The sequence below is a fragment of the Populus alba genome, chromosome 1, assembly GCF_005239225.2.
Source record: "Populus alba chromosome 1, ASM523922v2, whole genome shotgun sequence".
NCBI lineage: Eukaryota > Viridiplantae > Streptophyta > Magnoliopsida > Malpighiales > Salicaceae > Populus > Populus alba.
The window spans coordinates 2647992-2767419 of record NC_133284.1 but is presented as its reverse complement, the minus strand read 5'-3'; the positions used below and the strand labels follow the sequence as shown (position 1 = coordinate 2767419).

Sequence of the window (119428 nt, the reverse complement as noted above, 5' to 3'; positions counted from 1 at the left end):
GAAGAAATGAAAAAAATATAAGAATTATATTTATATAAAAAAAAAAAATTTGAAGTAGAAATTACTAAATTTTATATAGTAATTTTTTAAAATAATAATATAAAAGCATACGATGTTGCTTTCATCATTTCTCATATGTCAATATTGTCAGTAAAATTAGCAAAGTTTTGACAGTTAAATTGGTATTTTGGCTTGAGGGATCTTCACTTATGGCATTTCATTAATTGAATATTGTTGTTCTTCCTGTAATAAATTGTGAAGAAATAAAAGATTTATAAGAATTTACATGATCTATACATAGCTAAACTCTTGTACAAGTGGGGCGTGGACCCAGTGCGAGTGGACTTTATAGAAAATAGCAGAAAGTAGCATTTAGAGGTATGCACGTAGGCTCAGTTTCTTTGGGCCCATGTGTGCCAAGACTCGTCTTCGACTCCGCCGACACACGGCAGGGCAAGGATAGAGAGAACACGGTGATAAACCAGGGCGGGCCATGAAAGCAATTTCATGTCTTAATTTAAAATATTTTTTATTTAAAAATATATTAAATTATTTTTATTATTTTTTTAAAAAATTATTTTTGATATAAAAAATTAAAAAATATATTTTTTTTTAATTTTAAGCAAAAATAATATTAAAATTTGAGGAAATATAGCTTGCACTGCATTATCAAACACACTATAATAAGCAAATTGCTATTTATAAAGATTGAAGGAGATATCAACCTAAGAGGTAACTTAACTAATTAGATTTTGGATTTGTTTTCTAATAGTTACGAGTTTGAGTTCTTTCATAAATACTAGAGACTTATATAGTCGTTAATTTCAGGGCTCGTAAGTTAATTGAGGTGCATGCAAGCTAACCCGAATATTCATGTTATTAAAAAAAATTCGCAAGAATATCTCATCAATGATGATTGGATGTGTTATATCCTGTAGTTGTTAAACCCTGGATTTATCTGAATTTTGCATTTAAAATTTAATTCAAGATAGAATTTTTAGTTTAATTATATTAGATATTATCAGTGAAACTCAATTGAGTTAGTCAGGTATTTTAATAACCTGATTAATATTAAGCAATTTAATTGGTTAAATTTTAAATTTTTTTTTTAATAAATATGAGTTTGAGTTTTTTTAGAGCCACTAAAAATTTATATAATCACCAAGCTTCATGGCTTATAAAACTAGCCAATATATTCATAACCTGATTTGAAAATTTATATTAATAATAATAAAAAATGTGCAAGGATGTAACATGAGCGACAGCAATGGAACTGTTATTACTGTAAGTAAATTAAATGATTTATCTATATTTTTTGTAAAAATTGACCTGAGTTTAATGAACCTTGATGGTTTTAAAAAAATTTTCCATATTTTTTTCTAGAAACATGAATTTGACTTGGTTTCAATTTTAGATTTAAAAAACTAAAAAAATTATTCCCAGCAAAACTATGCCAAATTAATTGCTCGTCAAAAATAACTCCAGACTTGTTAATTCAAATTAGATTTTTTGGTTTTAATATAAAATCAAACGAATTAAAGTCGAATCAATCTATTTCTTTTATTTTTATTTAGTTGAGTTTGATTTTTTTTTTTTAAATCAGTCTAGTTGAATTTTGTGATCCAAATTGAACTATACTGCTTCTATTGAAATAACTCACTCGATTGTAAATGGTTTTTAAGATTTGTGTTAATTAATTATAATTAAGGAAGGTTAAGTTTCCATGCTTAAAATCTAACATAAGCTTTAAAACCAACCAACAAAAATATATCAAAATTCAAAAAAGAGAAAATCCTTCCTCGAAAATCTAAATTAAATAAATGATGTTCAAATTAATTAATAGTTCGTATTTTTTTAGGGTAGATCATATTTAAAAAAAAAATGCATGAAAAACACTGTGACAATAACTCATTATTAAAATATTAAAACAAAGAAACAACTGAGCAATAAATAAATCAAGAACAAAAAAGAAAGAAAATGTAAGTCAAGATGATAACTTTCCTTCCTTACATAAACCCTTCCGTTTCCACTCCAACATTGACTCTTGCTCACTCTTTCCCTCGCTTCCATAACCGCCATCACCGCCACAAGATGTCTTCTATGGAATCCCTAATTCTCCAACTCCATGAAATATCCGCCGTCAAATTCGGCACCTTCAAGCTGAAGTCCGGTATAACCTCCCCAATCTACATCGATCTCCGCCTCATAATCTCCTACCCCTCCGTCCTCCGCCACATTTCCCAAACCCTAATCACCTCCATCCCGACCACCACCACTTTCGATCTCATATGCGGCGTTCCCTACACAGCTCTTCCAATCGCCACCACCGTATCAATCTCCAACGACATCCCCATGGTAATGCGCAGGAAAGAAGTGAAAGATTACGGTACTTCGAAGGCTATTGAGGGAACTTACCAAAAGGACCAGGCTTGTTTGATAATTGAGGATTTAGTTACTAGTGGGACTTCTGTTCTAGAAACGGCAGCGCCTTTGAGGGCGGCGGGGTTGAAGGTGACGGACGCGGTGGTTTTGATTGATAGGGAACAAGGAGGGAGGGAGAATTTGGAGGAGAATGGGATTAAGTTACATGCCATTATTAAGTTGAGTGAGATGGTTAGGGTTTTGAGGGATAAGGGGAAGTTGGAAGAGGAAACGGAGAAGGGAGTTTTGAGGTTTTTGGAGGAGAATAGAAGGGTTGGTGTTGTTAAGGCGGTGGAGAAGAGTGTTAGGGTCAAGAGTTTAGGGTTTGAGGAGAGAGCGAAGTTAGCAAAGAATGAAATGGGGAAGAGGTTGTTTGAGGTTATGGTTAAAAAGGAGAGTAATTTATGTGTTGCTGCTGATGTTGGTACTGCTAAGGAATTGCTGGAGCTTGCTGAGAAAGTAAATGTTTTGATACTGGGGTGGGTCGGGGATGATTGGAGTGTGATGTTTGTTTGTTTGTTTTTTGATTGGCTGACTTTGATATTCTTTTCGCTGTAGGTTGGACAGGAGATATGTTTGTTGAAAACCCATGTTGATATTTTGCCTGATTTCACTCCTGATTTTGGAGCAAAACTTCGTGCGGTATGCCTCTAAATTTAGTGGTATTTTTCAAGTTGGCTGTAGGTCAGACATTCCTAACTGTTCTTGTGGAGTTTGGTTTGGTTGGTAATTAGGTAGAAGTGCTGATCATTTGACTTTATATCTCCCTGAGATCCCCTAGCAGCTGAATAGCATTGTCCTTGTTTTTTCTCTCTTCCTTTTTTGTTTTATATAGCTCACTGTGCTTTTGCATGCTGTAGATTGCAGATAAGTACAATTTCTTAATTTTTGAAGATCGTAAGTTTGCAGACATTGGTAACACAGTGACTATGCAGTATGAAGGGTGAGAATCAGCGTCCCTGTGGCTTTTCTGTTCTGGTTTCCTTTCTGTTAGTACCCTGGCAGAAGTCTGAGGTTTGTGGCCTTGTTTTTCACAGGGGCATCTTCCGTATACTGGATTGGGCTGATATAGTTAATTGTCACATTATTTCTGGTCCTGGAATTGTGGATGGATTGAAATTGAAGGTATGCCTCATAGGTAGCACAGCTTTTATCTGGAATCATATTAATGGATTATGCCTGACCGTTATCTAAGATAACTTCTGAATACCCTTGAATTCTATTTAGGGTTTGCCTCGTGGGAAGGGCCTCTTGCTGCTTGCTGAAATGAGCTCAGCTGGTAACTTTGCTAAGGGAGATTACACAGCTGCGGCTGTAAAAATTGCTGAAGAACGTTCTGATTTTGTGATGGGCTTCATCTCAGTAAATCCAGCTTCTTGGCCAGGTGCACCAGTAAATCCAGCATTTATTCAAGCAACCCCTGGAGTTCAAATGGTCACTGGTGGTGATGCCCTTGGCCAGCAGTATAATACCCCATATTCTGTATGTTCATTTCACTTTATATTGATTGTTTTTTTCTTTTATAAGTTGCAGCATTGATTCATATTCATTGTCTTATCTTTTCACTGGTATGCATCAGTGATCAATCTGCTCACTTCATTGCAATTTGCTTTGAATGATATTTCAAGGGGAATTGCTACAGTTCTAACCACTGTGGGATAAATGATGTTTCAGGTCATCTATGATAGGGGTAGTGATATCATAATCGTGGGACGTGGGATTATAAAGGCAGCAAATCCTGCAGAGGCAGCTCGTGAATACCGCCTTCAAGGATGGGATGCATACTTGGCTAAATGCACATGAGATTGCATTTAGGTCAATTTCCTTGGTTTTTAATGCTTTTGTGCGGCTTTTGCTCGTGAACAGATCAGCCAGGTTTTGATTCAATTTTTCCTATACTTCTTTTGTATGTCATATGAAACCAGATGAGAAGGTTTTCAGCCCCTTCTGGGCGTGGCATGCATGGGCAACGTTGTTGAAGACGAAATTGCTGTCTTGTCAATCATTTTAATGTCCTCCAATACAAGTAAAAAAATGTTTTCCAGTCGTCCTAATTGAGCACTTGCAAGTTTGATAGTTGTTATACTACAATAAAACGTGGAAAGACCAATAGAAAGAAGACCTCAAGAGGCTTGGTTGTATTTCGATCTATAAACAACTAGGTCCACCAGTTCGACCTCCGTTGACTGAGCCTGGTCGAACTGGTGGAACAAGCTTGGCTGTCTTGTCTCCTCCTTGGTTTCATAACCACGCCCTAATCAAATTTCCCCACGCCAAACATATCTCCACGGGTGCTAAAGAGCAATGCGGCAAATCTACATAGATATTGTAATTGCAGGGACTAGAGTAAGGTCTCTCACTCATGTATTTGATGGATGGACAAGCAAAGAGAGTTTTCCTCCTATAATTCAAAAAATAAATGACTAGAGGTCATGGGACAGCTACAAGAAGAAACTGAAACTAATCACTAGGTGTGAAGATAAACTATAATAGGAAGAAGTTGTGATAATTTAATCATCCTGTCACTGTTCTTTCCAAATCCGACCAGTCACCCGAAGCTTCAATTCCTTCCGATCTCCACCAGAAAATAAAAGGGCCATGTTGCGCTGGATAACAAGACCATCAAAACTGTCCCGAACCTTCCGGTGGCTATCCCTAATGCTCCTAGGCACCCCTTGCCATGTCATCTTCCTACCACTTCCACATACTTGAAGACTGTAACCATGGTTCTTTGCCTCATTGTCATCGCCCATAAACCTCAGGAATGCTATGTAGACTGGGGACGTCCCGAGGTGGAATGCTTCAAAATGCAGACAAAAATACTGACCAAAGCAGCTAAAAACCTGAAAATCGGGGTGAAAAATTTAGCGAGCAAATCATTTAAATGTCCACAACACAGGTTTCTGCAAAGGAATCAAACAACAAAAGTTCGATCCAGTAATAAATTAGAGTGTCACGTCAGATTTTAACGGGAGTAAGACACATACAATGATGATGAATCCCTTTTAACTTCTACAAAAGGGCATTTCCGTTCACAAGGATCATTAATTGAAAGATGTCTAGTTTTCCACAAATATGGCGTTTAAAGGGAACTATGCAGATGACTGTATCTACACGCATTCAACATAAAAACAAGAAAACCCTTCTTTGCTTACGATTAGAGGGAAGCCAAAAACCAGAATAGATACAGATAAAGAGAAACAATACCGTCAGCATCCATGTTGCGTTCTCAACTTCATGTGGATTTGATTTGACATATCTGTGGTTGAAAGTACTGCCATTATGCATGTCAACTTTGTGATCATCTTTCAAATGTGCCACCAGATAAGGAATATCACCAATAGCCGTGCATTCTGATCCAGAATATGGGCAGCTATACGGTCTAAAAACACATTGGGATTCATGTTTTGACTTGCTGTGATAAGGGTATATTCCTATGCACCCAAAACTCTGATAAATACATGGAAGTTCAAGAGATGCAGCAACTTTCTCTAGCGCAAGACATCTAATGTTGCCAAGTTCATGCCTGCAAATGGGGCATCGGTCATGAACTCTGGGCTTGCAACTGGAACATAATGTGTGACCATTTGAACACTGCAACAAAAGAGAACACCAATGAAATGACCAACTTATAAATTGAAATTCTTAACAGGGTAAGGATATCAAAAAGTAGAAGCCTTGTAAAATTCCATCAGAATCGAATTTTCATTAGGTTAATCAAGAACAGATAAAAATGGCATAAAACAAACCTGATGAATTGGAGGATACATGGCATTTAAGCACACGGGACACTCCAATAATTTGTGAACACTGCTAGACACAGTCACATTAGGTTTTAAAGCTGTCTTAGCAGGACTGTTTACACATTCAACGATATCTGTCATGTCTTTATTTTGAGGAGGATCAATAACCTCAGCCTTATTTCGGATTGTCATTAAAAAACTGATTGTTAGATGAGATGCCACAATAGCGTGGTCAACCTATGAGAAAACAAACAAGTCAGTTTCCAAATCCAAAAAAGCGACCTACCATTATACCCATGCAAAATGGCATGTATGAAAAGAAAGGACACAAGTTTGACATCTATGTCATCAATAAATCAACCAAGTCGAAGTGTCAAATTCCACAAGGAGAGCTTTCTTTGAAAAAGATAAGAGGAAAAAAAAAGTCTTCCCCTAACTCCCAAACAACACACAAGGATGGGAAAAAATGAGGAACCTGATTACATCAGTATGTCAAATACATCAAATCGATGCAAAGGGGATAAAATATATTATACATATGGATGTAACTACAGTTTAGCTTATCATATACCTATCGGAAAAGATAGTCAATCAGGGAAGTCTTACATTAACAAAAACTCTCATTTCACAAAATTATTAATCATTTCACAGACATCTACTTGCAGAATCAGCAAATGACAATTTACTCGAATTCTTCACATTAATGTCAAACAACAATAGCATAGGTGCCTCTGAATCAGTCCCACATTTTTTTTCTGCGAACTTAAAAGCATTTTCATTTTTCCCATGCAGCAATCCAATTTAGCTCACAGCTTAAATAGTGGATAACTCCTAAAAAAGGAACATTATGAAATTTATATTTCAATAAATCACACTTTGAAATATGGATAATATACAGAGGTAAATTGTATTTCATAATGAATCAACTAAGCAGCGGCTTGTAGACCCTAAAAGGAAGGATTGTTATTTGTAATTGTCCTAACTAAGAAGTCCAATTATTCGTCAACTTTCTAAGACAAAAAAATGGGAAAAAAAGCAAAGCAGTTAAGAAAACTGTAAGGAAGACAAAATACCCAGCATCAGGAGAACCAACAAGTTTATAAAGATACAGACAGTTTAGTAGACTGGTTAGCAATCTCAAATGGTATAATGATCACAATCATTTATTTTTGGCAAGTCTATGTTGAATATAAATATAAATCAAGCATGTATTCAAAGATATTCCAACAACATAACAGCAAGAGTGTTCATATTTAAGTAAATCAAGGTCACTGGGAACATGATCATTGACACATGTTGTTGGGAATAGAAAAATGACAACTAGCTTCTAACAGAAACTAGCATGCACTTCCACACACAAGAAACCCTTGGAGTCTTACCACCAAAACGTTTTTTTCTCCTTGGTCTCTTTCCCTTATTTCTTCAAGGTATTGACAATTTACGACTCCTCAACCTATCAAAAACATTCAATAAAAGTTGACATATAACTTCCTGGTCTGACTAAAATTCACATATAGCATGCGACAATAAAATTGCCCAGTTAACATGGGAAAAACGAGCGATTCATGACAGGAGTTGAGCAAGACAAATTATAAGAAAATTAGCCAGTTGATCCACTCAAAGTAACCTAAGAGACCCTGTATAAAGTGCATAAAAATGGAAATGTATCTCCTGAGTACGAGGTTCGTAACCTAACCAATCATCATATGATTCATCTGCTAAAGAAACACCCCTATAAACCATAAAGAGCAAAGAATTGAAGATGCCAATTACTCTCACCTTCCTGAATTAAGGAATTTATTCGCCACAACCCAACTAGTCATCATATGATTTTGTGTATAGCACAAAATCATGCATTTAATAAAAAAAAAAAAAACCACACCAGGTATGCAGTTGCAAATGACAACCATTAGCACAGTGTGAAACGATAATTTGCTAATCACACTCCCAATATCACACAAAGGACAAAAAATCACCACAACAAAACCATATCGAGCAAAGATTTGTCAAGTAAAGAAACCAGGACTGTAAAAGCGAGTTGAAAAGAAAATTCACTGTGTAAAAACTATACTTGACACAAAAGATCAAGAAAACACGTCTCCCCAAGACTACTATAACAGTACGTGGATCAAATAAAACAAAAGAATCATCAAATGCCAAAAAAAAGGGAGAAATTTTTTTAATATGCAAATCCAAAGCAAAAAATAGATATAGAATATTCAAAAAGGGCATTGACATAAAAAAAGAAGCAAACTTTATACTCTAAACATCTCAAAAACCAAATCAATCAGCAAAAAATAGAAACCCCAGATAGGAAATCGAATAAAAAGCTCGAAAACTAGATTAACTGACAAAAAAAGATCATACCTTGCCAAAGTTTGATTGCAATCAAAACCTTTTAAGAGAGAGACAGAGTTAAGGTGGAGAAGACTCTCTAAGGCAATAAATGAACGAAATGCGCGTAAATATACAGAGATAGAAATGAAGAGAGAATTTTCAAACTAAAGCCGTTGGGAGAGAGAAAGAGGGAGATGTTGCTTTTCAAAGTGCTTTTCACTTTGTAGAGACTAGAGATGAATATAGATGGACAGGCGGGAAAGGAGAGAGAAATTTCTCGAGAAAATACAAAAAGAAAAAAGGTTAGGGTGTGTTCAATTACAGAGTAACACTCCATTTCTAATTAGAGAAAGGAAAAGAAGTTTTACATTTTTCCATCGTAATGGAAAACGCGCTTCTCTATTTTTCAGATTAATATTTTTTTCGGACAACAATGCCCTTATTCTTTTTAACTAATGACATATGTATTCTCTATATAACCACTTTTCCTTTCTTTACTCTTTATCCTTTCTTCTGTGCAGCTGTTCTTGTGAGAGGAAGAGTGACTTGAGCCTTTATATTTTGGCATACCATGGACAAAATCCATGTCTGGAATGCTGAAGCTGCCCAATTCATTTCTTGAAATGGGTCTTCACCAATTTTTCTAATGATGGTCTAAATTTGTTTCTTTGTTCTTGGATAATCCTTTCTTCCCCTACAAAATCAGTTTGCTCGATTAAAATATGGTTGAAATTTGATGTGGGTTTTTTGTAATTTAATGGTACAGCTGAATAGGCCCTTAGAAATTGATTGATTTATCTAATGAAATGGGAAGGTGAGAAAGATTATTGAAATCTTTACCTGCTAGGTTAATAGAAAGCATGGTATTAAGTTGGTTCCTGGGAGAAATCTTGACCTTGTAGGTTAAGTGATTGTTAAGTCTTTGTATTTGGTTGACAATGAGGTATCCTTTCCTTTCACAATGCATGCCTGTACTAGAGATTTTGAAAGATTTCTAATGATAAACTTGATGAAATATACTAAAGATATGGTCTCGTGTAATTATTTTTTTTGGCATTTCTGCAACTGCTTTCTAAAAGATTGTGATTTTATTGCTTGCACATCTCATGGCCTTGTTGAGATTAGTGCCTAATAATAAATAAATAAATGTTTTATGTGCATTCTATAAGTTTTGGTGTTGCATTCTCTGCAAGTCAGCTGCTTGTTTTAATTAGTTTTCTGCTACCAACTACTTTTATACCATTGATCTCATACATGTATTTGTACCATGTTTGTTTGGGAGGAAACAAGATGGATGAGTAGGGAGGGAGGGAAACGATTAGAAGGATGAATTGCCCATTCAGTCAGGTTGAAAGGATATACACCTAAGAAATGGGAGAAGTTCTATGCTCTCCACCTATGTTCATATTTTTCCAATCCTTCTAAACTGATTTATACCTGGTATATAGAGTACTTTATAAATTGATTAACTTGGATAAATATATAGTAAATAGATGGATAGATATGTGGTGTAATTGCAACTGAAGGTGGTATTTTGATGTCTTCAAATGTCTCTCTCCTGCCTCTTCACCTAACCTTGAAAATGCACACAAACTTTTTGTCATTGTTCTTCAGTCAAAGCCAGCATGCTTTTAAGGAGTTTTGGTGGGTTTATTCTAATTTCAAGAATGAGACTGCCTCTAATCACAAACTGTCAATCCGCCCTTTCATTTTAGGATGTCCAAATATGTTTTCCCATTTAACTCATTGAAGATATAAAATTTGAGATTTGCGATTTTCCCTTCTGTTGTGTTGCAGGTCCATGTCGAGTTGAGGGAATCTATGGCAATTGATCTTGATGACAAGCAGAGATGCTGGTGTTTGATAAGTAGTAGCATGAGTTAGCAGTGTTAGTTAAAGCTGTTTTGTTGAAAAATTAGGTTTAGATTTTGGCTAAACTCTTCGTGTAATTGCAATTGAATTCTTTTATGTACTTTAAATTATCCTTTTATATATATTTGAAAAGGATGTTTAAAAAATGTATAATATTTTTTTAATATTTATGAGACTTGAGAATTTTTTTTCAAATATATCAAAACTATTTTTATAAAATATTATTTATAAAAATATATATATATATATATATATATATATATATTAAAGTTTTGATATATTGATATTGAAAAAAAAATATTATTTTAATATATTTTAATTAAAAATATTTTAAAAAATTATTCTACATTGTATTATCAAATACAAAATAAATATTTATTGTTTCTTTTTTATTTTTTTTTATAGTTGTGACTCTTGACAAATTAAATTACTTAATTTAGTTTATAAAAAAGAAGAGCGTATATTAATATAGAGTTTACAATATGAATTAAATTGCTTTGATTATTGAATCATTAAATAATTTATGTTCAATTATCCAATAATTTGAAGTGTATCGATACAATTGGCTATATTAAAAGTTTGCGATTCAGTGATTATGTTTTAATGTTTAATATGATACAAGTGTTTGATAAAAAAACATTTCTTGTTTTCAACTTTTCTAAATAATAATCACTTAAAAAGCTTTACTTTTAAAACATGGAATTACTTATTTTTCTTAGAAATAGAATTTGCTATCATTTATTTTTGGTGGGCAGAGATCAAGTCAATATTCTTTAAGCAATAATTATTTGACAAACTATATATTTAATTTTTTTTTTTATTAGCTCGGATGTTTTGATTGAATGATAAAAAAAAAATATTGTGTTTTTAATTGTCTTGTTAAAAGGAAGCTCTACTGTTAAGCCTGTACTAATCTAGCTCTGTGTGGATCTATCTAATATGTGACCCAAGCTAGATTTTTTAAAAGAATTAAAAAGAGTTCATCTAGCATGTTTTGGTTAAAATATTAAGTTAACCTGTAATTTTATTGATGTAAATCTTGATAAAATTCATATCAAAGACAAGTGGAGATATTATGTAAAATGAGGAATTATAAAGTTGAGTTGAAAATTCACAGCGTGGAAGAAATTTGTGATGTTGTCGTGAAATTAATAATAAGTTTATAAATAAAATAAAAAAAGGTTAGAGAAACGTATTTATAATGAGAAAAGGGCTCAAATTTTAGTGAGATAACTGATATAAATTATGTATGTACAGAAAAAAATTAAATTTTGACATAAAACATTGTATGGAACCAGTTTTATAATATCAATCTGATTGTTAGACCCGACTAAAACTTTATATAAATCTCATGAAATATATTTTTTAAAGCAAATACAGTTTGGAAAGGTCTTGCATATTATTTACAATTAAATTAAAACAGGGTCCGAACTATGAAGCTTTGAATAAAAAAATCATCAATGTTGGTAAAGGAAACATTATATGAATGTAAAGTAAATATGTACACACATGAATCACAGGAATTTGGATTGTTGTGATGTGTTTGAATATATGAAATTGTGTAGAATTAATAAATGTAGTTGAGATAAAAATTGATTTGAAGTGAAATGATAATTTTTGTATTTGAGTCTGATGATTTGGGAATTTAATCAAAAATACATTACAAGGGAGATATGAGGAAATCATCATAATAAGGCAGTGATTAAATGGGAAGTGTGGTTTGTGGATTAAATTAAAGATTTACGTGACTTACACTTGGGCATAAAGAGAATCATTATGGATAATGACACGACACAATTTTATTGGACTAGGAAAGCATATTGGAGTAGGATTCCAACTAGGAGTAGTTGGGGCATCGTGAGTAGCGGGTTGTCATCTCACTTGAATATTTATAAATTTTAATTTATTTTTGTGTTAATTATAGTTAATTTATGATGATGTATAATAATTATTGGGATTATAAGGTGAAATAGAAATGAGATTATATTATATTATGATTTTAAATGGATTTATTGGTTGATTTATTAGCTACCAATAGAGGTTAGCTGGGTTATTAATATTCATGTGAATTATCAGATTTATTAAATATTATGATGAGTTAGTTAGATTATTGATTATCACATGAATTACTATATTTATAGTTAGCTGGATAGATTATTGAATTTACTTGGTTCTTAATAGAGTAGAGGTGATTATTTTCGATTTCAGTTTGGTTTTTATTAAAAAAAATAACTCAACCAAATATTTTTTTAAAAAATACAAAATTGATTCAAACCTACCGATTTTGGTTTTGATTTGGTTTAGGACAAAAACGATTCAAACCGTTTTTACTTGTTTTTTTTGGATTTGCTTGTTTTTTTTCCAGTTTTTTTTTTTTGTTTGGGTTCGATTCAGTTCAGTTTTTTGGTTTCAAGCTTATAAAACCGGAACTGAACTGGTCGGTTTTTTAAAAATTTTAATCGTTTTTTTTTCATGATTTGGTTTTTTCAGTTTTCTCAGTTTAATTCGATTTTTTAATTTTTTTACTCACTCCTACCCATATAAAAGATAACCAAATTATGTTACAGCTAAAGTAGTTGATGTAATTTAAAGGAAAAAGATTGTTAGCTTAAATTATTAGAGGAAGGGTATAATATAAGTGGATGTCTGGACTGTATGATGATAAGTTAATTTTTATATTAAAGGACATATAATCTGATCATATGTTTGAATATTTGATTTATTGATTGAGAATTTTATATAAAATATGGTGTATTAACAAGTACATCAAAATCTGTCGTGGAGCATTAGGTTTTAGTTTGTTATATGTATAGATAATTGATGGTATTTTGTAAATATAACTTATTTTAAGACTTTTGGGATTTTATGTAATTATCATGTGTTTAATATTATGTGATTATTTTACTTATAAATTATAGTTGCAAACTTAGATAACTACGTAGATTATGTTGGGATAGAATATTTATAAAAATATACTTATGTCATGTATGTAATTTTGATATGAGTTTTTGGTTTTTTTAAAAAAAATGATTATTATGCTTTTGTAAATCTTATGTTAATATCTATTTAATATTGATAATTATTATTAATGTTACGTGGAATCCAATATTGAGATGTGATATGATCCCTAATAGTTTGGACAAGATGATTCGATGATCAGAGTTGAAAATAAAAAAATTAATTAATAATATAAGATTTGTTAATAACTGAAATCTTTAAAATAAAAAGAGATCATTATTGAAATTTTAGTTTATTGAACTGAAACCGATTCAAACTGAATGATTTCAGTTAAAAAAAATAGTTTAAATCAGTTTGACTTGGTTTTTCTGGTTTAGCCCGGTTCTTTTTCATTTTGGCTCGGTTTTTCTGTTTTTTTGTTTGGCTCGATTTTTCCGGTTTGATTTGGTTTTGGCTCAGTTTTTTTCCGGTTTAGCTTAGTTTTTTCAGTTTGAGTTCAGTTTTGTTTGGTTTTTTCAATTTCAGGTTTATAAAACTAAAACCGAACCGATTGATTTTTTCAAAATTTCTAATAAGTTTTTTTTCGCGATTTGGTTTTTTTTCTAGTTTATTCAGTTTAATTGATTTTTCAGTTTTTTTACTTCCCGCTACTTATGTAATGGGTTTAATAACACTAAGAAATGATGGATTCTTATTTTATATTATTCTAGCATCCTTTAGTTACATCAAACACACCACCTATTTATGATAAAAATAAATAAGAACAAATATACGCTATTTCTGCCAAGGAAAAACATTCATCTTTTATATTTTTTCCATTAAGAAAAGGATGTATTTTCCTTTTCAAAAAACTTATTCTCTTAAAAATCTGTGAAGAATAGGTGAAAATTCGATTTCGAATTTCTCAATACTCGAGGGACTTAATTGAGATAAAAGTTCTCTAAAGGGTGGATTGAGACTACCCTTTTAGTTAAAAGGGAATTATATAAGCTTTGCCTAGAAAGTTCCCTTCCAGTAACCCGTATTGCAATCCAGAATACCCAAACATACACGGCAGTAAAAAACAATTTCATCCTTTCTTCATGGTTTAATGTCAGTTTTGTCCCTGAACTATTAAGGTTGTGATATACCGAGGCTGTCCTTTCAATCTGATTAATTTTTTTTTTGAATTATAATATTTTGAATAAATATCATCCATTTATTTTGACAATTAATGTAATCTAAAACCCATTTTTTTTTAATCTTTGATATTTCGAGTTAAATCTTTTCATAGATGCTTTGAAAAATTTACTTTGTATTTTTTTAATTTTCCAAACAGTAAAAATTTTAAAAAATATAAATAAAATAAAATAATCTTAAATTTTTATATCTAAAAGAAACCATTCGAATTTAAATTGGTCAAAGTTTCTATTAAGCTAGACTAAAACCCCGTTTATTTTATGAAAAATTATTTTTAAATATTTCAAGTGTTTGTTTACCATTAAAAAGATCGGTCAATAAAAAATATTTTTAAGTCAAAGAAAAATTTGGCTTGGTTTATCAAAAAAATATTTTTCTTTTATTTTGAACGGAAAATATTTTTAAAAAATAATGTAAAAATTTAGAAATATCATATTATTTGTTGATTATATTAAATTTGATAATCGAATTTTTGATTGTTATATATTTTATTTTGATTTTTTTCAATTTTATCTCTTAAAATTTGATTTAATTTAATTTTATATCAGCTTTCATCCTCATTTTTTTTATTTATTTATTTTAATTAAAATTATTTATCTATCATATTTGATCATCATTTTTTTTATTGCTATTTATTTTACTTGAAATAATTTATGAATTTTAATTATTTTTTAATTTCATCATTTTTAAAATTTTTTTATCTATTAGATTTGGTTTTTATTATTTTAAGTGTTATTTATTTTATTTGAGATAATTTTTATGAATTTTTTTTTTCAATTTCATTCTTATTCAACCTTTTAATTTGTAAAATTTGTTTTTTTTATTTTTTTAACAAACTTTTAAAAAAATAAAATATTAATAAGTTATTTTTTTATGATATAGAAAAATATTAAAAAATATTTTTCAATCTTATTTTTCATAATATTGTAGATTCAAAAAAAAAAAAAATTTTTTTAAGAATATACTTTATAAAAAAATTAATTTTCAAAAAAAACAAAATACCTTTCAACAAATAAACGGGGTTTAAAAAAGCGCAAAAAAAGAAAAAATAGCTTCAGTGAGAAGCTCTAAAACTCTCTCTTCCGTTCGCACAAGCAAAAACCTCTCCTCTCTCTCTCTCTCTCTCTCTCTCTCTCTCTCGCTTGCGTTCATATGCTTCTTCGATCTCCGCTTTAGGTATCTCTACAGTCTCTCTCTCCCTCTCTCCCCGATTTATCTTTATTTTTATTCTTTTTATAATTTTCTCTTCAAATTCATTTCATTTCATTTCATTTCAGGTGAAATTTGTTGAATTTTTAATTTCTTGCAGTTTGTCCTTTTCCTTTTCATTTAATTTTCTATTTTACTCTGTTTGGTTGCTGAGAAAACTGTAGAAATGCGAAGAAATACTAGCTTCGGAAAACTATAGCGTTTTTGTAATGTTACTGTAGGAAGGAAATGATATTGATAATTGGAATATGTTTTTGTAGGTGCAGTTCAAGGGAAAATCATGCCGGACGTGCAAGCTCTTGTTAATGATTTTCTTATCAAGCTTAAGAAACGGTGATTATTTTCATTAATGTTTCACTAATTGCGTGTGTTAAGTGATTTTTTCTTAACAAGGTTATTTTGTTTTTTGTTGTTTATTTGGCAGTAAGATTGAGGGCTCGCGGGCCACGGCAAGGCACACAGCAGAACTGTTAAGATCAGTTATTTCACAGCAGCGAGTTCCCTACACGAATCAGGCTGGGGCTTTAATTGATGCTGTGAGGGCTGTTGGTGAGAAGCTGATTGCTGCTAATCCTGTTGGTGAGTATTTTATTTGATAAAATGAATGCTAGTCTAGAGTGTTGTTTTAGTGTAATGAGTCATGGGCTGGTTTCATATAGTCTTGTATTTTGTTGTTTTTGGTAATGTTTCTGTTGTTGTATACATTTGTTTGCAGAGCTCGCTGTGGGTAATATTGTGAGGCGTGTTTTGCACATTATTAGGGAGGAGGATCTTTCTTTGACAACAGCTGCAATTGCGGGGTTGAACTTATCAGCGGCAAGTGATGGGGATGACGACGATGACGGTGAGCGAGATGAGCATACAGTTCTATCAGCTGCTGTTGTTGCTGCTGCTGCGAGAAGCACTTTGCGTCCTCCTTCCTTGCAAACCCTGCTGGAGGACATGCCTGAGTCAGCAGCTATTCCCCATACTTCTTCGTCAGGAGGTGATTCTGAAGGAAAAAGCAAATGTGAGTTATTTAAATGGATGATCATTCTAAGTGTTTTTTTTTTTATGATTGCACACAGTATGCCAGTCGATCATTTTGCACATTAAATAGGTTCATTTGGTTGAACAAGTATTTATCTGAAACTCCGATGATTGTGGTGGTCTAGCATATGGTGTGTGTGTGTGTGTGTGTGTGATGGAGCATTTTGATATGTAAGGGCTTTTTCTGTAACAGCTGCTGATAAAAGTTCAAGAACTCGAAAGTTGAAGCATGATGTCATTGAAGCAGTTAACGAGCTTATTCAAGATATTACCACTTGTCATGAACAGATTGCTGAACAAGCCATAGAACATATTCATCAAAAGTAATTTTTCTCAATCAAGCTTTGACCATTAAGTTCATTTTTTCCCTATGAGCTCCTTTTCTTTGTTTTGGTTTGTGTTGCTGGCACTAAAGTTCCATTTGACATACAAGAATTGATATGATGGTCTCTGGTTCATTTTTATTTTTGTCCCTATTATGTTTTTTACTTTAATTTTGCCATGCATACAGTTTTTCATTCACAAGTATCCATGGACATGCTTGTAGTCTGTAATCGGTCCTCAGATTTCATAAGTAGTGTATTTAGTTTGATTCTGAATAGAGCTTTATGTTTTCTCATAGCAGTTAGCAGTATGAGAGTAATTTTACTCAAATTAGTAGTGTTTGAGTTGGGGCGAATTGAGTGAAAAAATTAGAGGCAATTGAGTCTATGCCATGGGTTATCATGGGATACTGGGATGTTTTCATTCATCAATCATCTCTATGCTGTGGGTTATTATGGTTCATGGGGTAGCAATTTTTAAATGGGGTGTCATGGTATCACTTTTAATATCCTGTGAGCTCCTTTTTTGTGCCTTCAATGTTAAAGTTTGATCTTTGAACTGACTGTTGGAATTCCAAATGAGGATGTGATATTATCTTTCAATTTTGTTGTCTTTCCAATTTTTCCTTTTTTGTGCCTTCAATGTTAAAGTTTGATCTTTGAACTGGCTGTTGGAATTTCAAATGAGGATGTGATATTATCTTTCAATTTTGTTATCTTTCCAATTTTTCAGTGCTAAATTTCTCTTGCAAAGAGAATATGTCCCTGGTTTAAGTAAAGTTTCAGATCAGTTATCTCAATTGCATGGCTTTTAGCCTTGTGGATGCTCTATCAGTAGCCAACAATTTCACCCTCCTAGTGTATATTCTTACATAAGTTCTCCTGTTCACATGTACAAGGTCATGCCCTCTTTCATTGAGTAATTTGAAAACACTCCTAGTGTAAACTTTCAGTTTCCATGACATAGATTTTTAATTGCTAGATATATTAATTCATTGCTTTTGACACTTTCTTTTATTGACTCGATTGTTAAACACATCTTTTCAGTGAGGTAATATTAACATTAGGTGGTTCAAAGACAGTGTTGGAATTTCTTTATGCTGCAAAGGAAAAGAAAAGATCATTCCGGGTTTTTGTCGCTGAGGGGGCTCCAAGGTGAGTACAAGTCGCATGGTGTTAGTTACAGGGCTGGATAACTATTTTAAGTCTTCTCTTTGTTAAAATACAAGTTTTTTCATTGTCAATTGGTACTTAACTAGGTATCAAGGGCATCTCCTTGCAAAAGAATTGGTTGCAAGAGGTTTACAGACTACTGTGATTACTGACTCTGCAGTTTTTGCCATAATTTCTCGAGTGAACATGGTAAGAGGGAGTCTAGGTTTTTTTCTTTCCTTCTCTATTTTTTAGTATTGGTATGCGGCCTATTTTAACCGCCATAAATTTGTTATGTAAAGGTCATAGTTGGAGCTCATGCTGTAATGGCCAATGGTGGTGTGATAGCACCTGTCGGGCTCAATATGGTTGCACTTGCAGCTCAAAAGCATGCTGTACCTTTTGTTGTGCTTGCGGGCAGTCACAAGGTAATTTAGCAAAATAATAGCCGTACTTGCCCCTAGAGTTTTGGTAGCAAGCAAACAAACTGCCATATTTGAATTGTTTGCTCTATTTTTGCTATGAATGGTATGCTGCTGTTATGCTGCTCAACTTGTGACAGGAAAAAAAGACAACTAAATGGTAATAAATGGAATGTCTATTCTGTGACCCAGAAGATGTTTGGCATCCCTTCTCAGCTCTTTATTCTGTTAGTGTCGGTCTTTGTTCAGTGGTCCAGAAGATGTTTGTCATTTCCTTATCAGCTTCTTTATTCTGTTAGTGTCAGTCTTTATTTGCTGGGCCATGGTGGCAGCTCATGCTGCTGACTTAGCAAAACCCTAATAGGCTATAAATTGATTGAGTTATAAGCATAAAAATTGCAAGTCATAACAAAGAACTCCTGCGTTTGGTGTTCCTAAACGCTTAACATTTTGTCTTTCGTAGCTTCTTGTGTTCTTCTGAACACAAATCATTGTTTATCAAATTGATTTCTTGATTTTTTTTCCCCTAATGTTTAGTTTCTAGAAATCTAGTACTCATGACATGGATAAAAATTCCCAGAGAGGTCAAAAGTTGTTTATGAATCCAAAGATGAAGCCAAAGGGAGAAAAACAAATATGAGATTTCTTTGTTGAATTGTAACTGGATGGTGAAAACAGTAGGTAAAATGACTTGGACAGTGTTAATGACATCTGTGGTGACAATTATGACTTTGACATTTAAAAATTATTCTAATTCTTTGTTTGGCCCTACTTACACTTGGTTGTTTTTCCTGCATGGCAGTTGTGTCCCCTTTACCCTCACAATCCTGAGGTCTTACATAATGAATTGAGATCTCCATCTGAGCTGCTGGATTTTGGAGAATTTTCAGATTGCTTGGATTTTGGGAGTGGCACTGGCTCTCCTCGTCTTCATGTTGTCAATCCAGCATTCGATTATGTGCCACCGAAGCTTGTTAGTCTGTTTATCACTGACACGTAAGTCCTAGTACTTTTGAGGACATCATCTATTTTGGATAAGTACATATTGAACAGCATTTATTTTATTTTAATCCTATTGATTTATTGACAACCACTAATGCAAAGTGACGAATTATTGATAAGGATAATTCTTATCCACTAAATATTGTTTGGCCTCTTGTGCCAAATCAGATGGGGTTGACATAATTCTGCCACGTTCCAACTTCCAATTTTTAAGTAAATCAATTTTATTTATATTTTCTTCTCATGCAATTCTAACAGTTTCGAAATTCGAATTACTTTACAGTGGAGGGCACAATCCATCATACATGTATCGACTCATTGCAGATTATTACTCTGCTGATGATTTGGTGGTGCGACGAACGATTGCTTTGGGAAATTGAGCTCAGATTGCTTTTGTTTACTATATTCTCAGTAAGTTTCCTCTTTTAATAGAGTTTGCCAAGGGTGTGCAGATTTTCACCATCATGGAAGTCTGCTACGTGAAGCACGAATCATGCTATCTTTCTGTTGATCTTTTGCCAAAAAAAAAAAAGGGAATGGAGTTTGTATAGCTGCTAGAATGCTAGCATTTCTGTCATCCCAATTCCCTCCCAGTTCTTTCTCGTCATTTCATGCATGCTTGGTCTTCAAGAGCTTCACTTACTGTTTCTCCTTGCCGAAATTCTTTTCATTCCCCTCATCAACTGTGGCCAATCTCAATTCAGATTGCTCTTCCTTAATCGATGCCAAGTCATAGTAAGACTATGCATTGAAAAAGGATAAATGTATGTTGTACGCACATAGTTTTTCGTGACCACAGAAAAACACTATTAGAAATTTCTTTCTCTTTCTTTTTTGTAGCAATTATGGTAAATCATGATGGCCTTATAATGCTTATGAGAAGTGGTTGAAAATATCAATGTTTTCAACTCTCTCGTACTGCCTTGGGACATAACACAGCCATTGCTCATTTGTCGGCATGTTGCTTATATTTCCCGGTTTAACCTTTCAGGTAGTTTTAGGAGTTGCCATGGAAGAAGTGGTGGATGCGCAGATGGAAATTTTAGCTCAGTATATGGAAGCATGTCAAGCATTGTTTATGCTGGAAGAGAAGCAGAATTATTGAATGGGACAAATGAGAAAGAGAGAGAAAGGCCAAGAATAGCCATTTTTGTGATTGTGATGAAGCAGTAGTCTAAGAGCTCCACTCGGTGAAAGAAGGAATGATGAGATGCTTGTGTGCAAGTTAGAAACCTTGTCTGCAGTGACAAAACTGTGAAAAGGATGGGGAAAAAGAAAAGAAATGAAGAAGAAGACAGCAACCTGTGTTGTACTGAGCTTGATAGAAAACTTGATGATAGTTTGGGCATGGAGACTGCGTATAGTCAGTGGGCTGTGTGGTGTTAGCACTTTTGAAAGTAACAGGATTTGGTTTTGTTGTGTTAGAACTTTTGCAAATAATCGTTTCCAACGAGAGTCCTTGGATTTAAGTTTTGTCATACTAAAAAAAGCAGATTTCAAAAATGGAAATGGAAATAATTCTCTAATATTTTTTTAAAAAATCACAGTTAAAAAATGTCACGAACGATTAAAATTTTTTTTTTTTTAATATCTAGTAGGTATTAAATTTTTTATATATATAGTTAATGTTATAGATTAAATTTTTGTTATAAATTTAATATTATTTTTTTAATTAACTATTTTTCAATTATATTATCACAAATATAAAATATATTGTAATTTTAATCAAAATGTATTTCTGATTTTATTTAGTAAAACTCAATCTTGATTTTGAATATGTATTTTATTAAAAAGAAAAACTGGAATGTTTTCTACAGTTTTTATTTCAGACTAGTTCATTAAAAAAATATACATTGATAGCGCAAATATATTTTTGCCGTATTATTATTAAACCTGTTGAAAAAAGATGAATTTTTAAATCTTTTAACTTAAATTTTTCCCCGGCACAAGTTTTTAATTAAATTGTATAAAAATTAACTCAGTTGATTTATTTAATAAATTCAAAGGAAATTTCTAGAAAATAATTTTTTATTTTAAAAAATCAATGTTAAATAATAAAATTGATAAACAAACAATAAAATAAGAAATAAAAAAGAATGTCGAGCCAAATACAAGTTTTAAATCTATAATTTGGGCTATTAGATTGGAAATACTATATATAAAAAAAATAATGAAACTCAATTCCTAGCAAATCTAATATCGAATAATGAATTATTATTATCATAACTATTACTACTATTACTACTATCATCATCATCATCATCAATACTTCTACTATCACCATCATTATATATATCACTATTATTATTGTTATTATATATATCACTATTATTATTGTTATTATTAAGTAATATTGCCATGATTATTATTATTATTATTATTATTGTAATTACAACTACTATTATTATAACATACTATTATTAATACTATTATTACCGTTATTTTTATTGTTAATAGTATTATTATTATCATTATCATTATTAGCCCTATTAAAATTATCACTATTTATTATCATCACTATTATTATTAATACTATAATTATTACTATTATTATAATTATTATCATTGTTACTATTATGACTATTATTATAATATTATTATTAATAACATTATTATTGTTGTTGTTACCTTTACAACTAATATCATTATTATTGTTAATATTACTATCACAATTATTATCATTATTACCATAATTATTGATATTATAATCATTACAACTAGCATAATAAATTATTTCTATTAGTGCTACTGCTACTAATACTATTGTTATTATTATCATTGTCACTATTACTATCTTGATAAATTATTATTATCACAATTATCATCATCACCATCATCATTATCATTTGTTACCATTATTAGCACTAACATTGTTATTACCATTACCATCACTATTAATTGTATTATTACTATAACTTCAACCATCATTATAACTTTTGTTACTTTTGTTTTTATTGTTATTGTTGTTGTTTTTGTTTTTTGTTATAACAATTATTATTATCATTGCAACTATTATTGTCATAAAAAAACTACTACCTTCACTACAATTATTATCACTATTATTAACATTATTATTATTACTATTATTATTGTTATCACTACCACTACCACTACCACCATCACTATTATTATTATTATCACCACCACCACCATTACTGTCATAATAAACTATTATTATCACCATTATTATCAATATTATTATCACTATTAATAGTATAATTATCATTATTACTGTTACTATTATTACAACAACTACAATTATTATTATTATTATTATTATTATGAAAAAAAATCATAAACTTGATTTGAAGGATCAAAACCATAAAAACTTTGATAAAATGGAAAAGAAAACAAATACAAAATTAAAAGAAGAAAGACCAAACTGAAATAAATATTATTATTATTGAAAAAAATCATAAATTTGTTTTGAAGGATAAAATTAAAAACTATAAAAATTTTTGACAAAAGAGTTAAGAAAAAAAAAAAAAAAGAATATGGATGAGATTGCACGAAACAAATAAAATCTACAAGCCATTTAAATATTTTTGTAAAAGAGTAGGGATCAAATTCCAGAGATGAACTTATGAAGGATAAAATTAAAAAAACTTTTCAATTTGAAGTGATTTTTACAAATAAAACATGGGTTGAATCTGAAAAGAAAAGAAGTTCAAAGTTTGTTGCCTTTGTTTTTATGGGCAATGCAAAAACTGAGGCATATGAAAGAAATGAAGGGGAGAAAATTGAGCTAACACCAAACCGGATATCATCATTATACACATGCTATTCGGGAAGAAAGAGAATGACGAGAAGCATCCAGTTGCATGAAAAAACATCTTTTTCCACCACTACAGTCATCCACATGTGCCGTTCAAAGACAACAAAATGGCTAACATCTGCATCATTAACTTTTTATTTTTTTTACATGTTAAAAGACAACATCACCCTGAAAACCAAAAAGCTATTGCTAACCATAATGAAATGAAGAATTGGCCCATAATACTTTGAGAATTGTCCTTTTAATGGTGATAAAGTTATTGCACTATTCTAAAAAAAGGTATAAACAAACAATACCTCTGGTCATAGTTAAGTTAAAAATTGCTTTTAAGGGTACTAAAGTAAATCCATTGTATATAGATGCCCCTCAACATTGAAGAGTGACAAAAAGAACCCTATAAAAATACTAATCTACCCCTATAGGCTAGTTATAAATGTTTTTTTTCTTAGGGGCAAAAACATAATTTCACTATCGTAATCCTTAATAAATCACACCTAGGCTCCGTTTGTTTGCAGGAAATTGGAAAGTGAATTCCTGGAAAGTGAATTCCGGATGAACTGGAAAACACTTTCCAGTGTTTGGTTGTATATGAACTGGAAATGAATTAATCATACAATAAAAAATGAATCTAAAATGTATAATGAGGAAAAACCAAACTATAAAATTATACTAATCTACCCCTATAGGCTTGAACAGTAAATGTTTTTTTTCTTATTGGAACAGTGCAATTAACAAACAGTTGCTTTTCATCTCTGCCATCGGAAATAACGAAAGGAAACATTCTCAATGTTATTAATTTTAAGTTGACCGGACCACTATAGGAAAGCAGGAAAGTGAATTCCGGGAATTCACTTTCCTGCAATCAAACAGAGCCCTAATGTACAATATTTTTCCAATGCGAATTAGCTTCTCTTTTAATCCTCGAAGTATGAAGTGAAGAGGAGACAAGTTATTTTAGGCGATCGTTCTAGGATGATTGAGTGTATTTGGTATTGTGATAGCATTTGTAGCTGTGGTTTGAAAAAAGTTGTTTTATAAAAAGTATTTTAGTTGAGATTGGTTTGATATTTATATATGTTTGGTTAAAACTGTGGTTGAAATTGATGTTGAATAAAAAGTAGTTTAATGTGTTTGGTTAAATATATTTTTTAAATTGAGGTTATAAACTAACTAATATATATATATATATATATTAATATTAATATTAATGGTTTTTAATTTAAATATTATAGATTTAACTACAACTATTACATCATTAAATAAATAATATTTTATATCCAATATTTTTAATTGTTCCATTAACTTATGTATAATTTCATCGCGTATGAAATTCATCCGATAAGGACTATAGTTTTCATGGTTTTTTGAGCGTGCAACAAAATTAGGTAAAATATCATCAGAAACAAAATTGGAATTGCGATCAAATTCTATGAATGCTACGTCATCATGCAATCTCCTTTCAATTTATGTGGTGTTATTAAATAATATTAAATATTAGTTTTTGAATAAAACACAATTAAAAAAATTGATTTTTTTTGTTGGACGCGGTTCAATGAACACTGTTCATATAAATAGTGGGGTCACTATTCACATGAACAATAACCCATGAATTAATTCACTTAAATAGTGTCAGGTGAATTCGCTTGGCAGTGTGCAGATGATGATGACACCGTTTGGCATTGCGTTCCAAACGATGTTTTGTCAAAATTTAATTTTTTTTTTCTAAAATTGAGTTCGGTTTGTGCTTTCTGGATCGTTTTGATGTGTTGATGTTAAAAATGATTTTTAAAAAATAAAAAAACATCAATAACATGTATTTCGGCACGAAAAGTTATTTGAAAAACAACCGCTACCATACTGACAAACACACTCGATGATTGCCAAAGAAATACTCCCACTTGAGTTGAGAAGGAAGGAAGCAAATAACAAATTGGGTGGGCCCTTAAGGTTTTCTTTCCCTTTGTGGCAGGCGGGCAAAAGTGAAAAATTAAAAAGCTGTAATTTTTTGCTTCACAAAACCAGCAGAACAAACTTAATTTTCAATGGACCCATCTCCAAAATATATTATTAAATGATTATAAATTATAGTTAAAACAAAATACAATTCCAATCTTCGAGTCTATCATGTGACATGTCAATTGGCTAAGGTTAATTTTAGAAACCCCATCCACTTAAAAAAATCTATATATATATATATATATATATATATATATATATTTTGTCAAACCAAAGTTGACATGTAAGGTAAAAACAATCCCTTAAATATTACAATTTGGTAGAAAAATACTTTGACTTTGTTCCACTATCAATTTGAATCCCTTGCTTTCAATGATTAAGTCCCTAACTATTCATCTACACCAAATTGAGTTACAGAAAAACTCGTAAACAAATTGACAAAAAGAAGTAAAGGATCTGAGTTGAACAGATGTAAACGTTTTAGGGACCATAAATGATTTTATCCCTTTTGACAAAGCATAGGAGTTGCATACACACGTGCTTTCACCTAGCAAGCCGGCAACACAATCCCCAGTCGCACTTCCATCCTTGCCGGTGACGGAATTTATTTCCTCCCCAATCACACTCCTCCACCTCAACCTTTCTCTTCCATCCTTCTCCCACCACGTGTCACTTCTTCACCGTCACCGTTTACTTTCCCGTCATCCATCAAAAACCCAACACCTAAAAAACCATCTCCTCCTCCTCTCTCTCACTCACTCTCTTCCTCTCACCAGAATCTAGAAAACAGATCTGACCGTTGATCTACCGACTCTCCGTCATGGATGATGATGATGATATACAGTCGCACTCAAACACCACCGAGTCTTCCTCACCGTCACCGTCACCACCACCACCGAACGGAAGAATCACCGTGACTGTTCCCGCTACCGCCACCGTGCCTCCACCCCCGCCGCCACAACAGACTGACAACAGCTTAGCACTTGTTTTGCCGACGAAGTCGAAAGCGAACGGAAGCGGAGGAGGAGGAAGAGAGGATTGCTGGAGCGAAGGAGCCACGGCCGTGTTGATTGATGCTTGGGGAGAAAGGTATTTAGAGTTGAGCAGAGGGAACTTGAAGCAGAAGCACTGGAAAGATGTGGCTGAAATTGTAAGTAGTAGAGAAGATTATTCAAAATCTGCGAAAACTGATATCCAATGTAAGAATAGAATTGATACTGTGAAGAAGAAGTATAAATTGGAGAAAGCGAAAATGGCTTCTGGAGGTGGGGTAAGTTCTTGGCCTTTTTTTGATCCTTTGGATAGACTAATTGGGTCTACTGCGAGGGTTCCTGCTGTTGGTAGTGGCAGTAAATTTCCAGTTGCGATTCCTGTTAGGGTTCGGAGTAGTAGTAGGAGGGGCGGGAGTAACCAGTATCATTTCAGGAGGAATCAGAATATGAAGGCTCGGATCCGGAAATGGGGTAAGGACGACGACGACGACGACGACGACGATGATGAAGAGGAGGAGGCGGAGGAGGAAGAGGAGGAGGAGGAGGAGGAGGAAGAGGATGGTAGTTTTCCGCCGCAGAAGAAGAGGAGAGTGGTGGTGGAGAGGGAAGTGGGTGGGAAAGGAGGAGGAGGAGGGAAGGAAAAGAAAGGAGGGTGGGGGAATTCGATTAGGATGTTGACACAAGCAATGTTGAAGTTTGGGGAAGCTTATGAGCAAGCTGAGACTGCCAAGTTGCAGCAAGTGGTGGAGATGGAGAAGACGAGGATGAAGTTCGCGAAAGAGTTGGAGTTGCAAAGGATGCAGTTTTTTATGCAGACACAGATGGAGATTTCTCAGTTGAAGAATGGGAGAAAGGGAGGGAATGCTAGCGGCAATCACCACCACCACCACCACCACCACCATACCGGTAACAATATTACTGCTAGCAATAATGTTAACAATAGTGATAGTGATAATTAAGTGGACTAAGAGTTGTTGTTGATTAGTGTTAATTTATAGAGTTTTAGGTCTTATTAGGTTTGTGTGTTTTGTAGGTGAAAATGCCCCATTAGGGATGGAAATTTGTAATGTTTATGATGTTTAATTTACATGAAAGGAATAAAATTTCTGATAATGTTGGGGGTAAAATGATGTGATTTAGGGTCCGTTTGGGAAAGCTATGGCTTTTAGAGCTGTGGCCTTGTCTTCTCGAAAGCTACAAATTAAAACTGCAAAATCATGTGTGGAAGGGCTGTGATATTAGCTTGTAAGTATTACCAAACGTTTTGGAATTCTGCTTTTGAACGAAACGCCATGGAAGGTAAGAAAATAGCCAAAGGTTGGTGATTCGCAAACAGGCACTAAATACTTGTTTGTAGCTTACACTTTGCAAAGATTACTTGCTTGATTACTCTTTCATGGCTTGTCTTAGAAAGACAGTGAACATAGCTTATGTGTAGCTTGCATTTCAAGGTGTCTGCCTTTTTGCTTATTGCTTGCTACACGCATCATTTTGAAGATCAAGGGACCAGTTCTATTGCTATAGTCCCCACTGCTTTAAATCTTTCAGCAGCATCTTCACTTGATTTGGTTCCGAACCCTTCGTCCCATCCCCCTGCTTGCCTGGTTTTTATTTGCTGTTAAATCTGTTGATTGATTATTTATATAGCAGCAGAATAACTAATTTTAGCTGAATAGAATCTATTAAGAGAATGGCAGTGAGAGCAGTTTCAGAGTGAGACCCATCAGGTGGTAAATAACTCTCTCTTTGCAGCACTGCCTTCTCTTCTTGCTTCCTCTCCATAGATCCCCACCACCTCCCTCCGGTTCTTCCAGCCTGTAGGAGAATCTATTGTACCAGTAAGGAGCTGCAATGGCCCTTCAATGGTGATTTGGTACTGATGTCTTATGGCTAGCTGCTACCTTCTAGTCTTTTGGTGTTACATGCTGCTTCTGGGCTCCCGATGTCATACGGACGTCCTTTTCTCTGGCTTCCTGATGCTATAGGACTGCTGTCTTTTTTTCATCCTCCGGTGTCATATGGGGAGTTGCCGACTCCTGCGGTATCCCAGGGTTTTTGGCATCATTTCAACTGCTGCCATTATCAGGTATCCGGGCATCATTTCTGCTTACTGCAACCGTCCTCGTCAGTTCTTATGGTGGTCTAATGCCTTCTCTGTTCTGTCTCGCATTAAAATCCCAGTTGACATGTGATATTCTGCATGGTGGCTTGTGGTTTCTTGTCATTCTGCATATTATGGCTGTTATACTAATCCTTTTATCACTTGTCAGTTTTTTTTTTATTCAATATTATTATGGTTTTCTTATATATATATATATTAGCCTTTAGATAAATTGATACTAAGAATGAATAAAAAATAATTATATCGAGAGTTTTTATATATAATAATGGTTTCTTGTTTTTTTAATGAACTTGCAACAAACCAGCTTTCATCTACGTAAAGTAATAAAGAAATATTAAATAATCCTATAAACACAAAATAATTTTCAATCGATCCATTATTCTTGTTTTGAAGCATTGTGGTGAATGACATCCTTATTGGCTTGTTTTAAAACACAGGTAAAAATAATCCTAAGAGCAGTTCTTTGTCCCACCAAAAACCTCCCCCGGAAAGGCCGGTGGTGCTGTTTTGATTAGCTAAGCTCCGGGATTCTATAGTCGCTTGAAAATAAGCCGAGGAGGTCCCGGTCTTTTCGCAATTCTTGAGCGGTCCAATTTGATTAGAAAACTAACATCTAAAATCATAATTTTATTTTAGATTTAAAAATAAAACAAGAATTTTTTTTTTAAAATGTCAATCACAAGAAAATTAAAGGAAGGAGGAAATGAAAAAAGAAACCGAATTTAAATGCAAAATATTCTATTTTTTTTAATTATGTGGATTTTATTTTAATTTTATTAAATGGATAATAGGATAGAGTTTGTTTGCGTTGAGTGAGAAGAGTTAACGTGGATTCAAATATTCTTAAGAAACGAGACTAAATCTTTGACCAAAAGAGATAATTGCTGTGAATAAAAGATAAATTGTAATAATATTTTGGATAAGAAATATACATAGAATAAAAGAAAACATTCAATTATTTGAAATCATATGTTATTTACTTATTTTTATAGAATGGATAATATATATATATATATATATATATATATATATATATATAAACTTGTTTGGAAGTGTGGTTGTGGTTGTTTTTTAAAATGTTTTTTTTGTGCCGAAATGTATTAAAATGATATTTTTTTTATTTTTAAAAAATTATTTTTAAGATTAACATATCGAAACGTTCCAAAACATATATATAAAAAAATTAATTTGTACATAAAATTAATTAATGTTTGCTTCCAACTAAGCTAGAAGAGTTAAACTTAAACTTAAATTCTGGAATTAAACTCAAACACAAACTGAAACAGAATTAAAGTACATAAAATAAAATAAAATAAAATAAAAGATAATTTGTAATCGGATTTTAGAATAAAATAAAATATTTATAGAATAAGAGACACCTAAGGAGACTAGATTTTAAGATAAAATATATCTGTTCAAAAACATAACAGAGTTTTAGATTGAGTAAATCTCAACTAACAGGATACATAATCCTATAAATTCAAGCATAAAATACATTATTTTTCACTCTGCTTTTGCTTACCGATAAAAAAAATAAAAATGCATCCTTTAAAGCTATTGCTCGCCACCCTTTTCTTCTTCACACTCGCTCCTTGGGCCACTGCTAGCAAGGTTACCTACGATGGCAGAGCTATCATCATCGATGGCAAACATAAACTTCTGGTGTCTGGTTCAATCCATTATCCCCGGAGCACTGCCCAGGTATATTTATATTTTTTTATTAATCCCAGTATTTATTTTTTATAATATGTTCAACTTGATAATTTATATTTTAATTTTATAGATGTGGCCGGAATTGATTAAGAAATCCAAGGAAGGTGGACTGGACGCCATTGAAACCTATGTTTTCTGGGATTCTCATGAACCTGCTCGTCGGGAATATGATTTTAGCGGCAACCTGGACCTTATAAGGTTTCTTAAGACAATTCACGATGAAGGGCTCTACGCTGTTCTTCGTATCGGACCGTATGTTTGTGCTGAGTGGAATTATGGGTATGTAATAGTTTTTATTTTATTTTTTATTTAATTGAATTCCAGTTTATTTATTTTTTAATTCTTTTAATTTTTATTGCTCAGGGGGTTCCCTTTATGGTTGCATAACATGCCTGGTGTTCAGATGCGAACTGCTAATGATGTTTTCATGGTAAGAAAATAGTTATTTAAGCATTAATTATAGTATTTAATACAACTAATCATTTATTATTATAATTAATTTAATTTGTTAATTGATTTTTGTCTTCAGAATGAGATGAGGAATTTCACTACATTGATAGTTAATATGGTGAAGCAAGAGAATCTTTTTGCATCACAAGGAGGCCCTGTTATTCTTGCCCAGGTACATTTATTTAATATATATTTTCTATTTTAAATCCTAAATAAACTCATTAATTATTATTCTTCTTTATTGACAAATTAAATTGTTTCCAGATTGAGAACGAATATGGTAACGTCATGTCGTCTTATGGAGATGAAGGGAAGGCGTATATTGAATGGTGTGCAAACATGGCTCAGTCACTTCACATTGGAGTTCCATGGCTCATGTGCCAGCAGTCCGATGCTCCAGAACCGATGGTGCACTTTTTTTTTTTTTTTTAAAATTGTTTATTCTAGAAATATTTATTTTATTTAATTCTTGTGATTGATTTTTGTTACCAGATCAACACATGCAATGGCTGGTACTGTGACCAATTCACTCCTAATAGACCAACGAGTCCTAAAATGTGGACTGAGAATTGGACCGGCTGGTAACTCATATGTTTTTATTTATTTATTTTTATCATCTAAACTTTGTCTTAATTTCTTGTTTGTGTATAAAATGTTATTTAATTTAATAGCATTTTAAAATAATTTCCTTAGGTTTAAGAGCTGGGGTGGTAAAGATCCACACAGGACCGCCGAGGACCTTGCCTTTGCTGTAGCAAGATTTTACCAACTTGGAGGCACTTTCCAAAACTACTATATGGTTGGTTTAAATCTTATATTTTCATAAATCCTTTTTTTTAATGACAATATTAATTAATTTGCTTAAACATATTTATTATATATGTTTCAGTATCACGGTGGAACCAACTTCGGTAGAACAGCCGGCGGTCCATACATCACTACATCTTATGACTACGATGCACCATTAGATGAATATGGTAATAAACTATTTAACGATCAGCTGTTTGTGTAGCTGAGTTATTATTCGTTTTATTATAATTATAATTATCATGATCATATATTATATGATTTTAATAGGGAATCTGAATCAACCAAAATGGGGGCATTTGAAGGAGCTTCATGATGTGTTGCACTCCATGGAAGATACACTTACACGAGGGAACATCTCCTCAGTTGACTTTGGCCACTCTGTCTCGGTTTGTATTATAATTTCTTTGTTGTCAAGGATTTAATTAGAAACAATTAATTAAGCTTAATATTATGTTAACATTATTGTATATTTATTTATTAGGGCACTATATATTCAACTGAGAAGGGATCGAGCTGCTTTTTGACCAACACAGACTCTAGAAACGATACAACAATTAATTTTCAAGGCATATATTATGAGGTGCCAGCATGGTCTGTTAGTATACTGCCTGATTGTCAAGATGTGGTGTACAATACGGCTAAGGTAAATGGAATTAATTTATATAAATCTGTAGTTTATTAAATATTCTTTTTCAAGTTTTATTTAACGATTGTTTATAATTAATATTGTTAGGTTTCAGCTCAAACATCGGTGATGGTAAAGAAAAAAAATGTTGCTGAGGATGAGCCTGCTGCTCTTTCATGGTCATGGAGGCCCGAGACGAACGATAAATCGATTCTTTTTGGAAAAGGAGAGGTCTCGGTCAATCGGATTCTTGACCAGAAAGATGCAGCAAATGATCTCAGTGATTATCTCTTCTACATGACGAGGTATACTTTCTGTTCTTATTTTAATATTATTCGATAATTAATTACCTAATTAATTATTTTTAATTTACAGTGTGAGTCTTAAGGAAGATGATCCCATATGGGGGGACAATATGACTCTTCGGATTACTGGCAGTGGTCAAGTTCTTCATGTATTTGTTAATGGGGGATTTATCGGTAATTAACAAACAGATTATTCTTATCTATAATTAAGGTTTTATTAAATATTTTATATATTAATTAGGATGCTAACATTGTTGTTTTTTGTTATTAGGTTCTCAATGGGCTAAGTATGGAGTTTTCGATTATGTTTTCGAGCAACAAATAAAACTAAACAAGGGGAAAAACACCATTACTTTGCTCAGTGCTACGGTTGGATTTGCGGTAATTAATCTTATAAATAATCCATATAATCATTTATTGAAGTGAAATTCTTGATTGTTTAGTCATCTAATTAACCTTTTTTTTTCTTGTTCTTTTTATTATTCTTAGAACTATGGTGCTAATTTTGACTTGACACAAGCTGGTGTTCGTGGCCCTGTGGAGCTTGTTGGATACCATGACGATGAGATAATAATTAAAGATTTATCTTCACACAAATGGTCCTATAAGGTTGGATTGGAAGGCTTACATCAAGAACTTTATAGCTCTGATTCTTCGAAATGGCAACAAGATAATTACCCCACGAACAAGATGTTTACGTGGTATAAGGTAAATCTTAACCCTAATGATCTATTAATTACATGTAGCTTCATGCATGCTCATATATATATATATATATATGTTTTTTATTTTTATTTTTGTAGGCTGCCTTCAAAGCTCCTCTGGGAACAGATCCTGTTGTGGTGGATTTACTTGGCCTGGGAAAAGGTCTAGCGTGGGTTAATGGCAACAGCATTGGTCGATACTGGCCAAGTTTCCTTGCTGAGGATGGATGCAGTCTTGATCCATGCGATTATCGAGGCTCCTACGACAACAACAAATGTGTAACCAATTGTGGCAAACCAACTCAAAGATGGTAATAGTGTTTTTCAAGAACTGTTTTTTATATGATTTTTTGCTGTGACTATGATCTGATGTCCTGTTCTGTTCCTTCTCTACAGGTATCATGTTCCTAGATCCTTCCTTAACAACGAAGGTGATAACACTTTGGTCTTGTTCGAGGAATTTGGTGGAGACCCTTCTTCGGTTAATTTCCAAACTATTGCAATCGGATCAGCATGCGTCAATGCTGAGGAGAAGAAGAGAATCGAGCTCTCATGCCAAGGAAGGCCAGTTTCTGCAATTAAATTCGCCAGCTTCGGCAATCCGGTAGGGACATGCGGATCTTTTTCGAAGGGCACCTGTGAAGCCTCGAATGATGCCTTATCTATTGTCCAGAAGGTAAATCGATCTTACCTCTAGGTTTTTCTTGTTTTGTGGATTGTTACAATCGAGTGTTCGAACAAATAATTGAATATTGATTTATCATTTGTTCTTCTTCACAGGCATGTGTTGGCCAGGAGTCTTGCACCATTGATGTTTCTGAAGACACATTTGGCTCGACTACCTGTGGTGACGATGTCATTAAGACCCTTGCTGTGGAGGCTATTTGTTAGGGCTTTTTTTTTTTGTTATATTAGTGTTCTTTATGGAACAATGTTCTTAGTTTTTGCATTGGTACGTATTTGGATTTTTTCGTTTTGTTAGGGTTTTTTTTATTTCTAGTTCTCTCTATTGAACAAGGGATTTTCGTTTTCTCAGTGGTATTATTTAGATTTTTTATCTCCAGTCTCATTTTTTTTCCCCCATTTATATATTATTGTTTTTAACATTTATCCGCCATTAAAATACACGCACGTCAGCACATATCTTGAAACTTGTTAAGAAATGAAATCATAACATGATGTTGGGGCCTCTTCATTTTCTAGCTAGCTACAGCGCCTCTTTCACAAGTATTTTGAAATCTTGTCCCTCACCCCTCAACCTTCAAGCTGTCTTCTGTTCTTGTAAGCAACATCTATGCTGTCAATAGATCTGGAGCACGGTAGGCTTATTACTGATCCAAATTAGATCTGGGAAGTTCTCTGGGATAATTAGGGATGTTGTTGCTAGAGTGGTTTAAGGGTAAGGAACTGCTAGGGTTTCAGTGTTGATTCTTGATTGTTGACTGCTTTTCATTTCTTCCTATCCATCAAATGCCAGCTTCAATGGCTCTCATCAGTTACTTTGGCATCTAATTTTCCTCTTTTGGAGACTGCACTGTAACTATTTCTCTAGAAAAGGAACAACGGGATCGAAACACAGATAACAATGCCAGGTCAGATTTGGCACCTCCTTCAATCCTAGTTTCGAAAACAGAAACAGCTTTATCACCATAGTCTTCACTGAGAAGACAACACCTTAAACCCCCTGCTGCACTGATGAAGGGGGTTCGGCCATGAGAGATAGTCCAAATGGCCGGTTTGACTGAAGTATGCAACCGTCTGTGGTTACCTTTCCATTTCCGCGAAGCAAGCAAGACAAGAACTCCGGGGCGCTGCATAAAAAAACGAACATGATATCCAAATCTTGTGGCTTAGGATGGTAATGTTTCAGGGTGTCCGCCCTAGAAGGAAAAATAGTTTGTTTATTTGAATATTAGAGGCGAGATGCCTCCCGCCTGCTGCATTTAGCAAGTATGGCGTCACCGGTCTGAATGGAACAATAATCATGATATATTTCTCTCTTCTCAGACTGACAGACGTCTCAATGCTGGGGAAATCTCCAGGCTCTGGTAAATTTTTGGCAAATCGTTTGCTCGGAACCACAAGCAAGGGTCACATGCCAAGTCAATTAAGCCGCCTGTGCCAAACTAGAGCACTGATTCATGGTCTTTGGTACTATGTTTCTCGAAATATATACAATACAATAAAAAAAATTTAATATTTTTTAAGAGTTTCAAGAACTTGGAAGATAAATTTAGGGTTTATGTCAAATATTCCTTTTGATTTTAAATAATTGCTTCAAGATTGAGATGTTGCATACCATAAAATATCCAAATGTCCAACCTCTAATAATAATTCATACGAATCACTAGTGAAAAATCTTTTAAATCGTTTTAGGAAAGAAAGATTACTATGCATTTGAGTACTAGTTCTTTTCTTTTGTGTTTTTAGGTGTTTTGTAACTTATATAGTTTATGTACATAAAATAAGAGACATAATATTTTATTTATAGAGAAACGTGAAAACCCTATAAATGACAAAATATCAATTTGTCTCTTTGATAATATCACATATATTTTAGGATAATTTTATAAATTTATTTAATCAAACCCTACTTGATTTTTCTAGGTTGAAAATTGTAATTTCTTGTATAAATTACACTTTAGGCTTTAATTTCTAAAACTTATTCAAAATTAAGTGCCTTAATTTCTAAAACTTATTCATAATTAAGTCACACTTGATTAATCATCCCATTTTAATTTTTGATCAATGCTTCTTATGTGTGTGACTCATTAGTTTTCCTAATAAGTTGGTCTAAATATAAATCATAATCCTAAATAAACTAGGATTCAATAAATTAAATTAATTTATTACTAATTCAACAATTGATTGATTTATATTTGAAGATTAAGGTACAATATCTAGCAACCTGTTATGAACTTTCAAATATTAGGAAAGTTATAAGTGGTTTGACTTAACTTTTCAGTAACAAGTTTCTCAATGTAATTATTATCCTTTCATCAATAATATTTTAATTTAGACATTATAGCATGTAATGTGTTTATTATGTCATATCATGTTTGTTATAATTTGAGAATATATGAAATATTTCTTTTAATTCGCCTAAGGTGATGAATTCTCTCTTGATTACTTAAATACCTCCATATAGTTTATGTTATATCCAATATTTATCCATTTGTTACCCTTAATTAGAATAACATGTAGCATGATCAAAATATAATTCACATAAGGTGATGAATTCTCTCTTGATTACTTAAATACCTTCATATAGTTTATGTTATACCCAATATTTATCCATTTGTTATCCTTGATTAGGATAACATGTAGCATGATCAAAACATAATACTTTCATATAAGATAACTTAGTTATCTCAAGTTTAAGGATAACTTACATAGCTGTCACGTTGGTCTTTTTATAAATATAAATGATCTCTCTATATGAAATTCTAATGCGGGTCAATTTAGTATACATGTCATCTGACAAACATCTACATATTAATTTTAGATATCACTCATATATTGATTTATGAGAACAATGATTTTTTTTTTCATAAAAAAAAAATATAATATATATCAATCTCAACAATTCTAATTAATATTCAGTTTTAATAAAATATTAATAAAAAATATTTTAAAAATAATATTTTGATGAAATAGAAATTTTTATAATTATAACCTCACAATTTAAAAAAAATCAAAGAAAAGATTCTTTAATATCTCCCTCCTTTTTTGGATTTTCCTTTCTTTCACTTCTATATACAACTATAAAGACCAAAGTAGCTTATATTGGAGTCACGATTTAATGGCTCGAAGTGTTGGGCATAGCTAATGATCTTGTTCTTAAATACTTTTAGCTTGAAAAAAAAAATAGTAAATTAATGTTTTTTTTAATATTTTTTAAAATTTTAATATGTTAATATTAAAAATAAAAAAATATATAAAAAATTTATTTTAATATATTTTCAAACACATCGCAATCTGAATCCCAATCCCAAGCAGCCCCAAGTTCATTGCCAACATGAAGAAACAAAGGAGTATTCGGAGGATTTGGCAACAACTTAATTTAGTCAGAGAAAATGCAAATGGCTTTGGTGAAAGACCACCGATACCAAATTGATGAATCGCTTAATAATCAAGAGATATACAATGGCCTTGAAGATTTGTACGCAAATTCAGTAGCATTTTTAGCAGGAAGCATTATAAACACCAAAAAAAAGCTTTGAGTTGGTTCAACCAGAATTCAATCCAAGAAGAAAACATTTAAAAACGATCACACCAAGACAGTTTTTTGCTTGCTGCTAAAAGAGCACGAAAACTTAGCAGCTCATCTTTCAAGGTCGTGCTTGGTGGTCTGGTCAGGGGTTCTCCTGCAAAAGAGAGATTCCACCATGTAAAGAACACAATTAGTTAGCTAATCAATGAGCAAAATTATGTAAAGCTAGCAGCCCGTGTAAGGTAGGCAAAACAGCAAATGATGGCAGCAAAGCTAGAGTTCTCTGGGCTGCATAGAATGGGCATGGATGAAGAATCCCTTTTTTTTTTTTTAATTACCTGAAAACAAACATAAAAATGCTCTCAAGTTCATGGAGGATCAATTTTATTACATTCCTATTTCAGCAACTGCTATTGATGGTGTTACAGACAAAAAAAGAGCCGTTGGGTTCGGTTAAATGGGGGAGGGGCTGTTCCAGGTTCTGAGATTTGAAAAGTGGCTGTGCTGCCATCCATGGAGGCTATCAGTGTGTGGGTGGTCGCCAAAATTCAGCAGGGAGAGGAAATGGGAAGAGAGAGCAGATCGTTTTTTGTTTACTTATTTTTTCTCCGGTGGAACCTGTTCTGTCTTTAATCTCTGAACCGAACCAACCAAACCTTTGTTCTTCTCTCTGTCTCTCTGTTCTTGTCCCCCGTTTACGTGTTTTGATTCTTACAACTCAATTATCCTCTTTTTCATACTAATTTTCAACGCCTCTTTTCTGCAAGACACCCCCACGTGACCTTACTTTCTTCCTTTGTAACACTATGGGAGTCCACATCAAATTTGTGTCCGTATAAGCAGTGGTTTTACTAATACTATTTTTGTTTTTTTACTAGATTTTCTTGCTCTGGGACGCCGCGGGTGTATTATTTTTTTTTCTAATATAAAAAAAATATGTAATGATATAAATGTACCTGAGTTAATTTGATTAATTTAGAAAAAAAATTAAAAAGCTCAGGGCCTAGCAAAGCTGATTTCAACTAATTAAATTTTTTAAAAATAAATTTTAAAAAAAGAAACAAGAAAGAAAAAACTCTAGTCAACTCGGGTTCAATCTACTGACTCACCACCCACAACAAGAAATTGAGCTAAAAAAATTATTTTTTTAAAAATGATTTCAAGAAAAAGATCCGAGTTAAATAAATAAAAAAAAACATAAAAAAAACTTAAGTTACCTAGGTTAACCTAACGAACCTGCAACTTGGGATAACCTTATAGAAATAAAAAGTATAAAAAATAAGAAGTCTCAAGACTCAAAAACCCAATATCAAATGATGAAACTAAAAAAAAACATTGAAAAAAAATCTAAAGCAACTAGGATTAACTTGACTAACTCGTGACCCATGATAACCCTAGTTCAAGAAAGGAAAAAAAAAAGAAAGTTCAAGGCTCAATAACGTAATATCAAATGTAAAATTAAGAAAAAAATTTAAAAACACACAGAAGTTAAATCAAGCAAATCTTTAAAACCAGTAATCCTGGTTATAAGATCGAGATGACCTTACATAAGATAGAAAAAGAAATCTTGAACAAAATTAACCATTAGAAAAGTAAAAAGAAAAAAAATATTGATCAAAATAATGAGGGACTTAGTAAAAAAAATAAAATAAGAAAAGGATAAAAAAGAAAAATTAAAAGAATGAGAACTAAAATTGGATAAAAAACAAATGAAATGAAATCTTGAGAGACAAAACTGAAAGAAAAAATAAACTAAAAAAATAATTAAAAAATAATTAAAAAACGAGGATCAAATATATAAAAAATAAAATAAAATGTTGAGGGATAAAATTGAAAGAAAAAAATAAATCAAGAACATACAAATAAAAAAAATGAATACCATATTTGATATAAAAAGTAAACAAAATTAAATTAAAAGGGACGAAACTTTTTATTTTTTTTAAAAAAAAAAAACAAATAAAGACTAGTCAAAAAAAAAAAGAAATATAATTGAAAGACAAAACAAATGAGAAGACATGTAATAGCCCAAAATTTTCAAGACAAAGACATATACTTTAATACGGAATTATTGGGATTTTTTTTATATCTTGTACTTTATTACAAATTTTACTGAAATTCCAGTAAAGTTTCTTTTATAACAAAATATTTCAAATTATCTACTTGATATTTGTTTTACTTTTATTTCATGATCTCAATCCCTTAATACAATTATTTTAGATCACAATCCACATCAACCATCTTCCAATAATTGCAAATCATTTAAAATAACATATAAATATTTATATAACACATTAATTATAAAGTGTTGAGAGTTTATATAAAAGTAAATAAATATAAAAAGCCATATAAATTCATACATCCACAACAAGAGTTAGGCGTAAATAAATATAATGAGCATATAATACATAATCTATGTAAACAAAAATAATAAATAAGTCTTTACTCCTGGCTTCTATGAAATGACTAAGAAAAATAAAATAAACAAACACAAACAAATGATATAATTTAACTAACAATATTACATTAGATTAGATAAAAGGTTGCTAGGTTCTCTCTTCTTCTTTATTTCTTTTTATCTCGTGCTAAGAAGTAAAATTTGTTTATCCCATTTACTTATCATTCCTTTATATTTTTATTTCATTTTTTAATATTTAATATTATATTATCATTCATCAGAATTAACTAATTCAATATTAATATCAATTTCAAATTAATATCATTAGCCATTATCTTAAGTGTGACTAATCAAAGGTATACCGATACAAAATTCATTTGGTATCATTAACTTCTATTCTATTAAATAAATAATCAAGTTTTCTAGTACATGTCGATGCTAATAAACTCATTGATATTATTAATGTTCTTATATTTCAGGAACAACTCACCAAATCTAATTCCATTTGTTTCTTTCATGTTCATACGGGTGTCAATAAACAAATGAACATCATTAGTTATAATTTCATATAATTTATAAACTTCCTAAATTTCTTCATTTGACTGACCTTAAGGTCTTAATTTTTCTCATTCATTATAATTTCTATCACAAATCATCTTATCAACATTAATTACACACTTCATAAATCAAAACACAATCTTACATATTTATCTTACAAAATCCTCACCCAAAATGCTGTTATAATTCTACCACAACTAGATACGAATCATTAATTTCATTCTAGATAATCATATCAATATCAATATCAATTCTCAGCAAAACATACATTTTCTACAAGTTTAAAACCATTTACTCAATTTTTTTAAAACTGGCAGACCCTATAACAGGCAGGATTACAAAGTTTTTCTCTCCAATCACTCATTATTTTAAGCCATTTCAATGTTATTTCACCCTAACAACATTACCCCATAACAATTTCACAAAACCTTCAATTCTCATGCAAGAACTCTAAATTCAAGAATTTAGAATTCAATAAAAAAATATCAATTAAACTTTGTGATAACTTGTTAAAATAAACTTTAAAAAAATTACCAAAAAATAATATGCACTTTGAAGCTAACCAGTCAAGCTTAAAAAATATCATTCCACCTCTGGTAGCTACCAAGGCAAAAACAAGCTTTATGTAGAGGAACAAAATATTATACTTGAAGAAGTCTTTTCCCCAACAGACTTCTTGAAGTATAATATTTACCCCAACAGACCCGCCAGAAGAGGTCTTTACCGTAACAGACCCGCCAGAAGAGGTCTTTAGTACCCCAACAGACCCGCCAGAAGACTTCTTGACCGTAACAGACCCGCCAGGACTGTATATCCGGAGCAATTCGTGACACAGACCGATCAAAATGATTTCTCTTGCTTGATCGATAAACATGTCTTCTTCAGGGATTCTTGCTCTCTTCATCGTTTGTTTTTGCACGTCTGGCCGCCTGTGGGCTACTGCGACTCAGGTGACTTATGATAATAGGGCCATCATTATTGATGGCAAGCACAGAGTTCTCGTCTCTGGATCAATCCATTACCCTAGAAGCACTACACAGGCAATATTTTATATTCTGATCTTGATAGTTTTTCAACATGTTAATAATTCTCTGCATGATTCTGATAAACATTTAGCTTATGTTTATATATATATATATATATATATATATATATATATATATAGATGTGGCCGGATTTGATGAAGAAATCAAGGGAAGGTGGGCTAGATGCCATTGAAACTTATGTTTTTTGGAATGCTCATGAACCTGCTCGTCGGCAATATGATTTTAGTGGCAATCTAGACCTTGTAAGGTTTCTTAAATCAATCCAAGATGAAGGACTTTATGCTGTTCTTCGTATTGGACCGTATGTTTGTGCTGAATGGAATTATGGGTATGAGATCACGATGGTTATTTTTTTCTTTGTTTTTTTTTATTTTTCTTTTAATTCTAATGTATTTTTCATTGAACAGTGGCTTTCCTGTGTGGTTGCATAATATGCCTGGTATTAGGATGAGAACTGATAATGATGTTTTCAAGGTAAAAAAAATATGCATTTAATTAATTTTATACCATTTTTTTCATCATATTAATTCAATTTGTTATTATTTACTGTTTAATTACTTAATTTATTTAAATTAATTCAGTTTTTTTTTCCACTGCAGAATGAGATGCAAAACTTCACTACATTGATCGTCGATATGGTGAAACGAGAAAACCTTTTTGCATCCCAAGGAGGTCCTGTTATTCTTGCTCAGGTATATTATAAATATATTATAATTTTTTTTTTTCATAACAATATTATATTCAATATTGATTAGTGTTGAGTTAGTTATTTATTGCATGCATATAAATTGTGGAAAAAATTAAATAAAATATATAGCGGCGCAGCCACGTGCAAGAGAGGGCAATTAATGCCCCTTAATTTTTTTTTTCAAAATAATTTTCTTTATTAACTACTTGTTAGCTTCTTTTCTCTATACTAATTATTATTGAAAATATTAGAGTTTATAATAATTTATGAATTTGTTGAATTAATATATATATATATATATAAAAGTAATATTATATGTTAATGAATATGAATTGAAATGAGTTTTGATGAATTGATAAGTATTTTACTATGAATGTTATATGAAAAATAATGGTAATAAATTTATTAGTAATTAAAAGTGAAGTAAATGATAGCTCAAAAAATTAGAGACATAATAGATAAATTAAAAAGAAAAAATTTAATATTTATGTTTAATCCACTTGTACGAAAATAACAAGTTAGCAAGAACAACATCAATTTGTGACAATCCTTTTAAGCTATGATTTTAGATGTTATATATCATGTGTCCGTATAGAATTATTGCCAAGAACTTTCGTAGTCCTTGGAAGATTTAGAAATAGATAAATAAAAGTTTATTGTATATATTGAGAAATATATTTTTAATAAAATTAAAAATAAAATAATTATGAAGCAGTTTAAAATATAAAATTTCAAAGAGAATGATTTTAATGTAAATTTTTTTATTTTAAAAATTCTTAAATTAATTTTTCTTGACTTGAGTTGGTACATTTCTTTATATAACACATATTTGTATAATATATAACATCAAATATTTATTAGTAATTTGTCTTTTTATTTAAAAAAATTCTGGCTCCGCCACTGAAAATAAAATAATCATGGTTATTTGTTTCATTAGTGTAGTGTGTATGTGATATATATGGAAAAAAATAACTTCAAATAAAATAAAATAAAATAAAAATTAGTTGTTGTGCATGCCATAAACATTGTTAGTCAAACTATAACTCTATTATTATTATTATTATTTTGAATTTTTGCTGCATTGTCATATATGGTAAGTGTTTTTGTCAAAATTAATATTAATTATTTGCTACACTAACAAATTAAAATAAAAATGGGTATAGATTGAGAACGAATATGGCGATGTCATGTCAGCTTATGGAGAAGAAGGGAAGGCATATATGAATTGGTGTGCAAACATGGCTCAATCTCTTGACATTGGAGTTCCATGGCTCATGTGCAAGCAGGATGATGCTCCAGAACCAATGGTATACTCTATTATTTTATTTTTTCATGATTTTATCCTTTTGATTAATCTCATATAAAAATATAATATCTAATATTAATATTAGTTTGTGATTGATTTTTTTTAATAATGATTTTCTTTTTTTGACTAATCTTAGTAATTTTAATTTCACTACAAAAAAGTATATGTGATTGATTTTTGCATTAATCTTATAAATTAAAATGTAGTATTTTATTTATTAACATTAGTAATTTTAATTTTACTATAAAAATTGATATTATTAAATAATTATTGTTAGCACGTCAGAGCTGGTTTTTGTAATCATGATTTTATTTTTTTGATTAATATTAGTGATTTCAATTTTACTATAAAGATTAATATCTTAATTTTATTTTGTGATTATTTTTTGTAATTATTGTGAACAGATCAGTACATGCAATGGGTGGTATTGTGATCAATACCAACCTAGGAGATCAAATATTCCTAAAATGTGGACTGAGAATTGGACTGGCTGGTAATTCATATGTTTTTATTTATATATTACTTACCTAATATTAATTAAAACTCCATATAAGTTAATATATTATTATTAATTGTAATTTTTAAAATTACTTTTTCGAGGTTTAAGAATTGGGGTGGTAAAGATCCACATAGGACTGCTGAAGATCTTGCATTTGCTGTAGCAAGATTTTATCAATTGGGAGGCACTTTCCAAAACTATTATATGGTTAGTTTATGCTTTAAATCTTTTATTTTCTTAGTTTTATTTAATAATAACTATATTTTTTCATAAGTAACTTATTTTTTTATAACACTAGTTTTATACCATGCTATTTTAGTATCATGGTGGAACTAATTTTGGTCGATCAGCCGGTGGTCCATACATTACTACATCCTACGATTATGATGCACCCCTCGATGAATATGGTAACAACTTATTTAAGAATTAATTTATTGATTTTACTATATAGTTTGAGATCATAGTCTTATATGTTTTTGTTTTTATTATTTTTTAATATAATTTTCAACAGGAAACCTGAACCAACCAAAATGGGGGCATTTGAAGCAACTTCATGACCTATTGCATTCCATGGAGGATATTCTCACAACTGGGAACGTTTCCTCTGTCGATTTGGGTGATGATTCTCTTTGGGTAATTCTTTTTTGTTAATTATTTAATACTTATTTTTTAATATTATTTGTATTTTTGTTCATTATTTAATACTTGATTTTGCTTTAATATTGCATCTTTATTTATTTTTTAAGGGCACTATATATTCAAATGAAGGTGGATCAAGCTGTTTTTTGGCCAATGTAGATCAAGGGAGTGATAAAACAATCAATTTCCAAGGCATAAATCATACAGTACCAGCATGGTCTGTTAGTATACTTCCAGATTGTCTAAATGTGTCTTACAACACAGCCAAGGTAGATATAATTTATAGTTTATTTTAATATTTTTATCAAAATTTTATAAGTTTTTAATTTATTTATCAAAACTCTATAAGTTGTATATCAATATTATTAGTTATCAGCTCAAACATTTATCACTATTATTAGTTATTATTATTATATTTTTATATCAAATTTATAGTTTGTTACAATATTTTTTGTTAAAATCTTATATATATATATATATTACTAGGTATCTACTCAAACATCAGTGATGGTCAAGAAAGCAAACGTCGCCGAAGATGAGCCCATTTCTCGTAAATGGTCATGGAGACCTGAAATGGACGATAAGGCTATACTTCTTGGAAAGGGAGATGTCACCGTTAATCAGATTCTTGACCAAAAAGATGCGGCGAATGATTTGAGTGATTATTTGTTCTACATGACAAGGTTATTTTTCGATGTTTATGTATTATTTATTTGTTTCAATACATTATTTTTAATATTATTGGAGAATTTATTTGGTTATTTTATTTTATTTTATTTAATAGTGTGAATCTTAAAGAAGATGATCCAGTCTGGAGTTATAATATGACACTTCGAGTTAAAAGTAGCGGCCAAATTCTTCATGCCTTTGTTAATGGAGAACTTATTGGTAAGAAAAAGAAAATCTTGGATATTAACTCTTATATATTCTCGTTTTTATATATTTTCAATTTTAATTATAATGTGGATAAATTATTTATCTTTTGGTGGTAGGTTCTCAGTGGTCTAAGAATGGCGGTGAGAGTTTTGTTTTTGAGCAAAACGTGAAACTGAATCATAAGAAAAACACAATTAGTCTGCTCAGCGCTACAGTTGGTTTCAGGGTGCAAATCAATTCTAATTTTTAATAATCTTTTAATAAGTATTGTTAATTAGTGCTTACTTAATGTTTTTTTTCAATAAATTTGAAGAACTCCGGAGCCAATTTTGATCTGGCACCATCTGGGATTACTGGTCCAGTCGAGCTGATTGGCTACCATGGTGATGATGAGGTAGTTGTCAAGGATTTATCATCACAAAAATGGTCATACAAGATTGGATTGGAAGGTTTGAATCAAGAACTCTACAGCAGTCAGTCTCTTAAGTGGCAAGAAGATAGCTTCCCTGTAAACAGGACATTAACTTGGTACAAGGTAAATTAAATTAATTAATTTTAATGCATTATACGTGCAAGTTATTGTTTCTGTTGCGTTTCAAAACCTTTATGTATTATACATAACGTCGTGTTTGAAATTGCGATTGAACCATCGTTTAAAACACGGAATTTGTGGTGACATATTATAAATTATTTTTAATTTTTGTAGACTGTGTTCAAAGCTCCTTTGGGAACAGATCCTGTTGTGGTAGATTTACTTGGAATGGGAAAAGGTCTAGCTTGGGTTAATGGTAACAACATTGGTCGATATTGGCCAAGTTTCATAGCTGAGGGTGATTGCAATCTTGAACCATGTGATTATCGAGGTTCATACGACAGCAGCAAATGTCTCTCTAACTGTGGCCATCCAACTCAAAGATGGTAATCATTTTTGCCTTCAAAGAACTATTTTCTAAGGATAATTTTGGTGTTGCTTTAACAATCCAGTTGATGTCTTTGTCAGGTATCATGTCCCAAGATCATTCCTCAATGACAATGGCGATAACACATTGGTCTTGTTTGAAGAGTTTGGTGGAAACCCTTCATCGGTTAATTTCCAAACTATTGCTATTGGATCTGCATGCATCAGTGCTGAGGAGAACAGGAAGATCGAGCTCTCATGCCAAGGAAGACCGATTTCTGCTTTTAAATTTGCTAGCTTCGGTAATCCACAAGGGGCTTGTGGATCTTTTGTGAAGGGATATTGTGAGGGATCAAAGGATGCATTATCAGTTGTCGAAAAGGTAAGTTTTTATTTTATTTTATTATTCTTTGCAACCTGTTAATTTTTCATTTTTGTTCTTCTTCACAGGCATGTGTTGGCAAGGAGTCGTGCACCATTGATGTTTCCGAAGATACATTTGGCTCGACTACCTGTGGCGATGATGTTATCAAGACCCTTTCCGTGGAGGCTATTTGTTAGGGCTTTTTTTTTTTTTTTTTTTTGTTATTAGTTCTCTCTACTAGACAACGATTTTTTTTTTAGATTTTAGGCACTTTGCCATGTATTATTTTTTAGTTGTCGAAAAGCTGGGACAATTTCGATGTCTTCTTCTCCCAGGAACTCACACTAAAACTATCCCCGAGATACTATTTTCATCCTTATAACAAAATACGTATTTGTCTCTTCTGTCCTCGAATTCTAATCAAATGCAACTTAACAAATAAAGACAGGTTATGGTTGGTTATGAGCTGTCTAATGTACCTAAGATGGTGCAATAGAAGATTTCGAAGCCTGTAGTGGAGATGCCGTGTGGTGCTTTAGATGCATCATTGTTGAAATTGCTCTCTTAGTTAGATGGGTGTAGCTCTTGAGTTGTGTGCTTCTCTATCTGGGAAGCATCCTGCACTTTTGTTTCCGTAAGCAATTTTTCTACTATCAAAAGAAATGGTCCCGATGGAACTTAATGTATTTCTCTTGGCTCTATGCAACTTACCATCCAACAAAAGAAATGGTCCATTTCTACAGTCGTTGAGTTCATTTCAATGACTATTATCAGTTGCTTTGGCAACAGGCAACTTATTGTGTTGAATCTTTGCTTTGGCAACGGCTTGGTGTTGGTGGCATTATTATTTGGACTGATGTGGCGTCTGGTTACTCTTTTGTAGATTGTCTGTACTGTGAACTTTCTCATTGCACAAGCTTCTGTCCAGCGGAGCTTTTAAAGAGATCAACTGTGGGTTTTCAGAGCAAAAGCATTCATTATCAGAATTGGAATGCAGGAGATAAAGACAATTATGGTAAGCGAGGAAGAAATAAACTTGTCAAATTATAGAAAAGAACTGGAGTTTTTTATCATATGAAGTGAAATCACAGGAGGGCAAGTGTACTGTACTGGAAATTATGCAAAGAAAGCTAGAAAGCGTCTTGATAGATTAAATTATCTAAATTGGGAATCAATACAGCAGTGATAAACAATAATGTAACTAGTTCCATTATGGCACAGACAAGATCGGGATGAACAATCCATCATCACTGAGAATCTACATCAAACCAGAAATAAACAAAAGTTCGAGCATAAATGACTCGAACTTGCTGCAATGTCAGGTCCCCGCTTGTCCGGACAGCTTTGGCACCTCCTTCAATCCTGGTTTGGGAAACGGAAACTCTATTACCTTTAGTTTTCACTGCGGAAGACACCACCTCATCCCCCCCTGCTGTACTGATGATGGGGCACGAGAGATAGTCCAAAGGGCTTGCCTCACATTGAAGTATGCAACTGTCTATGGTTAGCCTTCCACTTCTGTGAAGCAAGCAGCAACCAAGCTCTGCCTTCACTGTTAGGTTTGCTAGTTTGCACGTAGATATGAACTCCAGTGCACTGCATAAAGAATTGAACAGGATATACCAAATTTTGTGGCTTAGGATGGTATCATTTTGAGGAGTACACTCTAAACTGTTGGACAACAAAATCCTCTGACAGAGGCCAGGCAAGGAAAGTAGCTAACATTAAAATCAAAAGAGATATTAATAAGGAGCCAGACGATCAGGCATCCCAGTTGCATAAAATATTGTGGGCATGTAACCTTACTCTAGTCATATTAGTTGATTTGAAGCGATTTTCTCATTATAATCATACAAAGAAATACACAAGAAGTTGAGCATGTTTTAGTGATGGTCTGATGTGCATTAGTGCATCACTGAGCAATATGAATGCCATACCAATGATACAAGCATAAATTCTGAGGACCTGAAAGACATCCTTTAATTTCAATATTAGCAAACTGAGATCCAAAAGCACTGAGGCTCCGCATAATTTATATGGAGAAAACTCTAGTCAGATCACCATCCAACAATATGATGTGGAGAAAAAATAAATCTCAACACACCTGTCTGAACCTCGAGAACATAAGAGAGTTGTTTCATCAGGAAGCTGACCACCACCAATCTGAACAAAGTAAATTGTGATAGAAGATGCAGAATCTGGAAAAAATTATCTACTACATAAGTTCACTATTCAATTCCCTAGTAATAAATCGAAGAATGCCAGCCACATGTAGTTTGAATAGGTTTCAAAAAGTGCATGTAACTATTATAAAAAACAAAGCACGTTCCCATCCCAAGTGCTGAAAACAACATCATGGTCAAAATACTGGTTCACACATAGCCGCTTATTTTTACATGACTATGATTCATGAAGCTTGATTTCTTCATGTGGTAAAATCTAGAATCATTGAAAGAGAAAAAATAAATAACCTACAGTGAATCTGCATTGTACAATTTGCCAAGGTGATGCCAATCGGATTTTGAACATTAAGTTGACATAAACTGTGTGCCGATGTGTACCTGACTAAGAGCCATCATATGTTGACAGCACCTACATGTAGATGATTCAATTAATGGGGCAAACTATAAGCAGTTGGTCAACAATGATCATTTTCCAAGGGCAAAACATGAAGCACAGATGCTCCAACAAGGATTGTGGATCAGGCAAGTACGGTTGAATCAATGTTATCCCTATCCTACGAGTATTGTGCACTGTGTACTGACTACAAAAAAAGAGACTCAAATGAAAAAAAATAAAAATGGTTAAGGTTTGTTAAATAGAAAGAAAAGGGACCTAATTAAAAAAAGGACCCTTGAAGTAATGTAACCTCGGTCATGGTTATGCCAGACCAGCCTTGAGGTCAAGTTTTTTGATTTATCCTTGGTCAAGAACCAATGTAGAAGATACTGACAGCTAGAGGATTCCACCAACGAGTCCACTCGTGAGGTATTTATTAACAATAGGCTATAGTTAAAGACAGAATAACATCACTGGGTATAAATCATCAGCACATACCAGGCAAAGAGGTTTGTTTATTTGAATATTAGAGGCAAGATGCCTACCACCTGCTGCAATTAGGATGGTGTCGCCGGGCCTAAAGGGACAATAACCATGATAAGATTTTGTTTCCCTCTGTTCTTCCTGAAAAATATATGTAGAAAATGTCACCATACATACCTAGCAGCAGAGACAGCCTTCTCAATGCTGGGGAAAACTCCAGGCTCTGATAAATCTTTGGCAGATTGTTCTACTCGGAGCCATAAGCGAGGATGACATGCCAAGTAACACCATCTGTGGCAAACGAGGGCGGTGTTATACCGATCTGCAAACTCAGTAGCAATTCGTGACACAGATTGCTCAAAATTATGCCACACAAGTGTCAAGGGTGTAAATTTATCACAGAATTATCATATTGTTGTTTTCCACTTAAGATAAAAAAATTTTACTTGCCTAACAGAATAAACACTAAAACAATAACAGAAAAATATGCTAGCCGCCAAAATACAAATATAAGACATTCTTGCACTAAAAGGTTATTTCACATGACACCCCACCCCCTCCTCAGCTGTATAACAACTGAGCCAAATGTAGTCACCAAAAATAATCATTGAAATTTATGCAGCCACTGCAAATAAAGTTTTAACTTAACATTGTTAGTCCCTCATTTTCCCCAGTAAATTGTGTTTGCAATTTCCAATCGAATCTTCTTCAGTTGGTGAACCTTAAATAAGCAATGCAAAAGTTATATAAATTAACGAGGTTCACTCGCATAATTCATGCTGATTCCCTCTCTAATCTGCAATTTATCAACCAAATGAATTAAATTTAATACTCTACCAATTCCCAAAAGACCACAAACTCCAAAGACTAAGCATAAAAAATGGTCACCTTAACAAAATCTAGGCAAAAATAAACTAAAGATCAACACTTTTCACAAAACGACACCAATCTCTTAAGACCCCAGATGTAAAAAATAGCTGAAAACTCAATCTTGCATGGATCTATCAACAAATTCCGAGAATAGGGTTTTACACTATAAGGCCAAATACACCTGACTAAACCAAAGTATATGCAAACAGTTTCAACTTTTTATTCAATCAAGGTTCACACAACACGTAAAAGCAGAGAGAGGCATAAAAATACAGGTGAAAAAGAAAAGGATACAGACCTGGAATTGGTGATAAGAAGCTGAAGATGTGCATAAGGCAACCATCATCAAGATTGTTTATGGGGCAAAAAGATGATGATAATGGCTTTTTATTCTTCTTTTTTTGCTTGCCCTGCTCCTCCATGAAACCCACCTCTCTCTCTGTCTCTCTCGCTCGCTCGCTCTCTGTATTTCTTGAAATTTTTAATGGTGGTGAAAATGATGCTGGTGGTGGTTGCATCTTGCAAGTAAATGGCAGATTTTTGTTGTGTGACGTAGATGACATGTCGTCTAATGTAGTTGAGTCTTTGAGGAAGTTGTCTTTCGTCCAAAAACTCTCGTCCCCTACGGTTAAAAGCATAAAATAAGGTTTTTAATACGTATGATTACGTTTTAAAAGAGTTTTTTTTCTTGAAAAAATATAAATGAATTATTTTTTTATTTTTTTTAATAATTTTAATATATCAATATAAAATAATTATTTTAATATATATTTCAAGTAAAAATATTATTAAAAACCACCAAAATTATTCAATTCAATCCAAGGTATAAATCATGGTTACCCGGAATTAATCCTTCACAACACTCATCTCACGGATTAACTCAATTTTTTTTTATTATTAAAAATACTAACATAAATCAATCTAAATTTTTAATTAGCCTTTAATGTTTTTTAAAACCTAATCTAAACAAGGTTTTAAGTTGAGATACCAAACCTTGCCTGGTTTATGCCAGGTTGGATCATATATCTACCGAGAGGGCCCAAATTGTAATCCAAGAAATAAATCATCCCAATGACTTAAATGGGCCTATAAAACCTTTACGCTTCAAACAGAGCACACTCTCCTCCTGTTAAAAACACACACAAGCAGCGTGAGGCGGTCAGTCTGAGAGATAGAGGAGAGCGACAGAGAGTAAGAGAACTTGGCAATGGCAGCAACCACAGAGACCTTTAACTGCAACGGCGCTTCCTTCCACGGCGTCCTCTACCGCGATCGATGCCTGACGGATTTTGTGGACGAAGGGTCAGCACAGAGCTACAGATACTACATTTCTCGAAGGACGGTTTTGGAAATGCTCAAAGACCGTGGTTATGACGTGCTTGACTCAGAACTCAGTCGCTCGCTTCCTGAGTTCCGTTCCGTTTTTGGTAATAGCCCTGACCTTGAGAGCCTCCGCTTCTCTGTTTCTCTCCGCTCCAATCCGCATAAGAAGGTGTGCTTATTGTTATCGTTGTTGTTGTTGTTGTTTTATTGAGTATTTCCATCGCTTTTTTTTATGTGGGTTTTTACAATAATAATAATATAGTATTTTTTATAATTTATATTTGTTTATTTTCACGGGGTTTTTGCGTAGAGGACAGAGGAGTTGTAATGTGGCATCTTTTGATTGCATTATTTTATACTATTTATAAAGTTTATGCCTTAGTAGACTGTTTAAAATCTTGTTTTTCATTATGTTTTGATTCAGTAAAGGACATGACCCTTTTTGAAGAGAAAAAGGAAATGAATAGGTATTTTGAGTGTTATTTTGCTGAAAAATGGGCTGTTGCATATGCACGCCAAATGGTGTTTATGATGGTTTGTTGCATTTTTATGACTTATCCTTGGGGTAATCACTCTTTTTGTTGGGCACGTTACTTGGTTGATTGTGACAAGTTTTGGGGTTGCAAACATATTAGTGCAGGTTATACAGAAATGATGAAGAAATGGATTTCGAATTGAATTTTGTGGATCAAAACCTGAGTTGGCCTTTTATTTTCTTACAAATCTCATGCTTGGAGTAACATGTGAAGGTGGAAATATGAGACAGGAGCAGCCCTTGTTTAAGTACTTTCTATTAGGCAAAATTTGTATGGAAATCCTGGTCATAGTTTTCTTGAACTGTTCTGCAGACCCTGGTGATGTTCTTGGGAACTGATGAAATTAAAACAGCAAATATCAGGACTGTTTATGGTCAGATTCTTAACAAAGAGTCTCTACATGGGCTCATACTCATCTTGCAAAGCAAAATGAACAATTTTGCCAAGAAAGAGCTGGAGAAGTTTCCATTCAAAGTGGAGGTTTTTCAAGTATGTTCCCTTGTTGCTGAATAATTTTTCATACTGCAGTTCGTTGTAAGGCCATCAGTTAAAAGTTAGAGCGCCCAGGCATTTAAGGAATGATACTACTTTCTGGCTGCTAGAGGCCATGCTAGTTACTCTACAATCATGTCTGTTATACTAGTGGTACTCCTATGTCCTTGCAATTTTTCTATGCTCCTTCGCCACCAAAGTTAGGAAAATTGTCAACCGACTAGCATTTCCTCTTTATATAGCTTATAGTCCGTTTAGAATTTAGCTTATGTTTAAAAAGGTTTCTCATTAAAGCGTTTGACAATCACATGATGGTTTCTTTGCATTCAGATCACTGACCTGCTGGTGAACATCACCAAGCATGTTCTGCAGCCACAGATGGATATACTGACCACTGAGCAGAAGCAACAGGTTATGAACAAATACAAGTTGGAAGACAAACAGGTATTATGTAGTTATAAGATGAGATGCCAAAAAAGTGAATGGCATTTTAAATGGACATACTTTTGATATCAACATCCTTATGTAGATTTACGCAGACATGCATTGCATTTCACATTTATAGGTCTCCCTGTTCCCTGAAATTATTACCTCAATTATACTTTTAGTTCCACAACATTTATTTTTGTTGGAATCTAGTTGCTCATAAAGGTAACCTTCCAAAGCAGATTGTTTTTGTGGAGCTTTTCATTACAAATTTAGGGTAACGCATGAAGCCTGGTATGGTGTAGGGCATGGAGGCTACGCTCATACCTGAAAACAGTTTCTTTAAAGTTCTGTTTAGAAGTATAAATTTGAAGTTACAAGCAACATTCACTTGGTTTTCTCTTGAGAATTAGAAGGTTGAAATTCTGCTACAGCTGTACTATCTAGCATGTTCCGATTCCATTGTTTTTGTGGCAAAGGTATCTGTTAAATGATTGATCAAGCTAAAGCACATTATCCGACTGTTTTTATTTGCCTTTTCCTTTCAGCTCCCAAGAATGCTAGAATCCGATGCTATTGTGCAATACTATGGACTGCAGAAGGGGCAGATGGTGAAAATTACATACAGAGGTGAAATTGTTGATCACCTGGTAACTTACCGCTGTGTTACTTAACGTGTTCTTTGATGGTGTTGATTTTATCCATAGAAAAGGGAAAAACAAATCTTTTTGCATCAGTGACAATCTAAAATACATTAAATCAGACATAATACCAGAATATGATGTAGATTTTGTTTAGGATGTTGTATTTAATTTGTTATCATGCATACGACGATTGTGTGGAACTGAGTTGCAAAGCTGAGTGCTATACAGGTTCAAATGGTGTAAAAATTCCGAAACTCATTTATCCAGATCTGAAAAAAAAACATTGTTATGTTGGAGAATTGTGTTTGAACTCTTTGCATTCTATCATTCTCTACTGATTGACACCGGTCCCGGCTTGCTCTAAAAGACTGGGTGCTGTGCATGTGGCCTGGATTATAGGTTAATGTTTGTAATCACCATCCATCAGTGCTGGTGATTGACCGCATCTTTGCATTAGCCTGGTCATAAAATTGGAGCCTTGTCCTTGCTATGTGCTGAGCCTTTGAGTTACTTAATTAACCAGGGTGGTTAGCTTTGAACTTTTCCCATTGAATACATTGGTTATCTAAATCAAGTCAATGAAAGAAATATATATCATTGACTAGATCCGTGTTGCGCTGTGCGCCGGTTTGGCATGCCAAAAAAAATACTTAGACGACGCAAGAAAAACTTGATACTTTTATTCATAATTTTGACTGGATCTAATAAGACCAGGCAGAGCTTAATAATTTGATTTAAACATAGAATATGAATAAAAAAAAATATTTAGCAATAATTAATTAAAATAAATGAGCTATCAATATTATATCTGGAATAAAAAAAATTATTATTAGAAATTCATTGTCACTTTATTATGATTATTGCCCTTCACAAAAAAAAACTTTGTTGAGACAGTTTATATAATCTGAATGCAAAAGTTCTTATAAAATTAAATTGAAAAAAACAAAATGAAGTGATTATTGTTTTATATTTAACCATTCCATTCTATTTAATTTAAAAATTAAATTTATTTTAAAAAATAAATGTAATAAAAAACAACAAATAAAAAAATACAAGGTAATTCAATTACATAAGAAAAATGATAACAGTAAACAACCGATTACTTTGGTTAATTCTGTCAGTGTTATTACTGCTACATTAAACAACAAATTACTTTAGTCAATTCTGTCGGCGTTAGTTTATTTAACTTATTTAAAAAAAAGTATTTAGAAATATATTAAAATAATTTTTTATTATTTTTTAAAAATTATTTTTAATATTAATTTTTCAAAACAATATAAAAATATATAAAAAAATAATTTAAAATTTTCGGGAATGCTTTCAGCACACTGCACGATAAAAGACTTTAAGACTCATTTCCTCCTCTTTTCCTCGTTGGTTCCATGATTTCAATCAACCTAATCTGACCACAAATCATATAAAACACTACCAAACAGACGTCATCCACTTCATTAAAAGACTTTAGACTCATTTCCTCCTCGTTTCCTCGTTGGTTCCATGATCTCAATCAACCTAATCTGATCATAAATCACACCCCATTTCACAAAAATATTATTTTTTGGGGATTTCATAGCTCTGCTCACCGGTTTTCTTTCTGCTTGAAATTTACTTTTTCTTTTCTTTTTTGAAGAAGAAATGGCTACAGTCATTGGAGAGGCTTTTCTGTCTGCCGCACTGCAGGTAGCTCTTGAAAACTTAGCTTCACCTATCTTGAGAGAATTTGGTGCACGGATTGGCATTGACAAGGATCTCAAGAAACTAACAAGAACTCTTGCAAAAATTCAAGCTGTGCTTAATGATGCTGAGGCAAGGCAAATAAATGACATGGCAGTGAAGCTTTGGCTAAGCGACCTCAAAGAAGTCGCTTATGATGCAGACGATTTGCTGGATGAGGTTGCAACTGAAGCTTTTCGGTTCAACCAAGAGAAAAAGGCTAGCAGCTTGATCTCTCTGCCTAAAGATTTTCTCTTTAAACTTGGGTTAGCTCCTAAGATAAAGGAAATCAATGAGAGGCTAGATGAAATAGCTAAAGAAAGGGATGAGCTTGGTTTGAGAGAGGGAGCTGGAGCAACATGGACCGAAACGAGGGACAGGGAGAGGTTGCAAACTAGCTCCTTAATCGACGAATCCTGTGTTTTTGGTAGGAAGGAGGATAAGAAGGAGATTGTAAATTTGTTAGTGTCTGATGACTATTGTGGAAATGATGTTGGGGTTCTTCCCATCGTGGGCATGGGAGGCCTGGGAAAGACAACTCTCGCTCAGCTTGTGTTCAATGATGAAACTGTGACTCACCATTTCGATTTGAAGATGTGGATTTGTGTCTCTGATGACTTCAATGCTCAAAGGCTGACAAAATCGATCTTGGAGTCTGTTGAAAGGAAAAGTTGTGATCTCATGGATTTGAATATCCTACAAACAAGTCTCCAGGATGGGTTGAGGGGGAGAAGGTTCTTACTTGTGCTTGATGATGTGTGGCATGAGAAGAAAAGTGACTGGGATGTGGTTCGCCTTCCTTTCAGAGCTGGAGCATCTGGAAGTAAAATCATTGTAACTACCCGAAGTGAAAAGGTTGCATCAATCACGGGCACATTTCCACCTTTCCGTTTGGAAGGTTTATCTGAAAATGATTGCTGGTTGTTGTTCAAAGAGAGGGCATTTATAGATGGGAATGAAGATGCACATCAAAACTTGGTACCAATTGGCAAGGAAATTTTGAAGAAATGTGGAGGTTTGCCTCTGGCAGCAAAGGCACTTGGAGGACTCCTACACTCGACAACTGAAGTTTATGAATGGGAAATGATCTTGAAAAGCGATATATGGGACTTGGAAGCGGGGGAGAATGAAATTCTGCCGGCTCTGAGGCTAAGCTACAATCATCTTCCGGCACATCTGAAGCAGTGTTTCATATACTGCTCCATATTTCCAAAAGATCACAACTTTGATGAGGAGAAGCTAGTCTTGCTATGGATGGCAGAGGGTTTTGTTATTTCTAAGGGAAGGAGATGCTTGGAAGATGTCGCATCTGGCTATTTTCACGATTTATTGTTGAGGTCGTTTTTTCAACGATCCAAAACCAATCCCTCGAAGTTTGTTATGCATGACTTGATACATGACCTGGCACAGTTTGTAGCTGGGGAATCATGCTTCACATTGGATGTTAAAAAATTGCAAGACATTGGAGAAAAAGTTCGGCATTCAGCTGTGTTGGTTAACAATTCTGAATCTGTTCCGTTTGAGGCCTTCCGTGCATCAAAAAGCTTACGAACGGTGCTTTTGCTTTGCAGGGACAGGGAGCCTCATGCGAAGGTCCCTCATGATTTGATACCCTCTTTGAGATGCTTACGGTCACTAGACCTGTGTTATTCTGCTATAAAGGAGTTGCCAGATTTAATGGGAAATTTGAGGCATATCAGGTTTCTTGACCTCTCTCACACTTTCATCAGGGTGCTACCTAAATCAATTTGCAGCCTCTACAATCTGCAGACTCTGGTTCTTATCAATTGCAAGAATCTCCGTGCTTTGCCTGAAGACACAAATCATTTGGTGAATCTACACCATCTTAATTTGACTGGATGCGGGCAGCTCATATCCATGCCTCCTGACATTGGGAAACTTACTTCTTTGCAAAGGCTACACAGAATTGTTGCTGGAAAAGAGATTGGGTGTGGAATTAGCGAGTTGAAGAACATGAACGAGCTTCGAGCAACGCTTTGTATTGATACGGTTGGAGATGTTCCTAACATCACAGAAGCGAAGGAGGCCAACTTAAAGAAGAAGCAATATATAAACGAGCTGGTGTTAAGATGGGGCAGATGTCGACCAGATGGAATTGATGATGAGTTGCTTGAATGTCTAGAACCGCCTACTAACCTTAGAGAATTAAGGATTGACGTGTATCCTGGTGCGAAGTTTCCAAATTGGATGGGATATTCTTCGTTATCCCACTTAGAAAAGATCGAATTCTTTCACTGTAACTACTGCAAAACCCTGCCACCTCTCGGGCAACTACCTTCTCTCAAATATCTCTCCATATATATGATGTGTGAGGTCGAAAGCATTGGCCGTGAGTTTTATGGTGAGGGAAAGATTAAGGGGTTTCCTTCCTTGGAGAAACTAAAGCTTGAAGACATGAGAAATTTGAAGGAATGGCAAGAGATTGACGATGGCGAATTTCCGAAGCTCCAGGAGCTTGCTGTTCTGAACTGCCCCAATATTTCAAGTCTTCCAAAATTTCCAGCTTTATGTGAACTGTTGCTAGACGATTGTAATGAGACAATCTGGAGTTCGGTCCCACTCCTCACCTCTCTATCATCGTTGGAAATTTCAAACTTTCGGAGGACAGAAGTATTTCCTGAAGGCCTTTTCCAGGCACTAAGTTCACTGAAAGAACTCAGGATCAAGCACTTCTATCGGCTGAGGACATTGCAAGAGGAGTTAGGCTTACATGATCTTCCTTCCCTCCAACGCTTAGAAATTTTGTTTTGTCCGAAACTAAGGTCATTTTCAGGAAAAGGGTTTCCTCTCGCTCTGCAATATCTTTCAATAAGAGCGTGCAATGATTTGAAGGATCTACCAGATGGGCTACAAAGTCTATCATCTCTTCAAGATCTGAGCATTCTCAATTGCCCTAGAATTGTATCTTTTCCAGAAGAGAAGCTTCCGAGCTCACTCAAGGGTTTGCAAATTTCAGCATGTGCAAACCTTGAATCACTTCCTACGGGTCTGCATGATCTCTTGAATCTTAAATATTTGCATATACGATCCTGCCCGAAGATTGCATCCTTGCCTGCTTTGGGGTTGCCAGCCTCACTTTCCTCATTGTCAATCACCGAGTGTGTGTTGTTAGACGAAAGGTGTCGCCAAGGTGGTGAAGATTGGCCCAAGATAGCTCATGTTGCTCAGAAGCAGATCGGAAATTATTGAATCAATGTCTTCGAGCTGAGAAAAACCTGTCCTGTTAGTTTGCCTGTTCTTCTTCTTTCTTGAACTTATGCTAAATTCTCAGAGTTATTGGCACTTTATTATTCATCTTGATTTGTATAACACATGCTTATACTCCTTGCTCCTTTCCTGTGAACCATTTTAGTATTCTTAAATTAATAAAGAGTGGTTTAGATAACCAAAAATTACTCTATAATGCTCTGTAAAAGTCAAATAATGATTTTAGCATTGTTAATTTAATTGTAATCACATTTTTGTGCCTTTATCAGCTAAATTAACTTGCACCAGTAGAATTGTCCATTCATTGCTGTAGTTAAAAGCAGTGACTTGAAAAGAAAATTGTCAGTGGTTTTCTCTGTAATGCTGTGTATAGTTTTTGTGTTTGTGACTCAAATAGTGTTGGAGTTAGAAACAGCCCAGGTGAGTCCGAGCAAGGTGACTAAGCACAGGACCGGAAAGGAAGCTAATCACTGATCGTGGACTCCATGTTAGGGTAACTTCGCCCTGTTTTTGCCTTTTTGGTCCAGCCCCATTGAAGGTCTTGTCTTCTTTGGTTCATTCAAGTGTAAGGTGGCATGTAAGGTTACATGGAATCCTTCTCAAGGGAGCCAAGTCCAAGTTAGCTTAGTATGCAGGCCTCACTCCCTGGTGTTCTGATCACACATAGAGCAAGGCTTGTACAGCACAGTTTGAGGTTTCTCTTCTGCTAGCAAGTTCTGGTATTCTGATCATGAAAAATCATCGTACATGGTCTTAGGACAACGGCTTTCTCGTACTTTGCCGAACTGCTATACGTTTTAAGTTTGGACAGTAACTTGAGACACAAATCGTTGTTTTTATTCTTTTATCACATACTCAGAGTTGATGGATCCAGTGTTTTTTCACTCTACACTTGGGCTAAAAGAACACAATTTAATCTATAATGTTTAGACCCAGCTCAATTCCATGGATTGATCTAGAAAATACGTGATCTAAACCTTGTCAGTGCTGATTTTTAAGCTAAATTTGAAAAAAAAAACATTAACTTGATCTTAGTTAATTCAAAAAAAAATTTAGTGATCGATTGATTTAATAAACCTGAGCAAGCCCGCTTAATTTTTGTTTTTTTAAATGAACAAAATAATATTATTTTAATAAAAATAATTAATGAATTAATGGAGTGGTCAATTTCTAGATCAGATGACAACTAAAGTTTAGACTCTATATGTATTCTCTTAATGGATTCTTCATATATAAATGGTCCAGCCCATAAGAGTAAAAATAAAATTGGTCTATGATAATCTTGATCCAGCCCACCAAAACGCCTGCTCCAAATTATGGATTTTCATTGTAAATAAGTGGAAAAACAAGGGAGAAACTCGTACGCTGCCAATAAACAAAACCCTAATATAAAAACTACCCGCTGCTCACCAGCTGCGTCGCAAAAAAGAGGAAAGCAAGAGAACAGAAGACATGCAGATCTTCGTGAAAACCTTGACGGGGAAGACCATAACCCTCGAGGTCGAATCTTCAGATACAATCGACAATGTCAAAGCCAAAATCCAAGACAAGGAAGGCATCCCACCAGACCAGCAACGTCTTATTTTCGCCGGAAAACAACTAGAAGATGGACGTACACTTGCAGACTACAACATTCAGAAGGAATCCACACTCCACTTGGTGCTTCGCTTGAGGGGTGGAGCCAAGAAGAGAAAGAAGAAGACTTACACCAAGCCCAAGAAGATCAAGCACAAGAAGAAGAAGGTCAAGCTTGCTGTTCTTCAGTTCTATAAAGTTGATGACAGTGGCAAAGTCCAGAGGCTGAGAAAAGAGTGCCCAAATGCCGAATGTGGGGCTGGTACTTTTATGGCTAATCATTTTGATAGGCATTATTGTGGTAAGTGTGGCCTCACCTATGTTTATCAGAAGGCTGGTGGTGACTAACTGAATCACCCTTAGACAGGACCCTGTTGTTTTTCAAAGGATTATTGTTAGGTTTTTGAGTTTTGACTGCTTATGGATTGTTGGTTGGATTCTTTATGGTTAACAATAAGCTTTTTGTTGGTTAATTATGCTTGCTTGATGAGGGTTTTTTTTGGTGCTATGTCTGTTGTGTGATTTTGTTAATTTTGATCAAGTTTGGCAGTAGTGACTGGTTGAAATTTATGGTTTAAGGAATCAAGTTAGATGCTTTCGATGCACAATTATCTATTTTAATGTTGGTTTTTGTTATATATATAGTTTCTGTTCTTGAAAATAAGATAACATGGTGTAAAGTCAGTCGCTTTATAGACTGTTATTGAGTTGCTTTCAAAATGTTTCTCACAAGCTGGTGTTAATTTAGAGCAAGAAATGTTGGATTCCTGATATCACCTTGTTTCAGAAACCGTTTTGAAAAATTGTTTCAGAAAACACTATGTGCAAAGGCAATGCCCTTGTTCTTGCGAAATGTAGGGTTGCCAACATTACCTTTGGGTTTATGAAAACTGTAGAACATTTTTGAGAAGTTCTTTCAGAAAACGCTATGTGCAAAGGCGATGCCTTCGGATTTTTTTGCAAATGCATTGCTGATTTCTCTTTTAAAAGTTTCCCATCAGCTGGTGTTAGTTACTCTAGGAGTGTAGGAATCTCAGCACCCTAATTTAATAAAAACTGATTTCTAATGACAAGTCATTGCTGGTATACACCATGTAATTTGAGTCTGATTTTATATATTTCGCCGCAATTCTGTTATGATTGTATCATCATATATATTCACACGAAGTCAATAGGTTTGAACAACAGCATTGCCCAAAAGAGGGCATAGTTCCTCTTCTTTTGAATGTTTTATGATTGATAAACTGTGATTAGTTGTGTTTCTTATCATTAAATAGGATTGTGTCCTATCAAACATACCATGAATAGTTATATGTTTCCTCAGTGTTACTTTTTGGTTCAAGAATTATGGATATATTGGCTAGCTAAATCTAGATACACAAAATATTTAGATCAGTTTCTTCATTGTGTTACTCTTTACACGGACAAGAGGTAGGGCTTGCATAGCCTTCTGCCTTCGGATTAAGGAGATCCTGGTTCGCAATGGAGCAAATATAACTTTTTGTAGGGACGGTTTGGTTTATCCAATCCAACTGAACTGAATCTTTACTTAATGAAAGAGCTCTTCGGCTTGGTTTTATTTTTGTTAAAACTGAATAAGTCTAATTTGAATTAATGGGGGTTCTGAAGTTGTGACTGGAGGTTATGAGTTCTATGAAAATTGCACTGCTATGAAGCAGCCATGAAAATTCTCTCTAGGAGCTGTATGCAAATGACTCCCCAAACCTAACAAATGCACTGCCTGATTACACTCCTTGTTTATCAACTATTTTTTTTTTTATAACAGGTGTCTGAGTCAGTTTATATATTTTGATTAATTTTTTAATATTTTAAAATTAATAACCATTTAAATTTTAATTCTAAAATTTATAATATTTAAATTAGTAAAAATTTAGAAAACAGTATCTTATTAAATAAGCTACACTCATGAGGTTAGTTTAACAACTTTATTCATGCTAGTTGTAGATCTAATTTTAAAGTGAGATTTATTAGTCCGTCAGGGCGGAACTGAGGGAGGTCTACCTGCAAAAAAATAATAATAATAAACAATTTAAAATTTATATTTCGCCCTCCTGGAGATTTGTTTTTTAGATCCTGTCTTGAAAAATTTCCTAGCCCCGCCCCCTCCAGTCTATAATCTTAAACTTTAGAAGATGCTGCTAAGGAATAAAACATTTCTCACATCATCTTGGCTGGTCTGAAAAAACAAATTAACCACACTATATCTTGATCTTCCGACGAGTTTAAACTGGGATTTATTGCACCCAAAGACTAACAACTAAAACTGTTTTCAATAAATTAAAAATATTTGCCAGAAGAGTCACTCAAGTGACTCGTCGTACAGGATCTGGCCCTCAGGTTTTATATTGAGCCGGGTTGGAAAAACCTTAACCTGGTTATGAACCGGGTAGTCAAAATACAAGTGAAATTTGATTTGATTTTTAAAATATTTTTTTCCTCAAAAAACAGACCGTGTTAGGTAGTGTTAGGTTGATCTACCTAACACTTAGCTCCGGTCTCGGACAGAATAATAGAGCAGGCTAGGTCTTATAATTATGATTTTCAGTCAAAATCTTCATTTCTTGGGTTGACTTGTAAACTTAAACGATTGCCCGGCGATAACTTGTGAATTTGCAATGATGTTCAATCAACCTATTAGCACTACAAAAACAATTTAATGATTTTTTTAAAGCTACCATTTTCCCATTAAAGCAAAATAAATGAATTTAATAATTTGAGCAAAACTGATATAATAAATAAAAATATTTTTTTTTCATAAAATATCCTAACAACTTGATCAATGGATAGTTCTTGAATGTTATTTTATTATCACATATTGATTGCATTTGATCGCTCATCTTCTTGATGCTTTTGGCTTGAAACGCGGTTGCAATGGCTGCCACGCCTTCATTCCCAACCGGGAATGTAGCAGAGGAAGCCAGACGGGGAGCAAGTTATAGAAGAACATATATAGCAATTTAAGAGGAAGCGATCACTGAATACAGCTGAAATAGCTTAATCAAACAACTTGAATGATTGAACACACTGTTTTTATGATGATAGCGAGCATGAGAAGAACAGCAGCTGCTACAGCAGATTTTACGCAGTCCACTTTTTGGGACACAAATGGAAGGCAGGAACAGCAGCTGCTACAGCAGATATTACAGAGTCCATGGATTTTGGAAATACTTTGCTTCAAGGCTGCCTTCCATTTGTGTCCCAAAAAGTGGACTGTGTAATATCTGCTGTAGCAGCTGCTGTTCTTCTGCTGTAATACATTTTCTGGAGTGCTTGTTCAGATCCTCAACTACACCTGAAAAGTAGAAATTGTTGCTGTCGACAGAATTTTCCTAAGAAAGGTTGTGGACAGGGCTTGAAACTACATCATTATCATCAGGGAGCCAATTTTCGAGGATTCCATTCTTAAAGAGTAATACTAATTTCAGCTTGAAGGGTGATAAATCATGAACTTTTCAAATGACACTACTAAAAAAATACCTATTAGCAAATAACTAGTATGTTGCAGATAATATTAAAATCTTTTACTAATAAAACTCAACAACGGAATTAGCAACAAATAATTTCAAATATAAATAATAAATACTATTTTTTTGGCAATGGATTATCCATTACTAATTGTTTAATAACAAATTATCTGTTGAAATTCGGTTGCTGATTATATAAATCAGCAATAGATATTTCGTTGTCAATCACCATTGTTGATCAACAATAGATATTGCGTTGCTGATCCATTGCAGATCAGCAATGAAAACTTTGTTGTTGATTCGTTGCTGATTTGTCTGAATTTTGTAAATTATTTTTCCCATTTATTGAATTTTTTTTAATTATTTGTTGTATCATATTCCCTGCAAGATGAAATTTGTTCTTTGCAAGTGGATTCCTTGAGAGCACAGCATATAAAAAAGTTAAAGAAAGCAAAAGTAAGGTTATTGAAAAATGACATTTTGGAATTACATGTTCATGGAGAATAATTTAAGAGAAAGTGATAGAAGATAGGGTGGGTTTCTAGAAAATAAAGAAAGAGACAAATCAACAGGGTTAAGGTTTTTTATTTGCAAAATGAAAATTGTTTGATTTTAAGTTGGAGTAATTGTCTCTTCCAGTGTAAGGTTTTTTTTTTTTTTTCCCCCCCCGCAAGATATACCTATATCAATTAATTATTGACACGTTGTTGTTATTATATATATAGGCAACTATGCTATGGAATCCTTTCCTGAGGAAACGTTGCTCCCCTCAAGTCTCACCTCTCCTAAAATCCGGAAACTTGAAGCTCTGAGATCTCTGGACTACAAGGGGCTTCGTACACCTCCGAATGCTCGAGCCTCCATTGCATGCCAGAAGAGGGGCTGCCCTCCCCCCTTTCTTCCCCTGGTATCAGTGGACGTCCTGTGCAGAAGAAAGGGTGTTTTTGCCCAAGATTTCTCACATCCCTAGTGTATGCATTCATGGCTACGTACGTACGTGCCCCCTTCTTAAAATTATTGTTTTCACGACGTCAGCTGATGATTTGAAACTTGTTCTGTCTAAATAATTCACCACTTGACATTTAAGAAACATGTTACAATAAAATACCAATTACTTAATCATATCGAAATCCATAAGGATTCTTTCAACAGATCACCCACTTTCATTAAAGTATATTACCTGACACAAACACTGCAATGATACTTTTAATTTCTTGCTAAATTATTGAGTGATAGCTGTGTGGCACCTGCTTTTCTTCTGGGAATCGCCACGTTAAATAATGGAGATCATTCGCAGACCATATTGCAAGCAATTAGGCAAAACATGGCAACAATAGTAACAGATATATCATCCAATACTCTTTTTACTGTTCTCTTTCTCTTGCCTCTCATTTATCTCATTGCCAAGCAGCTCAAGACACTGTATTCATCAAGATTTGCACCGCTACCACCAGGGCCATATTCATGGCCGATCTTAGGCAATGCCCTACAAATTGGAAATAGCCCTCATATTACTCTAGCCAATCTAGCAAAAACCTACGGACCACTCTTCTCACTTAGACTTGGCAGCCAGCTTGTTATTGTTGCCGCATCTCAAGAAGCTGCCACCGAAATTCTCAAAACTCAGGATCGCTTTTTGTCCGGTAGGTTTGTTCCTGACGTAATACCAGCCAAGTGGTTAAAGCTAGAAAATTTGTCCCTTGGATGGATTGGAGAAGTCAACAATGAATTTAAGTTTTTGCGAACTGTTTGCCAATCCAAGCTTTTCTCAAACAAAGCTCTATTGTCCCAATCATGTTTGCGAGAGAAAAAGGCGGCAGACACTGTAAGATTTATCAGAACAATGGAGGGTAAGGTGTTGAAGATCAAGGAAGTAGCATTTGCAGCTGTTTTTAGTATGTTGACTAATATTCTCATCTCAAGTGACCTTATAAGTATGGAGCAAGAGAGTATGGAGGGAGAGATGACGGAAATTATAAGAAATATCTTCGAGGTAGGGGCTGCTCCAAATATATCCGATCTTTTTCCTATTCTAGCACCATTTGATCTGCAGAATCTACGGAAGAAGTCTAAGGAGTTGTATTTGAGGTTCAGTACCATGTTTGAAGCTATCATCGAAGAAAGAAGAGAAAGAAAGATGAGTTCTGATAATGCTTCAAGCAAAGAGGATTTCCTTGATACTCTGATCAGCAACGGTTCTAGTAATGAGCATATCAATGTCCTTCTTCTGGTTTAATCTCTCTCTCTCTCTCTCTCTCTCTCTGTATATATATATATATCCATGTCCACGAATTGATCAGGCACACAAGTTGAGTATCATATGCTCTATGGTTTATTTGCAGGAGCTCCTGGTTGCTGGTTCAGACACAAGCACGTCAGCAATTGAGTGGGCAATGGCAGAACTATTAAGGAACCCACAATGCATGAACAAAGCTCAAGCGGAACTAGCAAGTGAAATCAACCAGGACCTTATACAAGAATCTGATCTACCTAGACTAAAGTTCCTCCATGCTTGTCTCAAAGAAAGCATGAGATTGCACCCTCCAGGACCACTTCTTCTTCCTCACCGTGCCGTGAACTCATGCAAAGTGATGGGCTATACCATTCCAAAGAACTCTCAAGTGTTGGTGAATGCTTATGCAATTGGACGAGACCCCAAGAGTTGGAAAGATCCATTGGATTATAAACCTGAGCGATTCTTGACTTCGAATATGGATTTCAGAGGAAGCAATATTGAGTTCATACCATTTGGTGCTGGAAGGAGAGCATGCCCTGGTCAACCCATGGCTACCAAGCATGTTCCCTTGGTTCTTGCTTCATTGCTCCATTTCTTTGATTGGTCACTTCCTCCTGGACATGATCCAAAAGACATAGACATGACTGATAAGTTCCACACCAGTTTGCAGAAAGAACAACCTCTACTTCTCATTCCAAAAATTAAAAATTGAGGGATGAATCCAGATTTGCAGCCTCCCCGGCCTTTTTTATTATCACATATCACTGTTTATAGTAGTAACGTTAATAAACAGCTTTATCATTATTATGAACTTACATATCCTCTTAAGTATCCTGTTTTCTTATGCCTCTGTCGAAGTCCATCTTTAACGGGTGAAATTATTGGATATGTTGACATGTTTTGCCTAATTGCTTGCAATATGGTCTGTTGATGGTGACGATTTGCAGAAGAAATTCTGGTGCCACTCAATAATCGGTGTGGGATACCAAACCTAAAATATTGTTTACACAATCATAAATAATAAAGGATACTCTAGACCATTAAGTGATTATGTTTTATTTTATGTTTTAGTTTAATTTATATGAATTTTTAGTTGAGATTTATTAATTAAGTTTTATTTATTGGGTTTAATTTAATTATTGTTTGGTATTTTATTTAGTGGGTCATAAGCTCAATCACTTATTCTAGTTAAAATTTTAGTATTTATATCCTACTTTTCAAAATGTTATGGAGTTTTAATGATTCAATCCTCATTCTTTTCTTTCTTTGCTTTTAATTTTTAGCTTATTTTTCTAAGAGCTTATTTTTTTCACTGCTTTAATTCCTTTTGTTTATTGTATCATATTAAATTAGATATTAGAGCTTTGAATTTTAATTGTTAGCACAATTAATCAATGTATCAGAATTTGTGGAATTTATAGTCTAATCTGAAAAAACTCAAAAACAAAAAATTATTCATCATCAACATTGTCCAACATCAACAACAATAATAAAAAAAAATTCCAACAATAATGCCTCCACCAATCTCTCCCTTAACCTACAACAACACCGATCATAGCAGCAACCAAGATCCACCACCGAAAAGAACACCACATCAGTCCACATGTCCATATCGATTTGCTACATTCAACACTCCTAAAACACCTCCACAACAAATTGTCCACACCAACAGCAGTGGATCAGTGAATTTGTGACATGAATCAATTCTTTGAGTGACACAACTTTTCTGATAATAAAAAAGTTATATTTACTAAAATGATCCAAACCATTAAGAGATTGAGTTTTAGTTTAATTTACATAAATTTTTAGTTGAGATTTATTAACTAGGCTTTATTTGTTGAGTTTGATTTAATTATTAATAGGTATTTTATTTAGTGGGTCGTAGCCCAATCACTTGTTGTAGTTAAGGTTTTAATATTTATATTATAATTTTTTAAATGTTATGGAGTTTTAATGATAAATTAAAAATATTGTAGAGTTGTATATTTCCAATTCCTATCCTTTTTTTTGTACTTTCAATTCATAGCTTTTTTCTTTAAAAAAAATATATATAATATATATATATATATATATATATATATATATATATATATATATTCTGTTTTAATTCTTTATATTCATTGTTCCGCATCAATAATATAACAAGAAACTTAAAACTATAATCGTAGTGGTTGTGTGACAAATATTTTAATGAAAGTGGGAGATCCATTTCCTTTTTTAAAACCTTGATGGGGCAGGATTTGTGATCTTCTAAACGTTAATGGGATATATATTGTGAACATGTCCATCAATCTCACGAACAAGAAATTAATTAAAACTTTACTGGAAATTATTTATTAATAAAAAAATACTTTACATGTAACATGAACATGGATAAATGAGAAGTTAGTCTCATAGTAACATTTAATCTGCAGAATCTACAGAAGAAGTCCGAGGAATTGTATATGAGGCGCCGTGCCACGTTTGTGGCTATCCTCGAAGAATGGAGAGAAGGAAAGGTAAGTGATGATGATGCTTCGAGACAAGAAGATTTTGTTGATACTGAGATCAGCAATGATTCTACCGATGAGAACATCACTCTCCTCCTCCAGGTTTGATCTCCTCCGCCTCTCTTTCCATTGATCAGACACACAAGTTCAACATCATATGTCCCATCCTTTATTAGCCGGAGCTCTTGCGTGCTGGTACTGACGCTAGCAAGTCAGCAATTGAGTGGAGTTGATGATAAGTTCATACATTACATTAAAAAATTCTCTCAAGGAGTAGATGAAACCCTCACCCGCCTCCGACCTCTGATTTTACCAAAACCAATCCAAATTAAAATTCGATCTAATCGAAACAGATGACATCGAATTAACTGATGAATTGAGTTAAATCTCCATCCCTACTATTAGTATTAGCACATGTAAGCTACATTACCGGCACATTGATTTAGGGCAGGAGACAAGAGCCCAAGTGGTGTAATACCAAAACCAAACCCAAGTTCCATTTGCCCATAATTGGTAGCAGAGGAAGAACAAACTTTTATACTCAAACCCATGGTAAGTTCATAACAAAGATCATTGTGTTTTGGAATCACAATTCAGAAACAAGGGAAAGAGGCCAATGTCACTCAGAGGGTAGGCACATATAAATCTGCTAATAATTATTGGCGTATCACCCTTCCACATAATTAGCAGAAGGATAAAAGCATACAGTTCTGGTGGTAGTAGATATGTAGCTATATAGACGACAATACTTTCAAATCCACAAATGCTACGTTACGCTGCCTGCCAATGACGTTGATGAATCCTCGGCAATATTGGTGTTTAATCTGTGTGACCCTCATTTGATGATGATCCAATGGGCTGACATTAAAAGAAAACCTTGGCATTACCAGTAAATCGATATAACCATCGCTGTAAGCATAACATACTCATGGAAGAGATAAAGGAAGGAATTACCCTTATCTTCATTCAGAGGCTTTAACCTCCCTAGCTACTTCATCTGCAGGTCCATTGTTTGATGCATCCTCCGATGTGTCTAAACAAGGATTGCTTTTACACTGCCCGGCTGGCTGGAAATTGGTCAAGAGACTAGAAAGTTTAGAACCCTGTTGAGAAAAGCTCGGTTTACTTTTTGGAGTGTCAGGCAAGCTTCCCATTGACAGTTTTGCTATGCCCGCTGTCTTGTGCTCACACGGGAGCTTAGTAGAAACAGGTGATTCAGGTGTATCGGGATGTTTCCCAGCGAAATCCACTGGTCTATGAAACAGCAAATGGGCCACAGTCCGGTCTATGGGGTTGGTATCTGTTTCCACTTCAGGCATCTTAATCATCCTGTAGTAGACCATAAAATCGAAGAGGAAAATCACAGAAAGTTTGAGTTTGTTGATGAAGACTTGAATAACAATTTTGTGCCAACAAACTGAATGATTTAACTTGGATAGGACAAAATGTAAAGGAGAAAACTCATTGCAACTGTAAGACAACCACATAGTTGCAGACAACAAAAATTCAAGAGTTTCAGATGAAAACAGCTTATGGTTTTGGTTGGATGTGATGCCCATTTAGACATAGAAGAGCCGATTAGCAGATTATTTGATTTCTTTAAGTTTTTTCTTGCTTGAAATGCAACATGAATCTTTAGATGATTATTAAACTAGAAAGGAAATTAGATTTTGTCTGGTTTAACCAAAACTATGCAAGTTTTCTGCATGGTTGATTCCAGTTAATTTGTACATTATCACCATCTTTGGGTGCAAATCTTTGTTTTTCTTTATTTTGTCCTTCAATAAACTTATTACAATTGTTGAACAATCTTTCCCTCTCTCTAGTAGTTAAATCTAGCAAAATTTCTCAAGTATGTTGTGCCACTCATATAGATTAGGATATCTATGTTTAGTTTTTCCTTCTGGATTTTTCCTTTGCAATTTCTGTTGTGCTTTTGTACTCAAGAGTCCGAGTTCAATCAGACAATTTACATAAATCCAAGTAAAAGTGTTCAGTAAATAGGATACAGAAAATTCCAGAAGACTGAAAAGCTGTGAAGGGGGTGGTGGTCTTCTTCTTCCTACGTGCGAGCATAGGAAACACTACCAGGTGCGTTGTCAGTATTCAGTAAACTCATTTACTTCCCCTTTTCATGCTGCATCTCACAAAAAATCCTAAATTTTGCTTTTTTTTTTCTTGAGAATACAAACAAACAATTTAATCTTCAAAAAAGAAGATGCAATGTAGTTAAGTTTAACTGGGGAGTTTGCATAAATGAGTGGCACAACATACTTGAGAAATTTTTCTTGATTTAACTACAAGAGAAAGAGAGAAAGATTGTTCAACAAGTGTAATAAGTTCAATCAACAACAAATGGAAGGAAAACAAGATTTGCACCCAAAGATGGTGATTATGTACAACTTCCCTGGAATCAACAACTCAGAAAACACAACCAATGGGAGCAAACTACTACATATTTGATCAGCAACTTCAAATTCAGTCAAGTTTATAATGAAATTCTGCGAAAGAGGAGCCTATTATGCCCTGTTTAGATTTTCTTCCACTTCTTAGAGAAATCAAGGCCTAAGTTGAATTGTTTCAGTCACTATTCTCCTCAATTGTAAATAACGAAAATAGCACTCTCAATATTTATTTCTAGCATGACAATGGGAAACAAAAAAAAAACAGTGATGGTGTTAAAAGATCCTAATTTCACTTTCCCATGGAGCAAAAATGTAAAAACAGGATGGATTAAATTTCAAAACAGAAGCATGAGTACAATTCCTTAACCAACCTGGTTTCCTCTTTCATGGCAACTTGTTCACCCCTGCTACTATTGTTTGTACTGCTAGTATCACTACCATAATGCCTGTGCATTGCACTCTGAGCTAACCGGAACATGCTATCCCGAATACAGAGTCTAATTCTGACATCCAGCTGTTGTAAAACATTGGTTTGGAATTGTAACCAAGTTCAAATTACTCTGGCAGGAAAAGAATTCACTTGTAAGTGAAACATACCTTTGAAATCATATCTTGAAGTCTGTAGAGTATTGTGTCCTCCATTGAGTAATCATTAACTGCCAGAGCGATTGTATTGGAATCATCTTGCTCAGTAGGCGAGTTTGGGTCGAATGAAGCAAGAGTACTTAGATCCTCTACTTCTAGGTCAGCTCCTTCAACATGCTGAATTTGATTTTCTTGAGAACATTTTTGATGAACAAGCTGCTGCTGCTGTTTCTGAATGGCAAGCATTGCCTGAATTTGTTGCCGCCTCCTTAATTTTTCAATTTTTTCCTGAGGTGTCATTCTCTGGGGTTTCGCTGGACAGTCATCTAAGTTGTTTATAGGATTTGCATTGCCTGAAGAAACTTTATAACTAGAAACTTTAGGTTGATGAATAAAAAACTAGAAATTTGTTGGAATTGATGAAAATTCTATCACAGGATTACCATTACCTGAAGAAAATTCATAACCAGAAGCTAAAGGTTGATGCTTAAATTCCCCAGACTGAAAGTGAGACAACACAGGCGTGGAATATGGATTTGTCATGCTCCCATACACAGAAGGGGCCACAAATGGATTCGATATTTGCTGGTACTGCAACTGCTCAGGTCCCTGGAGCTGATTCTGTTGGCTGAGAATCGAAGGGGGAGAAGACTGCATAATTTGGGGTGCAAACTGGTTCTTAAATTGACCGGCTTGGATTCCAGATGGAGTCCGGTTTCCATTAAAATCTTGGTATGATTTCAGTTCACCTTTTTCTTCCAGCTTTTTCCGACCTTTCAAAAGCTTCTTTTGCCTGTAAACCTGACCGCAAAACAATAAACATAAATTGAAAAATTACTTAGAATAGGTCAACGTTTTAACCATCTAGGTCTGCAGGGGAGAGTGACCAGGCACAGTTAGAATTTTTATTCAGCGCATGGCTTGTAAGGATAAATTCTCCCTTATTTTCTTTAAATGTAAAATTTTGACAAAACAGATATATGGGCATGTAAAAGAGCTGCTATCGTTCAGAGTAGATTAATGTACTAACTGAACTATGCCAAGCAAACAGAATTTACAAGTCCCTGGGAAGATCAGTGAATTTTATGTTTGAAATATAAATTACTGATCAACCAGGGGAGAATATGACTATCTAAAATAAATGCCTCGAATTTTCACATATTATTCCAGTCTGCTTTGTAACAGAAAACTATGCAATGGCTTAAGTCTAGGAAAACGATATTATAGTGAATTCATGAATTTGGCAGCCTGGATAGCTTAATTAATGCATTAAAGACGTGACGAACTAAACCATGAAAATCCAAATTTACCTAATCTCCGTTGGCAATTCCAGAGAAGTGCTCAGTAGTTTTGGTAAGTTGATATATAAGGTATCTTCTACGTTTCCCAGCTCTAATTAGACTTACTGTCCCTTCAGTCAAATTTAAGACCTAAATATCAAGATTTTCCAATTTTAATTCACTGATATAAGCTTTTCCTGAATCATGAACACAACTCGGAGCACTCAAGAGAGCAGAACAGGGTTCTAAGAACCCAGATTGTATTTAGTGTTTATAGAGTCTAAAAGAAATCCTGAATGCAAAAGGAAATATTCAGTAACATGCTGGTTGAGTATCAAGATTTTGAAAATATCAGAAGTGAAAAACAGTACCTTATTTGTTAATTCATTTGGCAGCACCACATTTTCTGCAGTCAGCTGAGAGTTAGTCGTTGTGTTCTTTCCCACAATGACCAAATCTGTCTGCAAAAAAAAAAAAAAAAAAAAAAAATATAACATGCTTCTCTCAGCTCCTAAATTAAGCAAGATGCATGAATAAGCAAACTCATCACTGAAAATTGATCTCTATACCTATGCCTTTAGCATAGGCTTACTTTTACCTCCTTCATATTCTACATGATCAAGACTTACCTGTGTATTCTGCAGACCACGAGATGCAGGATCGTTCATTTTGCCATAGCCAAGGGTAAACAGCTGGTCATCTTCTTGTGCATCCTCTTGTCTAGAAGCCATGGATATTGGAAAGGGCTCTACCGGACTGTTAGTGATATCTTTAGAAGATGACCATAGGTCATCAGCATTGCCAAGATTTACATTGCCAAATATTGGGTCACCATTGCTGCAAAATCACCACTTGTGAGGATATTGAGTCAGATGGTTATCACTGGTCTCCCAAAACATGAAGATAAAATATAGGAACACTAATGAAAAACAGGAAACCCTCCCATAATTGGACAAGCTCACAATTCCTTAAAAATTCAGTGCTGCTATCTGACATTCTTTCTGCCATTTATACTTGTAATTGAAGATATTGTGCTAATAAAAAATGGCTTCCTTCAGGTTCTTTTCTCAATTAACAAAATTAAGCCAGGATCAAAAACCATAAACATTCAAACAACTAGTCGTTCAAGCTTTTGTTATTGTTTCTTTTAGCAGACAAAACTGGTTTGGAAAAAGATTTAGATCCAAAAAAAGAAGACACTATGTTTTTTAAAAGAGTTTGGTTGCTTTTCCATCACAACAACACTCCTGTACTTCTTTTTGTTTTTCTTCTGAAGTGAAAATAGACTCTATAAAAATATGAAACCTTTCAGACCATCTTTCATTGCAGTGCAGAAAGTAAGAATGGTAACTGTGCTTTACCTAAAAATCCGATCAAGATCATCAAAGCTTCCAATGCTAGCCCAGCCATAATCAACAAAATCACCTTGTTCTTTACCTTTATGGGGATTTTGAAAAATATCAGTGTCCTTATCGAGTTGAGTCATCTCGGCAGTAAGAAAGTTTTAGCATTAGAATGTAGCAATATGCAAGACACTATGCTATCAAAATTTCAAGCAACTCATCACCCTGTCTACATTTTTTCCTAGTAATTGAAATCTCACCACCTGCTGATGAATCAAGTTTGGTAATGTCAGTTAAACTGCTAGGCATTGAAGTGCCAAAGGAGTCCTGATCAGTTTTGGCAGCATTAGATAACAAGCAGCTAGGCCATCGGTCTATATCGACTCCTGAGGCAGAAGTTCCTTCACTGGTGTCAAAGTTCGAACTACTCTCCAACTTTCTTCCATCAGTATCAACTTTAGCCCCGGCTGCTTTCTGCACACCAGAATTAATGGTACCAGCTTCTCCACTAGATTCTTTTTTCTTGCAATAATCTTCGCTTGCGTCTGGAAACGGCACAATATGGTCATCACTATTGTCATTCTCGCCCCATATTATGTTCGTAAGCTGAAAAGATAGTGGGTAAACATCATTACAATATGTAGGATATATAACAAGAATAACACAGCACCATAAGTCAATCTCTGAAAGTTTAGCAATACTATTTTTCCAATCATAATATTCTGAGCAACATGCTAATTTAACAATTTATTTCCTTTAATGCGCATATGGTGTATATTTGTGACTCTGTGAATACGGTGTGTATCATAACTGGGCCATGAAAACCAAGCATAAAACCATCGCAGGCCATCATAATACCAGGCATAATTTGCAAATCACAGAACCTTCACCAAGGTATCCAACAACATCAACGTCATCATTGAAAACAATCTTCAGTTATAATGGCATAATCACAAACTATTTATGATGAGCTTTAAGAGGGAGGATATCACCTTGCACCTCATCAACTGATCCACCAATATTTTTGCATTTTCCATCCCCTCCAAGCTATTTTATCAGGAAAAGGGTGGGAATTGCCTTCAAAGAGAGCTTCTTCTGAACTTCTTTATGTATGAGTCAGCGCAGATGGAATCACCAACCACTATGCTGAGTTTCTCTAATCATCCCAAGCTCTATCTCTCCCGCATCCTAACTTCATCTGCTTCCCACATCCTACATCTGCTCAACTCTTCCTCAGTTCCCCAGCGAAATAAGATTTTTTCCTCCAGCCCTTTCCCCACACATTTCCCACCAACTTCATAGCAATACAGCGCATTGATATCAACTCCCATGTTCAAACACTAACGAAAATCTAATAGTTTGCCACTAAGACCTTCTCCGTATTATTTCTCCACTCTGTCAGTGCGCAGGATTCAAACAATACTCACCTATCCTCCCTCCTCATAGCCTTTCACTTTTTTGTAAATCCCATTCCACAACCACTCCTTTGTCCTCAACTAAACCAATATCTCTCGTCACCTTTAATACAAACTCCATCCAATTTCCACATGAATCACATCTCTTTTGCTTTCAAACACTTGGGAAATTCCTTCAAAACTTCAATCCATTCAATAAAATAACCACACAAGTCACAATTGTCAATTCAACAACACAGCTCTCCCCATAAACAGTCCCCGGACATGACCATACTCTAAAACTAAGCCACAACCCCAATTACATACAGATCATTTGTTTCCACAAACTAGTCCTCGAAACTTCAAAATAGCCATTTTAAACAAGAACAGAGAAATCCAAAAGCAACCCACATGCTCAATTCACAGTATTAACTACATATTTTTAAAAACAATTGAGAAAAAGGGGGAAAAAAACAACTGGGTTAGTTACCTCTTCGTCGTTCCAATCAAACATATCTAAAGAAACCAGAACAGATCACATATCATCTCTTGTAATATCTCACACATCGCCAATCCTTCAAAACCTTGACAAAACAAAAAGGAAACATTAACTTAGGTTATCATAAAAAGCATCAAACCCCTCTAACTACCCAAGAAAACCAAAAACATTACATGCAAAACAAGAAACAGGAATCCTAACACTTGTCGAAGGAGTAAATTCACAGAGTTCTCCAGAGACTGAAACAGGAGTAGGAAAGAGAAAAGGGGAAAGAAACAAAGGATTGTCCAGTTCACGTGAGTCTCGCGTGTGTTTGAATGGCTAGTTGAGTGACACGTGTGTTAAGACAGTATCTAAATCTGTGGTTATAAGTTAAGGATAGATCTATTACTTGAACGTGATTGGGTAAAGCGCTGCGAGTTTGATTTGAATCTCATTTGGATGAATTTCAAGTGAATTTAGGAAAATTTGGTGGGAGGGTCTTAAATTATGTGGCTGTGGTTGCTTTGAGGGTTGTGGGTCGGTTTGTAGGGACCACATTGACCATCTAGTGGTTTTTGTGGTAGCCATGTTTTTTGGTAAAAAAATTATAATGTTTAAGAGAGTGGATTATTTATTAATTTGGTAATGATTTGACGATTAGGGTTTAAAGGAGGGGATTATGTCGTTGACTTTTGTACATGTGATTTGGTATGATTTGCATTTGATTATTAGATTTGAGAATGTTCCCATATAATACAAACTTATTAATAGTTGTAAACTTGAAAATATATAAAACTTATTAAAGTGTATAAAACTTGAACTAGTTCAAGTTAAAAAAAAGATAAACAAAGAAATAATTTGGTTGATTTTTTTTTAAAAAAAAAAAGGCTAATATTTTGATTTAATTTTTTCATGTTTAGCCTAATCAACTCTTAAACCTTAATTAATTTTTCATTTTAAAAAAAATCATTTAAACAATGATTTAAATCGGCTATCCCGACCTATAACACGAAACTTACAATATAACAAGAAATCTCACTCAATTTTTTAATTTTATAAGTTTAAGTCTTGGAATTAAAATCTAAAAAAATTATAATTTTTTAAAAATATACTAGACTTATGTAACATTTATGTTTTTTAAAAAACATTTAGAAAAAAAATTAGTTATAATTGATGTACAAATTATCTAAGAATATTTTTATTTCTTTAGAGAAAAAAAAATCTAAAAGATTGATGGAAGGTCAAGGAGGTAGGTATTAAAATCAAGGTAGTTTGTTCTTTAAAAAAAAAAAAAACTTTATGAATTCTAACTTGAGATCAACATTTTTGAAAAATATTTTTTTAACATTGGATAGTTAAATAGAATAAAAAGAAAAGAAAATGTTTTTTTTTCTCTCTCTTGAAAACAAAAGGAAAATGTTGATAAATAATATTTTGGGCACAAAATAGATCTTTTAACTAGACAAAGAGTTATATATATTTATATATTAAGTTAGAGAGAGTTGAATTAATATGATACATTAGTTGTCTTTAAGATGCAATTTTATGATAGTGAACTGAATTTGCTTTTTCACTATCAAATTATATAGAAAAAAAAATTACAAGAAAATAATTTTTTTAGAAGCAACAATTCAAGTGTGAATAGTTCATTTAAATTTTGATAAAAATAAAATTATCATACCTAAATCTACCCAAATATAATTTAAACTATAGAAAAAAAAAATAATTCTTGAAAAGAAAGATTTTTCATTATTCCTCCAAGCATAGTTTGATGGATATATTCTATGTAAACGATTTGTCTTCAAAAGTTTTAAGAAACTGGGCTCAGGCCCATTAACATTTTACTCATTTCTTTTCCTTGTTACTGGGCCTCGGCATGAAACTGGGCAGGGCAAAACAGTAAGAAGGAAAAAAAACAAAACACAAGTCGACTCCACTGGGGATCGAACCCAGAATCTCTGGTTCCGTAGACCAGCGCCTTATCCATTGGGCCATGGAGTCCTACATGTCAATAGTTCTTCCATAGATTAAAGTAATTATATACTAAAAGGAATCAACTTCACATTTCAAAACTGTGTATTGAAAATCTTGGATGGGTTTGTTATAGTTCTATGTGTATACTTTACATTAATTTTTTTATAATAAAAATTTTAAAATTAAATTTTAATAAAGCTCATGCAAAACTATAATATGTATTAATTAAATAAATATTTTTAAAATTATCTAAGCATGATTTACACCTTCATTCAATGAACTTTTGCTACAAATATGAGAGATAATTTAATTTATTATTCCATATTTACCAAGAAAATTGCAAAAGCTAACATCAAAACAAAAGGAAAAACAAATTATTTTTGTTTTTCCATTCACATATTTCCATGCATCCAATTTCTTAAAATTTGTCTTGTATTCAAATTAGTTATTTAAGTATATTGTTTTTTGAAAGTAGCATAATAATAATAAAAAAAAAATCACACAATTAATAATACTGACTAGAAAAATAATACATTTAGCAAGTAATATCTGAAATTAGTCACATTTCTTCAGGAAAAGTAACAATGGCTAGCCTCATTGCTCTTGACAACCATGTTCCTAAAGAAGATGCTGAAGCTCTCTGCAAAGCTTGTGAACATAGTTTTTAGACCTGGTTTAAGATTTAGGTTCCTAATTTTAACTGAATTATTGGATTTTGATCAGGTTACTGGATTTTCACCGAGTTATTTGGGTTAATTTTTTTTTTTAAATCAAAACGAAGACGTCAAGAAGGACTTGAATGATATCAAGGAACTATAATACAAGAGAAACAGTGTGCCCCTTGATCAGGCAGTTGCCACGGACACTTCTGGGGATTTCAAGGCTTTCCTCCTATCTCTGCTAGGAAAGGAGGATTAAATTTCGTTCTTCTGTTAGCATTTCAGAGTTTTCAGTCACAATTCAATAATGATTTGTGTAGAACTTTCTTTCTGTGAGACTTTGGTTTCTATGGTCATGGTTTTGAGTTCCTATCTGGTTTGACATTATGTAATCCTCTGTTTATGCTCTCTGCAACCTGAGTGACTAAGCGATGAAAGACTTCGGAAAGTACCTTCTGCTTTTCGAGCACTATCTGCAGTGAATACAACTACTGTGCTATCTGTAAATGAAAGGTTGCTGAAGAAGAAAATTTAAACAATTTTGCTGAAGAATCAAATTCCCAAATCTTTTTATTAGAAGAGAAACAAGAAATTATCAAATTATATCAAAGAAGAATGCTCAAAGTTACAGCATGTGGTATCTCCATCCCATCCTCACCATTTCACTGTCTCTCTCAGTTGCCAAATAGAGCCACATACATTGCAGTGTCACAAGAAAAAAACTGGGAGGGTGATACCATGAGAGGAAAGAATTTCCATTTATTAAGGCATCACCTTATGCTAAAACAACTCATAAATGCAGAAGATCACATACGATGAAACAAAGATCAAAAGAGAAGATGAACATTAAAGCCAGACTTCAACATTGAATCAAGATCCAAATAACAATATCCGTCTTTTCAATCAATTATCTCTTGTTATCAGGGTAACCAAGAAATCCCTGTAGTTCCCACTTGCTTTTTCTTCAATTTTCTTGGATAGAGAAACTCCAAACAAGTTCATGTATTCTTCTTTAATCTCCTTCATATCCACATCTGCTCGGGTCACAATTACTCGAGTCAGACCCTTTTTGGTGTTCTTGTGTGCATCACTGCTCATCGCCTCATCCAAAACCTAAAGAAATGAAAAATTTATAAGCAATGCAAAAGAATGTGCACAAAATGCTGTACATTGACTGGCAGTCTGGTTGTGGCTTTATCTTAATTACCTTGCTGAAATATGCATGAGAGGTGCATAAGCATTCAACTGTCTCTTTCAAGATCAAGTCAGAAGCATCAAGATCCTGAACAAAGCATGAAAGCAGCCAAATTACTTTGAATTCCTTTCATCTAACTCTCAGAAGATCCCTCAAAACTATATAGTTAGTCCCTTTTCTGTTTCTAAAGCCTGTTACAGTTACAAATAGGCACTTAGTTGCTTGTCATACCTCATGAATATTGTTTCCAGAAACCTCCTTGTAGTGTTTGTACACTACTTTGAGATGAGCCTTGCTTCTTGTTGATAGTATTCTGATCACTTCTTCATCCTCAATGGGGTTCTTCTTGTTACCATTCTTAATAGCGCTAGCAAGTACTTTAGCTTCAGATTTTGCAGCGTCTTCCTTAACCTTTGGGCCTTCATACCTATAGGCACTTACAAGTGCTACCAAAAGCTGTTCACAGGTCATGAAAAAAATCATATCAGATACCCTCTCTATCACATCAGAATAATATTCATTTCATATCGAATGCTATCAAGTCCTATGCAAACATTGTCATGTACCTTGCGCTCACTGCCATGGATGTGGGTGGCAACATCTTCTTCAATGGATTGATCAAAGAGAGAATGGTAAGCTTTTCTAGCTCCTAACAGCTCTTCTGATGATCTTGTACAAGCAATCTCTACAATCACACCATAAGATTGTGGACCCTTCTTTAATGCCTCCTTTACCAAACGAGCATCTCTTTCCCAAGGATGCATAGCCCAAAGCACTAAAGCATTCTAGAAAATCACACAAAAGAGTCACAAATCTTGCTGTCCTGTAACTTCTATAAGAAAAGGAGAACAAAGTTATGAAGAAGTACCTTAAATCGCACGAATTCATGCTTAAGAAGTCTGACACAGTGATCATTCCAACGTTCAAAAGATCGCTCATCCTCTATGAAAAGTTGGGGAGTTTTTTTTCTGAATAATGTTCTATGTTCAGGATGTGATTTCCCCAGATTTTCTATTAATGACTTCTCATCAACTCCAAGTCCTGTTTTAAGAAAATAATAAACATGACCGTATTCAGTCTCTTCTAATTAACAAAAAGGGAGTATGCCGATATATAAAGAAGAGTAGACCTACTAGCATAATAAACTAAGAACAGCTAGATAACAGTTTTAAAGCAGAATGCTTCCACCAAAAGAGATTTTGACGACACAAAATGTGAAAACAGGAAGCATTCTGGGCTGAAAACTTTGATGACGCGATCATGAACCAACATGCAAACAATCAGGTTGCAAGAAGGGTTTTATAAATGGCTTATGAGCCATGGAAACAAGGTTTTGGGCAATGAATTTGGATGTTCTCCTATTGGTTTATGAAGGAAAACTCAAGCTGAAAGAGATGAAAAGAATGAGAAAGAACCTGTGAAAGCCTTGGCAAGAGCTTCCAAATTAGCCATCTCTTACGGTTTCTATGTGTCTTTGATGGAGTGGGACATCAAGGAGAAAGACATCACCTGCATTTATATCACCCTGAGAGGGTATTTTTGTCAGTGAACTAGAATAAGGGCTTCTTAGGAACTTAAACCCTTTATTAAAGAACAATTAATGGGAAGTAATATAAAATAAATTAAATAATTATGAAGGTAAAATTAACGACATTTAAGTCCCTAATTAGTGATCTGAAAGACTCTTTCATTAATAATATAACTCCTTCAGTATTCTTCAAAGGCTTTGAAAGCTAATAACAGTGTTTAGTTAGAGCTCAAATCCATTAAAGGCCTGAATTGATTATTTTTATTTAGAGAGTTATAAGCAATTAATACAGCATAAATAAAGTATTCAATCGGTGATGCTTTGTTTTTCTTTTGCACGGAAGTCCTTGTATTTTGGCACAATTCTTTGTTCGACCCAATTCTTTTTGCAATTTATAGTTTTCAGTGCACAGTTTCTGATTTTGCATACTTAGCCCTCTCCAACAACCATCTTTTTATTAAAGAACTCTAAATGGCGTGGGGAAAGCACCTAGCTTCCCCATGCCTTTTAATTATACTTAATATTATTATTATTATTATTATTATTATTATATATAATAATAATTATTATAATTATAATTATATTATATTTTTTCTCTTTTTTGTAGCAGCTTTTTTTTTTTGTTTTTTTTTTTCTAGGGTTTTTTTTTCCCACTTTTGTTTCTTCTTCATTTTTTTTACATGTTTTTTTTCTTCTTTTTTTTACCCAAATTGACTTCTTTTTTTTTTTTTTTAATTTTTTTCAAAATTATCTTTACTAATTTTTTTAAATATTGAGCTGGTTGAAAATTTAACTATGTAGCTTTTTTCCTTTTTTTTTTCTTTTAAAACACTGTAGATTTTCTCATGAAACACTATAGATTGTTATAGTGTTTCCATTGATGTTTTTTTTTCTTTCGTATTTTTTTATATTTGTCAAAAATTATCTTTATTGATTTTTTTTAATACTGAGCTGGTTGAGAATTATAGTTGTATATTTCCTCACAAAACACTATATATTGCTATAGTGTTTTCTTAAGTGATTTTAATATTTAGCTTGTTAAAAATTTAGCTTTAACTTTCCCCACATGTTTATTTTTTTATTTTTTTTATTTGCTTTTTGCTTTTTTTTTTCTTCCAAAATTGTCATCTTCTTTTTTTCATTTTTGTGTTTTGTTTTATAATTGTTTTTGTCGATTTTGTTTTTTTTAATATTGAGCTGATTGAGAATATAACTTTGTAGTTTTTTCCTTTAAAATATTGTGGATGGTAACAATTTTTTTTATATGATTTTTTTCACAAATCCACAATAATGCACAAGCATGGCACGGCATGTCACGCCTTTTACTAATATATTTACTATTATTATATTGTATTATATTATATTATATACTATTTTGTTCCTTTTTTTTTCTTTTTAATTTTTTTAATGAATTGTTTTGTTTGATTTAGTTTGTTAATGTTAATTTTTTTTTATTTAGTTATCAGATTTTCATGATACGAATCTTGGGTTGATGGGTTAGCCTTATTTGACAAGTTATTTTTTTCATTTAGTTTAGTTTGTTAAAGTTAATTTTCTTTCTATTTAATTATCAGACTTTCATACTTTCATGACACGTGTCCTGAGCTTGACGGGTTAACTTCGTTTGATGGGTTAACCTAGTTTTCTAGGTAAACCCGTCATTTATTTTTCTATTTAGTTATCAAACTTTCATGATGTGAATCCCAGGTTTTACAGGATAACCTGATTTAAATTAAACCCAATTAATTTTTTTTTCTTTTTCTTCATTATTTCTTTGACTTTTATGACACGCTGCAGCCAGGCTCATCCAAAATGAACATTACTCTTAGGTCAGGCGTTGCAGCCAAATCCAAGTTTCCTGGATATAACTTTGTAGAAGAACCCAAGATTTTTAAATTTTTATTTGTTTTAATATTTTTTATGCAAAAAAAATGACTCGCGGCATCGCGCAGGTCAAGTGTCTAGTATAGATTTATGAGTTGAAATGACCAAAATAGATACCTGCTTCCTCAAATAATGCAAGCAGCAAGGTTAGTTTTATTTTATTTTTTTATAACCTTGGTATTTGGTCAGTTTAAGTGCATTACGACTAATCCTCGAACTTATTAAATACACTACAAACTCAATGAATAGATAAGACATCTCAAAGGGATAACAAATATACACAAAAAAAAAAAAATCAAACCCGGATATAGAAAAATAAAACAAGTACTCAAGCGCAGCAGCAAGGTTATTTTATTTTGTCATGTTCACAGTCAAGATTTCTGGTTTAAGACTAATCCGAATTTGAAGATTACTCTTAAGATTCAAACCACACGATCTTCCAATATCTTAAGATTCGCCTTATTTATACCTAATCCGCTAATCGGAATGTTAAAGAATTCTAGTTTTTCTAGTTTGCCCTAATATTGAGTTAGAGTTTCTTTTTCTTCTTTTTCAAGGCTAACAAAAAGCTGTGCAGGCCATCATTATTGAGTTTCAAGCAACTTCTGCTGCTTCATTTTCTCTCTAAAGTCATGGCATTCATCAAATCATTTCTTTGCTGCTAATTGCTCTATGCCATTCCCCCACCCCTCCTGGCTACTTTTCCTTGACCATGCATGCCAGAAACTTCATAGCTCTGACTGCGCCTGCCTTCTTTTTATAATCCTCACATGTAACAGGCACGCAAGTTCTTATTAATCTCCTCCTGATGACATGTAATGCCTTATCCATAACATCCTTGTCTTCTTAAATCTACTTCAATTCCGTCGAAGAAGCGACAAAAGTAGGTTGGCTGGTGTTAACGTTTTTATATATCAGATATCAATCATCGCTACAGCTAGCTAAGCATGGCGCCACACATGAGTTGTCTGATATTTGACAGCAATTAATACAAGACCCCCACACGCACACAGCCCTCTCTGTCTCATCGAAGGAGAAGCCATCTTGTTGATGTTTTCTCTGCATGGATTATACCTACTGATGGGAGCTGGCTGTTCGTTGTTCGTCGGGTGAAAGAAATCATATATTAATGCTTTGTGCCCTAGACATGGCCATGAGCATGAGCATGATCATATGTGGGATATTATCCTTGATTATAGAGAGTTTCAGATCCTCATATGGTGGGAAAAAAATTTACTAAACATGTTTGGCATGTGGCTCGTATCTCTGAAACCTATCAGCAACAACAATAATTAAAGAAAAGCTCTCACGCCTGTTTACGGCCATGATCATGAGATTTTATTTCACATTTGTAAGCCAAGAAACTGGAATTTTTTTTTTTTTTCTGGGCATTCAACATGCTGTCAAATCATATGAAGACATCGTAGGGACATCCTATAGGTGGAAGTAAGGGTTTTAATGGAAAAAAAAGGGCTGAGAAAACAGCAAGAAAGCAATTCATGAACTGAAAAAATTGACCTTAGAAATGCGCGTTCTTGAAATATTCTTATGTTAAAACTTCAAGACTTGGCATTCCCATTGAACATATAACATATTATTTTGATTTTTTTTAGAATTAATTAAATAAGATTTTGATCAAGGTTGTGTGTTGATTTATTAGTTAACAAGGTTATTTTCTAATTGATTTTTTTTAAAAAAATATATTATCTTAAATAGACTAGGTTTAATAAGTATAACATAAATTATGTTTATATTTTTTTGTATTTTTTTTTGTTTTTTATTCCTTCTTAGAATTACCCTGCACGCAAACTTGTTTGCTAAATAAAGTATATTTTGTTATGAAAATATGGTTGTAATTTTTTTTAAAGTATTTTTATTTGAAAATGTATCAAAATAATATTTTTTTATTTTGTAAAAATTATTTTTAATATTAGTGTATTAAAATAATATAAAAATTTAAAAAGAATATTATTTTAAAGAAAAAAATTATTTTTTTTTAAATATAAAAATAAATAAGACACGACATCATTAATAATAATAATAATAATAATAAAGTAAACAATGCCAAAACGTGTTTCACAACAAAGTGGAAACGAAAATGCACAAATGCCTTTCTTCGACATCTTCTGACCTCGAATTTCGAGATGCAGAAATGTTTGTCCTCGTGTAATGAGAGGATTGGTCTGCAATGTTTAGTGATTGTGGTCGAGGCAGAACTATCTAGATCCTGACATCATGATGATTCCTTTATTAAAAAGATTGTGATAAGGTGGGAACAAAGAAATAACCATGTGGGGGTATTTCAATCCTGTTTTTATCCACGTTTTCAGAAGATTTTTGAAAAAAATAAAAAAATAAAAAACTTTAAAAAACAGAAGTATATTATAGCCTTGCGAAGTCGAGAATGAAGCCATGGCATGCATCATTATTGATACGGGTCCAATGCAGATAAGGTTACAGCTCATGCCTTCACGTTTTTTTTTTTTTTTTTCCTTTTTATTAGTTGGTATATCTTTTACAAGATACTGCATTAAAGCCATCCAGTTTGGATGGGAATTGATGGTGATTTATGGGCCGGAAATGTCACTCTCTTCTTTCTTTATTCTTCTGTAGGTCCGCCTTCAACTACTTCCAATTTTGTTGATAAAATTGCTTTTCCTAACTAAAATCTCTGGTGGCCGGAGATGCCTGTCAGGTTTCTTGCCCGGCAGATCAGTTCTATCAGCTCAGATCGATGGCAAATGAAAAAACAGCAATCATTTTGTTTGAAGATTGCACTGATGGCAATGAAGAAACGGGGCCTGCAGCAAAGCTCATCGGAGCTGCTTCCTGAAAGGATCTGAAGATATTATTATCAGAGGAAAATACCATATCTTATACCATCTTCACCTTCTTCGATGGAGAAAAGAACACATGGAGGATTGTTAGTGTGAATTCAACTTGGAAGGACTCGATCAGTTGTGCCAATCAGTTCATACCAAACAAGAAAAACTTAGAAAAATAATTTAGAGCAAACACAGATGATACACGTGATTCTTTGACCATATAGGGCTAGAAAATGTAGTCAGAATAAAACGAAGAAGAGCCATGAACACCAGGAATAAATTATGAAATACATTTTCCTTAACAACCCATATGTATGAAGCAGGTTACAAGAACAAGCCATGGTTCTTTTTTCATGAGAAAAAAAAAAAAGGGAAGCTTCCAACATTTGTTTTCAATAATTGATTATCTCAGTTAAAGAAAAGACAAAAAAAAAAACATCAATTAATTAATATGAGCATTTACTCCCCATTTATTTTGCTTTTGACAAACTGTCCCACAGACCTTAATTAGCTCGCAACTAAATCAAATACAAATATTTCATGGCAACAAACATGAAATTTAAAAACTCATAGAAGTTATCACAAATATACCAAAAACTAATGGCTCTACTGCAAAAACTCATTATACAATGATTCATAAGTTAATTTCCTAAACAGCTCTTGCCTTCTGTTTTTTTTTAACTGCTGACTGCTGTTATGCAAGAACTGAACAGGTTGCAAGGTTTTTGGCAGAGGGGCATTGGTGTCCAATAAAAGAAGTTCGGAAGTCAGAACCCCCCAGCTCTTGCTTGCTTTTAGGAGGGAAAGTAGAAAGAGAAGGAAACAACATTAAATTAAACTGAAAAACAGAACTGGAAGTACTCACTTCTTCTTCTTCTTCTTCTTCAGATTGAATGTTGTCTTAAGATAACAAATTTTCTAACCTTGACCCACGAAGAAAAACGATAATAAAGACACCGCATTTCTTAATTAGGCTCTGTTTGTTTCCAGTGAAAATTATTGGGAGGAAAAAATGGCTACTCTCAGGGTACCAGAGGTTGTTCCTTCTCCAACCCAAGATTGTGAGAAACTCAGAGATGCCGTCCAAGGTCTCTCTTTTTTCTCCTTTTGTTATGTGTGTGTGTGTGTGTCAGCCTTTTTGTGTTTGCCTGCATGTCTTTAAGTTTCTATGTATATGAGAGCAGAAAATGTTGAAAGAAGATTTTTTTTTTTTTTCATTTCTTTCTGGGTTTTGATTTTTTTTCTCCCACTGATTTATCTTCCTGGGATCTCTGAATTTCTAGATTTTCTGGTCAATTGCATGTTCTTTTTCCATAACTTACTTACTAATGTATTTAGAGGATGAAGAAACAGAAGAATATTACCCATTTTTCAGTTTATTGATTCTGTTTGGTGATTGTCAATAGGATTGGGGACAGATGAGAAAGCAATTATATTGATTTTAGGACATAGAAATGCAAGTCAAAGGAAGAAAATCCGAGAGACGTATGAGCAGCTTTACAATGAATCCCTCATCGATCGTCTCAACTCTGAGTTATCTGGTGATTTTAGAGTATGAATTTGTTATCCCTTTCTGCAGATTTATTAATACAAGTTGAATTGAGAAATTTCCAAGTATCATAGTTGTTGAATTCTCTGTTTGTCGGAAAATATTGTCAAAATGTACAGAAAAGTTTGCTGGTGAATGAGAAAAACAAACATGAAACCCCTGAAATTTGATGCCTGAAAAAAAGAGCAAAAAAGACAAGAAAAAAAAGAGGAGTAAACATTTGAAATTGAAAACACCAATATAAGGTTGCAAGCCACGTTGCTTGTGACTATAATAAACTGTTTGCTAGTAAGAAATAAGACTATTTTTTTTAGTTCATGTAAAACATGCTTGCCTATAACATGTAGTAAGAACAATGAGACTAATTGCAGCCTTGGTAAGGAAATCTGCTTTGTGCAAGTTAGTTTTTCTGCAAAATGTGTGTATCAGACTTTTTGGCAGAAGAAAGTTGTTAGAATGCAGCAAATCAAGGCTATGTTTGCTTTTCCCTCAAAGAGAAAAGGAGGTCGAAAATATTGGGTTTTTTTTTTTTTTTAGTGTTTTAAGACAGAAGAGATAGATAAAGAAGGATAGAAACGTGTTTGGTTGGAAAGACGGAGATACGATCGTAAAATTAATTTATGTTATTTCGAAACAGGAAGGATATGGGACATGTCTACCTTAGAAAACACGTTACACCTATTCTAGAATATGATTAACTGAATCATTGAATCAAACCCTAATTTCACTAAATCATTTCATTCAAGTAGACATAGCGTTCATTCATGTCATTACATAGACTCCTATCGAACAATTTTTTTCATAAAACCTTAAGTTTGTAAGACTTTACATTGAGCTTTGGTTTCACAAATGTCAATTCATCCATTGACATCTAACTCCTAAAGCTTTTGATATGTAACAGAAAGCGGTGATCTTGTGGACCACCGACCCCCCAGAGAGGGATGCAAAACTGGCAAATGAAGCACTGAAAGCTAAGAAGAAAGGCATGAAACAGCTGCAAGTGATAGTTGAGATAACATGTGCATCATCTCCTAACCATCTTCAGGAAGTAAGGCAAGCCTACTGCTCTCTTTTTGATTGCTCACTTGAAGAAGATATTGTATCCGCAGTCTCCTTGCCACTCAGAAAGGTAAAATCCCTGTAACAGGCAATGTAGACTTGTTCTATGTGATCCAACTACTCACCTCATGCTTCGAAAGGGGAGATTGCAAACTCTAAGAATTGACTACCGGCATGTATACTCGTGACATTGTGAATCAGGATGTACTCATTCAAAAGTAAAGGAAAAGTAACACGAATCAGAACAAGCTAGCGATCAACATCTTAGGTGTAATGTGGATGGCATTGGCATTTTAAATTGGAAATTTGTCATCTAGATGCATGGCCTGGGCATAATTAGCTTCATAAATGAGAACTACTGGCAGCAAAGATTCACATACCTTTGTTAGCATTTTAAACATTTTCGTAACATTAACACGACCTAATGCTGGCATTGAGCAGATTTTGGTGGCTGTAGCAAGCTCTTACAGGTATGATAAAGAACTGGTGGATACGAAAGTCGCCAACGCAGAGGCAGCTAAATTACATGAAGTCATCAAATCAAAGAAATTAGACCAGGATGACATCATACTTATACTCAGCACTAGGAACTTTCATCAACTAAGAGCAACTTTCGCATGCTACAACCAGAGCTTTGGAAATTCCATTGACCAGGTTCAGCTTCTTCAACTACCTAGAGTGAAAGGTAGTTTTGTTTAATACATTTTCTGGACAGTTTTCTGAGCAATTCATTTGCAGGACATCAAGAGTTGTGGAAAGGGAGATTTGGAATCTCTTTTGAGAGTGGTAATTAAGTGCATAGACACCCCAGAGAAACACTTTGCGGAGGTATATATTTAACTGTCTTCATAGCTGGATGTTCCCTCATCTTAAACAAGTCAGCTTCAAAAACCATTCTTTCAAGTCACTTTCTCACATCATTTACGGCATTGGTGTTAAATGCCATTGACAGGTCATTGGAGAAGCCATCATTGGGTTCGGAACAGATGAAGATTCACTGACTAGAGCAATAGTAGCGCGAGCTGAGATCGATACGATGAAGATCAGAGGGGAGTATTTCAACATCTTTAAAACCAACCTTGATGGTGCTGTTACTGGTGATACTTCAGGAGACTATAAAGACTTCTTGATGACCTTACTTGGTGCAAGAATCTGATTCACTCTCTGTACATTTGTCTATTTCTTATACCATTTGAGATATTTGGACTGTGTGCTTGCATCATTTAAATAAAATTTGTATCAGACCTGCATATTGCCTGCTTGAACATGACTTGAACCTCTATGTGGAGCTGTGATTTATTGGTTTTATTTGCTGTACAGAAGTTGCTCCAAGTGATCTTTTTACCTCTTTTTTCATGGAAAATTAGATGGCGAGTAGCAAGCTGCATATTATGGAAAGATTGATGAGAAAATAATATATTTTTTAGAATATTAAATTAATTATTTGAGCTCTTCAGGAACAACTGATGGAGCCTCAGAAGCTTGTTTGGGCTCCATCAATCTAAAAGTGTCTTTTTAAATATAAAAATCAAAGCCCACAAAAGTTTACAAAGGGCCGATGAGGCCTATAAGAGTAGATATGCTGAGGACAAACTACCCAAGCAAACTTAGGAGGCTCAAGATATTGATTGGCATTGCTGCTGGTGTTTTTAAAAATTTTCTGAATTATTTTGTATCTTAAATTAATATTTTATTATTATTATTTTAATGTGTTGATATACAAAATAAAAAAAATATTATTTTAATACATTTTTAAAATAATTTTAAAAATAATATCCGATCATAGTATTAAATAGACTTTAAAATTCAAATCTAGATAACAAGTGGGCAACTATATTATATAATATATATAGTTGCTGACTTAGTTTTTTGAGTCATCCAATCAAGCATTGTTTCTTTGTTATATTTTTTTTGTATTGTTCTAGTTAGATCTAGATTAAATTATTAAAAATCCAATCAAATCTAGTTTGATTTCAGTTTTTCTTTGTTATATTTTTTTGTATTGTTCTAGTTAGATCTAGATTAAATTATTAAAAATCCAATCAAATCTAGGTTTGATTCCAAGTTTTTTAGGTCAAATTATCGGGAAAGATTGAGTTTAGCAACTATATATTATATTAAGAACAAGTTATTTTCATGTTGGATTTTAAATAATCAATCAGCAACCAGATTATATATTCACACAAAAAATTCGTATGATGAATTTGAATCCTTGATGATAATACAAGGAATATACTCATTTTTACAACCAGCAAAGCCTTCAAGAAGGTGTGGCATGATTGCTAGCTATCTTACATTCAATTCTATGGAGTCTTGCGCCAAAATCTGATTTATCTTTTAACAAATAGAAAATCCCATTGAAATTAAATTCTTCTCACTTCATTATGGAATGGATTAAAGAAATTAAGGGTTAATGTTGTTGTGAGCAGATCAAAATCCATGCATCTCCTAATGAATAAAAAAATCCATTAGTTTTAAATCAAATTATAATTACACACAGCTTTGGAAGGAATCAATAGCTTAATTTGGAGATGAACATTAGCTCAAAATTTGAATTAAAAAAAATTAATTTAATTGATTTTTTCTTTTAAAATTTGAATTTAATTGACCTGATTAAAATAAATAAACCGATTGGTTTATTTTGATTTTACATTTGTTTAAAATCAAATAAATTTAATTAGAAAAAAAATAATATAAAAATAATAAGAATTTTAATGAGTAAAAGAATTGTAAAAATAAATTTTAAATTTTAAATTTTATTTATTTTCATAGAAAAATTATTGATAAATTACCTGAAAAATTTTAAACTCGATTCAACGATTCTTTTTATTTTAATTTTAAAGAACTAATCTAGTATGATATGATGAGACTTCTCTTGGATGTAAATATATCTCATTAATTCATAAAACTACATGATAGTTCAACCACATGATTTGCTTGGATTATATTCCTTTCAAGTAGTGTTGACATCCTTGTCTAAATACTCAAATCCTTCATTTTTTACAAGCCTCACTGCCTCACTTTTTAATTGAGCTATTTTTTATTGATTTTGATTTAACACGCCTTTAGTTTATAAAAACAAATCTTTTTGTTTGGTTTTTTAATTTGTTCGGTTCAGTTTAGGTCAATTTTCTCTTTTTAAAAAATCTAAAACCAAACCAAGCCTATCTTTTTAAAAATAAAAAACACTGACCCCAGTTTTCCAGCAAATATAGAATATAGAAACTGTTCGAATTAATTAATTTTGAATCAGTTCTTACAAATATTTAAAACATGTAAATTAAAAAAAGCCTATTTATTTCATCGGAAAAACTACGCAAGGCAAACTGTGAGTAGCCTGACTGGCTTGACCGGAATCCCACACAGGCAAAGGCAAGTAAAGAAAGAAAGAAGGCATAGCAGCAGCCTTGGGCGATAGAAATCGCTGGAGCTTCTTGAGTGCAGTTTTTTCGTCACTTGACTTGGTCTCTCCTATCCTCATTTAATTTTACAAGGAAAAAAGCAGGGAATCTACAGCAGCCTTTAACTCATTAAGGAAGAAGTCAGAGCCGCTGACCCTTTAGATACCCATCTACACATAACTCCAAACAAGAAAGCCTCAAATCCATTTCCCACTCACCCAGGAAACGCTTTCACTTATGTATTTTTTATTTTTTGGAATCTTAAAAAAACTTGAGGTTGTCTGAAATGTAGACAAACAGGTTTATCCAAGATAGACTAGTGTACTAGGTCTCAGTCTTTGTTTACACAGATTACTTGTAATCAACCATGTCAAGATGAATTTAATGGATGGATATCTTCTTGTTCAGGTTCTTAGTCTTGTTCGTTTCTTTTACCTTTGAGTTCTGAATTTCTTGCTTGTTGAATACTTACTGTATATTGTGTGAGTGTGTAGACAAGCACAGATGCTTGTAAATATATGTATCTCCGCTGTTGATATCTGCTTGATTTGATTTCTGATTTTCAGGCTCGGTTTCTGTTCACTTCTTTTGATTTCTTGTTAATCTTTTCTTTCTCTGAATTCTTAATACTTGCACAGGGAACTCTCAACGTCGGTAAATTTCCTGATTTTTTTTTGTTAGGTACTTGTATAATTTCAAGAAAAAATGGAAAATTCTGATAGCCGAAGCATTTCTGAGATTGAATCAGAGCAACAAGCCTCGACAAAAGAGGCGGTATCACTTGCTAAGAACTTGGAACTCGATAGAGAAGTACTCGCTGAATTTGCAGTTCTGCTTGACAAGTTCACACCGATTCTCATATCAATAAAGGATAATGAAAAACTCATGGACAGGCCACCAGTTCAAAAGGCAGTTGGATCCATTGAAAAAGAGCTTAGTCGCGCTAAGGACTTAATTGAAGGAGCTTGTTCAAGATCCCTCATCAAGCAGATTGAGGTTGTTACTCAAGAACTTGGGAGATCATTAGGCCTTGTTCTCTTTGCAAGTATTGATGCATCCACAGAAGTCAAACAAAGTATTGCAGCATTACACAGAGAATTGATGAATGTGAAGTTTGATACCAGTTTTACTCCAAGTCCGAGTCCAAGTCTCAGTCCTGGTCCCAGTCCTTGTGCAAATCATGGTCCTGGACCAAACAAAGAATCAGGGTTTGTTGGTGAGCAAGATTCTTTTATTAATGAAATCGAGGAGGAAAAAATCAGTCTTAGCATTGATGATGTTGTGCGACATCTCAAGTGTGGAAATGATGAAGAATTCAGGCTTGCACTTTTGGTCTTAGGTGATTTAATTAGGGATCAAGTAATTGTAAAGGACTGGATTAATGACGAAGATATTATTCCAATTCTGTTTAATCGACTTGGCTCGAGCAAGCCTCACAACCGGTTAACCACCATCCAGATACTGAGAATTCTTGCTTTGGAGAATGATGAAAACAAGGTGAATCATACGAGAAATGATTTTTTTTTCCTTATGATTTTTGTTTCAAGTGTAAGAATTTCAAGTTTGCAGCTATCTTACGTTGTCCGGTAGCCTGCAGGACAAAATGACAGATGCAGTCTGTTTGTCAGTGTTGGTGAAATCTTTGGCACGCGATGCGGATGAAGGAAGGGAAGCTGTAGGACTGTTGTCAGAACTCTCTGATATTTCTGCAGTTAGGCGAAGGATTGGAAGAATTCAAGGGTGTATTGTTATGTTAGTCACCATGCTTAATGCGGACGATCGAACTGCTTCACAAGATGCGGCGAAGTTGTTGGCTGCACTGTCAAGCAATCCTCAAAATGTGCTTCATATGGCTGAGGCTGGTTACTTTAAACCTCTAGTTCATTGTCTGAAGGAAGGTAATAGTTAAAGCTTCTTTCACGTATTGCGTGTTTCTGTAGCATGATTTTTCATGGTTTAGATCTGTGGATGTTGTTTTATGTGCCCTTTTGAGTGAAAAGCATGCATTTGGATTTAATGAGTTGGTGTGTGAATCCTCTATCGAAAATCGATATCAAGATCTGGACTTCATACCTACCAAACTGTTGTATCCAAGAACCTTGTTGTCTGAATGCAATCATCTTGTTTTTATAGGCTCTGATAAGAGCAAGATCCTCATGGCAACAGCAGTTTCAAGGATGGAGCTCACAGATCTGTGCAGAGCCTCCCTTGGCGAAGATGGGGCAGTTGAACCCCTTGTAAGGATGTTTAAATCTGGAAAACTTGAAGCCAGGCTAGCTGCTTTAAATGCATTACAAAATCTATCAAACTTGACGGAAAATATAAAACGTTTAATCAGTTCAGGCATTGTAGTTACCCCTGCTCCAGCTACTGTTTTCCGTGACATCTGTCCTTATGATTCTCCGTGAGCCGGCATCTGCAATACTTGCAAGGATTGCTCAATCTGCAACTATTCTGGTTAAACAAGACGTAGCCCAGCAGATGCTCTCACTTTTGAACCTGTCTAGTCCGGTGATTCAGTATCATCTCTTGCAAGCTCTAAATAGTATTGCATCCCACTCTAGTGCATCCAAAGTAAGAAGAAAAATGAAGGAAAATTGTGCAGTCCAGCTTCTTTTACCCTTCCTGACAGAGAGCAACACCAATACCAGAACTGCTGCATTAAATTTGCTTCACACCCTCTCTAAAGATTCACCAGAAGAGTTCATGGAACAGCTCGGAGAATCCTATCTCAGTAAAATTGTCAGCATCATCTCATCACCAGAATCTGAAAGTGAAAAGGCTGCCGCAATCGGCATTTTGAGCAATCTTCCTGTTGGCAACAAGAAATCAACAGAAGCACTGAAAAAATTACATTTTCTGCCCATTCTGATCTCACTGATGAGTTCAGGTGCATCATCATCAACAACATGGTTAGAAGAGAGCATCTCAGGCATACTTATTCGCTTCACCGTTCCTTCTGATAAGAAATTGCAGCTTTTTTCAGCAGAACTAGGGGTTATTCCTATCCTTGTGAAGTTGCTGTCAAGTGAATCATCAGTAGCCAAGAGTAGAGCAGCAACCTCACTAGCTCAACTATCGCAGAACTCCCTAGCCCTTCAAAAGTCCAGAAAATCGCGGTGGATATGTCTGCCTCCTTCTGCAGACACTTTCTGCCAAGTCCATGATGGCTATTGCATCATTAAAAGCACATTTTGTTTGGTCAAGGCCGGTGCAGTCCCTCCACTGATCCAAATATTGGAAGGTAAAGATAGGGAAGCTGATGAAGCTGCCCTCAACGCCCTCGCAACGCTCTTGCAAGACGAAATTGGGGAGAGTGGAAGCCTCTACATCGCCAAAACATCTGGTGTTCAAGCCATAATAAGAGCGTTGGAATCAGGAACTGTAAAAGCTCAAGAAAAGGCACTGTGGATGTTGGAGAGAATTTTCAGAATTGAAGAACATAGATCACAATATGGAGAATCTGCCCAGGTGGTCCTCATCGATCTTGCGCAGAATGGTGATCCAAGATTGAAATCAACAATTGCAAGAGTCTTGGCACAGCTTGAGCTATTGCAAGCTCAATCTAGTTACTTCTGAGAGAATTTACTTAGTGTGAGCATAAATAATGTCGTGCATGTGAATTTTTTTTTAATGATTCTATACACATTATTTCATTCACTTTTTTTTTTCCCTTGATATATTTAGAATTATCTTATTAACATGGATTTCCTCTCAAATTGATTATAACTAGGTTCATTTTTTATTTATTTTATATTGGAATTTAACCGATTTCAAGAGTTACATCAATAAATCATTGAATAATTTACCAAATTAAGTTGAATTTAATGACAGTAACCTTAACAGTTAAGCTAAATAAATATTAGTAAATATAATATTAAAAAAAAAACGAAAAAAAACTAATTGAGTCGAGTCAGAGTTAATAAAAGTAATCTTATTGTCAGAATAAATAAACAATAATAAAATCAAAATTATCAAAAAAATTAAGCCAAATTTAATAATTTGACTATAATTAAGAATCAAATTAGTGAATCATCACCAAATCAATTCAAATTTAATAACAATAGTTTTAACAGTCAACTCAATAAAAAATAGTAAAATAAATTATGAAAAAACTAAAAAAACATAAAAAACCCGCCAACAAACGACATGTCGTTGATCAAGAAACAGCGTCGTTTAGATAAATTATGAAAAAACAAAAAAATGCCACCTAACGACATGCCGTTTGCTGAAGATATCAATAATCAAGAAACAGCGTCGTTTAGACCAAGCGCCATCTTTCTCCTTCAGTAGTCACTTCTCCAAAAAAACCCTAACAAAACCCTACAAAATAGCACAGCCTGCACTTTTTCTCTCTAGAAATACAACATCTTTCTCTCTCTAAAAATGCTACGTCGAAACATCCGGTTGAGAAGAGAGTATTTGTATAGAAAAAGCTTAGAAGGCAAAGAACGTTTACTTTACGAGAAGAAACGCAAAATCAAAGAAGCCCTTGCTGGTATAAAAATCAGCTCTCTCTCTTTTATTTAACAAAAAGCTTTGATTTTTTGAATTAATTAATTAATTTTTACAGAGGGAAAACCGATTCCTACTGAGCTTAGGAACGAAGAAGCCGCTCTTCGTCAAGAAATTGATCTTGAGGATGAAAACACTGCAAAGTATGCTTCTTTATATATATATAAATTTTTGTTTTTTTATATATGTTTTTGGTTTAATTACATTAAATTTGTTTAATTTTAGTACCGAGGAGTCATATTGATGATGAGTATGCCAAAGCAACTGAAAGAGATCCGAAAATTTTATTGACTACGTCGAGGGATCCGAGTGCTCCTCTTACTCAGTTTGTTAAGGTATTAGAAGAAGAAAAAAATAAACTATGAAATGTTATGTTGTTGTGAGGTTTTGATTGTGCTATATGTGTGAATTTGCGTGATTATGAATTTGATTCGACTGGTCCGTACATGGTTGTGCAGGAATTGAAGTTTGTGTTTCCTAATGCGGAACGAATCAATCGTGGTGGTCAGGTTAGTAAATTGATGATTAAAGGCAAGAGGTTGACAAGAGGCTGAATTAGGGTTAAAAAGGTGGTTTTGATGGGTAGTATCTTCTGATGTAATGTTAATTGTAGAGGTGGTGAAGAAATTGTGGTTAATAGAACTTGTTGCATGAGTGTAAATAGGAAGTTGAGTTTTGTATAGGTCTAGGTATTCTATGCTGCATGGGAAATCGGTTCATACACACTTGTGCTGGAATTGAAGTTTGTGGTTCTTAATGCAGAGCGAATCAATTGTGGTGGTCAGGTTAGTAAATTGATAGTAAATAAAGCCAGGAGGTTAACAAGAGACTGACTTAGGGTTAAAAGGTGGTTTTGATGGTTGTATATTCTAATTTAATGTCAAATGTAGAGGTGGTGAAGAAGTGCGTGGTTAATAGAACTTGTTGCATGGCTGTAAATAGGAAGTTGAGTTTTGGTAAAGGGTATAAGTCTATGTATTATATGCTGTATGGGAAAATTGTTCACTTTAACATGTTGGTGAGATTTGGACTTTTGTTTTCTGAGGTGTACTTTAAAAAAAATTGTTCATTTTCAGGTTATATCTGAGATTATTGAAAGTTGCCGGGCGCATGATTATACTGATGTAATTTTGGTGCATGAGCATCGAGGTGTGCCAGATGGTTTGGTTATATGCCATCTACCATTTGGTCCAACTGCTTACTTTGAATTACTCAATGTGGTAAGTTAGTTTGGTTATTCTTGTGTTTTGGACCTTTTGTTGGGATTATGTCTCAAGGGAATTTTGTATGCTGATTAAGTGTTCGTATTGTAGGTTACTAGACATGACATTAAAGACAAGAAAGCTATTGGAACTATGCCTGAGGCCCCCCCACATTTGATTCTTAACAATTTTAAATCCAAGGTATTAATTTTCTGTTCACCAAATGTTTATATCTTGATTGTAGAATTTGACTTCTCCATGTACATCTTGTGATCAAAGATTTGATGGACAATTAGCTGTCTTGGGTTAGTTTGTTGCTTTTGAAAGGTGGGAATTGTGCTTATTAACCAATACATAACCAATGCAAACAATTGATTATGTGCATGCTCAGGTTATGCCCGGAACTTTTGCACTTCTAATAAATTGCAAATCTAATAAATTGTGAAGGGATAAGGAGAGAGTATTTGGAAGATTGCAGAGATATTTAGCTGAAATGAAATATTAGTGTTGCTACTGATCATGGTTGCTATGTTCAATCTTTGCAAATGACTGCATTAATTGTAAAGTATCAGGGATTTTATCGTTGGAATAATCCCTCTGAAGACAATTTTTTTTGGATGTTGTAGCACTCTCTGCACCAATATGCTATGCTAGTAAACATTGTATGTGTGCTTTATTGCTTCAATAGTCTTACTTGTTGATGGTTTATTCCATTGTGGAATTTCTTTTGTTGATGTTGACAGCTGGGAGAAAGGACAGCAAATATTCTAAAACATCTTTTCCCTATGCCTAAGCCAGATACTAAACGCATAATCACATTTGCAAATCAATCTGACTATATCTCCTTCAGGTTGGTTCCCTGTTTCGGTCCACAAAAGATGTCTTGTTTTGAGCCAAATTAGCTTAATTTCTTATTTTATGCCATTATATAGTGCTGTATTAATAATAAACCATTGTAATTGCATGGGATATCCGTCTTCACGTGGATTTGCTTGGGATACCCTTGTTAAGTTCAGTTCATTTATGTATGTGAAAGAGTTCTGAGTAGCCCGCCTTGAATAGCTTGCATTGTTTGTTTTGCAGCCCTGCTAATTTAGAGATTTGTTATGAGAAAATTTATAGATAATATTACGAAGCAGAAACATCACAAAGACAAGGAAATTTAAGTGTTGTCACTTGTCATGAAATTATTATTATTATAGTCTTAGCAAATGACAAGAGGCAGCAGCTACATGCAATTTGCCTTCTGCCCTAAAAGCTCTTGACATTAATTTGGGGATATCAATGGTTGAATTTTGAAAGTTTTCAAATTTTGATCAGAAAATATCCTAAGTTGACCAACAGAGCACAGATTTAAAGATCGAAATCTTACAAAAACATTCTTGAAATCCCTAACAACATTGAATATCCTGATAGAAAAAAAAAATCAAAATCGAAATGCATATGAGTTACTTTGTTAGGTCCAAACGTGGTCAACCTGGTTTCTGGTTTCTCTTGTTTCATATAATATTATTTTCCTGTCATGCTTGTATCATAATTTCAAGTTTGAACATATTCTTCCTGTTGGCTGTTGCTTTTTCTGTTCACAAGCTGTTTATTAGTGGAATCCACCATCCTTTCTGTACAAAACTGATCACTTTTTCTTCATATGCAATATGCTTTGGCTGATTATTTGTAATGTATAGGCATCATATATATGAAAAGCATGGAGGCCCCAAGTCTGTTGAACTCAAAGAGATTGGTCCGCGATTCGAAATGCGGCTTTATCAGGTATCTCTAATGCCAGTTAGATCACATTTTCCTGCACATAAATCTCCTTGCCACCAAGTTAAAAAGGCTTCCATAATGTAATTGATATCAGTATTTGGCAAAACATACTTCATATAGCCTCTGTAAATGCATCTGCTGTAGTTATTAATCGATGGTGTAATTCTTGGATAATTGATGTTTCTGTTTTCTACATTGTTTCAACAGATAAAGTTAGGAACAGTGGATCAGACTGAAGCACAGAATGAATGGGTGCTTAGACCATACATGAACACCACTAAGAAACAGAAGTTTATTGGAGACTGACATGACCCCAGGAATTAATCTCAAACCTGTTCTCTATTTCTTCTGTGTTTTGGCAATTTTGGCATCTGCTGTTAAAATCATGTTGCCATCGATGCTCTCTTTCTCAAGTAGTTGGTTGTGGCCCTTAACCCCAAGGATAATTTCCTTGGTTAAATGGGGCTTTTTTCTCTTGCCTGGGATGCTGGTAGCATTTTTTTTTCATTCATTTTAGTTAAGGCATTGGCACATACTTTAAATATATTTTGTTTAGTCCTTTTTTCCCCTGAATTTAAGGGGTTTTAATTTATGGGAAACAATGCTACAAACCTTATAATTCCTATGTGATGATACATCATGGATGGACAGTAATAATCCTCAAAAGGGAGAGACAGGGATTAGCAATTTCCAGCATATGAGGGTGTTTGGGAGTGTGGTAGCTGTTGTTTTTCAAATAGCTTTTCGTGCCGAAAAGCATGCCAATAATGTTTTTTTATTTTTTTAAAAATTATTTTTGATATCAGCACATCAAAACGATCCAGAAAGTATAAACCGAACTTCAATTTTAGCAAAAAAAAAAAAAAAAAAAGTTTGAATTTTTTCAAAAAAGCAGGTCACACCTCAATCCCAAACGGCTCATGTGATGATGATACACTTGAATATCCTTGAATGGCAAAGCACTGAAGTTGCCAAAAAAAAACTCTTCTAAGCCCAGCCAAACACATAAGAAGCCCATCTGGGCAATAGCCCAAATCCTAAAAAGTAAAGCCCAAAACAAGTGATCCAACAACCCAAATAAATAATAATTGAAAACAACCAAAAAGTTGACCCCACAACCCAGCAAGAAGGCCTGGAGAGATTCTTTTTTTTTTAAAAAAAAAAAAAAAATTGAACGGTTACGAAAAATGCATCGGACGAGTTGACCACGAGATTGAATCCATTGATTGTAAGATTCGATTATCCCCTTCCCCACGTTCTCCATGGAGAGCAAGGTGCGGGTCGCTTATATAATTTGACTTTTTTTTTTTTTTTTGGTAGTGTGGACATGTGTTTACATTGTCCCTATGCTAGATCAGTCCATGGATCTTGATGAATTATTTTTATTATAATGATAATATTTTATTTTTTTATAAGATATTAATCCGGTCAAGATTTGGATCTACAAATATAATTGAGTAAAAAATATTTGTTTGAGTTCGTATTTTGTAAAATTCAACTAAAAAATTAACTTGAGATAGTTATTTATAGCATTCATAAGTATTTGATGGAATCTTCATCGTTGACCAAATGAAAGCAAAAGGCGAATCTCAGGTCAATCATCTATAGCATTTATAAGTATGCTTGAAATTGTAGTATAATATATTTTTAAAAATATATTAATTTTTTTTTAATATCAATACATCAAAAACTATAAAAAATTAAATAAATGTTCAATAACATCATCTTACATAGAACATAAGTATCACAATAAATAATAAAATCAATAATTTTAAATAATTGAAGATTATATTTTTTTTATAATTGTTTAGTTATATTTTTTATATATATATTTTTTAATTTGTTGATTGTCACCATTTATTTTATTAATAATTTTTTTTAGTTCCTACATCGGAGCAAAATTCACCTGTATTAATTTTTTTTAATATATATTTTTTTTTGTTTTATCGTAATACTATTGCCCTTTTTTTTTTTTTTTTTTTTTTAATTCTTATACTTTTAATTGTTTGATTGAATCACAAATATTTTTAAATGCATTATGCTTGTAAGACTGAGCAACCTAGAAAGACACCAGTGGCTGTCTCCATCAAACCTTCCACTAACACATCTATAAATCCTGTCTTCAACCATCATTGGCCAGAACCAGACAAAGCTCTCCAGTAATGGCCACCGCAAGCTCCACTTACTCATCCCTCTCCCCTCAAAGGTAAAAAGAGCTTCTGGTCATCTCCCTTTTGACCTTAGTGTTAAATGGTTTCCTTTTCTCTTCCACTGTAACTTGCTTTCCTTTAAGAAAGATTCTTGCTTTTTGCGAAGAGAATTTTTTGATGAATTTTTTATATGTTCATGGTTTGACATCAATCCTAGGGAGTCCAATGGTGATAGCTAATTGGAGTTTAATACAATCACTTGGACTAATTAGCCTTTTAATGAACTTTTGCTAGCTTGCTATTAACCCTCGTAGTCAATTTCATAGTTGATCAACTCATTTTTTTTTTTTATATATAATATATTATTAGTTTTAAGTTCTTTTTTATTTTTTGTTGAAGGGTTGTATCATTATATGAACTTCCCTTTTGGAATTCAGGGGTGCCTTGAAGTGTGGTTTGATTTCTTAGTTTTATAGAGTAAAAGAGCATACGCATTTCTCAGAAGTTTTTAGTTTCATATAAGTTAGAGAACCATGGATTTATTGAATGTTTCCAGATTTCTAGCAATGCTTTAAATCTGCCTTTTGTTGTCTGCCATGATCTGATGCAAATTGGTGTGCTATAAGTTTGCGTTTGTGAGAAAGAAATTGACTGTAACATATCATATTTCACTTCATTATCCGAAATCACCTTGCGGAAGAGGCTTTTGCAATGGCTTGCTTGTGCTTTTTTATTCTCTTCTGCCTATCGTCATTCTCTGTGGGTTAATGTCCTTGGAGATTTTGAATTTGTGCTTACTTCAAATGCAAATCAAGGTTCTGTAGTTTGTGTTTTAAAGTTTGAATTTAAATAATTACCATGGACTATATAGTATTGCGTGCGTGTTTCAAATTTATGAGTTACTTGGTATGTTCATTTTGAGTTTGAAATAGCAGCAGGTCTGTGTTAACTGTGTAAGATTAACCTTTTTTCATGCCTTGTTGCCCGCTCTAATCTGTGCGGCTAGTAATAATCTGATTGAAATTTAAGTTGATATGCCGATGCTTTGGAAATCTCATTTGTATGAGTCTCATTTTGAATCATTTCAGAGTGTCTACGTGCTGTATTTTCTTTTTGAAAGGAGAGCTGCTGATAAATGAAGCCTTCCATATGTGGCCTTTGATTTAGTTTTTACTTTCATGTTTAATTATTTGTCTGGTATACTGGGAACTTATATACCAACTGAAATATTTTTACATAATCGAAACTTTCCAAGAATGGAAGGATAACCCATAAAAGTTTGCTGCTCTTTGTTGACATCAAAAGAGCCAGACCATCCAATTCATCTACTAGTGGATTGTATCTTGCTGCACATTCCTTGACATTTTATAACTATGTCTTAAGAGGTCTTTCTGGCACCCTAATTGAATTGGGATCTCTCTTTTGGCATGTTTGGTGTCATTCTAGTATTGGGATTAATCTATTTATTTGGAATCCATATCAGACCTAGCATCTTGCCTAAGGTTTTAGATTTATCTTGATTTTGTAGGTTCATATCTTTTCTTGTAGGTTATTGGGCAAAGTAGCATTGGTAACAGGTGGAGCTACTGGTATTGGGGAGAGCATTGCCCGGCTATTTTGCAGACATGGTGCAAAAGTTTGCATAGCTGATTTGCAAGACAACCTTGGACAAAATGTTTGCGAGTCGCTTGGTGGTGAGCCAAAAACTTGTTATATCCATTGTGATGTCACAATAGAGGATGATGTTCGCCAAGCTGTTGACTTTACTGTTGATAAATTTGGAACATTGGATATTATGGTTAACAATGCTGGGCTGGGAGGCCCCCCCTGTCCAGATATCCGTAAGGCGGCCTTATCAGACTTTGAAAAGGTGTTTGATGTAAATGTGAAGGGTGTATTTCTTGGAATGAAGCATGCAGCACGGATTATGATCCCCCTAAATAAGGGTTCAATTGTTTCTCTCTGTAGTGTTGCCAGTGCCATAGGGGGTCTGGGCCCACATGCTTACACAGGGTCAAAGCATGCTGTATTGGGTCTGACCAGAAGTGTTGCAGCTGAACTAGGAAAACATGGGATACGCGTAAACTGTGTCTCTCCTTACGGAGTTGCGACAAGCTTGGCTGTGGCTCATTTACCTGAGGATGAGAGGACTGAGGATGCCTTAACAGGTTTCCGCTCTTTTATTGGGAGGAATGCTAACTTGCAAGGTGTGGAATTGACAGTTGATGATGTGGCCAATGCCGTGCTCTTCCTAGCAAGTGATGAAGCAAGGTACATAAGTGGGGATAATCTAATGCTTGATGGGGGCTTCACGTGCACAAACCACTCACTCCATGTCTTCAGATGACGAGTGATTTTCTTGAGGCATACTGCAATGTCTTTGGTGGTATTGAGCTTGACAACTCAGTCTTCTGCTGTCACAGCTTCTAGTAGGTTTGGACAGCAGCCAATCCAAAGAAGAAACAAATGTTATCAGTTGTAGATTGCACCTTGATTTCTGTATCATTAGGTATGATTCAAGACTAGTCCTCCATGTTTTGATCATCGTGAATTCTAATTGGACTTGTTGCTCAATTCCTTGCTTGAACCATATTAATTTGTTTCACTTCACCATTCTGGAAGCAGTGAATTTGAATTTAAGTGCAATATGCTGCACCAAAACCTGAGATATTTTCTACTCCTGTAAAGCATCTTTGTAAATAACTAGAGTAAAGTTTGGTTACCGATAGAAGAGACAGAAAATGGAGACCGAGAGTGACTGAGAGGATATCAACTCAAAAAATCTCTCATATATAGATTTATTCTATAACTCTCTCTCTATCTCAATCTCTATCTCTATCTCGTGTCTTGGAACACAAACCAAAGGCAACCGAGAACCAAATGCCCATTTCCAGATCCCTTACGACATTCTCTTAACTACATATGGCAAAGGGAACAGCTAGTTGCCAGGCATTAGTGTTACTAATTGCTGGATATGAAGAAGACTAGGGGATCGCTTTGCTCAGAGAGGCGTGTGCAAAATAAGAACTGATTTGAGAAATGTTCTCTCTGAAATCCTGAAAGGTGGAGCTTTGACATCCTTTGAGACTTCATTCACAAATCTGTTTGTGATTACTTTAGCTGTGGAATTTCGTTGCAGGATAAATGACTGCATACTATGATGAGCTGTGGCTTCCCATGAATATCAATTCAACAACCATCAATTCTTGAAGGAAAATGAACAAAAAAAAAACCACAATTTTGATTCCATGGTTCCCACGTAAGAACAATTTCACCGATAAAATGAGTGCAAAAGAGAAGAAAATATAAAAGCCAGTGTATAAAAACTAAAAACACAGCAAAAAATAATACTTCAGAACTCTTAAACTACAAATTTATGGTTATAAAACTCAGTTCAGGTTTAACATGACTGGGCCTAATCATGGGTTGGTCGGTTGAACTCATTAATTGGTGGATTGACTTTTTATTTTTATTATTAAAATAATATCAATTTATATTTTTTTAATAATAAAATGATATTGTTCATAAAAAAAATTGATTGGATAAGAAACTTAACTTGTACTAGATTTGGCTTTTGAGTTATTGTTAACCTGCTGGATTGAGTTTTAATACTAAGGTAATTAATAATTTATTTTGCAATGAAAAATTAATTCGTACTTTCTTGAGTAAAAAAATAGTCCTAAAGGGAAGAAAACAAATAAAAGGAAAGGAAATAGCTAGAGAGGTGAGCTTGAAAACTCAACCTCCAAAAATAACTACCATTATCTAACAGTAATTCAAAAAAAAACTAGAACCTAAAGAAAAGGCAATGGCCACTTATCTTCCTCACCTCAAAAGCAAAACGCCCTCTTTGTTCTAAAATCCTGAAACAAAAAGTCCCTACACGAGCCAGTTCATGGCTTCTCTTCACGTTCAACATTCATGGCTATCTTCTCTCACCAAAAACCCCACTACCCTTTTCTCCTCCAAAGCCTCTCCATTCAAAGTTTCACTCTCTCTCAACTCTTCTAATGCTGAATCTCCAAACCCCTCCTCACAGAACCCACCAGATCCCGAACCAGTTCCCGTGGACCCTGTAAAGCTTGCTTTTGAGAAGGCTAAAGCATATAGAAACTCCATTGAAACCAGCAAGAATGTGAAGATTGAGCAGAACCCAGTTGAGGATTCTGGTGGTTCTATAATTGGGATTGTTGAGAAAAATAAGCAAGTGTCAGATCCTGTTAAGGGTGCTGTGGAGTACAAGACAGATAGAGGAGTTGTTGGTAGCGGTGGTGTTGTGGAAGGTATTGCAGATAGTAAAACAAATTCAGGTATGGTATTTATTTCAAATTTTCAATTGGCATATTTAGCTAATTTCAGTTCATTTCGGATAATTGATGATTATTGATTACTTATTATGTTGCCTCCATTAACAATGTCTAGTTGGTAATTAGCCACAGTGTGTTAACAGACAGGACACAGTGGATCCTTGATCAGCCATACATAGCCAATTTGCCTAGTTGCTGTGTTCAGCTTTATATGTTGTTCTCATATAATGCCGTTTTGTTATCAGCTCTGTATTAGAAGATTTTGTTGTGGTTAATAGTAAGATGATGTTGCCATATCTAGTTGTTCTTCTAGGGTTGCGATTGGTTAGCGTTTCAAGACACATAAGCGATGTATATAGAAGGGATATCAACATGTTTAGTTGTAAAGATGGTGACAAAAACATAAAAATAAATCCGTATCTAGGATAATTTTGAAGTGAATTTCTGGACTTTCAAAACAGGAAGGACAAGGGGACATGTCCATCTCTTTTGTCCAGAGAAGTAACCAAATGCTAAAGAATGAAAGAGTGTAAGAGGCTGAAGCTTATAAATGGAAACCAATTTCAGGGTCTTAATTTTTAGATTTTCGCTTTCTTCTTTCAACTAATTCAACTAAGTTTTAGTAATGGAGAAAAAGAGAATCTACATTCTATTGATTTGAAGGTTTATCGATATAAAGGATTCAAAACTTGCTGATATGTTTAATTTTTCAAATCTGTGCTATAATAGAAGGGAAAATATCATCAGGATCTTTTGTTCTAATTAGAAATAAGTATATCGAAGTGGAATGTCTGCTGAAAATGTGCATATGATTGTTTTAGGATTAAAGGGAGGGAATTTAGGAAGTGGAGTGGTGGATAAAACATCGAAGAAAGAACAAAAACTGTCGATCTCAAGCATTGATTTTGTGGGGCTTGAATTTGCGGATAAGAAAAAGGGCAGGGGACTACCTGCTGGATTGGTTCCAATCACAGACCCTTTTTCAGAAGGGAACTTGCCTGATGTAGAAATAATTGTCGGGGACACTAGCAAATTTGAGGATCCCTCTACATTGACGTCCAAGCCTACCCAAGAAGATAATCCAGATCTTTACAAGCCAAAGGTTTCTACATGGGGTGTCTTTCCTAGACCTGGAAACATTTCAAAGACGGTATGCTAATTATTAATTATAGTTTTTTTGAAAAATTCTGAAGTGCATTATAATCTCCAACTCTTAACTTTTGTTGGTGTTACTGCTTTGAGAAAGTAACTTCATGAGAAATACAAAATTCAAGATAAATTGGATGTTTGAGGCGGAGAAAGTAAATGGGAGTGGAAAAAATGGTTTGAAGTCTCTATATTGCAGCTGCTAAGAAACTGATAAAATGCAATAATTAATTAGGAGGAAACGTAAACCTGTCCTCAAATGAGATTAGGCAGAACTTGAATCACTTAAGTGGACAAAAAATATTTTTCTTTCACAAGTCATTGATGAAGAAATAATTGATGGAAGTTTATTGGTTCTCAATTTTTCTGGAAAAGGACTAATCTTACTAACAGCTTTTTCTGATATTTCTTTCTTGGGTGTTAGTTTGGTGGTGGAAAAACTATTCGCCCTGGAGATGAGCTTGAAACAGCAGAAGCACGAGCTGCTAAAGATGAGCGCACAAAGCAATTAATTGCTGCCTACAGGAAGAGCATTGGCTTAAATGTTGATCCAAACGTGAAATTGGAGTGTGAAAAGGTATATTCCCTTCATTTAATCCGACTTTCATTCTAAGAGACCAAAAAGAAATAGCATTGAAGTTTCCCAAGTGTCATTTTTTAATGAAAACTACAGAGAATATCAATCAGATTACAAATGCCTTTATCCAATGACCATTTTTCTGATTCAAGTCATTGAGGTTTATAGGCCTTGAAGGATGGCGACTCCTTGATGGATTCTGGAAAGCTTAATGACGCACTACCCTACTATCAAATGGTTATGGATAAGTTGCCATTTAAGGTAATTTTACGTCAGATGTGAGCCACAACTGTTTTGGTAATGCAAGTGAGCTTGAATAGGCTGATGGTACTCCATTTGTGTCACTTGACAACGCAAGTCTTGTGAAATGATTCTCCAAATCTTGCTGAAGTTTTAAATAGCTAAATCCAAATTCCCAATCAGACATACTGGATGGTTCTTGTTTCAGATAGGTTTCATCAGTATACATGTTTTGGCCATTCTAAATGATTAGTGAGATGAACATTTTCCAGGAGCTCAAGACTTAAAAGTTTTGAGTCCTGCGAGGACAGATAACCAACATGCCACATTTTTTATGAGCTATAGAGATCTTGATTAAAAATGTTTACAGACCTCAGATATTCTTAAAATCATAACTTAGAGCTACATCGGTGTCAATTTTTGTTTACAGACCATAGCATAGAAATATTCTGTACCTTTTCCCTGCATGCATGTTTCTGCGAATGCAAGTTCATAGTTAGACCTGGCTGATTTTTCTGATAACATCAAGTATTCACATAAAACTTAATAATTTGTTTTTAATGCTCAGTTCAATGTTTCTCAATTTCTAGATTTGTGTTCTTAGAAGCAATTTCCAGTTTGAATTAGGAAAGCAGAAAATGAAATTCGTCCAAGATACTCGGTTCCTATTCTGTCAATCTGTATCTTTGTTCCTTGGAAAAAGTCTCAACATAATTCTCAGCTAAAAAATCAGAAAGAAGTTGTGGTTTTGACAATGTTCCTTGAATCTTGTTTCAGAAGTTAGGATAGACAGTCCTTCTTCTTTGATGTGGGGGTAACTAATCAGAAACGAACTGCGTCGTTCTTATATTTCATTATGGACATTATGATTTTGCAGAGTGAACTTCATGGGTTAGCTGCTTTGCAGTGGTCAATCTGTCAAGATTCACTCAGCAGGTACATTTATTTTATCAATTGTCAGCTCGATTCTTAATATATGTTTGAATGGCCTATCTGACTGGATATGAATCTTCTGATAAAAGTTACAATGTTTGTGTACTATATCGGTAATAAGCAGTTGTGATTATTGACAGACCAAACGAGGCTCGTGCTGTGTACGAAAAACTCCAGTCTCATCCAAATGTTAAAGTGAGCAAGATAGCAAGGCAATTTATGTTCAGTTTCCAGGTAATTAACACTGAAGTAGGGCTAATAAAGAGCTTCTATGCATGCCTGAAAATTCAAATATTCAGAAGAAATTGCACCAACATCTTGAATAGTTGAGTTTTGCAATTGAAATGGCTAGACATGCAAAACTCAAATTTTAATCAACATCTTGAATAGTTCAAAATACTGACAACTGAAAATACAATGAACTGCATGCAGACCAAGATTGCAATTTTCAACGTAAAGTTGCCAAAACCAAGTTGATGCATGATCAAAAGTTAATAGTTACTGTACTTTTTGAGTTTTGCATGTCTAGCCATTTCAATTGATCATTAAAACTTTTAACCTACTGTAGGCCATGGAGAAGTTGAAGTTTACAGGCTCAAATTTCTCGCCGACAAGCACAGGCTACCAGTACTATTTTGAGAAATTTGTTGAAGATAAAACCAGCTACCCCCAAGGAGAGGCTGGAATTGAAATTGGTGTATTGAATCAAGCCCTCCCATATATGATTTTTCTTGTTTCTCCCATTTTTATGGTTCTGTTTGCTGCTTTACGGGGAGGGAATACAAACTAGATACTTGTAACTAGCAACTAGGATGTAATTAATAACTACATCTCCTAATATAGATGAAAGATTAACTTTTATCGTGATTCTTTATTTCATATCGTGGCCAGATATCTCTCCCTTTCTGACTGATGCATGGTTAATCAATACCCTGCTAATAGTTGCCTCAGTGATTGTAGCACTAGTGTTATCAAGAGAAATAATTGATGATTACTAGTGACGAAATAGGAAATCTGGCAGGCATCCTAAAGTGGGAGGAGCCCTAGTTGTGGAAAGCTTTCCTGGGAAACACTTAGCTCCACTTATTGTGCAATGATTCTGTCGGTAAGCACACAACGAGGAGACATGTAGGTAAATGGTTGGTGTGAGAGATTCTTTTTTTCCCTTAGGAAGAGTACCAATGCTTTATAGAACAGGGTGAAACTTGTTCAATCATTTCCATAGATTAGAACAAGAGTGCTAGGTGGAGTGGTTGGAAGATGATGCATGATTATGCGAAGGTTGCAAAGCTCTCTAAAGGGATATTACGGTTCCTTTCTGTAGTTTCAGACATTCACTGTGTGATCTTGTTCTTGTATCAATCACCATTGTTGTCCGGATATGTATCTACGTACGATGTATTGAAAGTCAGAAAAGATGCATTGTATGCTGCTGGTTGGACCTATGAAGCAGGATGGTGTTTTTATGCCTTTGGATTCTCTCTTGGATCTGAACAAGATCATAGAGCAATCACTGCCGCATTCATCGTTATACCCATCCCCACCATAAAGTTTCTGTAAAGTGAACGTAATTTATAGTATCAAGATTTTAAATAGAAGATGATTACGAAGTTGTGCTTCTTCTGATTATTTTTTATCTCCTGCAACTGCAACTTCTTCGTAAGCTCAATTCACGGCGAGTCAATGCCATCAACAGAATGAAAATCTCACAGTTCATTTGGATAACTTGATGTGGACGATTTGAAGAATATAGTTATGAAACAGTTCGCGCAAGATGACTAGCCTGGTAAAAAAGCCTATAACTTCAATCTGAATATTGAATCACACTCAAATTTAATCAGGAAATTCTTTAAACCTGATTCTATAGGAGTCGGCTGACTATAACCAGCTGAGATTTGAAAGACCTTAAGATTTGGCTTGGAAGATGTTGCTTGAGAAAAATTCATTGTTTTTCCTTTTATTTTTGGATTTTTAGTTTAATTTTAGATTTTATGTTGTTTTTCCTGATTTAAAATTCTGATTTTCCTGCCTGAGTTATTTAAGAAGTTGTAAACTTTTTGGAAAGGCAAAAAGAAAAATATTCTGTAATAAAATATAATTGTGAGACCCTTTTTCAGTAAAAATTCAATCTTTTTTTTTTTTTTTGTGTTTATTTTCTTCTTTAGCCAGTTGCATGGTTTAAAGAGAAGAATTCATGTGAAAGCAATATTGAGTATTTTAATTTCAGTGCATAACCTTTATGCAGAAAGCAAACATCCTTGATTTTGAAGATTTTTAGGATGCCAAAAACAAAAAAAGCAATTACCTGCCATTTTCCTGATAATCCTCCCTTTTTGGCCAAAAGTTGTTTTCCTGCCTCCAACTCACAAGGACGATGTACCTGAGGCTGCTTTCTGCTTTTGTGTTTTGTTTTTAATCTGCAGCTTTAATTATTGTGATTTGTGTTTTATTTTTGTAATTATATCCAACTTGTCATTGCAAGAGTATATTTAAAATTATGATAATGGTGATGATTTAAAATATTTTTTTATTTAAGAATATATTAAAGTGAAGTTTTTTTTTTTTTTAATTTTTTTAAAAATTATTTTTAATATTAGCACGTTAAAGTGATATAAAAACATAAAAAAAAATTATTTTAAGTAAAAAAAATTAAATTTTTTTAAAATCATGTTTTTTCCACTTTGTTTATCAAGTCTATTCAATACTTGCAAGTAATTAAAACAACACAACAAAAATAACAAGCACAAAAACATAAAATTCTATCAAAATAGGCTTTTAATTGGAAATTTTATTATTCGATACTTTATCTTCAAGTTTTCAGGCCTCGTTTGATTATCTTCTTATAAAACTGGGTTTTTTTAAAAAACTTTCTATTCAAATTTAAGCACAGATCAAAAGTTACAAGTGTTTTTATTAGGCGGATAACTCTACGCAATCAATACGTCTTCTTGGACTTAGTCATGTCCCATTAATCCATGAATACCCCGCATCCACATAGCCCAATCATGGAAGATACACAACTGATTGATCACTGTACCAATAATTCTTGAATGATTTCTGAATAATTGTATACATTTCTTCTTTCATATATATGTTAGAAAATAATATAAATCATATCCTAGGACCTTACCTAATAACTTAAGCTTTCGGGTTGAGATGGTTCTTTGACATGGTATCAGAGCTTTAATGACCAAGCGGTCACGAGTTTGAATCTCACCATCCTCATTTATTTGATAAAAATTAAGCATAAGGTAATGTGGGTATGTACAAGTTTCAAGCTCAAAGGGCTTTCACTTGAGGGGGTGTATTAGAAAATAATATAAATCATATTCTGGACCTCACCTAATAGCTTAAGCTTTTAGGTTGAGATGGTTCTTTGACAATATCTGTATGAATCCTATCTTGTTCAATTTGATTAGTTTTTCTGCTCACCATTTTGCCTAATAACACAACATGACTGTTGAGTTTTGGCCCCCTCTTCCAGCTCAATCCATCTCTAAACAAACGCAGACAATATTGCAGAAAGTGTCCTCAGATTTGAATGAGCTTGTTAAAGAGCATGCATGAGCAATTGTAGATGGTGTTGCCCCTGCTTCGCTTGTGGATCTTCTCTAATCAACTCCAGTAATCTAAATCTTAGCTGCTAACTAGTTGAGTTTTGCTGCACTTTTCTTACCACAGTTGTATTTTGGAGGTTGGAAATGTATGTGTGTGTCCATTCTATTTCCACAGCCTCAAAATATGTTTTCTGCAGTCACTAAAGCAGCTCCAGGCAGGCCATTATCACATATTTAATTATATTTAACTCAATACTATAAGATCTTTTAAGTCAGGACTCAAATCAGGGCACCATGCTTCTAATTCCAAAAAAGCTACCAGGTCATTAGGGTTCCTGCAACATTTTTTACTCCCAAATAATTCCTGATGTAGAGATGAGCTTTGACTCCCAAGATGGTGACTGATAGGTAATTTGTGACAATCAAAGCCTAAGTTTACATTATGATTTTCTTAATAAATTTTCAATACTCAAATCATTCATTCTACACAAATACATGTTATTTCTTATGTTAGAAAGTGTTGGTACAGCTAACCTCATCATCATTCAATCAAAGGAGGCTAGACTTCAACAGTCCACACTCCAAGTTGATGAATTTTTCCCAAGAAGAAAACAGATGCTCACCACACATTTCCAGAAAGTTCCTTGATCATGCCATATTTCTTACGCCTCGAACAAAAAGCAGATTCCCAACAAGATTTTTCTCTTCCTCATCTGATTAAATGAAAACATACTCCACCTAAAGATGCTGCCATGGATTCTAAAAAGGTATACCAAACACTTTAAATTTTCCTTTTCAAAAAGTGATTAGGTGCCTTAATCCCCGCATGTTCATCTTACCTATCTTCAATATCTGACAGTGGTAGCCCTTAAAGCATCCCAGTTGATCATCTAATCCTTGACTTCTTAAGCAATGGTTGGTATAACCTTGATTGTTTATAAAATTCAGCCTGCAAGAACTCAACCAGGATTTCTCACCAGAAAATTCATAATCCACCATTGAATCTTAAACGTTTGGCCCAGTGACATTTTTGCAGCAGAGTTCTTATGGTAAACTTGCTGGTAATGTTTACGGATGTCACCTGTCAAGTCTCCACAGCATAGCCTTTGTGTTCATCACCAAATTTGGCACTTGACATCTTCTCATCCATTCTTATAACTTTCGTGGCTTTATTTGCATGCAATTGCATTTAGGAAGCCACCGGTAACTTCTCTTTTAAGAGATTAAAAAAACTATTAGAGAATAATATAAATCATATGCTGGTACCTCATCTAAAAGCTTAAGTTATTGGGTTGAGATGGTTCTTTAATATGGTATCAGAGTCTTAATGATCAAGCGGTCACGAGTTCGAATCTCACCATTCTTATTTATTTGATAAAAAATAAACATAAAATAATGTGGGTCTGTGCAAGTTTCAAGCCTAAAGGGCTTTTATTTGAGGGGGTATGTTAGAGAATAATATAAATCATATCCTAGAACCTCACCTAAAAGCTTAAGCTATTGGGTTGAGATGGTTCTTTGACAGAAATCTTATGCAAGCTTATGCATCAAACAAAAAGTACATTCTTGATTAAAATATTTCTCCTTGACTATGCTATCTGGTTTAGCTCCGCAAGCTGATTTGGAACAACTCGAGATCAAGAGAGCATGACTCGGGTTAAATTTAAACTTGTTCGGTTTGGATTTTAAATGATTCTGTTAACCTCATAAAACCTGTTCGACCTAGATTTTTAGTGATTCAGTTGACCCAACTAAATCCGATTATTTAACAACTAAAAAAAAAGAAGAACAAAATGACGTTGCTTTAGTAACAACAGTAGACATGAGTTTTCCCAATAACTCAAATGTTGATCTAATAATCCAATGATCCAAGTCTTTTTCAGAGTCTATTACTTGATGGAGTATGACAACCATGCTCTTGGTTGTATCTAGATCAAATGGCACTGTATCTTTGAAAGTTACTCTCAATCTCTTTTTATTTTTTCTTCTCTTAAAGTTGCTTTGGTCCCTCAGTCTAATTAATCAGCTAAGCTATGCATCTCATCAATCATTGATTAGGTTTACAATCAATCTCTAATGAGCAATTACTAATTGTCAAACCAATTCTTTAAGTAATTAATTAGCTAATCAACTTTCAGTCCCTATATGCTTTACACTACGAAAAAGCACTCTCTTTTAAGTATCTGGCACCATAGCAACACGAGCATCGTAATTTCCTGGAAAGAAAGAATCTTCACTGTCAAATGGACAATTCTTTCAAGAATGTTGCAAGCAAGCAACAGTGATAAGAGCTTGGAGGTTACTGCTCTGGAAGCATCAAGAAAAAGTACCAGCCTGTAAATGATAACATCCATTGAGAGGAGGATGATTATAATAAAACTAGCATTATCCAGAAAAGAAAGAACTTGAATGAATATAGGGAACAAGACAACATGGGATATTTCTCGGGAAAATTTGGCAGTTCTCGAAGGAAGTGTGTATCAGAATCAGACAACTGAATGTTCCATGCATACCACTAAGACCTGTCTTTTAGTTTTTTTTTTTTTTTTTTTTTTTGCAAACTCACATGGCATTGATATTGCACGCCCTAGACCTGCAAAAGAAGCACCAAACCCATTCAAATCTCCTTATTTTTTGATGATGCTGTCGGCCTAATGCCGTTGCATGCTCAAGGGGTGTTAGAGATGGCAGATTAACTGTGTTTCTGAAAATTTTGATTTTTTTTAATTTTTAATTATTTTTTATGTTTTTGAATTGTTTTAATATAATGATGTTAAAAATAATTTTTTTATTTAAATTTATTTTTAAATAAAAAATAATTCCTACTGCAATTCTAAAAATGCAATATCTTGAGAGAAGTATATATTATCTAATAATAAGTTTTTATGGTTTCATGATGACAGGGGCGTAGCTATAGGAAAGCTGGCAGGGCCCCGGATCCCTGAAAAAAAAAAAAAAAATCCTGGATCTGATCCCTTGAATAATTTAAGATTTTAGAGCCAAAACTAATAAAATTTAAAATTTGGTCCTCCATAGAAAAGTCTTATTAATTATCTTGATCCTCTTAAAAAAAAATATTATCCTAAAAAAACGACTATCTCGAGAAGAAAAGAGACGTGGTGTTTAAAGCTTATAAATTATTTAAGTCATCTTCTCGTGTAAAATATATATATATATATATATATATATATATATATATATAAAAGGTTATTGCAGTCCTTATCATTGATTTGAGTATTTTTGGACTGTTTACTCTCTTTAGTTTTGAAAAAGTTGTTTATGAAGGGAAACAAGGCATGGGATTATCTGTATAGAGGTCCACTGGTGTCCAGGCCACGCTCTATCTGTCCATCATCGGAGAATTCAAGGCTGAATTTGTCCAAAATATAGAGAACCACCATTAAATATTGTCAATTATAGGGCAGTCTTGAGGACCCATGCTCATAATTATCAATTTATTTGTCTTTTTTTGACACGCCAATATTATTATTATTATTATTATTTTGTAAATTAGCAACAAACCATCCACACCAAACTAGGGTTAGGGTTTATTTTTTTTAAAATTCTTATGGCCTCTAGCCTAAAGTTTGAGTCTTTGAAGGTCATGGAGATCATATGCCCCATCAACCATGGTGATAAAAGACTTGCTATATATGAGATAGCAAATTGGTGGATGGATGGAGCTTTTAGAATTTATGATTTTATTCCATCAATATGAATACAAAAAGGCACTAATTGCAGACCGTCCATGACATCACATGAATCTGATTGCATATTTCTTTGTCCAATATAATACATGTAAATCTGTATTCAATAAATGAGTAATATCTTTAATTTATATTTTATTTTATTTTTATCAAAACAATAGTGTTTTAAACTCGACCGAACTTAACATATCAAATTAATAATTTGTTTATTCATGATGTGGCATGAATTGAGCTTCAAATTCAATATGAGAAGAGTTGATTTGGTTGTTTTATACTCTTAATAAGTCAATTTATAATTCGATTGAAACTCGATTAGATTTTTAATTTTTTTATAAAATAATATTATTTTAAATTGAATTAGGTTAATTTATGTAATTCAGAGTTTTGAACCAGAGTTTAACAGCTTTTTCATGGAATGTATTATTTTGTTTGTATGAGGGCACACCCCAGAAGATCTCTACCCTTAAACGAAGCTTGATGGTGGATCATGACCGTACCAAATTATCAAAGTTGACAAATCCTCATCGTATCATTTTAGTTACAGTGGGAATAAGGGGTTGGACCCATTAATTAAACATAAACTGATAAATATTTTGTGTGTGAACAGTATTTGAAACGAAACTGCAGTGCTAGCAGCCATTAGATCAGAGTCTACAAAAAGTTGTGACCCTTAGCAAAAGGGTAACCGGTGTCGGTGGGAGTCTACAAAATTTGAGAAAGTAAGCCCTAACTTATAAGGTGATTCACATTTAGGGAAACTAAAGTAACTTAGGTTAATCATTTGACCAGTAATAAAAGCCTGAAATAAAAAATTTGTTTTTTTAAGTAGTTTGAACTATGTGCTTATAATATGATGGTTATCGGAGACTTACATGGTTATTAACTTTAAAATTTGTAAGATTATTCAAGATGCATGTAAACTGATTAGACACTGATGTTAATTGAAAAAAAAAAAAATAATAACTTAAGATTTTGACCTTTTATTGATTACCTGGCTCATCAATCAAGTGTTAGCTACAAAGCCATGTAGGGTTGCTGAGATTTCCCGAATCTTGTTTACTATTGGATGATGATAGAGGGAAGGGTGTGAAGAAATTTTTTATTAGGAAATTATTATTATTATAGGGAGTTAAAGCATAATTATTAAATCTGATTTCATTTCGCAAGCCATCTTGATAACTGTTAATCTAAAGCTTAACTCGGGATGATATTCATTTTTTTTTTTATATATAAAAATTAGTTATTAAACCCAGTTAAATCTAAGGAGAAACTTAACCATGTCAACTTTAATGTTTTTAAATTTTTATCTAAAATAAACAAACAAACATGCAATCTAGAATTTGAACTGAGTCAGATCCCGTGCTAAGCTAGAACACCAGCCAAGTCAGATTACATACAGCAAGCACACAGATACGTCTCCTTACAACATAATTTTTTTTTTTTTGAATCAAATTTGAAGTCTAAACCCTCATCAGCTAAAGTCCAACGATCATTTTTAAACTCGCCTGTAAATCTTCAGATTTGGCCAGTATTTGTCCAAAATCTCAGTTGAACTTGTCCGTATGTGCATGTGCATTCTGAAAGTCATGAAGCCCTATACTAATTCTCGCATAAAATTCACCCTTTGAAGCAGACACATTGCAATTTGAATTTCCTTGTGGGACACCAAATTCATCACACTGATTTCATCGCATTCAGAAATCCCGGCCCGACGAGTCAATCCAGTAACCGTGTTAGCTTAAAAACCAGGTTTTTATTCAAATTAACTTCGTTTCAGGGTTTCTACTTTCTATTCGACTCATCAACTTGAGCTTATAAGCATGTATTTGACCCTCATTAAAAAAAGAAAAAAAAATCAAGGACCTTAAAAAAGAATTCAAGCATGGGCCTGTGCCGTGCGGGCAAAGATTATGAATTGCTTCAGGGTCTCGTGTCTTTTTATCAATGGCGCCGTGCTTTTTTCATTGGAGAAAGAGCAGAGGAGCGTCTGTAAATGGACCTTTAGGGAGAAAATAGACCCCACAGAGCAGCCTAACTTGCCGACCACTGCTCGTCTTTTGTAAAGTTCAACCGCCCAATCGTGGTGCCGGTGACCGCCCAGTCAACATCTGATAATATAAAACACGAAAAATCCTTCTTGCAGAAAATTCCACCCCAGAAAATGGGGTCTCATGGATTCTCTTCAAATACCATTTTAGGAGATTTGAGATAAATATGTGGAGAAGATCGTTAGTTAGGGGCCGTCAGTTATCATTGTACGCAGGGGACATGGCTTGCTTTAGCTATGGGACCGTTAGTTATTATGGATTGTGCCAGTTTAATCCGATGATGTTGTTTTAATTATTTTTTTAATATAATTTAAAGTTATAAAATCTTGATTTTGTTTTTTAAAAAAACCAGGTTTGGATCTAATCGAACTTGTCACATGTTAATTTAATAAGTTATCTAGGTTTAATCAAGTTATCTTTCATTTATGTTTTTGAAATCTAGTTCAGTTCAAGTTTATATTAACTTATGAAATATACATGTTATAATCTCAGTTTAGTAAACAAAAATGTTTGGCATTGCTGTCAAACTGGCGTTTTGATAAAATTCAAATTTTTTTTTTGTTTTGTTAAAATTGAGTTACGGTTATACTTTTTGGATCGTTTTGATGTGCTGATATCAAAAATGATTTTTAAAAAATGAAAAAATATCATTTGCATGTATTTCGGCACGAAAAGCTATTTGAAAAGCAACCGTTACCACACTGCCAAACACGCTCTTAGAGATTTTGTATTTACAAAACACACATTGAACTTAGGTATATTATTTTCACTTTTTCATAGAAAAGAGACCCCACATCTGGATAATGGAGGGGGTAATTATGTCATGAGAGAAAAGATAAAGGGTCAGGGAATTTAATCATCACTTGTGTGTAAGAAAGTTAGTGTCATTTGCATCGTTGCTTTTGCAGGTTTACATAGAAAATTCACGACTCATATCTGCAATAAGTTTTTAGTTGCATCAAATAATACATTAGCTCAACTAAATTTTTTGTTTGGATTAGATTTGTAGTGACCAGGATTGAACTTGAGCAGGTTTATGTTTTGTATATATATTAAAAGAAAATACAGAATTGTCAT

At 33.7% G+C, this 119428-nt stretch overlaps 17 protein-coding genes, 1 non-coding gene and 1 pseudogene across 28 annotated transcripts; 14 read left to right on the top strand and 5 right to left on the bottom strand.

The window, feature by feature from the left end:
* The first annotated feature begins 1963 nt into the window (after window positions 1-1963).
* On the top strand, window positions 1964-4475 carry LOC118061233 (uridine 5'-monophosphate synthase). Its single transcript, XM_035074652.2, has 6 exons — window positions 1964-2880; window positions 2980-3063; window positions 3282-3364; window positions 3459-3546; window positions 3649-3903; window positions 4096-4475. Exons 1-6 carry the CDS (start codon window positions 1990-1992, stop codon window positions 4222-4224), a joined length of 1530 nt encoding a protein of 509 aa, XP_034930543.1. The 5' UTR covers window positions 1964-1989; the 3' UTR covers window positions 4225-4475.
* Window positions 4476-4797: 322 nt separating this feature from the next.
* Window positions 4798-8690, bottom strand: LOC118061234 (E3 ubiquitin-protein ligase DIS1). Of its 3 annotated transcripts, XM_035074653.2 has the most exons (5): window positions 8532-8690; window positions 7544-7617; window positions 6171-6401; window positions 5629-6015; window positions 4798-5264 (listed from the first exon to the last, which is right to left on the bottom strand). In XM_035074653.2, the coding sequence occupies exons 3-5, from the start codon at window positions 6354-6356 to the stop codon at window positions 4944-4946; spliced, it is 894 nt and encodes a 297-aa protein (XP_034930544.1). In that variant the 5' UTR covers window positions 6357-6401; window positions 7544-7617; window positions 8532-8690; the 3' UTR covers window positions 4798-4943. The 3 variants fall into 3 exon arrangements, with proteins under 3 accessions (XP_034930544.1, XP_034930545.1, XP_073260998.1); XM_035074654.2 differs by lacking the exon at window positions 7544-7617; XM_073404897.1 differs by lacking the exon at window positions 8532-8690 and having other exon boundaries at window positions 7544-8460.
* A 6859-nt stretch (window positions 8691-15549) lies between these two features.
* On the top strand, window positions 15550-21116 carry LOC118061232 (uncharacterized). The gene is made up of 11 exons (XM_035074651.2): window positions 15550-15686; window positions 15980-16052; window positions 16144-16298; window positions 16435-16728; window positions 16942-17071; window positions 18119-18226; window positions 18331-18433; window positions 18526-18651; window positions 19448-19641; window positions 19931-20058; window positions 20639-21116. Exons 2-10 carry the CDS (start codon window positions 16000-16002, stop codon window positions 20025-20027), a joined length of 1260 nt encoding a protein of 419 aa, XP_034930542.1. The 5' UTR covers window positions 15550-15686; window positions 15980-15999; the 3' UTR covers window positions 20028-20058; window positions 20639-21116.
* A 4796-nt stretch (window positions 21117-25912) lies between these two features.
* Window positions 25913-28733, top strand: LOC118061231 (trihelix transcription factor ASIL2). Of its 2 annotated transcripts, none has more exons than XM_035074650.2 (2): window positions 25913-27276; window positions 28123-28733. In XM_035074650.2, exons 1-2 carry the CDS (start codon window positions 26199-26201, stop codon window positions 28152-28154), a joined length of 1110 nt encoding a protein of 369 aa, XP_034930541.1. In that variant the 5' UTR covers window positions 25913-26198; the 3' UTR covers window positions 28155-28733. The 2 variants fall into 2 exon arrangements, with proteins under 2 accessions (XP_034930541.1, XP_073262677.1); XM_073406576.1 differs by lacking the exon at window positions 28123-28733 and adding an exon at window positions 27511-28101.
* Window positions 28734-30025: 1292 nt separating this feature from the next.
* Window positions 30026-33990, top strand: LOC118061262 (beta-galactosidase 15). Its single transcript, XM_073405946.1, has 17 exons — window positions 30026-30193; window positions 30276-30484; window positions 30569-30635; window positions 30735-30827; window positions 30920-31063; window positions 31148-31236; window positions 31349-31454; window positions 31545-31632; window positions 31733-31851; window positions 31947-32108; window positions 32199-32395; window positions 32466-32569; window positions 32667-32776; window positions 32885-33103; window positions 33199-33410; window positions 33496-33775; window positions 33880-33990. The coding sequence occupies exons 1-17, from the start codon at window positions 30032-30034 to the stop codon at window positions 33988-33990; spliced, it is 2472 nt and encodes an 823-aa protein (XP_073262047.1). The 5' UTR covers window positions 30026-30031.
* A 7145-nt stretch (window positions 33991-41135) lies between these two features.
* LOC118061230 (beta-galactosidase 15) lies at window positions 41136-47001 on the top strand. Of its 2 annotated transcripts, XM_035074649.1 has the most exons (17): window positions 41136-41305; window positions 41431-41639; window positions 41719-41785; window positions 41911-42003; window positions 43163-43306; window positions 43710-43798; window positions 43906-44011; window positions 44124-44211; window positions 44316-44437; window positions 44551-44712; window positions 44930-45126; window positions 45228-45331; window positions 45436-45545; window positions 45633-45854; window positions 46026-46237; window positions 46320-46599; window positions 46668-47001. In XM_035074649.1, exons 1-17 carry the CDS (start codon window positions 41138-41140, stop codon window positions 46776-46778), a joined length of 2484 nt encoding a protein of 827 aa, XP_034930540.1. In that variant the 5' UTR covers window positions 41136-41137; the 3' UTR covers window positions 46779-47001. The 2 variants fall into 2 exon arrangements, with proteins under 2 accessions (XP_034930540.1, XP_073260870.1); XM_073404769.1 differs by lacking the exon at window positions 41136-41305 and having other exon boundaries at window positions 41430-41639.
* Window positions 47002-47697: 696 nt separating this feature from the next.
* Window positions 47698-51071, bottom strand: LOC118061229 (F-box protein SKIP5). Its single transcript, XM_035074648.2, has 5 exons — window positions 50792-51071; window positions 49801-49945; window positions 49639-49717; window positions 48686-48744; window positions 47698-48177 (listed from the first exon to the last, which is right to left on the bottom strand). The coding sequence occupies exons 1-5, from the start codon at window positions 51054-51056 to the stop codon at window positions 47829-47831; spliced, it is 897 nt and encodes a 298-aa protein (XP_034930539.1). The 5' UTR covers window positions 51057-51071; the 3' UTR covers window positions 47698-47828.
* A 560-nt stretch (window positions 51072-51631) lies between these two features.
* Window positions 51632-54077, top strand: LOC118061228 (DNA-directed RNA polymerase V subunit 5A). The gene is made up of 4 exons (XM_035074647.2): window positions 51632-51985; window positions 52665-52841; window positions 53175-53288; window positions 53819-54077. Exons 1-4 carry the CDS (start codon window positions 51701-51703, stop codon window positions 53942-53944), a joined length of 702 nt encoding a protein of 233 aa, XP_034930538.1. The 5' UTR covers window positions 51632-51700; the 3' UTR covers window positions 53945-54077.
* A 1211-nt stretch (window positions 54078-55288) lies between these two features.
* Window positions 55289-58980, top strand: LOC118061226 (putative disease resistance protein RGA3). The gene has a single exon (XM_035074643.2). The coding sequence runs from the start codon at window positions 55550-55552 to the stop codon at window positions 58835-58837; it is 3288 nt and encodes a 1095-aa protein (XP_034930534.1). The 5' UTR covers window positions 55289-55549; the 3' UTR covers window positions 58838-58980.
* Window positions 58981-60222: 1242 nt separating this feature from the next.
* LOC118061227 (ubiquitin-ribosomal protein eS31 fusion protein) lies at window positions 60223-60903 on the top strand. The gene has a single exon (XM_035074645.2). The coding sequence runs from the start codon at window positions 60308-60310 to the stop codon at window positions 60776-60778; it is 471 nt and encodes a 156-aa protein (XP_034930536.1). The 5' UTR covers window positions 60223-60307; the 3' UTR covers window positions 60779-60903.
* A 4244-nt stretch (window positions 60904-65147) lies between these two features.
* LOC118061225 (probable (S)-N-methylcoclaurine 3'-hydroxylase isozyme 2) lies at window positions 65148-67254 on the top strand. The gene is made up of 2 exons (XM_035074642.2): window positions 65148-66145; window positions 66258-67254. Exons 1-2 carry the CDS (start codon window positions 65240-65242, stop codon window positions 66861-66863), a joined length of 1512 nt encoding a protein of 503 aa, XP_034930533.1. The 5' UTR covers window positions 65148-65239; the 3' UTR covers window positions 66864-67254.
* A 1900-nt stretch (window positions 67255-69154) lies between these two features.
* Window positions 69155-76475, bottom strand: LOC118061223 (protein LNK2). Of its 6 annotated transcripts, none has more exons than XM_035074636.2 (11): window positions 76320-76475; window positions 76138-76231; window positions 74514-74859; window positions 74272-74347; window positions 73540-73747; window positions 73282-73371; window positions 72080-72431; window positions 71643-71992; window positions 71417-71559; window positions 69595-69969; window positions 69155-69516 (listed from the first exon to the last, which is right to left on the bottom strand). In XM_035074636.2, exons 2-10 carry the CDS (start codon window positions 76159-76161, stop codon window positions 69603-69605), a joined length of 1956 nt encoding a protein of 651 aa, XP_034930527.1. In that variant the 5' UTR covers window positions 76162-76231; window positions 76320-76475; the 3' UTR covers window positions 69155-69516; window positions 69595-69602. The 6 variants fall into 6 exon arrangements, with proteins under 6 accessions (XP_034930527.1, XP_034930526.1, XP_034930530.1 ...); XM_035074635.2 differs by having other exon boundaries at window positions 69155-69498; XM_035074639.2 differs by having other exon boundaries at window positions 69155-69498; window positions 71643-71983.
* A 1581-nt stretch (window positions 76476-78056) lies between these two features.
* TRNAR-ACG (transfer RNA arginine (anticodon ACG)) lies at window positions 78057-78129 on the bottom strand. The gene has a single exon. It is a non-coding gene; the product is annotated as a tRNA-Arg (tRNA).
* Window positions 78130-79310: 1181 nt separating this feature from the next.
* On the bottom strand, window positions 79311-81504 carry LOC118061222 (annexin D4). Its single transcript, XM_035074629.2, has 6 exons — window positions 81372-81504; window positions 80825-80997; window positions 80523-80741; window positions 80188-80412; window positions 79969-80043; window positions 79311-79874 (listed from the first exon to the last, which is right to left on the bottom strand). The coding sequence occupies exons 1-6, from the start codon at window positions 81406-81408 to the stop codon at window positions 79665-79667; spliced, it is 939 nt and encodes a 312-aa protein (XP_034930520.1). The 5' UTR covers window positions 81409-81504; the 3' UTR covers window positions 79311-79664.
* Window positions 81505-86791: 5287 nt separating this feature from the next.
* LOC118061221 (annexin D3) lies at window positions 86792-90109 on the top strand. Its single transcript, XM_035074628.2, has 6 exons — window positions 86792-87281; window positions 87600-87745; window positions 88644-88871; window positions 89243-89455; window positions 89540-89629; window positions 89754-90109. The coding sequence occupies exons 1-6, from the start codon at window positions 87206-87208 to the stop codon at window positions 89955-89957; spliced, it is 957 nt and encodes a 318-aa protein (XP_034930519.1). The 5' UTR covers window positions 86792-87205; the 3' UTR covers window positions 89958-90109.
* A 1980-nt stretch (window positions 90110-92089) lies between these two features.
* On the top strand, window positions 92090-95858 carry LOC118061220 (U-box domain-containing protein 43-like; annotated as a pseudogene).
* Window positions 95859-96498: 640 nt separating this feature from the next.
* On the top strand, window positions 96499-100309 carry LOC118061219 (uncharacterized). The gene is made up of 9 exons (XM_035074627.2): window positions 96499-96700; window positions 96776-96859; window positions 96943-97052; window positions 97176-97226; window positions 97794-97937; window positions 98031-98120; window positions 98663-98769; window positions 99605-99689; window positions 99894-100309. Exons 1-9 carry the CDS (start codon window positions 96589-96591, stop codon window positions 99990-99992), a joined length of 882 nt encoding a protein of 293 aa, XP_034930518.1. The 5' UTR covers window positions 96499-96588; the 3' UTR covers window positions 99993-100309.
* A 1424-nt stretch (window positions 100310-101733) lies between these two features.
* Window positions 101734-104502, top strand: LOC118061218 ((+)-borneol dehydrogenase 2). Its single transcript, XM_035074626.2, has 2 exons — window positions 101734-101892; window positions 103385-104502. The coding sequence occupies exons 1-2, from the start codon at window positions 101849-101851 to the stop codon at window positions 104181-104183; spliced, it is 843 nt and encodes a 280-aa protein (XP_034930517.1). The 5' UTR covers window positions 101734-101848; the 3' UTR covers window positions 104184-104502.
* A 1069-nt stretch (window positions 104503-105571) lies between these two features.
* LOC118061217 (uncharacterized) lies at window positions 105572-109918 on the top strand. 2 transcript variants are annotated; one of them, XM_035074625.2, is made up of 7 exons: window positions 105574-106146; window positions 106965-107293; window positions 107714-107866; window positions 108035-108127; window positions 108984-109042; window positions 109180-109273; window positions 109608-109918. In XM_035074625.2, exons 1-7 carry the CDS (start codon window positions 105732-105734, stop codon window positions 109827-109829), a joined length of 1365 nt encoding a protein of 454 aa, XP_034930516.1. In that variant the 5' UTR covers window positions 105574-105731; the 3' UTR covers window positions 109830-109918. The 2 variants fall into 2 exon arrangements, with proteins under 2 accessions (XP_073264677.1, XP_034930516.1); XM_073408576.1 differs by lacking the exon at window positions 109608-109918 and having other exon boundaries at window positions 105572-106146; window positions 109164-109237.
* The last annotated feature ends 9510 nt before the right edge of the window (window positions 109919-119428 follow it).

Bases quoted from the DNA above. Each gene is read 5' to 3' on its own strand.
- LOC118061233 (XM_035074652.2), top strand. From the start codon at position 1,990: ATGATAACTTTCCTTCCTTACATAAACCCTTCCGTTTCCACTCCAACA. The intron at 2,881-2,979 runs GTAAATGTTTTG...TTTTCGCTGTAG, and splicing joins TGCTGGAGCTTGCTGAGAAA to GTTGGACAGGAGATATGTTT. The intron at 3,064-3,281 runs GTATGCCTCTAA...TGCATGCTGTAG, and splicing joins TTGGAGCAAAACTTCGTGCG to ATTGCAGATAAGTACAATTT.
- LOC118061234 (XM_035074653.2), bottom strand. From the start codon at position 6,356: ATGACAATCCGAAATAAGGCTGAGGTTATTGATCCTCCTCAAAATAAA. The intron at 6,016-6,170 runs GTTTGTTTTATG...CTTTTGTTGCAG, and splicing joins TGTATCCTCCAATTCATCAG to TGTTCAAATGGTCACACATT. The intron at 5,265-5,628 runs GTATTGTTTCTC...CCCGATTTTCAG, and splicing joins ACGCAACATGGATGCTGACG to GTTTTTAGCTGCTTTGGTCA.
- LOC118061232 (XM_035074651.2), top strand. From the start codon at position 16,000: ATGCCGGACGTGCAAGCTCTTGTTAATGATTTTCTTATCAAGCTTAAG. The intron at 16,729-16,941 runs GTGAGTTATTTA...TTTCTGTAACAG, and splicing joins TTCTGAAGGAAAAAGCAAAT to CTGCTGATAAAAGTTCAAGA. The intron at 17,072-18,118 runs GTAATTTTTCTC...ACATCTTTTCAG, and splicing joins ATAGAACATATTCATCAAAA to TGAGGTAATATTAACATTAG.
- LOC118061231 (XM_035074650.2), top strand. From the start codon at position 26,199: ATGGATGATGATGATGATATACAGTCGCACTCAAACACCACCGAGTCT. The intron at 27,277-28,122 runs GTAACAATATTA...CTCTCTTTGCAG, and splicing joins CCACCACCACCACCATACCG to CACTGCCTTCTCTTCTTGCT.
- LOC118061262 (XM_073405946.1), top strand. From the start codon at position 30,032: ATGCATCCTTTAAAGCTATTGCTCGCCACCCTTTTCTTCTTCACACTC. The intron at 31,455-31,544 runs GTTGGTTTAAAT...TATATGTTTCAG, and splicing joins CTTTCCAAAACTACTATATG to TATCACGGTGGAACCAACTT. The intron at 33,104-33,198 runs GTAAATCTTAAC...TTATTTTTGTAG, and splicing joins AGATGTTTACGTGGTATAAG to GCTGCCTTCAAAGCTCCTCT.
- LOC118061230 (XM_035074649.1), top strand. From the start codon at position 41,138: ATGTCTTCTTCAGGGATTCTTGCTCTCTTCATCGTTTGTTTTTGCACG. The intron at 44,212-44,315 runs GTAACAACTTAT...AATTTTCAACAG, and splicing joins TGCACCCCTCGATGAATATG to GAAACCTGAACCAACCAAAA. The intron at 45,855-46,025 runs GTAAATTAAATT...TAATTTTTGTAG, and splicing joins GGACATTAACTTGGTACAAG to ACTGTGTTCAAAGCTCCTTT.
- LOC118061229 (XM_035074648.2), bottom strand. From the start codon at position 51,056: ATGTCATCTACGTCACACAACAAAAATCTGCCATTTACTTGCAAGATG. The intron at 49,946-50,791 runs GTCTGTATCCTT...CTGAGTTTGCAG, and splicing joins CTTCTTATCACCAATTCCAG to ATCGGTATAACACCGCCCTC. The intron at 48,745-49,638 runs GTATGTGCTGAT...TACTTTGTTCAG, and splicing joins TAAACAAACCTCTTTGCCTG to ATTGGTGGTGGTCAGCTTCC.
- LOC118061228 (XM_035074647.2), top strand. From the start codon at position 51,701: ATGGCAGCAACCACAGAGACCTTTAACTGCAACGGCGCTTCCTTCCAC. The intron at 51,986-52,664 runs GTGTGCTTATTG...ACTGTTCTGCAG, and splicing joins GCTCCAATCCGCATAAGAAG to ACCCTGGTGATGTTCTTGGG. The intron at 53,289-53,818 runs GTATTATGTAGT...TTTTCCTTTCAG, and splicing joins ACAAGTTGGAAGACAAACAG to CTCCCAAGAATGCTAGAATC.
- LOC118061226 (XM_035074643.2), top strand. From the start codon at position 55,550: ATGGCTACAGTCATTGGAGAGGCTTTTCTGTCTGCCGCACTGCAGGTA.
- LOC118061227 (XM_035074645.2), top strand. From the start codon at position 60,308: ATGCAGATCTTCGTGAAAACCTTGACGGGGAAGACCATAACCCTCGAG.
- LOC118061225 (XM_035074642.2), top strand. From the start codon at position 65,240: ATGGCAACAATAGTAACAGATATATCATCCAATACTCTTTTTACTGTT. The intron at 66,146-66,257 runs GTTTAATCTCTC...GTTTATTTGCAG, and splicing joins ATATCAATGTCCTTCTTCTG to GAGCTCCTGGTTGCTGGTTC.
- LOC118061223 (XM_035074636.2), bottom strand. From the start codon at position 76,161: ATGTTTGATTGGAACGACGAAGAG. The intron at 74,348-74,513 runs GTGAGATTTCAA...ATCCCCATAAAG, and splicing joins ACTTGATTCATCAGCAGGTG to GTAAAGAACAAGGTGATTTT. The intron at 73,748-74,271 runs GTAAAGCACAGT...GTGATTTTGCAG, and splicing joins GATCTTGATCGGATTTTTAG to CAATGGTGACCCAATATTTG.
- LOC118061222 (XM_035074629.2), bottom strand. From the start codon at position 81,408: ATGGCTAATTTGGAAGCTCTTGCCAAGGCTTTCACAG. The intron at 80,742-80,824 runs GTACTTCTTCAT...GTGATTTTCTAG, and splicing joins ATGAATTCGTGCGATTTAAG to AATGCTTTAGTGCTTTGGGC. The intron at 80,044-80,187 runs GTATGACAAGCA...TGCTTTGTTCAG, and splicing joins CTGGAAACAATATTCATGAG to GATCTTGATGCTTCTGACTT.
- LOC118061221 (XM_035074628.2), top strand. From the start codon at position 87,206: ATGGCTACTCTCAGGGTACCAGAGGTTGTTCCTTCTCCAACCCAAGAT. The intron at 87,282-87,599 runs GTCTCTCTTTTT...GATTGTCAATAG, and splicing joins ACTCAGAGATGCCGTCCAAG to GATTGGGGACAGATGAGAAA. The intron at 87,746-88,643 runs GTATGAATTTGT...GATATGTAACAG, and splicing joins AGTTATCTGGTGATTTTAGA to AAAGCGGTGATCTTGTGGAC.
- LOC118061219 (XM_035074627.2), top strand. From the start codon at position 96,589: ATGCTACGTCGAAACATCCGGTTGAGAAGAGAGTATTTGTATAGAAAA. The intron at 96,701-96,775 runs GTATAAAAATCA...TAATTTTTACAG, and splicing joins AATCAAAGAAGCCCTTGCTG to AGGGAAAACCGATTCCTACT. The intron at 96,860-96,942 runs AGTATGCTTCTT...GTTTAATTTTAG, and splicing joins TGAGGATGAAAACACTGCAA to TACCGAGGAGTCATATTGAT.
- LOC118061218 (XM_035074626.2), top strand. From the start codon at position 101,849: ATGGCCACCGCAAGCTCCACTTACTCATCCCTCTCCCCTCAAAG. The intron at 101,893-103,384 runs GTAAAAAGAGCT...CTTTTCTTGTAG, and splicing joins TCATCCCTCTCCCCTCAAAG to GTTATTGGGCAAAGTAGCAT.
- LOC118061217 (XM_035074625.2), top strand. From the start codon at position 105,732: ATGGCTTCTCTTCACGTTCAACATTCATGGCTATCTTCTCTCACCAAA. The intron at 106,147-106,964 runs GTATGGTATTTA...TGATTGTTTTAG, and splicing joins AGATAGTAAAACAAATTCAG to GATTAAAGGGAGGGAATTTA. The intron at 107,867-108,034 runs GTATATTCCCTT...TGAGGTTTATAG, and splicing joins TGAAATTGGAGTGTGAAAAG to GCCTTGAAGGATGGCGACTC.